This window comes from Patiria miniata, unplaced genomic scaffold, assembly GCF_015706575.1.
Source record: "Patiria miniata isolate m_02_andy unplaced genomic scaffold, ASM1570657v1 HiC_scaffold_5, whole genome shotgun sequence".
Lineage (NCBI taxonomy): Eukaryota > Metazoa > Echinodermata > Asteroidea > Valvatida > Asterinidae > Patiria > Patiria miniata.
The window spans coordinates 22,530,271-22,674,449 of record NW_024037072.1 but is presented as its reverse complement, the minus strand read 5'-3'; the positions used below and the strand labels follow the sequence as shown (position 1 = coordinate 22,674,449).

The following is a 144,179-nucleotide window of genomic DNA, read 5'->3' as shown; positions in this document are numbered from 1 at the left end:
AAGCAAGACAGTTTTGGACAAGACTTTTATTTTTAATTTGCTTTTATTTATTTCACTTTTAGAGAGCACAGATTTATCAATGACACACAGACCCAAGAACATGAAGCACATCCACAAATGACTGGAGACATGTACACACTATTTCTGGTTATGCGAGATGACTTTGTTTTATTACTTTTTGACGGCAACAATAAGAATAGAACACAACAACAACAACACAATATAACCAAGTTAAGCACAACAACACAATGACGACAAAGCAAGACAATTTTGGACAAGACTTTTATTGCCATTTTTGCTTTTATTTATTTCAATTTTAGAAAGCACGGCTTTCACAGTGCTGCAGTGCTCTGCCGAGAGCTCAGGTTATTCGGAGGTTGCCAACATGTAGGCACCACATGGGATTTAGATCGGAGTTTTCCTTCTCCTAGGCAGATTGCCCAACGAGTTCTATCTACCCGGGTTTAAAATCAGAGTTTTCCTTCTCCTAGATGGACTACCAACTAGGGCTAACGAGCGCCATCTACCCGGAGCACCTGGTTATAGCGCCAGGAGCACGCTTTCACCCTCTGTCATTTAGTCAAAACGGGGTTGGCACGAGAAGCCAGACAGTAGGATTGGTTAGGAGAGGCTAATGTTGAGACGCCGTGCTATCGGATGGGATATTTCAGTGGGAATAGAGCTGCTCATTTCTCCATTCCACCCCAGCACATCCTAATCCTTGAACCCCAAACAACGCAATGACGACAACGCAAGACATTTTCCGACAAGTTTTTTAGTTCGATTTTTATTTGTTTCACTTTTAGAGAACAAAGATTTACATGCATTACATGACAAACCATCATGACAAAGAACAAGCACAAATGACTGGAGACATGCACAACATTTCTGTTCATGTGAGCTGATTTTGTTCAATTTTATTCGACGGTAACATTAAGATGTATCAAGACAATGAACATAATGTAAACAATTTAATCACAACAACACAATGACGACAAAGCAAGACAGTTTTGGACAAGACATTTATTGCTACTTTTGCTTTTATTTATTTCACTTATGGAAAGCACAGATTTAACAATGACACACAGACCCAAGAACATGAAGCACATCCACAAATGACTGGAGACATACACACTATTGCTGGTATTGCGAGCTGATTTTGTTTTATTACTTTTTGACAGCAACAATAAAGATAGAACACAACAACAACAACACAATATAAACAATTTAATCAAAACACAATGACGACAAAGCAAGACAGTTTTGGACAAGACTTTAATTTTTAATTTGCTTTTATTTATTTCACTTTTAGAGAGCACAGATTTATCAATGACACACAGACCCAAGAACATGAAGCACATCCACAAATGACTGGAGACATGTACACACTATTTCTGGTTATGCGAGCTGACTTTGTTTTATTACTTTTTGACGGCAACAATAAGAATAGAACACAACAACAACAACACAATATAACCAAGTTAAGCACAACAACACAATGACGACAAAGCAAGACAATTTTGGACAAGACTTTTATTGACATTTTTGCTTTTATTTATTTCAATTTTAGAAAGCACGGCTTTCACAGTGCTGCAGTGCTCTGCCGAGAGCTCAGGTTATTCGGAGGTTGCCAACATGTAGGCACCACATGGGATTTAGATCGGAGTTTTCCTTCTCCTAGGCAGATTGCCCAACGAGTTCTATCTACCCGGGTTTAAAATCAGAGTTTTCCTTCTCCTAGATGGACTACCAACTAGGGCTAACGAGCGCCATCTACCCGGAGCACCTGGTTATAGCGCCAGGAGCACGCTTTCACCCTCTGTCATTTAGTCAAAACGGGGTTGGCACGAGAAGCCAGACAGTAGGATTGGTTAGGAGAGGCTAATGTTGAGACGCCGTGCTATCGGATGGGATATTTCAGTGGGAATAGAGCTGCTCATTTCTCCATTCCACCCCAGCACATCCTAATCCTTGAACCCCAAACAACGCAATGACGACAACGCAAGACATTTTCCGACAAGTTTTTTAGTTCGATTTTTATTTGTTTCACTTTTAGAGAACAAAGATTTACATGCATTACATGACAAACCATCATGACAAAGAACAAGCACAAATGACTGGAGACATGCACAACATTTCTGTTCATGTGAGCTGATTTTGTTCAATTTTATTCGACGGTAACATTAAGATGTATCAAGACAATGAACATAATGTAAACAATTTAATCACAACAACACAATGACGACAAAGCAAGACAGTTTTGGACAAAACATTTATTGCTACTTTTGCTTTTATTTATTTCACTTTTAGAAAGCACAGATTTAACAATGACACACAGACCCAAGAACATGAAGCACATCCACAAATGACTGGAGACATACACACTATTGCTGGTATTGCGAGCCGATTTTGTTTTATTACTTTTTGACAGCAACAATAAAGATAGAACACAACAACAACAACACAATATAAACAATTTAATCAAAACACAATGACGACAAAGCAAGACAGTTTTGGACAAGACTTTTATTTTTAATTTGCTTTTATTTATTTCACTTTTAGAAAGCACAGATTTTACAATGACACACAGAGCCAAGAATATGAAGAACATCCACAAATGACTGGAGACATACACACTATTTCTGGTTATGCGAGCTGATTTTGTTTTATTACTTTTTGACAGCAACAATAAAGATAGAACACAACAACAACAACACAATATAAACAATTTAATCAAAACACAATGACGACAAAGCAAGACAGTTTTGGACAAGACTTTTATTTTTAATTTGCTTTTATTTATTTCACTTTTAGAAAGCACAGATTTTACAATGACACACAGACCCAAGAATATGAAGCACATCCACAAATGACTGGAGACATACACACTATTTCTGGTTATGCGAGCTGATTTTTTTTTGATTACTTTTTGACAGCAACAATAAAGATAGAACACAACAACAAAAACACAATATAAACAATTTAATCAAAACACAATGACGACAGAGCAAGACAGTTTTGGACAAGACTTTTATTTTTAATTTGCTTTTATTTATTTCACTTTTAGAGAGCACAGATTTATCAATGACACACAGACCCAAGAACATGAAGCACATCCACAAATGACTGGAGACATGTACACACTATTTCTGGTTATGCGAGCTGACTTTGTTTTATTACTTTTTGACGGCAACAATAAGAATAGAACACAACAACAACACAATATAACCAAGTTAAGCACAACAACACAATGACGACAAAGCAAGACAATTTTGGACAAGACTTTTATTGCCATTTTTGCTTTTATTTATTTCAATTTTAGAAAGCACGGCTTTCACAGTGCTGCAGTGCTCTGCCGAGAGCTCAGGTTATTCGGAGGTTGCCAACATGTAGGCACCACATGGGATTTAGATCGGAGTTTTCCTTCTCCTAGGCAGATTTCCCAACGAGTTCTATCTACCCGGGTTTAAAATCAGAGTTTTCCTTCTCCTAGATGGACTACCAACTAGGGCTAACGAGCGCCATCTACCCGGAGCACCTGGTTATAGCGCCAGGAGCACGCTTTCACCCTCTGTAATTTAATCAAAATGGGGTTGGCACGAGAAGCCAGACAGTAGGATTGGTTAGGAGAGGCTAATGTTGAGACGCCGTGCTATCGCATGGGATATTTCAGTGGGAATAGAGCTGCTCATTTCTCCATTCCACCCCAGCACATCCTAATCCTTGAACCCCAAACAACGCAATGACGACAACGCAAGACATTTTCCGACAAGTTTTTTAGTTCGATTTTTATTTGTTTCACTTTTAGAGAACAAAGATTTACATGCATTACATGACAAACCATCATGACAAAGAAAAAGCACAAATGACTGGAGACATGCACAACATTTCTGTTCATGTGAGCTGATTTTGTTCAATTTTATTCGATGGTAACATTAAGATGTATCAAGACAATGAACATAATGTAAACAATTTAATCACAACAACACAATGACGACAAAGCAAGACAGTTTTGGACAAGACATTTATTGCTACTTTTGCTTTTATTTATTTCACTTTTAGAAAGCACAGATTTAACAATGACACACAGACCCAAGAACATGAAGCACATCCACAAATGACTGGAGACATACACACTATTGCTGGTATTGCCAGCTGATTTTGTTTTATTACTTTTTGACAGCAACAATAAAGATAGAACACAACAACAACAACACAATATAAACAATTCAATCAAAACACAATGACGACAAAGCAAGACAGTTTTGGACAAGACTTTTATTTTTAATTTGCTTTTATTTATTTCACTTTTAGAAAGCACAGATTTTACAATGACACACAGACCCAAGAATATGAAGAACATCCACAAATGACTGGAGACATACACACTATTTCTGGTTATGCGAGCTGATTTTGTTTTATTACTTTTTGACAGCAACAATAAAGATAGAACACAACAACAACAACACAATATAAACAATTTAATCAAAACACAATGACGACAAAGCAAGACAGTTTTGGACAAGACTTTTATTTTTAATTTGCTTTTATTTATTTCACTTTTAGAGAGCACAGATTTATCAATGACACACAGACCCAAGAACATGAAGCACATCCACAAATGACTGGAGACATGTACACACTATTTCTGGTTATGCGAGCTGACTTTGTTTTATTACTTTTTGACGGCAACAATAAGAATAGAACACAACAACAACAACACAATATAACCAAGTTAAGCACAACAACACAATGAAGACAAAGCAAGACAATTTTGGACAAGACTTTTATTGCCATTTTTGCTTTTATTTATTTCAATTTTAGAAAGCACGGCTTTCACAGTGCTGCAGTGCTCTGCCGAGAGCTCAGGTTATTCGGAGGTTGCCAACATGTAGGCACCACATGGGATTTAGATCGGAGTTTTCCTTCTCCTAGGCAGATTACCCAACGAGTTCTATCTACCCGGGTTTAAAATCAGAGTTTTCCTTCTCCTAGATGGACTACCAACTAGGGCTAACGAGCGCCATCTACCAGGAGCACCTGGTTATAGCGCCAGGAGCACGCTTTCACCCTCTGTCATTTAGTCAAAACGGGGTTGGCACGAGAAGCCAGACAGTAGGATTTGGTTAGGAGAGGCTAATGTTGAGACGCCGTGCTATCGGATGGGATATTTCAGTGGGAATAGAGCTGCTCATTTCTCCATTCCACCCCAGCACATCCTAATCCTTGAACCCCAAACAACGCAATGACGACAACGCAAGACATTTTCCGACAAGTTTTTTATTTCGATTTTTATTTGTTTCACTTTTAGAGAACAAAGATTTACATGCATTACAATACAAACCATCATGACAAAGAACAAGCATAAATGACTGGAGACATGCACAACATTTCTGTTCATGTGAGCTGATTTTGTTCAATTTTATTCGACGGTAACATTAAGATGTATCAAGACAATGAACATAATGTAAACAATTTAATCACAACAACACAATGACGACAAAGCAAGACAGTTTTGGACAAGACATTTATTGCTACTTTTGCTTTTATTTATTTCACTTTTAGAAAGCACAGATTTAACAATGACACACAGACCCAAGAACATGAAGCACATCCACAAATGACTGGAGACATACACACTATTGCTGGTATTGCCAGCTGATTTTGTTTTATTACTTTTTGACAGCAACAATAAAGATAGAACACAACAACAACAACACAATATAAACAATTTAATCAAAACACAATGACGACAAAGCAAGACAGTTTTGGACAAGACTTTTATTTTTAATTTGCTTTATTTATTTCACTTTTAGAAAGCACAGATTTTACAATGACACACAGACCCAAGAATATGAAGCACATCCACAAATGACTGGAGACATACACACTATTTCTGGTTATGCGAGCTGATTTTGTTTTATTACTTTTTGACAGCAACAATAAAGATAGAACACAACAACAACAACACAATATAAACAATTTAATCAAAACACAATGACGACAAAGCAAGACAGTTTTGGACAAGACTTTTATTTTTAATTTGCTTTTATTTATTTCACTTTTAGAGAGCACAGATTTATCAATGACACACAGACCCAAGAACATGAAGCACATCCACAAATGACTGGAGACATGTACACACTATTTCTGGTTATGCGAGCTGACTTTGTTTTATTACTTTTTGACGGCAACAATAAGAATTGAACACAACAACAACAACACAATATAACCAAGTTAAGCACAACAACACAATGAAGACAAAGCAAGACAATTTTGGACAAGACTTTTATTGCCATTTTTGCTTTTATTTATTTCAATTTTAGAAAGCACGGCTTTCACAGTGCTGCAGTGCTCTGCCGAGAGCTCAGGTTATTCGGAGGTTGCCAACATGTAGGCACCACATGGGATTTAGATCGGAGTTTTCCTTCTCCTAGGCAGATTGCCCAACGAGTTCTATCTACCCGGGTTTAAAATCAGAGTTTTCCTTCTCCTAGATGGACTACCAACTAGGGCTAACGAGCGCCATCTACCCGGAGCACCTGGTTATAGCGCCAGGAGCACGCTTTCACCCTCTGTAATTTAATCAAAACGGGGTTGGCACGAGAAGCCAGACAGTAGAATTTGGTTAGGAGAGGCTAATGTTGAGACACCGTGCTATCGGATGGGATATTTCAGTGGGAATGGAGCTGCTCATTTCTCCATTCCACTCCAGCACATCCTAATTCTTGAACCCCAAAACACGACGAAAAAAGCAAGACATTTTTAGACAAGACTTTTATTTTTATTTTTATTTTTATGAACATATGAGCACAAAGAACATCCACAAATGACTACAAATATGGACACTCTGTAGTAATGCAAGCTGATTTTGTTTTATTACATTTTCTAAGGCAAAATTAAGATGTATCACAACAACAACACAATGTAACAAGTTAAAGACAACCAGACAATGACGACAAAGCATGACATTTTATTTCTATTTTTACTTTAGTTTATTTCACTTTCAGAGAACACAGATTTTACAATGACACACAAACAGATTAACACAAAGAACATCCATAAATGACTGGAGACATGGAAACTTTGTACTAATGCAAGCTGATTTTTTTGTTTTATTACATTTTTAAGGCAAAATTAAGATGTATCACAACAACAACACAATGTAACAAGTTAATGACAACCAGGCAATGACGACAAAGCAAGACTTTTTGGGACAAGACTTTTATTTTTACTTTATTTCATTTAACATTTTTTTAAAATGCATTTCAATGACTTACAAAACCATCAACACAAAGAACATGCACAAATGACTGGAGACATGCACACTCTATTTGTTAATGTGAGTGATTTTGTTTTATTTTATTTTGACAATAACATAAAGATGTATCAAGACATCAACACAATGTAGCCAATTTAATCACAACACCACAATGGCGACAAAGCAAGACATTTTATTTCTATTTTTACTTTAATTTATTTCACTTTTAGAGAGCACAGATTTTACAATGACACACAAACCCAAGAACATGAAGCACATCCACAAATGACTGGAGACGTGGAAACTTTTTCTAATAATGCAAGCTGATTTTTTTTATTACTTTTTGACAGCAACATTAAGATGTAACACAACAACACTATATAAACAAAACAAGACAATGATGACAAAGCAAGACATTGAAGACCAGACTTTTCTTTCTATTTTTATTTTTATTTCTTTCACTTTTAGAGAGCACAGATTTTACAATGACACACAGACCCAAAAACATGAAGCACATCCACAAATGACTGGATACATGGACACTATTTCTGGTAATGCGAGCTGATTTTTCTTTATTACTTTTTGACGGCAACATTAAAGATGCATCACAACAACACAATGTAAACAAGTTAATCACAACACCACAATGATGACAAAGCAAGACATTTTTGGACAAGACTTTTCTTTTTATTTTATTTCATTTTACTTTTTGAAAACAATAATTGAGATGCATTACATTCCGTTGACCACTATCTTGATGCGTGCAAACAGTTCATCCAATGGCAAGGAGAATTCGAGACGATCGCCTGTCACAGTGTTGCAGTGCCTTGCCGAGAGCTCAGATTATTGGGAGGTTGCCAACACGTAAGCACCACATGGGATTTAGACCGCAATATTTCCTTCTCCTAGTCAGATTGCCGAACAAGACTTACGAATTCCACCTACCCGAGTTTTGAATCAGAGTTTTCCTTCTCCTAGATGGACTACCTACTAGGGCTAACGATCACCATCTACCCGGAGCACCTGGTTATAGCGCCAGGAGCACGCTTTCACCCTCTGTCATTAAGTCAAAACGGGGTTGGCACGAGAAGCCAGACAGTAGGATTTGGTTAGGAGAGGCTAATGTTGAGACGCCGTGCTATCGGAAGGGACAAAAAAAAAACCATGAACACAGCAGACTGGAGACATGGACATTATTTCTGTTCATGTGAGCTGAGTTTGTTTTATTTTATTTTGACAAAAACAAAAAGATGTATCAAGACAATCAACACAATATAAACAACACAACACAATGACGACAAAGCAAGACAGTTTTAGACAAGACTTTTATTTCTATTTTTCTTTTTTTTTATTTCACTTTTAGAGAACACAGATTTTACTAAGGACACACAGACCCAAGAACATGAAGCACATCCACAAAAAAGGCTGGAGACATGGACACTTTCTAGTAATGGCAGCTGATTTTGTTTTATTACTTTTTGACGGCAACATTAAGATGTATCACAACAACAACACAATATAAACAAGTTAATCACAACAAGACTAGAACAACAAAGCAAGACATTTTCGGACAAGACCCATTTTTATTTTATTTCATTTTACTTTTTGAGAACAATAATTCACATGCATTACAATGACGTACAAAACCATCAAGACAAAGAACATGCACAAATGACTGGAGACATGGACACCATTTCTATTCATGATGTGAGCTTATTTTGTTTAATTTTTTTGACGGTAACATTAAGATGTATCAAGACAATCAACACAATGTAAACAATTTAATCACGGAAACACAATAGTGTTGCAAGGCCTTTTTTACAAGACTTTTATTTCTTTTTTTACTTTTATTTATTTCACTTTAAGAGAACACAGATTTCCATGCAATTGTACAATGACATATAAACCCATGAACACAAAAACATCCACTAATGACTGGAGACATGGCCATTATTTCTGGTAATGGAGCTGATTTGTTTTATTACTTTTTGGACAAGACTTTTATTTTTTATTTGATTCCTTTGTACTTTTTGAAAACAAACATTTACATGCATTACAATGACATACAAAACCATCAAGACAAAGAACATGCACAAATGACTGGAGGTATGGACACTTCTTCTGTTAATGTGAGCTGATTTTGTTTAATTTTATTTTGACGGTAACATTAAGATGTATCAAGCCAACAACACAATGTAAACAAGTTAATGACAACAGCACAATTAGGATAAAGCAACTCATTTTTGGGCAAGGCTTTTATTTAAAATTACTGTACCTCATACATATTCATGATTGAGAGCAGCTCACATTATTTTTAATGTATTTCTATGAAAAAATAATTGAGTCAGAAACACCCCCCCCCCGGATCTGCGCCTGCATAGGCAAGAAGGTGCAGCTGTGATGCACATACAGAAGGCACAGTGGAACTAAAACTCTTAACAACTTGCCAAAAGGACGAGGAACAGCCATGCAAGGGCCGATGCAATTGGATTGGTCACCGGCGTTCTGCTCGGGTGTCTGGTAAGCGATACCCAATTGTTAGTCAAGGTATGGCACCAAGGTACATGCATATCAGTCACTGAGACGAGATCAACTCGGATGTGCTCTCGTTGATGAGAAATCACTGATCCAAGGTGGAAGTGGGGGTAATATGTGGGCATGCAGTTGAGGCCCAAGTGTCACCAACGACAAGCCAATCATCGAGGTACATGTACATGAACCGATGTAATCAGTGATGGAGGGGAGAAGGCCCAACCAGGCGGCTTCTTTAACCTGGCAGAAAGCCGTTTCACTGCGTTTGCAGGTGGCATGCGGGACTGGCAAAGGCTGTAGCATGCTGTCGCCGGCAAGTTTGTCACGAATGTCATCCACCATGTCCACTGAGGAATTATGTCTCATATCTCTTCAGCTTCAGCTTGTGCCAAGCAATGTGAGGAAGGGTGCAACCGAAGCCGCAACTCAAACATATAGATTCTCTGAGTACATACCCGATCAAACGGACCTTCTGGCTGTCGATTGGGGTTTACATGCATGTCAAAGCCTGCCTGGGGTTTGAATAATTTGGGTTGTTGGGAAGCAGCGACCTCGGCTCCTGAAAACTCAGTACACGCGCCATGTCACACTGAACTATATACGGTCATGGTGAGTGAGATCCCTTATTTTAGGAGGGGGGGGGGTGGTGATTGGGGTCATGCTGATTGGATGAGAATCCAGTTGCTTCATCTTGTGGCAGATCATCAGAAAAGCCAGATGCGAGCACCAAAACAGCTGGCGAATCCAGCAGCCGGGGTTGCTGTGCGAGGTATATCTTCTTTGGCGTGGTGAGGGAGAGCGGCGACTTGGGTAGGTCGGAGGGCAGACACGGGTCGGCACATGAGGTGTCTTAGAAAAGACTGACAGAGAAGCAGAAAGGCTCTGAATAGTAGCCTGTAGCAGGGCTGCATCATGACTAGCGGACCAAGACTGGGGTCATGCTGATTGGATTTTATACTAAAAAGCTCACTGGTGCATTTGTGCTTCACACAATTCCTTTTGGTTGATTAATGACACAAGGGGTTTGTGGTCTGTCTGGAGCATCACTCGAAGACCCTCGGAGATAGATGTAGAAACGCTCGCATGACCAGACAGCAGCCAGTAGCTCCTTTTCGATCTGTGCATATAGTACGTTGTTCTGCATGTGTCAGGCTTCAGGAGCAATATGCTACTGGCCTCCAGTACTTGTCTTCCTGCTTCTGAAGGATGTAACCACCAATGCTGTAACTGCTGGCTTCAGCACTGACCATTGTTGGCTTTGTTGGGTCGTAGTATGCAAGCATTGGGGATGTCTTTAGCAGAGTCTTGAGTTGTCGAACCGCGGTGCGTTGCGCTGGGCCCCAAGTCCACTCTGTGTCGTCTTTCATCAGGTCATTGTTCGGTGTGGCTACAGAGGCTGAATGGGGTAAGAAGCGAGAAAGCCAGTTGACCAACCCCATCAGACGTTTGACTTCCTCCTTCGTTGTAGGTGGCGACATTTGCAGGATCACGTCTACTTTGGCAGGGTCAGGATGAATTCCTTCCTTACCATGTCGATGGCCGAGGAAATTTACCTGTTCCTGTGCAATTTTACACTTGTCTTTGTTTAGCCTCACCCCAGTTCCTTGGAGGATTTTGAGAACATGACGAAGACGTGCATCTTGATCCTGCGGTGTAGTGCCAGTGACGAGAATATCGTCCATGTAGACGACGACTCCTGGGAGATATACCAGCAGATCACTCATGATTCTCTGGTACAGCTCGGGTGCTGATGTTATGCCAAATGGTTAGCGACTGAAGCAGAACCTGCCAAACGGTGTGATGAATGTGGTTAGCTTAATTCTGGCTGTCAGGAAGGAGAGGAATTTGCCAAAACCCATGCTTGGCATCAAGGATGGAGAACAGCTGGGCACCGGCAATGTTACCCGATTCTTCTTCCAGGTATGGTGAAGTGCTTTCTGTTCATGGCTTTGTTGAGCATTCGCAGATCCGCACAGATCCTGATCCATTTTTCTTGGGAGCAATCACAATCAAGGCACACCAATCAGTAGGCTCTGTGATGCACGAGATGACGCCATGTTTCTCCTTTTGGTCCAGTTCTGTCTTGAGCTTTGGATGCAGGGGCAAGGGGATGCATCGAAGGGCATGGACGCAGTGTGGTGTGGCAATATTAGTCAGCTTTATCTTCACTTGGGGGACATGAAGGCATCCAGTTCCCTTCGAAAACACTGCTGTCATTGATCAAGGTGTACACACGCTGCACCAGGTTAAGGGACACACAGGCATGTTTTCCCAAAACTGGTTCACCTTCATCAATAACTTGCCCTTGACTTCACAGGATAGACACTTCTGCCCTCTCTTTTTGACTTTTTTCGCAGAAGAAAACACACAAACGGGTTGTAGGCGTGAACTGCAACGTCATGTCACGAAGCTTGAGGGTGCGGTAAAGGCAGTATGTTTACCTCTGACCCGGTGTCTAGCAAGAAGTTGACAGGCTTGTCCTCAACAACGATAGTCTGATGCCATGAAGTGCATGATTGGTCACTATTGCCCGATACTGAGCCGACGAAGAACTCAGTTTCATCTTCAAATTCAGTGGAAGCAGCCACAGCTCACGTGTGTTTGCGCTTGAATCGGCAAACTTTGCTGAAGTGTCCAGTTTTGTGACAGGACTTGTACTGCTGACCTCTCGCATGGCACGTTTCATGACTTGGGTTGGATCCGCAATTGGGACACCTGGTCTGACGGGCGTGAGTGTTGGGCATCTTCTCTCGAGGTCAAAGTTGTACTGCTTGAACAGCAGCTGTGTTGTGTGCTCCTTTGATTTCGTGGAGATCTTTGGTGGCTGTCTAAAAAGTTTTCGTAACTTCTAGGACTTTCTGGAAAGTGAGGCTGTCCTTTGTCAGAAGATGTTTCTGAATGTACTTGCTACAGAGGCCACAAATCAGGCGATCACGTAAAGCGTCATCCAGAAATGACCCAAGCTGGCAGGGGCTGGCCAAGTTATGTAGTGTAACTGCAAACTGAGTGATGGACTCATCGATGTGTTGATCACCTTTGTAAAATCTGAAACGCTCTGCTACAACTAGGCGCTTTGGCCGTAGTGCGACACAAGCATAGCACAGAGTTCTTTGTAGCTCTTCTGTGACACTGGAGTCGGTTCAGCTAGGCTTTTTACAGTCTTGTAGACAGTAGAACCAAGTGCATTCATCAAAACTGCTGGTTGTTTTGCCGCAGGGATGTAATTTGCAACAAAATAGAGGTCAAGACGCTTGATGTAGTTGCGAATGTCTTCAATCTGGTCGTAATTGTCCAGGCGGCCGATGAGTGGAGCAGAGTGGCAGCTCAACGATGGGAACTGCACCATCGCAGTTGTGGTCATTTCCAATGTGTTAAACTCACACAACTTTGGACGTTAGTTGCAGCGTAAATGTCACTTTTTGATGTGAAAAACAGAATTGCAAATTGATTTTATTCTGAGTCAACCACTGCTGCCACCATGTTATTTAGGTTGATGAGAATTGACACAGAATTGTGCGAACTCACTCGCCATGCAGGCCGCCATGTTTGCACATGATATATTAATAGATGCATGTACTTACAGAGTGTGCAGATCATGTCACAATACGCAAGGCATGTTATAACACAGGGCTGCATCACGACTAGCGGATTGAGACCGGTAACTGTATACTGCTGGTTGTAGGCCCTTCACGTGAAGCCTGCATTTGCTTTTTCTTCCCTTGGGTCAGGGTTTAGTCTGAGCTAGGCTGCAGAGATGGGGCCCAAGATGCAACCATGAAGTCTGATGCTGAGGAATGGCAGTGGCAGGCAGTGATCATGGCTGTGGCCATAGAAGGGACTGGAGAAGTGGGAGAAGGTGCCATGGTAGCTAGTAGCTGGTTTGCTGAGAAATTTCTTGCGCGAAAATTGTTCCACGAGCTGTGAAAGCACTCTTGGGATTCGGTATTGCTATTGACTTTTTCTTGGGTTGAGCTGTTTGGTCAGGTGAAGGCGGTACACCTTTGGAAAGGACGGAAACAGCGTGGTGCCTAGAAGGGGGAAACTGTTCCTGTGGTTGACGTCGATGTCGACATAGCAGGAAAAGTACCAGTAAAACTGTACAGATCGGCTTAACTTCAAAGGCAGAGTGCCAGTTACTGAGGTAAGGTAGCCGCACCTGCATTTGACACCATATATGGGCAAAGCAGTATGACTGATTGTCTGCGATAGTCCTGTTAAAGCTGCTACATCCAGAAACTAGTGGGTAACTCTATTCGCAGGAAAGATACATGCATGTGCTGTAGCCCAAATAGCTGTAGCATGGTAGTGTAGCTCAGCCTGACGACAGTGCCTGCTGGTGCATCATTCTGAATAAAAGCAGGAACGCACGGAAATTCACAGGTAACCTTTCAGCTGAAAAACAAAATGCCGTGCTGTAAAGTGAACAGCACGACTGTTCAGTACAGGGTGGTTCAAAAAGGATTAAACCCAATTTTGACAGGAATTTAACCGACCTACTTAATTTATTTGAACTTTTTTTTGTAATGTAGTAAAGTATAGCTCTTCAACCATACGTGGTGAAAAAAACTGTTAAAAAAATTGCAAGAATAGTGTTAATATGCTAATTTGAATTCAAGTCACCAAAATCACTAGTGTAGTGTTTTTGGTCTTCAAATCAAGCTCCGGAGCTCAGTCAAGCAGATGGAATAAAGCTGTCCCTGGACTAACAGGTTTGGCACATGAAAATTTTAAACCACCATATCTCAGAGACAAAATAAGCATTTGCAATCATTTTTGCCGTCACTTTTGTTAAAAAATTTTTAATACCATTAAATTGACTTTTTAAAATATGCTCAACAAGTAGGTGTAAATTGCTGTCAAAAGTGAGTTTCCTTCTTTTAACACCACCCTGTAAAACGCCACAAAATTGTAATGTACTACCTGTGAGTTGCTTGATCGAGCGTAGGCAGTCAGATGAGTCTGAAGATGATGAAGATATGGGACGTATTCTGATGAATTGTAATCCTGCTCTTCAGGTACTTCTGGCATCTCTGCATGCTTTCTCATCGTCATCTTCTCCTGCAGCATGGAAGTCCTCTACGCAAGGCTCAGGCTGTAACTGTGTGCTTTTGTCAGGCTCAGTTTCATCTGTTTTCTTCAAGGCAGTTGATGCACTTCAGCATGCATTACCTCTGTTAGTACAGGTGCTGGAAATAATTTGTAATAACATAAATAATATTGTATTCGTATAGGTTTCAACACACTCCTCAAATATTTCTGCATGGTTCATTCATATTTAGCATATAATTTACACAAACCTCTGATCCAAGAAATTAAATGAAAAAAATTGCTTCAGTAACAATACTTATTAACGTGGTGGGGATTTTTTGTAAAAAACAAAATTCCAAATGAAATGAATCAAGGTCAAATGATGTGAAATATAGAGAAACACACTTACTAGTCTTTATGGTAGGGCTTGGCCTCTCATCAACAGTGTTCATTTGGGCAAATACCGACAGTGTCCGCTTGGCAAGCAGTATCCTGGAAACAGGGAGGATCCATGTCGGATTCCTAAATCAAGAAAATTCAAACAAAACTGCAATTAACCTGATAAATCCTGGGAAACGTACCGTAGTAGGGTAGGACACAGTCAGACCCAGACATGCTGTCATTTCAAAATCAGCAGAGTGAACTGTTTGCAGTCAGTTACTTTGTTATGGACATCAGTTACAATTTTGGAGAAAAATACTAAAATTTGGTGGCATAGCAAAGTCACTTTCATTGGGGGTAGACATGAAAAAGGGCATTCACTGAAAGGTAGACAGTGTTTTTCACCTTTCACCAGACCTCGGTAAAGTCAACAACAAAAAAACAGACCGATGGACATCATCTTTCTAGGGGGGCGCTGTTCAAAGTAGACAATCACTGGCACAATCTGAGAATAAGTGGTGCTCTTCATGGCGGCACAATTGCCGACGTTCAAAGAATGTGAGTAAAAAAGGGCACTCGTGCAAAATGAGCGCTCTTGAAAAAAAGGGCACTCATAAAATAAAGGTACTCATCAAAATATGGCCTCCACCCCTCGGATGCTGCGCCACTCGGGTGTTGACAATTGAAATAACAATGGAGCTTTTTTTTGGCAGAAGGAAGGTTGACATGGAAAGTGCACTTTGTGAAAAGGATATTTTTTATGCTAACAAAATGTACAATTATTCTTACATGAAGAATATACATGTATTTTCACACAGGTTGATAATAACTTACATCTGAACTTGTCTCATGAGGGATAGCTAAGTCCCTGCTGCATGTTATCATCTGGAGGAACACTTGAATCCCGTGACTACACAGGAGCATCATCCACTACTGTCTGGCTGCACTGTCTCATTCAAGATCTGCAAAATTAGCAAATTTGAAATACTAAAAAGCTCACTGGTACATTTAATTTGTGACAATCACCTCTTAGTTACATTTATTTTGTCATCCTTTTTGCTATTCATGAAAAACACTCCTGTTATTCCTAAACAAAGATTATGCAAAGTAATCATTTTTCTCTCTGTCCCAATATTTTTTTTTCAGGAAGATGTCACTATCATACCCAGACTATAAAAGACCAAGAAAAGAAAAAGTATGAAAACAACCCCCTACTTGTATTCAGAGAAAAGGCATGGCACGACCTATTTACTCCAGTACATTATTGAAGGTTTTAATAAAGAAAGATGACAAAAAAAGTGAAATTTACAAGTCTTTGATACTGTAGTATAGTTGCAGAGAAACAGTGAATTCATTAAAAAGTGATTTTCTGAGCACTTTTTCCACAAAATGTCATTGGTACCCGAGTCTGCCAGTCGAGTCGGAACCCAAAGTGGCATTCTGTTCATCTCATACCCATAACTTGTACCCAAGCCAACTTGTAACCAGGTCATTTTTTTTTATTTAAAAAAGTGAGTAGAGAAAGTAACTAAAAAAAAAAAAAGAACCTACAACTTTGTCAAAATGTCCAAAAACAAATAGATGTGCTTCCATTCACCATTCATTCATTATTTCTATTCTCAATAAAAAAACAAGAAGATGCAACTTTGGTCTTCTAAAGAACCATCTCATCTTCCCTGGCAGACTTGATCCCTTAAATGATCTATGAAAATGGGGGAAAATAGTACTATAGGCCTACATGTAGTCATCCCACTCTCATTGTTGTCTTAATTACATGCAACAACCCCATTCTCTCCCTTCCTAAATCATACACCAATGCAACTGTACTTGTAGGCCTACATGTTGCCGCAGGTGTGCATGCAGCCACATGCCCAAGAGTCACGTCAGTGAAGCCTTTAGCCTACTGCATGTGTTTTCCCCTCCCTGATACTCCCAAAAAAATAAATTTATAGTGATTATTATGTCTATCATGTGATGCATGGGCATGACCCCCCACAAAAATTCCTGGATCCGCCCAGGGCATACACAGCCCGTAGATGTGAAGAAGTGTGTACACTGTCTTGCCAATGGACACCTGCACTCTGTCCCATACCAGGTTAGGGTTATAGTAGTTCCTCAATGTTTTATAAAAGTTGGGATTTAGTTTATAAATATTAAGTGCGAGAACAAATCGCATGAACATTTCATATTCATGTAACTATATGTAACCGTAGGCCTAGGTACATCTGTATTGCACTTGCGTAAATGCAACACGTTAGGCCAAAAAAAAAAATATTCAGTCTCTGGTCAGACCAAAGTTCCGGAATTGACGCGGCGACGCGGCTTTTTTTTTCTTCAAAGTTTGGATTGTACAGACAAGGTGGGGTACAATTTTGCTTTTTTGGTGTCTTCATGTACATTGGTGTCCTCCATAACTTGCCTTGGTGCTCTCGATCATTTGCCTTGGTGCAATTTCCCATTCCTTAGTGCTCTTTGGTAAAAAAAAATGAGGAGGTGCGGCAATAGAGGGCGCTGTTGGAGCTACCGCGGAACATTTTGAAAAAAAAGAAGAAGATTGACGCGCATGATTAAAATCGACGCGCGCGCTGACCAGAGACCGACTTATTTTTTTTTTTGGCCTTAACAGGCCTATACTATTTATTCTGAAAACTTACCTGATTTTCTCCAGTTTAGAGACAGCCCCACCTCCTGCACTTCAAAGGGCTGTCTATATGTGGCAAAGCCTGTGTAGCCTCTTTAAGCCCAAACTGGAACAGCTGCTCGTCCAAATACGATGGTCTCTGTCTTGTCCTGGAAACAGATGAAGGCCGATTCCATCCATGGTGGTTCTGATGCATCCAGCCATCTCAGATGCTAATTTTTTTTTTTAAGAATGCATTGCGCCAATGGCAAAATATCTGTTAATCGTGTTAGTCTGCTTTTAATATACATGCAATCATTGATCTCCATTAGTAAGACTGGATAGGACACAGCACCCTCCATCTTGTGCGAGCGTGCATTCCACTGGCGATGGTTTAAAACTTTCAACTGCGTCGTCACACGAGAACGTCCTGTATCCTTTCTCTTCTCTTTTTCACTGAAAAACCTTTGATTGTTGTAAGAAAAAAATATGGTATGGGCGTACTCAGCCAACGGATGCAAATTGGAACACTTAAAGCCGTATATTGCAGATTTTGTAAAGAGAAATGTCATTTTTAAATCTTAAAAGATCATAGCTGTGTTTAATTTTATTTCATTTTAGGCCCTATAATTAATAATTGTTTGCAAATAGAAAAGACATTCTTGGTGTACAGGAATTCACTTTCCATCTTAACCAATCAGACTGCGCTTATTCACTCAGTCAAACTTCTAAATGTTCCACATGCCAAGTTATGTTTTTCTTAATTAGGTTCTTGGCCAATTCTTATATCCATTAGGCATTGTGGTGAACGTTCTGATGTTATCACTTTCGACTATTCCAGTATCAATCTTCTCATCTTTGTGAAATGGGAAACTATGTTTAGTTAAATCAAAATATTATTGCAATGTTTTAGATTGAAAATCTAAAATTGTATCCACTCACAGAGAAACCTAGGTTAAGCTATTAAGAAATAATGTATGCATGCGCGAACACCCACGAAAACTGCACTACCCAGCTGTCTGGGTTTTCTGAATCTTCACTGCACGCAAAGTATACGCGTGTCCTATCCAGTCTTACTAATGGAGATCAGTGCATGAAATACAAATGTGATTGTACTTACCAGCTTCTTCATCCATCGTCTTGGAATCCTTGCCCGCTGCTGCAGCGTTGGGTATTGCTTCCTCTGGATGTGTGCACTGTGCTTTTTCATCGGGGGAGTTTTCTGTGTCCATGTCATATCAGTACAGTTCCCTGTAGTTCTGTGTACTTGATACACTTCTAGTGGCTTCCGGCTTTGTGTGCTGCGTTTGGATGAATGAAACAATTACATTCTGTAAGACTAAGATCAATGAGAGATAAAATAATTTAACCCGTCCTTCAGATAACTTCATGTTGAGAAACAAATCTGTGACTACTTTGTGAATTATTAAGAAAACAAGAAAAAGGAGAAAAATCTGTTTGCCGCCCAGTAACTGGGCACTGAAGGGGAACTTACCAACTAAATGTAATGTAATTTTTTAACAAAACATTTCTTGTGCCGACTTGGGGTTTCATCCCCCAACAAATTCTTTTCTAAATTTGTATTTTACTAGCAATGCAAAAGTTATTCACTTTTGAATGTGACATATCAACCCAAAAAATAATGTATCATCCATTGTTAAGTTATTGTCTTATAGGCCTACATTGTACTTAACAAATTTCAAGTTACTTGTGACCAAATAATACATGTCATTTCTCGCAGGGTAGGCTGGTTCCTGGCTAACAACCGGTATCGATAACAAGTCTTCTTAATGGTATTAAAAGGGCCTGATGCTGGCTGTACATAACAAGCAAAGATTGGACTCTTTGTACAATTTCTTCTCTAGGGGTGTGCTCCAACCGTGCCCAAACGAATACAAAGTGTATTATCTAGAAAATTCTAGGCATGAGATGATATTATTTTCAACTGACCTTATGGCCAGTGTCGGTGTCGGTAAAGAAAAACTGGCATACCCTGATTCACCTACCATAATGTTGGTTAAAACAGTTGTTTATTTGTGTCTCTTTCTATGATAAACATAAGTGCAAATTTGCAATTTTGAAAGAAATTACTGAAACACATTTCATAGAGCTGAAATGCCCTTCATTGCATCTTTTCAGGCAAAGGGCAAGTATAGTAGGTTTATTTTTATTTCCACATCAGCTTGAAAAGTTGAATTTTTTTAAGCATTACAAAATGACAGCCGACCGACCTGAACACAAGAGATGCAGATATGCATAAGGGTGATACCTGAGATACACTTTCCCCAACTGATTAGGGAGTGTGGTTTAAGTTGAAATGATGTCACACTTATGACCCGGAGAGAGGTTTTATAGTTAGTCAATAATTAGTTAGATATGTGGTCATAGAGGAGTTCTGTAGTTCATTCATGTCAGTGTGTGTAATAGTTGCACAAAATGCTTGGCAAGCATTTTCTTTTTCACACAATAAGCAGCCATCGCATAGCATTTTCACTGTAAAGTCTATAAAAACAAAGTCCTACAAATTTCATTTCATCTCCACTAGGTTTTCTTGCCTCTTTCACCTCTACAGTTTGAATGTCAAACACAAGCAGTTTTCTTGCCAGTTCAAAACTTGGTTAATTTTAATTTCTAGAGATGTTTCTTCAAAGGTGCAAATCTCACTTCACATATCTTTGGAGAACACTGAAAATTATCAACAATTTTGTGGGATTTACTATGTCATTGCAATCCAGAAACAGCAGAAAGAATGTATTTTTAATTAGTTCATCAAAATATGTGTTGTTGCTATGCAGATTAACAGGCAATTTCGATAAGATTCGTATAAGACTGCCTTTTAGGTTGTCAGAACCTTTCTATCACATTGCAATACAAATGTTACATATTTCTCATAAGATTCTTGTAAGAGTAGTTCATATGGGATGACAAAGCCAAGAAGGTGCAGGTCTGATACCTCACACTTACAGATGGAAGTATACCTTTACAGTTTCCTCAGCATTGGAGGTTACCATCTAATCCTTCCCCCACTACAACCCCTCCCCTTTGCAATAAGCAGCTTTCATTATTCTCATAAGATTCTGGTAAGAGTAGCCTATTTACGAATGGGATGCCAAGGCCTAGAAGGTGCTGGTTTGATATCTCACGCAAAGTCCATGGACCCATACTAACAGACGGAAGTATATCTTTACAGTTTCCTCAGCAGGTTACAATCTAATCCTCCCCCACTACAACCCCCCTCTCCTCCTATTCTCCAAATCATGAATACAAGTACAAAACCTGCATCACTGCAAGACATATTGTAAGAGGAATTTTGGGAAGCTTTGGCGGAGGCACAGTAGGGAGAAAGTCATCACCATACATGGTGAGCTGAGACAAAATGTTGCCAGGCAACTAATTGATATAAACAACATATTAAAATGATTGGAGACATGGACTTTTATTTGTACTGAAAAGTTTCTTACTTTATTCAAAAAGAACACCACAGCTTCCAATTATCTAGGTAAAGTGTTGATAGCAAATGTGAGTATATATCTATCAGTAACATCAGGATGTCAAGAAAAGTAAATCACAGCAACACAATCATGACAGGCAAGACATTTTTTAGAAGTCTTTATTTTCTATATGTTTAAAACAAAAATTTCACATAAATTGTATTAAAGTCAGAACAATGAACACAGAGAACATGAACAAGTGACTGGTGGCATGGACATTATTTTAGGTAAAGTGTTGATAGTTGACGTTAGTTGATTGTTTGATAAGTATGAAATTCTAACAACAAAATCATTACAGGCAAACATTGTTAGACACAGATAAATATTTTTTGAGAACACAAACATACAATCACTTTACACAACACTGGTCACAACAGTACAAACAGTCGATTGGAGACATTGGAATTTTTACACTAGACTGTTTATTATCGCATTCAGAAAGATTGATCAAAATCAACATGATTTCTGGAACTACAATAGTTGATGTGAGCTGAAATTAAGTAAAATAGAAAAAAATGATAGAGGCAAAAAAAGTAAAATAATCACAGCATGACAGAAGCAAGAACACATTGAATAGAACTTATTTATTTCATTCACAGGTCACAATACATGTGGATTAGAATCGTTCTCAAAACACTAAACAGGTACATGTTATACATGTGTTAATGACTGGCTACACAAACTGCTGAACAAGACTATGCACACTTATTACTTTATTTCTAGAAAGAATTACAGCTTACAAATATTTCAGGTAAATTGTTGTTACAGCAGTGAAATTTCTTTAAATCTTAACAATAACATTTTAGCTGCATACGTGTAGATAAACACAGACATGAAATGATTACACCCAAAACATTTTTGACACTACAGAGCGGTTTCTCATTTATTCAGAGTAAAGATTTTTGACATGGATAACCATCACCAACAAAAAACACTGCATGAACACGAGCACAAATCATTTTGGAGACATAGACATTATGTATTTAACCAGCCTGATTTATTATTACCACATTCAGAAAAAATCACAATTTTAAAGCTCAAGAAACATATTAATTAGTTTTTTTTTCAGGCAAAATACAAGATCTTATGTTTAAAGGCACGAACATTTTTAGAGTTTTCGTTTGTTCCATTTCAGAGATAAATTTCAGGTGACCTAAAATCCAATATAAATAATGTTTGTTTGACCACATAGATCATTGCTGATAGATCATTTTCTGTATACGGCCCCAGAATCTGGAACAAACTTCCAGAATACATTAGAGATACCACCTCACTGCACACATTCAAGACACTCCTGAAAGCTCACCTGTTTCAGGAGGTGCACCATCAATAATTTTTCTTCTTTTTGGTGCCCCATCAGCGCCTTAGAGCAAACTTTTTGATTTTGGCGCTTTATAAATTTCTTTTGATGATGATGATGATAGAGATTTCTGGCTGGTCAAGGAATGCATGTAGACCAATCCAGGCACGTTGAACAATTCTATCATGAAGGCCCCCCCTTCAATGGCGACTGCATACAATGTGTAGCTAGAAGCACTCAGCAGTGTAAAGATGTGGTCTGGGCATTGATGCAATTAAGTGAGGAAAAATGATTTAAGGTTCTGCTGATGAGGTAGCTCAGTCAGGAGTGCCAACAAACAGCTAATGGCCTCTGCTGATGAGGGAGCAGGGGGAGACGACTGGGAGGGTGATTCCAATGCATTGCCAACAACCTGCCACTCGTGCAAAAGATGGGTATGAGCTCAGGACTCCCAAAAAAGGTGCCATCTATACTGTTCATAAGGGTTGACTCTTCATCCAAATTGGCAGTCACCCCTGGGTTTTGGAAGGAGCAAACCTGATGAACTGTACATGTAGTTGTGCTGAACATCTTTCCATTTTTCAGCTGGATTCTTGACACATGACTTGGTTGACGAGCGCAGCAGGCTATGATTCTGCTATACACAACTTAAAATGAAGTCTGGTCGATCAAGTTGGAAGCGCTGTCATGGCAAAATATCACATCGACAAAATAGTCCACATCGACAAAATTATATGTCAGAGTCATCTGTGCCAGTGTCCCTGTCCAAAATAAACATCCTTTTGCCTTTACTTTTGATGGTAAAGTGGAGAGCTCATCCTTACTATGGCTGGAGTCTGCCAATCTTTAAAGGTTAATTGAACACAACACCACCTAATTTCCTTCATGTGCATTGCTGTATGTGGTACTTTCACAGTTTCAGAAATATCACTTTATCAGACTTTTCAGCTTCATATATTCCTGGAGGAATAATAGGCCTATCCTACATGAGAAGTCAGGCATTCAACAAAAAAAAGTCATTTAACACAAATTCCACTTTTACTTTGACATTCTTAAATCAAAACCTTTTTTTTTTAAACTAAACCAATTTTAAGATTGGATTGATAGGCTTTCGAGTCATAGTGTTTAAGTTCACTTTTATTAATCCTGGCCATCTTAATTTGGGTTTTGTTCTGTTCTTGTTTTGTCTTATTTTGAAACAACAACCTTGCCTTGTTATCATTGCTGTCTTTATTCAGTACCTCCTTGCTTTTGTTTACACTTATTTGTATTGTTTCATGACTTCTTTATACTTGTACTCTTGTCTTCTGTAGAGTTACATTGTCATATTCTCTGCATAGGCTTATGTTTGTTTCAAATCTTGGCCGAATAAATAATAAAAATAATAATAATAATAATAAAAATTAAGAGCCAATTTCTTCACTTAATTTGTAGAAACACAACTATACATACCTAGGCCTGTGGCTAACTTCTAGAAGTTCATGGTTTGTTCGGCCACGTACAAACACCATCTTCTGGTTGTCGCATAGGCCACACGATGCAACATTAATTTGGTCGTGTTGTGTGCAAATCTGGATTTTTGCATTTTTGTAGTTTTGATCCAAGCCCGACCTCTATCATCTAATCTATCCTGTTCTTGAATGTATAGACATCCTTTGCACTTAACTTTTGTCAAGGTCAAGGATTTCTTAGTCCACATGAACTTGGATTTTTAGGGGCGAATATTTGCGTCACAAATCTCTCCATCACTCACATCATGTTTCGATTTCCCGCCATAGCCGTGCGTGCAAAGAACTCGAGTACACTTGGGCGGGTCAGGTAGCTGCGGGCGTGTATATCACGTGATGGCTATAATCGAACGCTGTAGTCTCCGTGAGGCGCTTCTTTCCGTAGCCGCCCCATTCCTAATTCCCGGGGCCCTCGACTCCATCCCCGTTTGCAGTGGCGTAGCCAGGAAGTTTTCGGGGGGGGGGGGGGGGGGCTGGAACATTTCATGGGGGGGGGGGCGTCATGTAGATCAATGATAATTTTTTTGAAACTCAAAATCTCAGTGGGGGGGGGGGGGGGGGGGGACTGGAGGGGGGGGGCGGTGGGGCGACAAGGATTCATGGGGGGCTGTCTCCCCCCCCCCAACGGTCCCCCCCCCCCCCGTGGCTACGCCACTGTCCGTTTGTTGCCAAATACGTGTACTTTTTAGCTTAAAATTACTTGTGACCCATTTTTAATGTCATTAAATTTAGTCCAAAATTCGAAATCAAATCAGGGGCCTATCCAGGAATTGTTTGCAGGGGATGTCAGGGCCCGTCTCCGTGAATTTGTTATGTCTGATTGTTGAGGACATTTTTACTGATGCACTATTGTTATAATTTTTTTCGGGGGGGGGTGGTAGTCAGAGCAGGCGGGAAGCCCCACCCCCGCCTGAAAATCGGCCGATCGAGTGTTAATGTTCCTTAACGTGGGGCTAGTTGAAACAAACATCGGAAATCGGTAAATTGCACCAAATTTAAATCTCTCTTTTAATTTTAACGGGTAGGCAAACTCAAGGTTTGTGACCGCGACTCCGGGAGTGCGCTTACGGCTGGAGTGAATGTCACTTTATGTTAAACTCGAGGCAAACTTTTACTGTGCAAGGCACTGTATCACTGGGCAAAAAAATATCAAAGTGCGCAAGTTCATATCAGTGGACTTTACACGAGTAAGCTACTCGAACGCTCCCAAAATCAGCGAAGTTATTTTAAATCACGTGACAAACTTATCCAATCGGTTGATACGTTTCATGCACGCGTATAAAAAGAAATTACGGGCAGGTGTTTTTTTTTAATTGGGCGCAACACGTGCTATACGCTTTGAGATGAGCGGGGTTGATGACAACATTGCTCTGCTATGGTGGCCCTGAATGGACACCACACCTCGCAAAAATCTTTGCAAATAAATATCGCAAAAAAAAATCTTTGCTGATACTTGCCAGACTATTTGCGATGCACAAATATTATCAGCAATATCTTTGCACATATTTGGCAAACTATTATCAAAAATATTATCGCATATATCTTTGGAAATATTTGTGATGTCGCCAAGGGCGGATCCAGGGGGGGGGGGGCCAAAGGGGGCCATGCCCCCCCCCCAAAAACGAAACCATTTTTTTTTTTTATGTGACATCCCAATAAAGGAAGGCAATGAGCACACCACCATCTTTTCCTCAAAAAAACATTGGTTAAAGTGGTCAGAAGTTGCCTCAGATCGCACCACAGAGCATCTAGAATCCAATTTTTTTTCGGGGCCCTTAAGCTGGCCCCGAACCCCACGCCGTAATTTTTTTTGACCCACTTTTTTGGGGGACCAATTTTTTTTGGGCTCCCCCGAAAATTGTGTTCTGGATCCGCCCTTGGATGTCGCAAATTTTGTCGTATACTTTGTTGCATACATTGTTGCATATTTTGCATATTTGTACCGGGCTATTTTTCAAGAAACTACAGGCCTTAAAGTTGTTTGAGTTCCAGCCTTCATTTTGCTAACATGTGCATATGGGAGGGTAGTCGGGTACAAATATTCAAAATATGCAACAAAGTATGCAACAACAAAGTAGGCAACAACATTTGCGACATCACAAATATTACCAAAGATATTTACGATACATTTTGCAACATCGCAAATATTTTCTTGAATATTTGCAAAGATATTTGCGATAACATTTGCGACATCGCAATTTTTTTCGCAAATACGTACACAGATATTTTTGATATGTGATGTTCCTTATGGGGCACCGTACTCGGCAGTCTGCTGCTAGCGCCCTGTCGTACTCGCCGTGCACGTGAACAATCCGTCCGTACCAGCATGCACAACATGCTTGACATGAGGTCGTGTACTGTGCATGTGATTTAGGCGTTTGACAAGTGACAAGTGAATATCAACGTTTGCGAAGGTGAGAGATAAAGCTGTGATATGTTCCTTGCTCCCTTACAGGCAAATAATACTAAATTCTTCAAATCTCTGCATCACTAAAATATATATGTATCACTAAAAATCTATGCATTTTCCCCAGAAATACTCATAAAATCTTGGCAGGATTTCGTGCCAGTTTCCGGACAGCCCCATTAAAACATGCGTGAGCACGATGAATGAGCATCGTTGGGTTTAGATTGGGCCTGTACAAATTTCGTCATGCAGTGTTACCATACCTAGTCTCATTGTTGAAAGAAGATCTTTAGGTTCAGTCACTTAAATCAAAGTATTGCTATCTTTACGGAACCTTCCTTAGTATTTAGTCAGAACAGAAAAGAAGTGGTGTCCGGAAATTGGGCACAACGTATGAGTCCATCCTGACGCTGTTTTTTTTTCTTTTCATATATCTCAAAGACTCAATGAAGGTCAGTCATTGCAAAATGATAAGACATGAATCTGGGACTGAGAAACATTTCCAATTTTTTTTTAGGAAATAGGCCTACTTCTTTCCCCCTCAGTCTTGTGTTTAGTAACGACAGAGTCCTTAGCCATGCTTAGACGTCCCAAGCCGGGAGAGACCGAGGAGGACTTGTTGAGACAGCAGCAGGAGTTCCTGGCACAACAGCAGACAGCAGCTGCAACGGTGGTGAAACGCCCAGACAAACGGAAACCTTCAGCTGATGGCAGCGATTCAGCAGACAAGGTGATTAGCGTAAAGAAGGATGTGGTGCAACTTGCAGGTAAGACATGAACGACTGTATTCTTAATCACAAGCCATTTGATGTGTTCAAATGGAGTCCGGCATGCACAATGAGGGGCTGTGCCAAATATTGGATCATCCACCAAATATCCGAGTAGGGTACAAATGTGTCACTGTGTTTCTGCAAAGTGATAAAATTAAAGAATGCAGAAAGATTCTGCGCAAAAAGGTGTTTTAAGGAAGGCTTTTTTATAAACAAGGAACTGTGGCAAGTTTCTGTAATCCTGACATTACAACAGAGGGGAATTTAACCCAGTGGAATTTTAGTACATTGAGTACAAGGCTAATTGTTCTGTCATTTTGACAGCTTGTGATGACTGGACGTGCTAACCATGATGATGAGACAACAAATTGACAGTGGCCCCAATTTGCCTTGTTTTCATATGTCTAACCAGTTAAGTGGTAATATCGATCTATGTCAATGTCTGACCTTCTCATTAATAGTATAACTCTTAAAAAGTCTGATATTTCCAAAATAACCAAAGTACCGCACGTGAAGGAAATGTCATCTTTAAAGATACGGTACAGTACGGATAAACATTCCAACTTATCATCAAAATGATGTAAATTTGCTATCAAACTGGAACTCGGACACGGTCACTGGCACAGATGATGGCATACCGGTAGATTGAAACAGTTACAGTTTTGTCACTGTGAATGCTGACCATGCGAAAATGAAATATTTGGGGACAGTGAATCCCACCTGACCAGATTTCATATAGTAATAAAGCAGAAACACAGCCTCGTCAACTAAGCCATGCGAAGAAGTCAGCTGAAAAATGTTACCGAGTCAGTGTTGACCACAACTACATGTACCTGTAGTTCATCATTTAGGTTTGTCCCTCCAATTCTGATGGCGATTCAACTCATACCATAAATGGCACTTTTTGACATATTTTGAGAGCCCCATTGGGAGGGACACACCGTTTGCACACATTTGTGCGTATCTTCGTAGCAACTTCTTCTGAGCATCAGGAGTCATCAGCAACACTTCAGAATCTGCCTCTCATCAGTGGACTCGGCCAGCTTTCCCTACGTATCTCTAATCATTGATGGGGTAATTCTTTACACTCTTTGCCGACTGAGAGAAACATCAGCAGACAACCTTCACTTCATCTTTCATTAGCAACGCTTCAGAATCTGCCTTTCATTTATCTGTGGCCTCAGCAAGCTTTCCCTAATTTTCTCTGATCATTGGTGGGGTACTTCTTTGCACTCCTACGGTACATGTAGCTGCCTGAGAGAAACATTTGCAGACAACCATCAGCAACATCTTTCATCAGCAACGCTTCAGAATCTGCTACTTGTCAGTGGTCTCGGCCAGCTTTCCCTAAGTTTCTCTAATCATTGATGGGGTACCTCTTTGCTCTATTAGCTGACTGAGAGAAACATCAGCAGACAACCTACACTTCATCTTTCATCAGCAACACTTCAGAATCTGCGTTTCATTTATCTGTGGCCTCAGCCAGCTTTCCCTAATTTTCTCTTATCATTGATGGGGTACTTCTTGGCACTCCTACATGTAGCTGCCTGAGAGAAACATCAGCAGACAACCTACACTTCATCTTTCATTAGCAATGCTCCAGAATCTGCCTCTCATCAGTGGTCTCGGCCAAATTTCTTTAAGTTTCTCTAATCATTGATGGGGTACTTCTTGGCACGCTTAGCTGACTGAGAGAAACATCAACTGACAACCTACACTACATCTTTCATTAGCAACGCTTCAGAATCTGCCTCTCATCATTGGTCTCGGCCAGCTTTCCCTTTCTAATCATTGATGGGGTACTTCTTGGCACTCTTACTATCTTAGCTGACTGACATGACTGAGAGAAACATCAGCTGACAACCTACACTTCATCTTTCATCAGTAACGCTTCAGAATCTGCCTCTCATCATTGGTCTCCGCCAGCTTTTCCTAAGTTTTTCTAATCATTGATTGCGTACCGGTACTTCTTGGCACTCTTAGCTGACTGAGAGAAACATCAGCAGACAACCTACATGTACAAGTACATCTTTCCTCACTTGATGCCTGTCCGAGCCACATCTTCACCCTGCTGAGTGCTTCAAGATGTCCCAGTCTTTGACCTACGCAGAAAATCAACTTACTCTGGCTTCCCTCCATGCTGCCAAGAAGATGTCATTTTCTTTTCTTTTAATGATTTTATGTCATCTGATTCTTTGAAACAGAATAACTAAAATTCTATACAAATATTGTTATGTCTCGAAAGTTAATATATCAAAATTTACCTAATAGAACAATATCAGTTCACATTAGCTAAAATAGTAATGTTTCTTGAATTATTAAATTGTGACTCTTTCTGGTTCTGGTAATAAAACAGACCGGTTAAAAAAAGTCCACGTCTCCAAAAATCTCCATGATTTGTGCAGGTGTTCATTGCTTTTGTAAGTGATTGCTATCCATGTAATCAGCTCAGTCAAACAAAGTTATTGTGTGTGATCATTTTGTTTTGGTTATTTTTTTATCTATAGTACAATAAATTGTTATTGTTAGTTAAAGAGATTTTGAGAAACTTAACTGCTGTAACATCAACATCAATTCACCTGAAGTATAATTTCTAAGCTGTGATTCTTTCTGAATAAAGTATGTACATGTATTAAATGCACAGCCTGGTTGTTAAGTTTATCCATAGAGCAAGGACAACAGATCTGTAATCATTTACACATACAAGAGTTAACTGTTAAATCATTTTGTCACTCTGAATGTATGAAATAAAAGTTGTATTCAAATTGTTCTTGCCTCTATTATTTTATTACTTTTCACTTTTCTAGACAGCCTAATTCTCATATTTGGAAACCAAAAAAAAGGACTTATGGAATAATTAATATTTGCAGCTGGGGACAGACTCATTTGTGGAAAACCTACATTGATCTGCACTGGCTGTTTACAAAATGTACAACAACCACGTCTCCATCCTGCCAAAGAAGTGCCTCAAGACGTACAGTGCCATTTCTCAACCTGCACGATGGGATGAATTTATTGTTACTTTTGTTGCGTGGCTTATTGCAGTTTTCATTATTAACAATTTCGTCATTTTTAATTCATCTGATTCTTTACTCTGAATAAAAAAGAACAATTAAAAACTCAGAAAATGTTTGTCTCAATCACTTTGTCTCGTGCAATATTTAACTTGGATCAAGTTTGAGTTAGTTTCCTTGTGTCGTTTGTAAATAGTGATGCTTTCGGAATGTGATAATTTACGCCATGTCCATTTGTCCAGTCATTTGTGCCTGTACTCTGTGTTCATTGTTTTAAAATAAATTTGTGTTCTTAGTGAAAAAGAACTTGTATCTTGTCTATCATCATTGTGTTTGTAATTTAAGTATTTAAGACAGCCTAATGTTATCATTAAAAAGGGTTAAAAATAAACTCATGTCAACTATAAACACTTTACCTGAAATAATGTGCATGTCTCCAGTCGTTTTTTCATGTTTTGTCATGTTGTCTGTGTTTGTTGTTTTGTATGTGATTGTAATGATGATCTGTGTTCTCAAAAATAAAATAATAATACAAATAAAAGCCTTGTCCAAAAATGTCTTGCCTGTCGTCATTTTGTCATTGTAATTTCCTTTTTTAGACGTCTTGATGTTACTTCCAAAAAGTATTAAAAGAACAACACTATCATCAACGTTTTTCATGGTCAGCATCTTCAGCGACAAAACTGTACCGTTGGTGCCGGTCCTGGGGGTCTATTTCATGATCTCTGCCAGTTTCCAAGTCCGAGTTTGAAAGCAAATTTACATTGTTTTGATGATAAATTGGAGTGTTACTCATATTGCAGCTTGAATCTGCCATCTTTAAAGGTTAATTGAACATCAACACAGCACAATGTCCTTCATGTGCAGTACTTTGGTTGTTTCGGAAATATCAGAATTTTCGGTTTTATTTTCACGTTCATGAGAAGGTCAGACATATACATGTAGTAGCATTATTTTTTCACAAAATTGACCTGTAGGCCTACTATATTTAATGTCAGGATTATAGAACTTTGCCTAATTTCCCTGTAAAAGGAGTTATTGTAACCTTTTTACCCAGAACCTTAAGTAACCCTAACCACCCTGAATCCTTCAAAATCCTCTTTGCCAAAGTGGAGGAATTTGGAGGATTGAGGTTACATGGCAAAAGTGCATTACTGATTTCGTAGTGATGCAATTTGTCAAGGTCTTGGGCCGGACCTTGTGTTGTTTTTGCTCAGCCATGCTTAAATATAGGTCTGGATTGTGCTTGAAATCCTCCGTACTGCTCCAGGATGTCACTGGCCAAGCCTCAACATATTGACAGTCACTGCTGCAGGATTTTGCAGGATTCAGGCAGTGGTCATCTCTCCATGGACCATATTCAAGAAATAATGGAGGATTTTGCAGTATTGAGGCTGTATGCTATTTTTCCATGGGGCCAATTGGAGGATTTTGCAGGATTGAGGCTACATCCTAGCAAAAAGGCCTAGGGAGTTAGGGTTTTACATACATGTTATTTCATTACTTTAAAACTCATTGATGCATGTGCTGCTGATACTTGGTTGATTTTGAGCCAAATTCAGAACTCATCTCAGGACACTAAAATTGATAGCAACTTTCACAACGGTGCAATGTAGCAAGCATTATACTTTTGTTGTTCCAGTATTTACAGAATGAAATTTCAGTTTATCAACAAAGAGGGACTGCACCAGAGTGTTCAATTAACCATTACCTGATACTCATGTCTACCCCCACTGATGATGGTCTGCCCCGCCCACCAGTTTCATCCGCCACTATTCCAGCACGCACTCGTGCGAGTGGGTCTAGCTGCTGCCACATGATGAGTTCGTGGTCAGCTAGATTGAAGATGGTGGGAACTTGCACACAAAGTACAACACAAAGTGAGTACAATACAAAGTGAGTACAATAGTCAGGTATGCAACAGGGAAGTCACACAAAAAGAGGAAATTCAAATCTTTCCAAGACTTTGTACATGTACAGTGGTTTGTCTGTTTTTAATGGCACACTTGGAAGTAAAAACAAAAAAGGGGGATATCAGCTAATCTGAAGAAAAGTTTCATGCCTGATAGTGCAGAGATTCATGACACGAATATTCCCAAATATTATTAAAAAAAGCACAGCCTTACAATTCAGGTTCTATTTTTTTACGTGGAATAACAACTCAGTGAAAGTTAAGGCTCTAGATCTACATGTTCATGCATCTTTTTTATGCCAGGGCGGGCAAAATTAAAACTTTACTTCATAGATATCTGAACCGTCTTAAAATCTTCTTACAAACGCTGGGTTTTGTTTGTTTCATGATGCCATCAAATAAGAGTAAAGCATCATGACAGCCTTTAGCATTCTTTTCCACTATGCCAGGTCAACAGCCTAGCTGGAAAACACTGGTAGATCTGAACGAGTTCCTGACACTCATGTGTAATACAAGTAGTTGATTATTTAGGATTGTCTCCTGCCAAAACCCAAGGGGTCATTGCCAGTTTTGTGATAACGAAAGACCCAACCCCCATAGACTACATGTATTTGTTCATCTGACCAGTGTACAAATTGAGTCAAGCATGCACAATGTACAACCCTGCTGAACATTCCGAAAATGTGATCGTCCACCAAACATCCGAGTAGGGTACAAATGTGTCTGCGTTTCTGCAAAAATGATAAAATTAAAGAATTCAGAAAGGTTTTGCGCTGCGCAAAAAGGTGTTTTTGGAAGGGTTTTTCCATAAACAAGGAATAATGGCAAATTTCTATAAACCTGACATGTTGAACAGAGCGGATTTTAGTACAGTTACCAGGCATTTTGTTGTCATTTTTGCACTTTGCAATAGAGATGACACCCATGAGACAACAAACTGACATTGGCTCCAATCTGCCTTGTTTTCACATGTCTAACTAATTAAATGGCAATATCGATCTACATGTATGTCAATGTCTGAACTTGTCATTGATATTAAGTACACTGTAACACTGAAAAAGTCTGATATTTCCAAAATAACCAAAGTACCGCACACGAATGACACTGGATTGTGTTGATGTTTACATGTATGATCTTTAAAAGTGGCATATTTCAGCTACAGTACGGGTAAGCACTCCAATTATCATCAAAATGATGTAAATTTGCTATCAACCTGGAACTTGGACATTGGCAAAGATGATGACTTAGACTCCAAGTGTAATTACAGTTAAATTGTCGATGTGAAAAAAAGTGATATTTAATGGCAGTGAATCCCACCTATTTCATTTTGATGAATTACTAGTAAAGAAGAAACACGGCCTAAGCACTCTTGTCAACAAAACCATGTCAAGAATCCAGCCAGAAAATGGGAAGATGTTACCAAGTCAGTGTTCACCACGACTGCATGCACATGTAGTTCATCATTAAGGTTTGTCCCTCCAAGTTTGATTGTGATTCAACCTCTGTGGACAGTAGATGGCTCTTGGTGACATCATTCGGGGGCCCCAGTGGGAGGGACACACTGTGCTGGTGTGTATATCTCCGTAGCAACTTCCAGTGAGCATCAGGTGTCATTAGCAACACTTTCAGATTTCGCCTCTCAGTGGTCTCCGCCAGCTTTCTTCAAGTATCTCTAATCATTGATAGGGTACTTCTTGGCACTCTTAGCTGACTGCGAGAAACGTCAGCAGACAACCTACATTTATCTTTCTTCGGCAATGCTTCAGAATCTGCCTCTCATCAGTGGTCTCGGCCAGTTTTCCCTAAGTTTTTCTCCAATCATTGATGGGGTAATTCTTGGCACTCTTAGCTGACTGAGAGAAACATCCGCAGACCACCTACATTTATCTTTCATTAGCAACGCTTCAGAATCTGCTTCTCATCAGTGGTCTCGGCCAGCTTTCCCTAAGTTTCTCTAATCATGGATGGGGTACTTCTTGGCATTCTTAGCTGACTGAGAGTAACGTAAGCAGACAACCTGCACTACATCTTTCATTAGCAACGCTTCAAGATCTGCCTCTCATCATTGGTCTCGGCCAGTTTTCCTTAAGTTTTTTTTCTAATCTTTGATGGGGTACTTCTTGGCACTCTTACCATCTTAGCTGACTGAGAGAAACGTCAGCAGACAACCTACATTTATCCTTCATCAGCAACGCTTCAGAATCTGCCTCTCATAAGTGGTCTCGGCCAGCTTTCCCTACGTTTCTCTAATCATTGATGGGGTAATTCTTGGCACTCTTAGCTGACTGAGAGAAACGTTAGCAGACAACCTACATTTATCTTTCATCAGCAATTCCTCTGAACTGCCTCTAATCATTGGTCTCGGCCAGCTTTCCCTAAGTTTTTCTCATCGTTGATGGGGTACCGGTACTTCTTGGCACTCCTGGCTGACTGAGAGAAACAACAGCAGACAACATACCTGTACATCTTTCCTGACTTGATGCATTTCTGAGCCACATCTTCACCCTGCTGAGAGCTTCAAGATGTCCCATTTTTTGACCTACATACACAGAAAATCAACTCTCTCTGGCTTCCCTCCTTGCTGCCAAGCAAATGTCATTTTCTTTTCTTTTAATGATTTATGCCATCTGATTCTTTTTCTCTGAACAGAATAACCAAAACTCTATCCAAAAGTGTTTAATATTTATGTCTCTAAACTTAACATTTTGAAATATAACTACCGGTATCAGCTCACATCAGCAAAAATGAAAAGTTTCTTGAATTTTTAACTTACGTGTGATTCTTTCTCGTTCTGGTAATAAAACAGACTGGTTAAAAAATGTCCACGTCTCCAAAAATCTCAATGATTTGTTCTGTTCAGTGTTTTTGTAAGTGATTGTTGTCCATGTACATGTTATCAGCCCAGTCATAAACAGTTTTTGATATTTGCAACCGGGTACAGACACATTTGTGGAAAACCTGCATCTACATCTGCACTGGCTGTCAACATCAATCATGTCTTCATCCTGCCAAAGAAGTGCCTCAAGACGTACCATTCCTCAACCTGCAAAATGGAATAAACTTATCGTTGCTTTTGTTGTGTGGCTTATTGCAGTTTTCGATATTGACGATTCATAATTGGTAACTTGTCTGACTCTTTACTTTGAATAAAAGAACAGTAAAACTCTAAAAATGTTTGTCTCAATCATTTTGTCTCCTGCAAGATTCAACTTGGATCAAGTTTGAGTTAGTTTCCTTGTGTCGTTTGTAAAATAGTGATTCTTTCGGAATGCAATAAATATGTCATGTTCATGTCTCCAGTCATTTGTGCCTGTACTTTGTTCATTGTTTTAAAATAAATACATGTATGTGTTCTAAGTGAAAAAAGCCTTTGTCCTTTGTCTTTCATTGTTGTGTTTTGTAATTTAAGTTTTCAAAACACCCTAATGTTACCATTAAAAAGGGATTAAAAATTAACTCATGTCGGCTATCAACACTTTACCTGAAGCAATGTCCATGTCTCCAGTCATTTGTGCATGTTCTCTGTGTTCATTGTTTTTGTATGTGATTGTAATGAATGTAAATCTGTGTTCTCAAAAATAACAATAATAAAAATAAAAACCTTGTCCAAAAATGTCTTGCCTGTCATCCTTTTTGTCATTGTGATTTCCTTTGTTAGACGTCACTAATGTAACTGCCAAAAAGTAAAAAAAAACAAAAAAACTCTACTATCAACAGTTTTCGTGGTCAGTATCTTCAGCGACAAAACTGTACCGTTAGTGCCGGTCCTGGAGTCTACATGTATTTCATGATCACTGCAAGTTTCCAAGTCCCAGTTTGAAAGCAAATTTACATCGTTTTGAAGATAAATTGGAGTGTTACCCGTATTGTAGCTGGAATCTCCATCTTTAAAGGTTAATTGAACATCAACACAGCACAATGTCCTTCATGTGCAGAACTTTGGTTGTTTCGGAAATATGAGAATTTTCAGTTTTATTTTAATGTTCATGAGAAGGTCATACACTCAACACACCGGTAGTAGCATTAATTGTTCACAAAATTGAACTTTGCTATGCTTAATTGTCAGGATTATAGAACTTTGCCTAATTTCCTTGTAAAAGGAGTAATTGTAAACCTTTGTACCCAGAACCATACATGTACATGAAATCTCATTACTTTGAAACGCAATGACACATACCCTACATACCCTACACGAACATGTGTATCTAGACTCTTAACTTTCACTGAGTTTGTTAGTCCACATAAAAAAATAGAACCTGACATGTAAGGCTGTGCATTTTTCAATAATTTTTGGGATATTTGTGTCATAAATCTCTCCACTATTCAGGCATGAACTTTTCCTCAGATTAGCTGATATCCTCTTTTTTGTTTTTACTTCCCATGTGTGCCATTAAAAACAGGAAAACCACTGCACGTGTACAAAGTCTTGGAAAGATTTGGATTTCCTCTTTTTTGGTGATTTTCCTGTTTCATGCCTGACTATTGTACTCACTTTGCATTGTACTCACTTCATGTTAAGTTCCACCATCTTCAATCTAGCCGGCCACGAACTCGTCTGGGATTTACACTCGGGCATGTGGCAACAGATAGACCCAATAGCACGAGTGTGCGTTTCGATGATGGTGGATAATGGGGGGCGGGGTAGACCATCATCAGTGGGAGGCAGACATGAGTATCACTGGTGGAGTCCCCTGATGTGACCCATTTTGACATTTCCCCTGACCTTCCTCATGCAGTAGCCTATGTGTTGCCAAACCTCTTTGTTGACTAGCTTCAGTTTCATTTAGTAATAAATACTGGAACTATTACTTTATGCTTATGAAAGTTTCTATCCACTTTAGTGTCATGAGATTTAGTCCGAAATTCGGCACCAAATTGACCAAGTGTCAGCACTGTTGTATCCATTTTTTTATGCTAGGGTGCGCACAATGTAGATTTAACTGTATACATGTAGACATCTGAACCATCTTAAACTCTTATTCATATTAAATACCTACATGTAATACAGTTTACCCATTGGTCAAGAGCCCATCACATGGCCGGTCTTAAACGGATGTTAAAGACATGGCTGGCTGGTCTTAAACACTTTTCCAGTGTCACGCTAATTTGGACCAAAAAGATATGTTTTTTTGACTGAAAAGGTATTTGTGAACGGGAAAACACTCTGTTTAAGACCGGTTGAAGTTTGGAGTGCCGATCCAGACTCCAACTGGTCTTAAACACAGTTTTTAATACCTCCCAAACACACGTTTCTTCCCTTATTAAAAATGCTGTTCTTCTTTTTGTTTTATTACAAATGTATTATATCATGAAGAAAGAGTAAGGCATAATGACAGCCTTTAGCATCCTTGTCCACTATGCCAGGTCAACAGTCTACTGTACCGGTAGCTGCAAAAAAAAAGCCTGGTAGATACTATGTGAATGATTTCCTGACACCCCATATGTAACAGTAGGTTTGTCCCTTGCCAAAATCCAAGGGGTGACTGCCAGTTTGATGATGATGAAGACCAATCCCCCATAGACTATTTTGTTCATCTGGTTTTCAAATGGAGTCAAGCATGCACAATTTCCTCGTAGGGCTGTGCCATATACCGGTATTCCGAAAATTATCCACCAAATATCAGAGTAGGGTACAAATGTGTCGTCATGTTTCTGCAAAGCGATAAAATTGAAGAGACCGGAAATGTTAACTGCACAAAAAGGTGTTTTTAGTAAGTTCTTTTTTTATAAACAAGGAATAATGGCAAATTTGACACAGTGGAATTTGAGTACAATTACAAGGCTAGCCTTTTTGTTTTGACAATGACTGGAGATAACAGCAATGAGACAGCAAACTGACATTGGCCCCAATTAGCCATGTTTTTACATGTCTAACCAGTTAAATGGCAATATCAATCCCTGCCAATGCCTGACCTCATTATTATTACATAACACTGAAAAAGTCTGATATTTCAGAAATAACCAAAGTACTGCATGCATGAAGGAAATTGGATTGTCTTGATGTTCACGTCATCTTTAAAAATGGCAGATTCCAGCTACAGTACGGGTAAGCACTCCAACTTATCATCAAAATGATGGAAATTTGCTATCAAACTGGAACTTGAACACTGCCACTGGCACAGATGATGGCATAGATTACAATAGTAAGTTTTACAGTTTTGTCGATGTGAATGCAGACCATGAAATACACGTATTTAAAGTGATGTGAAATGACAGTGAATCCCACCTGACCAGATTCATTTTGATGTACAGCAGAAACATAGTCTAAGAATTCTTGTCAACTGTCAAGAATCCAGCCAAAATATGGAAAGATGTTACCGAGTCGGTGTTCACCACAAATGCATGTAGTTCATCATTTAGGTTGGTCACTCCCATTTTGATGGCGATTTAACCTTCGTGGACCATAGATGGCACTTTGTGACATTATTCTAGAGCCCCAGGGGGAGGGACACACCGTGTGCACATATTGGTGCGTATCTCCATAGCATCTGCCTCTCAGTGGTCTTTGCTGCCAGCTTTCCCTAAGTTTTTGTAATCATTGAGGGGGTACTTGTGCACGGAGTCCAGTGACTGTTTGGTGGCACTCCTAGCTGATCGAGACAAATGTCTGCAGATGACCTACATCTTTCCTCACTTGGTGCCTGTCCCAGCCACATCTTCACCCAGCTGTGTACTTCAAGATGTACCCTTCCTTATAAACCTTCATAGACAAATCAACTTACTTCGGCTTCTCTATCTGCATGTTGCCAAGCAGATCTCAGTTTTGCTATGCTTTTCTTTTAATATCATCTGATACTTTTGTTCTGAACAGAATGAATAAAAGTGTATCCAAAAATGCTTACGTCTCCTCTTAATATCTCATTCTTGTAATTTACCAAAAAAAAAATCTCAACTCACATCAGCTAAAATAATGAGATTCTTGAATTTTTAACTGTGGTAATAAAACAGGCTGGTGCAAAAATGTCCATGTCTCCAATAATGTCCATGGTTTGTGTACATGTTTAATGTTCAATGTTTTTCGTATTTTATTATAAATCTACATGTCTAGCACCTCAAATTGTTATAAATGAAATTAAAGAGAATTTAAGAAACTTCACTGCGGTAACATCAACATCAATTCACCTAAAATAATTGTTACAGCCTTGATTCTTTCTGAATAACGTTATACACATTCTGGTTCCGAAGTTTGTTATCTCCAATCATTTGCACATGTACAACATACTACCAATGTGTTCAATATGCAATTTTTCGCTCTGAATGGATGAAACAAAAGTTCTACTAAAAGTGTTCTTGCCTCTTTTATTATATTTATTAACTTTTCCGGACAGCCTAAAATCATTGAGAAGTCGCCTTCACTCAATTGGTTTTGCACACGCTGCGGAGACCTGAGGTGCCTCTTGCTTCCTTCCTGAACCCCCAAAACCAACCATCAGAGCCCTTCCAACAGGGAGGAGGCCTGCGTCGCACCTACCTCTCACAGATCATAGACGACCTTAACGTCATCAGCCTCAACCATGATCAGGCTATTCGCGCTGCCCAGGATCGGGCTGGATGGCTGAGACGAATCTCAAGCATTGGAAAAACCATTGGTCACAACGTCTCAAGTCGAGTACAACTTCAGTAGCATCAACTTGTAGTTTGTCTTGTAACTGGAAACAAAAAACTGTTGTAAAAAAGCAAAGGAATATTGAAATGAAATAAAAATCCCATCTTATGAATTATATTGGAATAATTGATATTTGCAGCCATGCACAGACACATTAGTGGGAAAACCTACATCTACATCTGCACTGGCTGTCAGCATCAACCACATCAAGACCTCAAGACATACCATTCCTCAACCAGCAATATGGAATTACCTTACCATAACTTTCGTGTGTGGCAGTTTTCAATATTTTGTAAATTATTATTTTAACTCATCTGTCACTTTACTCTGAGTGAAAGGAAAATAAAAACTCAAATTTTTGTGGACCTCTAATCCTTTTGTCATCTAAATGTACAAGATTTATCTTGGATCAACTATGAGTAAGTTTAATTTCCTTGTATCGTCTGTAAATAAAGTGATTCTTTCTGAATCGGATAACCATGTGTCCAGTTGTTTGTGCCTGTACCGGTACTCTGTGTGCATTGTTTTTAAGTAAATGTTTGTTCTAACTAAAATAAAGCCTTGTCCAAAAATGTCTTGCTTGTCGTTTTGTTATTTAATTTTTCAAGACAGCCTAATGTCACTGTTAAACAGGATTAAACAATAACATCATGTCAACTTTCAAGACTTTACCTGAAATAATGTCCATATCTCCAGTCATTTGTGCTTGTTCTCTGTGTTCATTGTTTTTGTATGTGATTGTAATGAGTGTAAGTCTGTGTTCTCAAAAATTGTAATAAAAATAAAAGTCTTGTCCAAAAATGTCTTGCCTGTCATCATTTTGTTGAACTTCCTTTTCTAGACTGCCTACTGTTACTGTTGTCCTAATGTTGCTGTCAAAAAGTAACCATAACACTTTTCATGGTCTGCATCAATAGCGACATAACTGTTCTGTTACTGCCACAGTCTATTTCATCATCTCTACCGGTTTCCAAGTCCCAGTTTGATAGCAAATTTACTTCATTTGGATAGTAAACAGGAGTGCGTACCCTTACTGTAGCTGGAATCTGCCATCTTTAAAGGTTATAAATGAACATCAACACAGCCCAATTTCCTTCATGTGCAGCACTTTGTTTATTTTGAAAATATCAGACATTTTGGATTTATTTTGATATTAATGGGAAGGTCAGATCATCCACATATTAAAATTAATTCTACACAAAAGTGAACTCCACTGTGTTAAATGTCAGGATTATAGAACTTTGCCATTATTCCTTCTAAAGGAATAATACCATTCCAATTTTCCTTCATGTGCAGCACTTTGGTTATTTTGAAAAAGATCAGACATTTCGTCTTTATTTTAATATTAATGGGAAGGTCAGACCATCCACACATGTCAGCATTATAGTAATGTCAGGATCTGGATCTGGATCAATACTGCAAGCAATCTCCCGTTATGGGATGTATAGGTTGCAGGTGATTATAGGATTATAGGACTTTGCCATTGTTCCTTCTAATAATACCTTTTTACCCAGTACCTTAATTTCATTACTTTGAAACATGACAACGCATACTCTATACTCTCACAGATGTAACTTTCTAGGAGTTTTCAAGTCCACATAAATAATGGAACCAGGAATGTATGGGCTCCGTGCACAAACGAAAGAGGGCGCCCTCTTACCTAGCATGGGCGGGGCATTTACCTGGTTGACGCGCACCGTTCCTTGTGTGTGACGCGCGTACACCAAGGGATTGGTACTATGTACACGCAGTGGTACGGGGCAGTCAGGCAAGATGGCGTCGGTCGGTCACCCCCAACTGTACTTTCTTTGCCGGTGAGGGGGTACTTGTGAACGGAACGGATAGGGCTGTGCATTTATGATCAATAAATTGGGGATCCATGTACATGTGTCATAAATCTCTCGACTACATGTATACAGGTATTGTACTCACTTAATGTTCAAGTTGCCAACATCTTCAATCTAGCCGGCCACGAACTCGTCCAGTTACATTATTACACTCGGGCATGTGGCAGTGGATAGATGAGCTCGCGTGCGTGTATAACCATTACCTCATGGGGTACCGGAAAATGGGAGGTACAGGTATCCCACAAGGCCATTTTGTGACCTTGTGGGGTACTAAAATGGTACCCAACAAGTTTTTCACGAAATAAATATATGGATTTTACTCAAAAACTAGGAATTTCCAAGGTGGGTTGATTGGTCGCAAATGGAAGAGTTTTAGAAAAGGGATATCAAGTCCGAATTTCAGCCCAGGAAATTAATTCTGGTTAAAATATGAGCATTTTGAAATTAGTGCGCGACATTGCAAAATTTTAGAACACAAGAACAAAGGAAGTACCCCACTTCTATGCCTGTGTAAAGGTGTGTGAGTGCGCGTTGGGAAAGTGGTGGATGAAACTGGTGGGCAGGCCAGGGCAGACACAAGTATTATGTGATGGTTAATGGAACGCTGTGGTGGAGTCCCCTGATGTGACGCATTTGGACATTTCCCCCCAACGTTCCTTATGCAGTAGCCTCAAGCTTCAGTTTCATTAAGTAATAAATACTGAAACCTAAATGCTTGCTGTTGCACCCTTGTGAAAGTTGCCATCAGTGTTAGTGTTATGAGATTTCGTCCGGAATTAGGCACAAAATCGACAGAGTGTCAGCAGCCTAGCCCTGTTTTTATGCTAGGGTTGGCAAAATTAAGACTTAAGACATCTGAACGGTCTTAAAATCTTCTTTAAAATACTGTAGATTTTTGTTTAATTATGATGCCATCAAGATAGAGTAAAGCATAATAACAGCCTTAGCATTCTTGTCCACTATGCCAGGTCAACATTCTGGCTGGAAAAAAATCTTGTAGATGTGAACCTTTTTGTGACACTCCATGTCTAACACAACTTGTTGATCATTTAGGGTTGCCCCTGCCAAAACCTAATGGGTCATTGCCAGTTTCATGATAAATGCGATAGTAATTAATCTTGTTCAAAAAATGTCCATGTCTCCAATCATTTTCACATGTACATGTACATGTATGCCTCAGTGTTTTGTGAGTGTTTGTAATTCATGTGAATCCTTCCTCTGAATAAAGAAAAGATAACAGCTGTGTCCAAAATTGTTGCTGCCTGAAATCATTGTGTCGTCGTGTACTTGGCGAGACAGCTGAATGTTAAAAGTATTGTAGCAAGGACAGCTTGAAAATGTGCATGTGATTCGTGATCAGTACGTACATGTCTATGTGACTGCTGTGCATCAATTGCCAAGTTGCTATTGTGTGTTGCTGCACACAAAATGACGTGGTCATCAGTTCATGAGTTGTGCTCGGAACTACTGATTGTATTTGAAGACAAACATGAGTTCCAATAAAATAAATACAATTAATTATTCCAGAATCAAAAGAAATCAGACACAAAAAGTCTGTGTCCATGTCCATAAATACTAGTACTTCCTTGTTATTTTGTCTCAGTCCTGTCAAAAGTCTGTGAGAAGTTTGTTTCATCTCCCCTAAGGTCAAGCCTTCAAAAGCCCAAGACCCCAATTTGGGGCATTACAGAGACATAAATGATTAAATAAAAATAATTAAAAAAAAAAACCAACTGACTCTAATTGTACACCATGTGTTAGTGTATCATTTTTCGTGAGTTATTTGTATGTACCTTTTTGCTTTGAATAAAAGAAATACATCCCCCACCTGCAAAGACAAATAAGCTTGTTATAACTTCTTCATACTGTATACATGTACCGGTATGTCGCTTATATGTAAAGCAGTTTGCAATCAGCGGACACTTCTTTACTCTGAAGATAGGAAAATGGAAACTCTCTCCGAAACTGTTTGTGTCTCTAATCATTGTATCTTTTACAAACTTAACTCAGATCAACTATCACTGATTTTTCTGGTAATCATGGTAATGTTTGTAAATTGCCATTCCTTCTAATTGTGATAATAAACAGTCCATCAGATCAGAAATCTGCAGGTCTCAGTTATTTGTAATGTACTGTTTTTGTTGTTGTTTTGTTAGTGATTGTACTGCGTTCTTAATAACATAAAAGCATTGTCCAAAAATGTCTTGCCAAGAAGAAAGAAATCTTTCAACGTTGCGGCTTATGGTGGAGCTCCACGCTTTGTTCATGTCAGCCAGTGCCCTCCATGCCTTTCCTTTCCTGCCTTTCCTTTCCTTTGATGTCCTGGTCACAAGCGTTGATCCATGTGCCAAGGTACTTGAACTTAAAGTCATGGACATCATCCAGCTCTACCTCCATTGTCTTCAGTGGGATGTGTCAAAAAATGTCTTGCCTTTCATCATTGTGCTGTTGTAATTTACTTTTCTGCACAGCCTAACGTTACTGTCCAAAGTATATAAAAAATCGACTCACATTACTTGAAATAATGTCATGTCATAGTTTTTACATGTTCTCATCAGTGTGCTGAGCAGTTTGCAATCGGCAGACACTTCTTTACTTTAAGATAGGAAAATAGAAACTCTCTCCAAAACTGTTTGTGTCTCTAATCATTGTATATTTTACAAACTTAACTCAGATCAACTATCACAGAATTTTCCGGTAATGTTTGTAAATTGCTATTCTTTCTAATTGTGATAATAAACAGTCTGTTAGTTCAGAAATCTGCAGGTCTCATTTATTTGTAATGTACTTTGTGTTTGTTGTTTTGTTAGTGATTGTACTGCATGTAAACCTGTGTTCTTAATAAAATATATAGCCTTGTCCAAATATGTCTTGCTTGTCATTGTTGTGTTGTTGTAATTTTCTTTTCTGAACTGCCTAATGTAACTGTCCAAAGTATAAAAAAAAAAATCAAGTATAAAAAAAAATCAACACCATTACTTGAAATTATGTCTACGTATTGTTTTTATATGTTTTCTTTGTTCATTGTATTGTATTTTATTGCAATACTTGTATACTTGTTTTTGTTCTAAATAACTTTCAGACACAATACATAAAAGCTCTGCCCAAATTCTTTTTGCCTGCCATCATTGTGTTGTTGTGATTTACTTTTTCTAGAGAGCTGATGTTACTGTAAAACAGGAATTGTATTAAAAATCAACTTGTATGGCCTATTACCTGAAATAATGTCTGTGTCTCCAGTCAATTGTCCATGTTCTCAGTGTTCATTGATGTGGTATGTGTTGTGATGCATGTAAATCTGTGTTCTCAACCCCCCCCCAAAAAAAAAACTCTGAAATATATACTAAAAGCCATTATCGTGTCGTCGTAATTGAGTTTTCTAGACATCCTAATGTTACTGTTAAAGTTATTGAAAAAAATCAACTCACTTTCACCATCAACACTTGATCTGAAACAATTGCACTAGTAAGCTGTGATTTTTTTTAATAAAGTAAGAAACAGTCTGGCCCCAAAGTCCATTTTTTCAGTCATTTTAATCTTTGCTCTAAATAAAATACACAACAGCTGTGTCCAAAATGTTGATATTGGAAAAAGGTTTGGGCCTGTCGTCATTGTGTGATTGTAATTTACTTAGAACTCTAGACAGCCTAATGTTGCTGTTATGTATTGTAGCAAGTGCTGCAGCTGCATCTAGGAGGCCAACAGAGTGATCGGTGCAAATGTGACAACTGTGTGTTGACAACTTGCTGTGCAACTGCAACTAGCATGGATGTTGGTCGTCAGTTCAGTGCGGGCTGCTGAGCTGAACACAACCAAGTGACTTGTGCTCCAAACTACTGATGGTTACGTAGGCCCCCTACCTGTGTGATCCGAAGATAAAATATGAGTTACATGAAAATAAAAGTCGACAAGAATCAGAAGAGGAATAATTCAGAAACCAAGATCCTGTGTCTGTGTCCAAATTGGTGTGTCTCAGTCCTGGGCAGTTCCATAAAATCCAATTCTCTGTGTAAGTCCGACAACTTGATGTACAAGGTGGTACCCTAGTTTGCGGTCTGCAATTGTTTTTTACTCATTAGATGTCACATATTAGTGATGTATGTATGTATCACATTCGCTTTTCCAACATTAGCTCTTTTATAAAGTGTCTGACATGTTCGTCCGAATTTAAAACCTTTCAAAGCTGCGTGAGTAGTTTGTCTGCATATTTTTTTTTCTTTCCTAATCCTAAAAGTCAAGCCTTTAAAATCCCTTAAACCGCGATTTGGCCTGTTACATAAAATGAACTCTAATTGTAGTCTGAAAAAAATTAATTACCATAAACTTATTTTAAAGTGTGATTTTTTTTTTTAAATACAATTAAATGTCTAGTTGAAAATTGTGCAAGTTTTTTGTTAATGATTGTAATGTAAAATTTGCCCAGAGCGAAAACAATAAAAGCGCTTTACTTGTTAATGTACAGTGTACTTGCCTCATCATTGTATTATCGTGATTTGTTTTTTAAACAGGTTCAAAATTAAATTAAAAAATCAATTTACATTATAAACTAGGAAGCATCCAGGGGAAACGTGGCCCAGCCAGCACAGTCACCTATGCTTGAGAAGCCTGTACATCCTGTACGTGTACCGGTAGGTCTACGAGGTGATCCCTGCCTTTGCAAGCAACATGTTGTTGGGAGCTTTGTCCTTCCAGAAAATTCTTAAAATACGTCTGAGGCAGCTGCGCAAGTGGAAGGAATTGAGTCTCCTCTCTTCCTTGCTCACAGGGTCCACAATTCGTTGCAATAAAGTAAGGTGCTCAATACCAGCCTTGTCGTATTGGTGTGCTTAATAAGCTTGTTGGACCAGACTCTTAGGTCAGCCTTGAGAGTATAGTGGCCACTTTCCCGCCTGTTGGTTACGGTTTCCAGCGAGATGATGTCAGAAACGGCTTTTGTTTTACTTCTATTGTCAGCTTTTTAAGAGTTACATGTATCAAAAACATTTGAAAAAAATTAAATGACTTTATCAGCTACATGTAGCAACTGTTTTCCTGATTCTCTCTGTTTGGATAATAAACAGTCTGGTTCAAAAAATGTTGATGTCTTGAATCATGTGTTCAGTCAGTGTTCTCTAGTTGATTGTAATTCATGTGCCTTTTTTTGCTCTGAATTAAAGAAATCACATCTAGCTACCGGTACATGTACATGCATGTTTAAAGTGCTTTGTCTGCAACGTTTGTTACATTTCTTGAAATCAGGTGAATATTTTACATTTTGATTCTTTTTGATTGATTATGTTTCATGTGTTTTTTCCTTCAATTATTTGTAGGACATTCAAAATGAGAAGCCACGGGTTAAAAAGTGATCAATGCCTTGTTATTGCTGTTAACATGGTTAACGTATTAATTGTCATGTGTTTTACTTGTAAAAGTCTGCTTTGGAAGTTACATTATGGCTACTTCTATGACTGAGTAGTATTGACATCGAGGCAGTGGTTTTTTTTAGCACACTGTATATCTAATAGACTGATCCACTAAGCCCCTCCCCTTGATGCTTTGACCAATCACAGCCTTGATTGATGTCCAACATGCGTGCATGTAGTTATGACACGCGCAGCGGGAACATTAAGGTATTGAAGAACTGCATATGTGTTATTGTCTGTGTGAGCAGTGGGCAGGCAGATCAGTCTAAGCATCTGGTACTGTTTATGTTAAAAATTCAATTTGTATGGGGAGGTGAAACATTTGGGATTTTTGTGTATGTTTACACTTACGTAATTTATGTCATCAATGTCAAAAATTTTAATTACAAATTCCAAATGTGTAAGTGAATAATATGCGACATACATTGTACAATGCAAGATAGGTGATGCACAATAATTGTTCAAAAATCCTGTCGTTGTATGGACAATGCATCGCTTTTGGTTTCATCTACACTAGGGGTTTGCATTTACGGGTAGTACAGGAATCAGATACCCATTTGAAGAAGAAAAAAAAAGACACGGTTACATACATGTACCCGGGCACCCATTAAAGAAACCCAAGCCCAAAATTTAAATCTCGGAAGTTGCTGTTTAGATTGTTTATAAAGGTCTTATGCGCGATGTACATGTACGTCAATACAGCAAGATATAAGTATGTACAGGGAGCTTAGTACATTGCAGTGTAAATTGCATTTTAGCAAGTGTCATGTAGCCTGGTTTTCATTTTGAAAATTCTCCACAAACGACATTCAAAACCTTTCGTTTTCATTGTATGAGAAGTTACTTAGAAATATATAAAGTTGGTTACGGGTACTCGATTCCATAATCTGGAACCGGTTCCTGACATCAGCGGTCGGGTACTCCGATACCTTGTTCCGATGCACAGCCCTAATCCACACACTGCAATTAATTCCCCACTGAAAGATTGAATTTTAATGATTGTGTTTGATTTTTCTTGATTTCCTAGGGCTACCTTTGTCGTCCACTGTGTTTGAATCTTCAGGTGGTCCTCAAAAGAAAAAATCAAGATTCAAAGAGCAACAAACAACGGTGGTGAGACAGTCAGAGGAATTAGGCCTACCTGTGTTCAAAAATCAACTTCAACAGTTCAAGAAATTGCTTATAAATTCTAACAGATGACAGACATGTTTTGATATCATTCTGCTCTTTCTATCTGGATTTGTTTTATTTTATTAGTTTCTTTGTACAAATTGCATCAGTTTCATTTGCTTATTTTTTTGTATTCTTGGCTCATTCTCAAGATTGTTAAATCTACCCGAAGGATTTTTTTTATTACTTTTAAGATAAACATTTTGCAGTTTAAACAAGATGACCGACCAGTCTGATTCTGAGTAAGGTCTAAGCCAAACTTTTGATCAATTAATTGGTCTGTCAAAGAAAGTCTCAATTAAGTCCTGCTTAGAATGATATCTGGGAAATTATTTTAAAATTTGAGTCTTGCTTGTTGTGACTTGTAATTACCAGAGAACATTTTTTGCCCATCATTATTATTAAATGTAGCAAGACAGGCATGCTCACGCATTCAAAGGTAGAGCTTGTAAACAGTAAACTTTTATCATGTTGTCAGAGTGGTGGTCAGCGAGTGACCTTTGACCTTGATGAGGATGAAGTTGACCCGGAAGAAGCGATGGAAAGTGAGTGAAGTAGTTGTATAAATTCAAGGGTTTATTTACACTGCACGCTGGAACAGGATTCTGTTCTGAAGAGTGCACGGGTAAAAACATTTAGACCTATCATGTGCTGGTTTGAATGGTATAGTTTACAAACTTTACATTGCCCGTGTATATACTGCAACGTAAAGCATTAAACCGTTGTGCTCCGAAACCGGAGTGATTTTCCCAAAATACTGTAAAAAAATCTACATTCCGACCAATCAACGCATGGTTAGTTGACCATGATGCATCTTAGCCATGTAACTTATACATTTACACAATTTGATGCAGTATAGGCCCCTCTCATAGACAGCCATCTCCAAATGTCATAGGAAATTACAACTGCAATTATTCAGTGCCATTAAGTACATGTGCGCGTGCAAAATGTTCTAAACATGCGTGCATGTTGCTCGAAGTTTCTACGAAATACGGCACAGCCGATGCGCATCACGAAAATTTGACGCCCAAAATGCTGATGCACATGACAATCTGTAGGAAGTGACATCATTTGAGAGATGTCTATTAATGTTAACAACTATGCAACATGCCACTCTTTGTTTCCAAAAGGTCTCGTTCAAATGACGTTATTCCCTACAGACCATCCACGTGCGTCGGCATTTTGAGCGTCAACTTGCATGACGCGCATCGGCTGCGTCGTATTTCAAACACATTTCGAGCGTGTTTGGAACATTTTTAACACTACGCAATATGTGCTTGATTGCGTAAAATACGCAGTTGCAGTTCTCCTACAGAAATGGCCGTCATCGAATGAGCCCTATTTCTGTTACCACATGTCTGTGTGAAGATCGGCCCTTGTTCACAATCTGTATCTTTTGTGTTGGAGGATGGCTGTCTATTTTTTTCTGCTTAAAACAAATATGGAATTATTCCTGCTGATGTGACATTAAAAAAAGCATACTGTAAGTCTCAACTTCTTTTCCTGAAAAATATGCAATGAACGGCATATTGGTTTCATAGTGGCTCTGTGAATTGCTTTTCCGGTGATTTCAGGCAAAAGTGCAAATTTGCAAATAACTTTGTTTTTACTTCTGTCTTTTGTTATAGAAAGGGACACACATATAACATCAGTCTTAACCAAAATTATGGTAAGTGAATCAGGTTCTGCCAGCTTTTTTCTTATTTCCAAGATAACCTTTTCTCTGTAAACTGTAATTAATGTGGGAATTTTCTGAATCCTCTCCAAGTATTTTGATTGTCTCTGGTCTGTATAGACTACGTGCACAAGTACCGCCTCAACGGTCACAAATGAAAAGTTGGGGAGAGACCACTGTGAGGGACATTACAACGCAACTCCGACTTGGTTGTGCATACATGTACTTGGGCCATATGCACACATACGGTATGTATGTGTTGTGTTCAAAAGTGGAAAGCGTCATCTGCACATTTGTATCTTCGTTCATGGGATCCATAGCCCTGCCACTTTCACGACATGATAAGCCTTATCGCAAATAGCAAAATGCACTGCTGCGCAAAGCATTGTGGGCAGGATAAGGGGGCAAAGAACCACGCATGAATGCTGTGTTTGAACGCGCATGCCGTCGCCGCTGTGTTAAGCATTGCGGCGTACCCGTTGACAGCGTACGTACACGGTCAATGTCCCTGAGTCTTCCCATGATGCTCTCGGATTTTGCTATTTGCGATAAGGCTTATTGGACCTGATGTCTCTTTACAATGAATTTGCAGTTTTTGTGCAGTAATAAGTTTTAATATACAGAATTGAACTAATCTTCAAGAGAAACCCACTGGAAGATAAGTACATGTACATGTAAGTACTTGAAGTTGGTGATTTGGGCTCTGTGCATGTACAGTAGATGGCCTTTTGACCACTTTCAAAAGCTTTAGTGGGAGGGACAGACTGTGTGCGTGCGTAGGGTGCAAAGTACGGACAACTGTTTTAAAATTTTGATTGTGCACAGACCCGTATCGTTTTTGCATGAGCATCAGACGCGACTTGCAGTGCGTACAGATATCCCTCCCAGTGATCTCCCAAACATTCCCTTAGTAACTGTTGAGGGGGTACTGGTGCATGATGGAGTCCATATGTCCATATGCTGATAGATAATTGTTTCTTGACTGTCGGTTTCGTTATATACAAAACTGTATTGTTTTGATTCTAGGAGCGTGACGCAGCTCCAACTACAAGATTCCTGCCTCAAACAACCAATCAGGGGTTTCCAACAGTGCTTCACAGGGGCACTGGCAAGCAGGTTGGTTTGAAAATACAATGTAATCTCATGTCATTCCCAGAGTTTTACTAGATAACGCAATTGTATTTGTTTGGGTACGGTTTGAACCATAAATTTCTACATTTTGTAAGATTTCGATTTTGTGCACCCTTAAACTTCTGTCCACACTAATGGACTCATCAGTGAAGTATGGAAGTAAGACATGGGAAGGGGATATAAAATCAACTATTTTGCCGCATTTTTCCCCTGTATATTCCCAAGCAATTACAAATGTAGTGATTATACAGACAGAACAATAGAATAACACTCTGGATATCTAAGAGATTGCAGGGCTATCTTCAAGACATAACGTTCATAACGTGGACAAACATTCGGCTAAGTACATTGACTGAAGAATTAATTAAGTTGCCCAAATATTTAATTTACATCTCTTGCCTCTTCATGAATTTTATACATCGCCAGTAAGGACAGGGGTTCACTCCGACACACAATACCAACTTGTCAGGAAAAGGAGAGACTTTTACATGTAATGCACTAAAGGCAAATGCACGTTGAGTAGATTGATGGACACTGGAAATGAGGACCGCTCGAATCACCGTGGGCTCATGAGGGCGCGCGCAATCACCACTACTAGCGTGACAACTTTTTTTTTTAGGAAGACTGCCCTCGAGCCCTTGGGGTTATTTTGCCCCATATTGTGCTACTCAATAGGAGGGCAACTCTTCTTCAAATCAATGCAAGTGACCATAAAGTCGCAGTCCAGAGTCAATTATCAGTCAAGTATTTGTGGACATTGGACACGATTCTTCCCGGCCACACTGCCAATTATGTTGGGGGGAGGGCCAGAGTTCAGCAGGATCCAGCAAATTCGTGCCGGGGGCATCAGCGTGGGGCTCATCAAGGGCGAAAGTAAAGTCTGGTGACGAGATGTCATTGGGGAGTTGTAGCTCACTGAACTTTCCCAGCAAGACAGTGGTCGAGCATGAGGGGGCACAAAATATGTGTGCACAGTGGACGCTATGAAGTTTGGGTGGTTCCATCAGCGAGTGAGATCAGGCGTTTGGCAGGTCGAATGGCCAAGTCATTGGTCTCCATGAAAGATATACCGCCAAGCACATCTTGGCAGAGTTTTAGGCAAGTGTCACCTGTTACCGGTACCTTGAGTGGCAATGAACCATCTGCTTGATGGGCAGACTGGGCGCTCTCCTCGACGCTTTGCCGTGGATGCACGTACATGTATCATGTTTTCTGTGGCACCGCTATCAAGGATAATGCGGATTGTATGATCAGCACAGAAAGTGTCCCAAGTACGGGGATTGTCGAGTCTGGACCCTGTGGGCAGAGGAGGTACGTGTGTCTGCGTCATGGCTCAAGTCAGGGTGCTTCTTAATATCCTCATTGTTAAATTGGGGTTTGTCTTCTGGGCCGTTGTCTAGGATGCTGGTTTGCTGATGGGCTTTGAGAATGAAACGTCGGTCCTGCTCGGGGAGGTAAGGGCACTCACTCAGGAAGTGGTCAGAGCTACTGTGTCCGACTTGTTTGCAGATCTGGCATGACCTTTTGGGGCGAGAGGGGTGTCATTGTGAAGCCAAATGGGGGCAAGAAGGCTGAATGTTTGTTATCTTCACATCATCGGAGGCACGAACTTCCGTATCACTGCTTCACTAAATTTGGCAGACTGCTGTGTATCAGTCGCAACCAAGTTAGAACGATGAAGTTCTCTTGAGAGGGGGACAGCTTCTCATCTTCAGTGATTGGCTAGCCGTGATGGGAAATTCCACCGTCAGAGTGGAGTAAATTGTCCTCCACAAATGCCATGAGGCGTTGAAAAAGGTCTTTGGGTCGTTCGTCTGGGCGTAGGTGGATGTCGGAGAAGTCAATGATGTCGGCACCAGTCAACTGAAATCCGTAGTGGAGTTTTCATGGAGGTAGAACTCTTGATGATTGTGTTGTGGGATATTACATGGCATTAATTTGCTATTTGCCCCAACATCAGCTCAAGCACGGTGACTTTTTGGTGAGCAGTCTTCCGCTTATCGACTGGTACTGTGTCAGGGTCATCTTTAAATCCACGTAGGAGAGCTGCTTTGGTTTTCTTTTCCCACTGGCAGCCCTCCACCAAAAATGGGGCAAAGTTTGGGTCGAGTGAGAGGGTGGACTGTAAGTTTTGTCGCCAATTCTCAAATGTATGGACAGTCTCCACCTTACTCAAGCACCACTACTTCGGTGCGCGGTGCATAGATGCTATAGTGCACTTCGACAAGGCGATACACTCAGTCGTAATGTATAACAACTGCACAGTCGCTCACTGTACGAGAATGCTACGGTGTGTCGAAAACTTGTAAGTTTGGAGCACCTTTCCGAGCTTTTTTAATGCGAAGGGACGTCTCAGAACGCTGCCACCACGCCAGTAAGGACAGGGGTTCACTCTGACACACAATAACTGCGACTGCAATACCAACTTGTCAGGAACAGGAGAGACTTTTAATGCACTAAAGGCAAAATGCACCTTTAGTAGATGGACACTGGAAATGAGGTCTGCGCGAATCCCAGTGGGCTCATGGGGGTGCAATCACCACTACTGGCGCATAAGTCAAAGCTAAAACAACCTTTTGGTATTTAAGAAATTAGGACGTGACGTAAATAACGTACATGTAAAACATGTCTGTCCCCGTTACGTACGTTACATTTTGTACAAGTACAACCTGTACTGTCTGTAATACCTAGATGGTCATCTTCAAAGGGGCTAGTAGCAATCCATCTTGGGATAGTTTTTGAATTGGAAACATTTGTGTGATCCAAGTCATTTTATCACTACTTCCTGTCAATACATGATAAAATGCTTGTCCGTGTTATGAACGTTATAACTTAAAGGTGATTCCTCTGTTAATTCTCAAATACTCAGACAGTTGTTGAACTTTTTGGGCAGTAAAATCCTCAAGGGGTGTGGAATGTACAGAAAAATAACTATGACAAATGACTTCCACATATGACTACAATCCCAAGTTCTCATCCAATGTTGCACTTTTGAAATTACAGTATCCGAGACACAATATAACAATATGCCATGTTCCACTCACTCTCACCTGATAACTAATATTCTGATATATAATTTGAGGCTAAATTGCATGGTGGAATATCGGTATTGTTTCGGTTTGCGGTAACACCATGTGGTAATAACAACTGCTTAGAAGATATTTAGTTCTGAAAAGAACTTGTCCTGCTTATTATCAACTTTTGCTATGTAGTTTTTTGTTCTGGTAAGAACAGTCCTGCTTTAAGTTCTAAAGTACAAAGACAAGTTCTTTTAGAGCTTAAAGCAGGACTGTTCTTACCAGAACAAAAAACTACATGGCGAAAGTTGATAATAAGCAGGACAAATTCTTTTCAGAACTAAATATCTTCTAAGCAGTAGTTATTACCAAATGGTGTTCCAGCAAACCGAAACAAGACTAAAATGCATTCGTTTACCCCTTTGTGAAGAAATTGTACAAAGAGCCAATATCTTATTACAAACCGTTTAAATCCATTTCTTTTCTCCCATATACAGCAAGCATCAGGCCCATCCAAGACCAAGAAGAAAAAGAGTTTATTTGCCCAGCAGTTTGACAGCTCCTCCCCCTCCAGTTTTGGGGTCACTGCCCACCACCAAACCACCCCATCACCAACGCCGAGGACTGCAAATGGCCAAAGTCCCGATGATATGCGGGAAAACAAGGAGAGTGACAACATGGGCGCATCCCCGGGGATAAGCGGATCATCAAGTCAGGATTGGGAGGAGATCGACCATGAAAATATGGCGACATTATCGAAGATGTCGGAGGCAGAAATACTGGCGGAACAGAGGAAACTGAAAGCAATGCTCGGCAAGTTTGTGATCCAAGTCGTGCTTGTATTCACTTTTAACCCCAGAAACAGAATAAATCTGCCAAATTGTATATAAAACCAAATTGGTAGTCCAACTGTGCAAACTGTGAGTAACTGGACTCAACGATTTTACTTTGGGACAAACGAGGCAGATAAATGCACATCTGTCTATGGGGGACATGCTAACCCATGCCTTCAAAAAGACGATGGAAATGTTTGTTTGCACAAAAAAGTTGGGACCTACGGGCATACAAACCACATGAAAAACACTTCCCTGTCCAAACTTTTAAATTTTGTGCTTACTTCAGAAAAAGACAATTTCTTTAATTTTGCTGGAATGCTGGTACCCGCAATAATGTTGCATCCATATAACAAACTGTTTATCCTGAAAGGAAAATCTTGATGTGCACATGCGCAGTTGGAATACCAAACTGGCTTATTACATCGGGTTATTTCAAACAATCGGCAATTGCAAAATTCACAATGTACCAACAGGTTTATGAATCGAAGATGGGCAGATAAGATGTGACAACAAGCTGCATGCAGTAAGAAATTCATAAGCAGATGATTGTCAAAGGTTCTTATAGTTTATGAAAAAGAAATTGTTATTCTAATGGTGGAATTCCCCGTCAGTGTCGACTTAACTGTGTTGCACTAAAATATTTTTCCAGTTTTCTTTTTTTTTCTTTAATACAAAAAAATAGTCATTACTATGTTTTCTTACACACTTTAATCTAAAGAACAGGTAATCATTTTTTTAAAATCTCTCGTACATGTAGATCCCAGTCTAGTTTCATTCATCCAATCGAGGAACAAGCAAAAGCCAGAAGCCACTAGCAGTGCATCAACCTCACAAACAGACTCTACTGAAATGACAGAACCCATGGAAACAGAGCACTCTGCCAATGACAAGTCACAGTGCACACACCCAGAGGAACCAACACCCAACGCTGCAGCAGCGGGTCTGCCTGGAAGTGACACAGTCTCTGATGTCAAAGAATCGGACAGGATGGATGAAGAATCTGGTAAGAACATTGGTAAAGTTTGTATTGTACGAGTGGTCACATATTATCGTTGTGTCAGTGCAACAAAGTCGTATCTGGCGCGAATACGCTCCATGCAACAAGGTCATATATCGCGTATCGAGGCGTCCATTGACTTTGTGTGTACATCCGGGTTATTTTCAGCGAGATACAACCCTTTGACTTGTAAAACTTGTGTTTCACGTATATGACGTCACACGCCACTTTAGGAGATACGACCTTGTTGCGCGAACACGAGGTTATATTGATAGCAGACTGACATGAGTGTTAACTGATTGACAGATATGCTGCCGTTGGCAACAAGGACACCAATGTTTGACAAAAATGCACAAGACAACAAAAACTTATACAAAAATACCAAACCTGCCATTTGTATGTGTTTCAAAGAAGCTTTAGCCTCAGACACGAGACTTTCATCAGAGCCTGCCGTTTTGGATTACCACTTTTTTGGTGACGGTTCTGAAAAGTGAGCGTCTGAGAAACTAACTAAGTGTAAAGAAAAGAAAGCATTACGATTTACACTGTATTAAACATATTGCATATGGATAACTTTTATATATAATTTAAAAAGATTGACCTCAACTTTCGTTTAATCGATCACGCAGATAACAATTGAGTTAATTCAAACATGGGAGTCGCTGACGAGACTAGTCAGTGTTTGGTAACAAGCATAGAGCTATATTAAATTACTAGAGCGCTAACTCTTCATTCTTGCGCGCAGAGACGCTTTGAAGCCGACCTGGGCGCAGACATTTTGAATTCATGTGCGTGTTTGTAGAACATAATGAAATTAGATGGATTGAATTTTGAAAGTGTACTCTATATGCAACGCGCAAGTAGAACGTACGTAAACAACTTCGTCACAGGTTTTTTTTTTTAAAGTCACATTATAAATCATCTGCAGCGGATATGCGCACGCATTGCGCTGTTTGCGTAGAGCAAAATAAAAGGCTCATTTGCTGATCGGGCTTTGCGGTTTTGGGCGTATTGGCTTCGATAACGTACCTGTATAGAATGCAAACGCAATATATGCAAATAGCCGTACAAAAGACATACAAAATTTCGAGTTTTCCATGGGTTTGTGCACAAACATTTATGTGCCCAGCAGGCATCGCTTTGTACATCGAGTTAGCGCTCTAGTCAGTGCTCTAGTATAGTTCTATGGTACCAAGACTTTACAGATAAAGTGAACTGGCAAGAACTTACATGCTCTATTCACTTTTTACATTCAGTTCAACCCCCTATCAGAGTGGGGGATAAGTGGGTTCACATGGACCAGGCTGAACCAGACAAGTTGGAGTGGATGAAGGATCTGCCCAAGCCCTCAGCCAAGTCCAAGGAAGGCGCCCAGGGCAGGTTTGACTTCAACGGTCAGCTGGTAGCCAGAGACGCCCAGATACCAGTCAGGGAAGGGTTACATCACCATGGAGACGAGCAAGAGGTGTGGAAATTTAAAGAGAATGGAGACCGTTTGCAATTAAAACGCATTTTTGCCAAGTCAATGAACAAAACAATAAATCTGCAGTAGGTGTAAATACTAACATGTTGGAATTTCAGCTAAATAGATATACATTTTGAAAAAAACTGTGAAAATAAGTCTTCACTTTTCTCGACGCAAAAAGCAAGGTTTCCCTTGAAAGCTCTCATTGATTAAAATGTTTTGACTTGCAACCCTTTTGTGGTCTGATTCCCCAGTTTGTCACTTGGGAGAATAATTCTCATTCACGGATATTTTACTGATCGCAACCGAAACTAAAGTTGGTCCATTTGCTGGAGTATTCGGAAAAAAAAGAACGTTTTTGGGCGATGGTTTGTCCTAACCATTGCAAGGAAATGATGGTAAATCCTCTTTTCTCAAAAATGACAGCAAAGTGGGCGAAACGATTGTGCAGGCTGCTTGATCCTATTATTTACTTTCAATCAAGTAGGATATTTCATAATATTTTGGCAGTTTCATTTTTGAATGTTTGCAAATGGTGTCCATTACTTTCAACTTGTTCTGGCGAGACTCCAGCAGGACCAGTGTTGTAGCAGAGTCATCACAAGTACATCAGAAGTCCCATCAGAAGTACATAATCACAAATCCTTTCATCAGTCAGATCACAAGCAGCTCAGGATGCACGTTCTCAAAGGACTGCTTTTGTCGCAGTTCATTTGAATAATTGTGACTTGAATCGAGACTGGAGGATTTGTGATTGACTTGTGGGGATTTGTGATGGACTCGACTACAATGAAAACTGTTCTGTCCTGCACCCGATTTCATGAAACTCATCGTAACTTACCATGCATCGCAATGCTGCGGCACGTCATATCCCTACGATGCGTCGCAGCTGCGAAGCATACTGCAATCCATTTTACAAAACATGTCGTAAGTGCGAACTCTCAGTGGACTGAATAACTACTTTGAAATTTTAGCCGCAATATTCCAGGCTAATTCATAATTATTCAGTACATTTTTTATTTAAACTTTACACGCATTGTCTTGGTATTATAGTCTTGTTTATGTATTTTTATGGCATAAAACTGAAAGAAAGGGACGCTTTTTATTTTGCGATGACCACTAGACAAGTCATAACTTGCGACATGTTTAAGCTGTTGTCAGGGAACTTATGACGCATTCAACACATCGCAAGCTTTGTGAAATGGATCATGCGACACATCGCGAGTTCCGACGTAACTCGGGTTGAGTTGCGTCTCAGCGCTTCTTGAGATCGGGTGCAGCTGGTTATGGGATGATCAGTTTTTGTCAAAGTCTGTTTGATGGTTCATGTAACATTGTCCTATTAACCCTAACCTCACCTAAAGCTACAAAATACTACTAAGTATGCAGTACTACAGCATATAGGTGGGCACAGCACTCATAGTATTTCTAGTATTTGGTACCTGCATACATAATTTTTGTAATACTTTGTAGTATGTGGTACTTTGTAGTATGTGGTACTTTACAACAAATGAATTCAGGGGTTTAGGTTTTCATAGTCAAAAAGATAAAAGTGTAACCCTGCAAGAAATTAAATAAACTAAAGCATTGCAGGCTGCAGTTTACCTTTGAATATTTATAGCTTTCTTGCTGAAAGTAAGATGCTCTATAATCGGGCATCCATTGCTCTGTGCCAAGTGTTGTGCCTCTGTGATGAAAGTGATGTACCCGATGTTATTCAAAGGACACTTATGACATCAAATTTTGCAGTTTCAAGACACAATACATATATTAACCTTATTGAATGAACACACCAATATTAAAAAACATTTAGTGCAAAGATGTCATTACTGGCTTAACCAATCAGGGCAAAAATTGAATTGTGCCCAATTGATTGTCCATTGAGGATGATAAAAACAAATCAGGAAGGCTAGCCTATGGCAGTGGGGTACCGGTTTGTTGGGCGTGGATGTCAGAAAGATGATAGTGTAGGAAACACATGTAGTTGATTGCTGGATGGTTGATCCCAAAGCAAACACTCAATATTTCTTTTGACATTCCATATGAAGTAGAACGTTTCCATTCAATATAGAGCTTTCTTCTTTTTATCACTTTCTAATAACTTCTTCATCACTTTGACTGCATTTTGGAGTTAAGTTATATTTTGATAACCACGTTTAAGGCCTCATGTGTCTGTTGCATACTACAGGTTGTACATGAACAGTACATGTATATAGGTCTGAAAATGCTATGGAATAAAATGCTCTAATAGTATTAGGCTTCTATCGGATACTTGCTTAGCTGTCATGGTTGATTTTTCTGTCAGGTTCCAGGATATTCTTTGGAGGAGTTATTCACCTTGTCTCGCAGTGCTGTCACACAACAGCGAGTACTGGCCCTACAGACACTGGCAAGGGTCATCTATAATGTAAGCTTGTGTCGTATTTGTCTGCGCTTTTATGCCACTGCCCCAATTATATGCTTCAGGTGTGTGGGGTTGCTCAGTAAAGCAACTTATAGTGCTTGCACTTTTCCCACTCTACCTGGTTCGTTTTGTTTAATAATAATAATAATACTAATAATAATATATAATTCATATTTGCTTGTCTTACATTCTTTTGCCGATCTCTGCCACATTTATCAATGGTCACCTTGGGTCAGTGCGAGTCAGTATTCAGATAAACCGTTAAAACGGCAATTTAGGCTGATATCCCTGCTTCGGGAAGTACATTAGCTCTAGTTCTCCCTTTCTTGCCGTTGAAGTGGTACTTGGGCAAAAATTAAATTGTGTCCAATTGAAGGTCCATAGGAGTCATTAAAACTAAGTCCTATGGTTCCCGCTCCTTCAAATCAGCTGCAGTTCAGTTATGGAACAACTTACCAGATGTTGTCAAACAGGCCGAAACATCAGAACAATTCAAAACCCGGGTCAAAACATATCTGTTCAATTTGTATAATTGTGGATTTCATGAAAGCGCAATAAGGACTGCACGGTGATATGCGCTATATAAGAATGGTTTTATTATTGTTTATTATTGTGCACGGAGCTCATAAAGACTGAAATTACTGTATGTTGGACCCTTTTTCCCTAGTGCCGACTGAATCAGCTAGGGGGAGAACTCTTGGAGCCCCTGATACCCAAGCTCCTTGAGGCAGGGGTACTGTTCCTCCTGAGATGGTCTCTAGATGACAGTAATGAGGGGGTGATTGCAGCAACCATGGAAGGCCTAGCAGCGCTGCTCATACAACCAGGGGATGAGGTAGGAAGTGATGCTGAAAGAAATCTTGCCAATAAAGAGTCTGTGATAAGATCCATGGTTGTTGCCAGACAATTTTTAAATGGGGGTGGTGGGGGGGGGGGGGGTTGTAACACCAATTCTGTTCTGCTCGTCTTACCTGTATATATGCATTACTACGATGATACCGCCAGGCACTATCTACGGCCAGTTCGTATAATACACTCAACCAAAAAAGAAAGTCCCCCTTCCAATACTTGTTTGTCTGACTCAAAAGCTTCTGAGCACCTCTCGCTCAAATAACGATTAACCAGTACAGAAATTCCTTAGCAATCCAGCCATACCCTCTATTTTGCCCAAAACAGTGATAATGTGTACGAATTTATGCAATTTATTGTAAATGATACCGAAAACAGTTGCACTTTTGTATACGTGCAAGTTGTGGTTCACACTCACCTTGCACGCATTCAAAAATGCAACTTTATTGTTGGTACCATTAGTCATAAATTGCATAATTTTGTACACATTATCACTTTTTTTTGGCCAAACAAAGAGCATGGCTGGATTGCTAAAGAATTTCTGTACTGGTCAGTCGTAGTTTGAGCAAGATGTGCCCAGTAGTTTTTGAGTTAGACAAAAAAGTATTGAGGGGGGACTTTCTTTTTTTGTTGAGTGTACATGTGTGCAAATGACTTGGAACCAGCAAGTGTGACATACATTTGCTTTTTCATCACCAAAAAAAGGGTTATGCACAGTGCATGTATACCATGTGCCTATACGTGATGCACTTTTAACCCAAACTCCCTTGCATGATTTACTAGGAACCATACCCATCCTGGTGATTTCCAACACCATATGGGAAACTGCACACACATATTGCTTGCCAACCCAATGTAAAAGACTGTCAGTTTAGGGGTACTGTACCTACATTGTGTCCTGACAGATTCCATCAAATCATGCCGTTGGGGTTGATGGGTTGAGTTCTGTTAGGGTTAATATACGCGCAGTTGAAAATGACCATGCAGATCGATTACTCATTTGGATTTTGAAAAGTTGGCAGCTATGCATATACTCTGCATCGACCAATTGGCCTGACCCCCTAGCAAGGTGTGTGCCCACAAAATTAGCAGTGTGGCCTCCTCGTGGGCCTTCTTTAATCCAGTGTTGTACTCGTACTCAGTACTTGTACTCGGTACTCGAGTACTTTTTAGAGTCCTCGTACTCTTACTCGAATGGCAAAGTACTCGTACTCAAAATGACGGTACTCATACTCAGATTGCAAAGTACTTGTACTCGACATGTCGAACTTGTACCTGATCACCAGAAAAAAAATGGTATAACTTGACTTACCACGGCCTTAATTTATCCATACTTTCAGTTTGAAATGGTAGATTGGCTTGCGGAGAAATCAAACTTTCCTGACTTTCCTCTGCACGCATCCGGACAAACACAATTAACAGCTAGCCGTGAGTGGGTCTGTATATCGGTGTGGCCAGGCCTGGGCCAGTTACACACAATGATCCATTTGCCGTATGTGGGCACAATGGCCAATAATGTACAAGAAACGCCCAGGTGTTCCTTAAAATGGACATTTGATTAACTTGGGTAATTTGAGCAAGGTCGTTTTCTGAATCCCAGTTTTGGCTCCGAGACAAAGCATAGGCCGGGGTTTGGAAAACCAAAAAACTTGGCCCACTTTAATTGTGATGGAATAATTGCTTTACAAAGTTCAAATTATTTGCAGCCCGACATTTATATTCAAATGACAGCTCAAAATTCATAAGAAAGGGAATCAAATGAATGTGTTGAAGAGCATGCACAGTACATTTTTAAGTCATATATTGCAGTTAAGTATAAAGGATGCAGTATGTAGGGTAAAAGACTGTTTCTGTTTTTGTAGAGCACACTGGACAGGGTGTTTGGTTGGCACCGGGGTATGGAGACCACACCCATGCATCCCGTCTCCGTCCTGAATGACGCCGAAGATGTGACTGAAGAAGGGGAGGAGATACAGGAGAAGGACAAGACGGATCCTCAGATCGCCAAGCAGGATGCTATCAAGGTAACTGTGGCCGAAAAAGAACACATTCCACTTGCATATAATAGAGCCTCGGTCCAAAATTTTGGCAACCATTATCAAATGAGGGGAATACTCGTCATAGCAATTTTTGGCAAGGTATACACCTCCAGAGTTGGAAAATATGTGATAGCAATTGCAGCGGTGGCAGCTTTTTGGGTGTTATCACCCTTTTTTTCAAAATGTTCATCAAAATGCTTGTTACCACTCTAGGGGCGGTATACCTCGCGCATGCGCACTATAATCATTTATGCCCTGATTCGATACTGACCAAACCCCCAAGCATATGGCCTATAAGGAGAACTTTGAAAAAAAGGCTTTCTGTTATGTACAAAAGTGGCTGTGGGGGACATGTTTTATTTGCTAAATGTTAATTCCATGATTCTTTGCCATCTATATGTTGGAACCAGATACAGTGGAATCTCGATACGTCAAACCTCAAACCTCTGCTCTACCTTTGAGTTAAGCAGAGTTTTGAGTTATCCAATGCATTTTCTATTCAACAACAATAAGTTTTTACTTTGAGTTGGAAGGGTTTTTGAGTTAACAGGTTTTTTATTATTATTATTATTATTATATTATTATTTATTCAGCCAAGATTTGCAACAAACATATGCAGAGAATATGACAATGTTACTCTAGAGGAGACAAGAGTACAAGTATAAGGAAGTCCTGAAACAATACAAACAAGTGTAAACAAAAGCAAGGAGGTATGAATAAAGGCAGCAATGATAACAAGGCAAGGTTGTTTCAAAATAAGACAAAACAAGAACAGAACAAAACCCAAATTAAGATGGCCAGGATTTTGACTTATCGAGATTTCACTGTAGTAGCAAACAGTAATGCAACACCTAAACTGCTCTATAAAAATATGATCACATGTAATCAAAATCTGATTTGATAGTCTTCATCCACCTCCAACAAAGACAACAGTTTTCCCTCAATTACATCAGATCGGTATGATCTGATAGTTATCATGGCTTATACACTACCGCTCGGGTTGAAGTTAGTGGATACACCATGTGAGGCAACTAACTCTAGAAGAGAAGGTAAAAAGGTTTAAAGTTGATCTTTTGGGTGGAATCTCTGACCATCATCTCCCAAATGGAGCTTCAATTAACATCTTGCACTTGATGATCATTATTTTCAGGGACTGTTACGCATGAAGGTTCTACCGAGGCTTCGCTACATACTGGAGGTAGTCCGGCCTCCTGCTCCCGTAGTCCTGAATGCTTTGGCCATCCTTGTCAGAGTCTGTCGCCACTCCCAAGAAGCTGCACACGAGGTCATGAAGTGTCCCCGACTCATGCCAACCATCCTGGACCAGTTTTTACCAACTGCGGCTTGGAAACATCAGGGTAATTTGATAAAAATAATAATAATAATAATAACCGTATTTATATAGCACCTTTTCCAAAGGATACAAACGATGTGGAACAATGCAACCAAAGACAGGTAATGAAGTATATGAACATATGAGACCCATTATGTAGCACCTTTTTGCTAGGTGCTGCGGCGCATATTGCTGCCACTGCCAGAAACACCAGGGCAAACCCCTTCTCTTAGCGACAAGTGTATACTGGGATCTTAAACATGCATTACACAACACACGGGACCTACGGCTTTTAGTCCCATCTGAAGGACGAAGCAATAATGGTAAAGTGCCTTGCTCAAGAGCACAAGCACCATGTTCCGACGGTCAGGATTCGAACCCATGTACCACGGCACACGAGTCGAACACCGTAACCATTGGACCACAGCACCCCATTTCCAGTTCATACTCCTCCACGATAATGAATGTGAATACGAACTTGTGACTTCACGGCAAGATTTTGCGCTACGAATTCAAATTGGCAAAAGTTGAACACATTTCAAATCTGGCATATTTCGCAAAGAATGTTCCGTGACGTCAACTTTGCTTCGCATTTACATTTGCATGAAGTATGAACCGGTCTTGAGTTGTTTTTGCAACCCATCCAGCTGGAAGACACAATTAGTATTTTGGGATTTGGTCTCATGATTTGGTCTCAAGATTTGGTCTCATTGTTGCTCATTTGGTGTAACTCCAAAAACCTCGCATATGGAAGAATTTTATATTTACCAATATGCTTTATTTGACATTTTTGGCCAGATGTGGCAATCAAAAGTTGATGTGGCAACTTGGCTGGAAAAAGTTAAGGTAGGTCGGGTTACTGTAAACACAAATTTTGGGCCTACTTTAGCCTACATGCACCAGCTGACGTGTATTGACCTCTGCGTTTTGCTGTTGGGATTGATTTGTTATTGGCTTTGTTATTAGCCAAATTTATAGAACGACCCATGTCTGAAAAGCAGTTCCGAGATCTTGGATTGGCATTCAAGATGCGGTAAGTTTTTGTGAAAGACATTACTGTTTAAAAGTTTGAGAGATTGACCAATTGAACATTTGAACATTTCATTTCAGAGGGTATTGTGAGTGATGTCTATGGCTATCCGGTGGTACTGGCAATGAAGCTAATCAAAGTGCTTTGTGTGGCTGGAAGGAACATTGCTGCATCTCTTGTAAGTTCAGTATGAATTCAGTGCACAAGTACCCACACAACAATGAGCAAGTAAAGTAAACGAGAGAGATTAAGGACACTCGAGAAATGTTGTGCAAACCCGACCCGAAACCGAAACTGACCCAAACCGAAACCGACTTCGGGTCGGGTCGGGTCGGTCGATCTTTTCTGTCGGGTCGGGTTGGTTTCAGTTTTGCATTTACATTTTCGGGTCGGGTCGGGTCGGGTCGGGTCAGTTTAGCCATCTTTTGAAGAAAAAAAAACGAAATAAACCGAAAAAAACCCCGAAACAGTTGAGAAATTCAGGTGATGCAATATTATTGACAGTCGCTGTGACCGAAGCCCATTGTGGTGTGGCCAACGCGCGCACTATCAATTTCCCACGGTATTAATTTCTCCAGTCGGATCGGGACTGACAGTGAAACAGATAGATTGTAACAGTTTTCATGATACCGCGTGGTGATACCATGCGTTTGTTCATTTAGCGGAGTTACTCTCGATCAACCCACTGAGTATGACAGAGAGAGATGATGGTTTTGCAAAAAAATGCATGCCACGTGGGTAAGGGCAGGCACGAAAAAAGTGATCACTTTGTCCAAGCCAGATATTCGTTTTTTGTTGGTTCGGGTTGGTTCAGGTCGGTTTTACCTTATTTTTTGTCGGGTCGGGTCGGGTCGGGTCGCTTTGAGGGAGTTAAGATCAGTTTCGGTTCGGATTCGGTTTATATCTGTAATGTTTCGGGTCGGTTTGGCCTGGTCAACCTGAACCGATGCACATCATAACACTGGAGCACCATTGATGCTAGGAGCGGCAATTTCTTGTCAACATGGGAGAGGGTGTGGGGGCTGAATGTCATCTGACTCTAGGGGACCACTCACATTTCTCAAATATTTGATTCCAAAAAATAGATGCGGTTCATGATTGAATATCAAATATTTGGTATATTCGGCACAGCCCTATAGACCTTATTCACGGGAAGCCATTCGATCGTGTTCCCTGACTCTATTCTATCATTTGCAAATGGGATAGTGCCAGACTATTTTAAGATACGAGTGCGTTCCAAGCCTCACTTTTTTTTTTTTTTTAATGTGGCTTAACCCTAACTCCCTAGGCCTTTTTGCTAGGATGTAGCCTCAATCCTTCAAAATCCTCCAATTGGCCTCATGGAAAAATAGCATATAGCCTCAATCCTGCAAATTTCTCCATTATTTCTTGAATATGGTCCGTGGAGGGGTGACCACTGCCTGAATCCTGCAAAATCCTGCAGCAGTGACTGTCAATATGTTGAGGCTTCGTCAGTGACATCCTAGAGCAGTACGGAGGATTTCAAGCATAATCCAGGCCTATATTTATGCATGGCTGAGCAAAAACAACACAAGGTCTGGCCCAAGACCTTGACAAAGTGCATCTAACAAAATCAGTAACGCACTTTTGCCATGTAACCTCAATCCTCCAAATTCCTCCACTTTGGCAAAGAGGATTTTGTAGGATTCAGGGCGGATAGGGTTAAAACAGAAGGGTATGTTTAATCACAAAGTTTAAACTATTCATCAGAGCAGACTGGTGTTAATTTGTAATGAAGTTTTATTTCATTGCATTCGTTGCTACTGGCAAGTTCCACAAATGAAGTGTTGACCTCGCTTTCAGTTCAATATGGCCGACTTGTGAATAATGTCTATTGTAAGTTGAGGTATTAAGAATGTGCCATCCAATTCCTGCACATTGGTGGATATGGAGGATTCAGAAAAATGTTCAACAAAAGTGATTGTGTATTTTTTCATGCAGCTTTCCAGTGGCAGGCTGATGGCGTCCATTGTGCGATACATTACCGTTGACCCACCAGACATGCAGCTGAACATTGCAGAAGCATACGAGCTGAGCACTGCCAGCCTGCATGTGTGGAGGGTGTGTGTGGACTACGGACTGGCTTGTGATGAGTACAGGTTCGTTGCAAGGGTCCTAAGACAATAGGGACAATTAGAAATGGTACACATATGGGATAAGTTTGCGACTCGGAAAAAGTTGCTTGTTAATGCATATTTTTTCGTGGTCGTTTCATCTGGCACAGGATGGGCAATTTGCATTTCATATCAAACAGTTAAGATACAAATAGGAACTGGAAATTTTTTAACTGCTATGTATGTTTGTTGTTTAATACTTGTATTTTTTCATTTTCATTACTTTCGAATTATTATTGGTGGGATATTTAACTTATTCTTGTCGCAAATTTCTTTTTTAATGTGCTTTTACAACTCACATGTAAATTTTCTGTTTTATATTGAAATGGATAGTAAAGAATTGAATTGAATTGAATTGAATTGAATATGTGTGGGTTTGATAAAATAACGCCAAATGGTGATATCACCAGCTAGTTTTTTTTCTGAGCCGCATATGTATCCCATACCTGCACCATTTGTAAAGGTCCCTGCTAACTTTTCTAACAACTTATGATTGGCTTGTGATGGACTTGTGATGGATTTGGGATGGACTTGGCATGGACTTGGGATGGACTTGGGATGGACTTGGGATGGATTTGAGATGGACTTGGCATGGACTTGGCATGGACTTGGCATGGACTTGGGATGGACTTGGGATGGATTTGAGATGGACTTGGGATGGATTTGAGATGGACTTGGCATGGACTTGGCATGGACTTGGGATGGACTTGGGATGGTCTTGTGATGGACTTGCGATGGACTTGTGATGGACTTGCGATGGACTTGCGATGGACTTGCGATGGACTTGCGATGGATTTGTGATGGGCTAGTGATGGACTTGCGATGGACTTGCGATGGACTTGCGATGGACTTGCGATGGACTTGCGATGGACTTGGGATGGACTTGGGATGGACTTGGGATGGACTTGGGATGGACTTGGGATGGTCTTGTGATGGACTTTTGATGGACTTGTGATGGACTTGTGATGGACTTGTGATGGACTTGCGATGGACTTGCGATGGACTTGCGATGGACTTGCGATGGACTTGGGATAGACTTGCGATGGACTTGGGATGGACTTGGGATGGTCTTGTGATGGACTTGCGATGGACTTGCGATGGACTTGCGATGGACTTGCGATGGACTTGCGATTGACTGATTTGTGATGACTTACATGTAGTGATAAATATTAAGTACCATTTGTAATGACCTGCTTACAACTGTGGATATAATATGAACATTTTCAATAGTGCCTGCTTATCATGATAGATCATTTCATCACCAAGATGTCAAAGATGAAGACTATTTTCCAGTAGTTGAAATAAAGTCAATTATGTATTTATGTTTGCTACAGAGAGCTATATCCACTGTTGATGCAGCAACTCATGCTGTTCCGGAGATTGTCTGTCCTCCCCCAGCTTTCTTCCGATGAAGAGTCCGATGCTGCTGTGCATAGGTTGCAGATGAACCGAGCTGCAGCATTCATCGGTTTACTAGAGGGAGTGGTGAATGTTGCTGGAACAGCCGCTGAACTGCAAGCCAATTTTTCAATGAGGTATTTGCCTGTAGAATAAACAAACCTGTAACTATTATGAAGGACCTCACCTACCCTGCACCTAGCCTCTGTCTTTAGGTTTGATAGACTGCTACACCTCATACAGCCGCTGCTGCATGTATAAGTCACCTCACACTTTACATTATTCTGATGGTATTGACAAGACATAAAGGACCTTTGATATATACAAGAGTCCATATACTTGTAACCCCATCAGCTGAGCACCAAACCTCGCATTGTAAAGGCAGTGATTAAAATGCCTCATCTTGCTAGCATGTTCCACTTCATGCTCAAGTCACCTCAAGTTTTACCTTATTTCCACAGTAATGACAAAAAGACACAGCCAACCTTATCTATATACATGTACATGCAGTCCACATACATTTGTAAACTCGAACAGCCAAGCACCAGGCTAGGCCTAGCCTCACATTGTCATGAAGATAATTAAAATGCATCACCTCGCATATCACTTACCAGTGTATGCTCACATTGGCTCACGCTGTACATTATTTCCAGAGTTTTAATTTCCATTATTAGCAAAGCACCAGGTTCTGCCTAGCCTTACATTGTCATGAAGTTTCTTAACGTACCTCACCTCACAGCACTCCTACTACTAAAAATACTCAAGTCACCTCACACTGTTCATTATTCCCCATAGTAATGACAAGACAAGAGACACCTTGTCTGTAGGAATGCAGACTGTATGCTTGTAAACCTCATCAACTTAACACTTAGCCTCACATTGTCATGAGGTTGATTGAAATGCTCACCTCTCGCAGCACCTTCAATTGCATGCTCAAGTCACCTCAACTGTAGTTGGTCTGACGGTAGTGACAAGATGGAGGTGACCTCATCTGTATTCACAGAAGAGGTGTATGTGAAAACCTCAAATTAGCACCCAGCCTCATATTGTTGCGAGGTAGCTTAAAATACTTCACCTCACAACACTCCTCCATTACATGTTCATTGGTCAAGTCACCTGACATCATACATTATTCCCATAGTAATGACAACAAGCAGATCGATATAGGCACCGAGTCCATATATACTTGAAAACGTCATCAGCTTAACACCCAGCCTCACATTGTTGTGAGGTTGCTTAAATTAAAATACCTCACTTCACAATATTCCTACCACTGCATTCTCAAGTCACCTGACACTATACATTACAATGTATTCCCAGTAATGACAAGACGCAGGCAACCGCATCTGGACCTCAAGCAGCACCCCCAAGCATCAACTGGAGCCACGTCAGCGGCCTCGAGGCGCCTCTTGAATTTTGTTGTATGAGGTGGCTGGGTGAGATGACAGACACTACCCGGAGCCTGGACGCCGAGGTCATGGACATGGTCTCCTGTCTGCTCAACCTCCTAGCATCCTTCTATGCCAGATACACACAGCAGGTAAGTAAATGGATATTGATTAAGAAGGGAAGGGTTGAATTAAGTCAATCACATGTCAAATCGTACATCAGACACAAGTAACAGGGGATGAGCAATGACAAAAGAATGCCTTTGTTATACAGTTCATTTGAAAAGTGCAGTCTCCAGATGATGGGCAGAGCATACTGTCGGAGCATACTGTCCAAAACGTTGAGTTTCCACCATTTCCTTTCTGGAACTACACATCGTCGCGTCAGTGCAACAAGGTCATAACTCCATTCTGCAGCAAAGTCATATCTCGACATCCATTGACTTTGTGTGTACATCCGGGTCATTTTTAGTGAGATACGACCTCTTGGCATGCTGAAACTCGCATTTCAAGTCAGGCCCATTTTAGGAGATATGACCTTGTTGCAGGGACACGACGACATGCTCGCAAAGAAGATTTCTCATCACAAGGTGCAATCACCTACTTGCTCTTAATTCTTACCATGCAAACCTTCAAATCTTATTTGAAAAGCTTGTAGCTTGACTTGAGTCTTGATTGCTTACGATGGACTTACCGGTATGGTGACTTGTGAAAACTTGATTACAACTCCTATCAAAGTTAGATTCATTGCCAAGTATCAACACTTTTGACCTTTCCCCAATAAATTTCAACTTGTTTTCTTTTGTTTACCCATTCAAAACTGTTCATGTTCGATTTTGGAAATTGTACTGACAAGTATTTCCTCTTTAGTTTTGGCAACTACTTAGGGTCATTGTTAAAAGTTCCTTTTTTTTTCTAGATGACGCTCACTTTCTGTGGTTATTAATCATCATTGTTATAGTGTATCGTGGATGCTGTAATTTCATTGGTCTAGAAAGATTACATTCAATAAGTTTATTAAATCTGTGATATCATTTACTCGACTTGAATTATTGACTGCTGTGATGAGGGAAATTTACATGCTATGATGTGGTTTTTACACCCTCAAGTATTCGTGGACCATCACATGTTCCTCATTAGCCATACAGGCTTTTGGGTTTGCCACCTCTACTAGCCTCTATTCTTTATTATGCCTTTAACCCTCCTATGCAAACATACATTCTGTACAAACTTGTCTTTTTAGTCAAAATCAATCAAGTGATTGTTTTTAACAGTTAGGAGCTCCCAGCCTACATGTAAATAAAGCAGGATTGACTGGCAGTTTATGTAACTTCATACAGCTATGCTTTGACTGCAGGTTATAAATAAGTCAGCTGTGCCTACCACTTGCCTGCTTTTGCCTGTTGACTGAATTTGACTAGTCACAGTGCTTGCTTGAAATATGATCTGACTGTGGGTGACTAGCCTGTAAAAAAGACATGGCAGGGAAAAGGATTGATTTTTTGACTGTCTGTGACTGTTCAGACAGCAGTAGGGTTAATATATTTTGTATTATTAAATGTCATTTTGCCATGAAGAGGCAATACATGTTTCGAATATTCATATTGTAAGTGTAAAAACCCCATGTCCCATCACAGATGTGTACAAAATTGTGAACTGTGTCTTGCCTATTTACTCCATGACAGGCGTGTTACCGGCCAATTGAGTGTTTGCACAACATTGAGAAGTTGGTTGACTGTACACTAGTGCCCTTCATGACGTCGGCGACCTTCTTCAATGTCATGGTCAACCTCAAGTAAGTGTATGCAAAAGCCATAAGTGAATTCATTCTATATGAATTATCTTTTAAGCATACTTGAATCCTGATTGGTCAACAACAGTGTGATATCCCATATATCACCCTGCGTATCGCACAATTATATGATACATGCACTATTCTTACTGCAGGCACATGCAATAGGATAACCGCTGAAAAAAATTGTGTACAGGGTGTGCATTGCATCTTGACTGTGCGTCAGTTTTTCTTGAAGATAAATTTATTATCCCTCTTGTGCCCATAGAACAAGGGAAATGTAGTGCGTCTGTTTAATATGCCACTCATAAAACAGTGTGTACAGGGTGGATAAAACAAACACGAAACTGAGATATTATTGCTAATTGGAACAGAAGTAGGGCACATGTGAATCAATCAATTCCCACCTGCCTTGATTGGCAACCATAGCCTTTCACTCTGTGACAATTGACACAAAAAGAGATTTCACCATGAAAAGTGGCGTACGTCTCTAAATAGACCCTTTCATAAAATTGATCACTGCTCAGTCAATTGTTAATGTAATGACATGACCAGGGTGTCATTTTAAAGAGAGATTCAACCCTAACAGAAGATATATCCTTTGATTCACCCTGTATTGTGTCAATGGCAACATAACTAGTGTTTTAAAACAAATTCTTAAATACCTAAGGAAGTTTACCAATTGTTATTTTTATTTATTTATTTTATTTATTTATTTTATTTCTTTCTGGTAATGAAACCAAGGGTCCCTCAAAAGTGCCTTAGGCACTGTAGCCCAGAAGCCTGAAGAAACCTGTAGAGAGAAGACAATGAGAAGAAATTACAGTTTTAGAGGTGGGAGGAAAAGCCCAGAGGAATATTCTGAGGAAAACCCACGGAATCAGGTAGGGACTGAAAACCCAATCCACATATTGGCCCGGGCGGGATTCGAACCCGGGTCACAGCGGTGGAAGGCGAGGAAAGTACTGCTACGCCAACCTGGTCAAGAGCCTGTCACTTGAGTGTTTTTAAACCACCGTTTAAATGCTGGTCAGCAGCGTTCCAAACCAGTCCGCGCCACATGCGCGCAGTACACGCCGCGCGCACAGTACACGCCGCGCGCACCTACGGTACTACAACCGGATGCTTGAGGACCACTGATATGATGTCCATACATAATAAGGAGAACGAAATGTTGAGCAAACCACATGCGGTTGACACGCACCATAGACATGGCCTGAACATTGAGTAAAATTGTTTTACAAAACATCGTCAAAATTTTGTCAATTTTTGGACTTTAATTTAATTTTTTTACCAAAAAAGGTATTTATGGCTGGGAAGAGTAGTGTGGTAGAGCAGCTTTAACCAGTTTGCGTCGGCATTATTTTGACATTGACCGGACCCAAGCACGGGATTGTTTTTAACGAACCTCGATGCCAGATGGGTTCAGGCCATCATCTGCAGGTAGCACACCCTGATATTTCCGGCCTCGCTCACTGCGAGCGGGTCGCAGACACATTTCCGGCCTCGCTCGTTGCGTGTTTATCCGTCATCTGTTCCAAATACCGCAAAACTTTTGCTTGTATACACGTCATCCAATGTGAACTGGTTAAAAACGTGAACGTCTGGTTTAAAAATGCGGAAGGCTAGGGCCATTATCGGCAACCAAGCCCCCAACCAGTGATAAAAGTAGACACCACAGTATTATTCCCTTATTGCAAATTTTATAATTTTATTTAGACTTCAGTCCACACTGCGGTTCAAAGAAGAGGAGATGTCCCTATCTGCACCGTCATTGCCGGAGTTTGGTTGCGACCCCCATAACCAAGATAGGAACTACCCGTCCGTGAGGAAAGACTCGTCGTGTGGTCTAGCCATCGGACTTCTTAGATTGGTCCACACGCTACTGAAGATTCACAAGGGTGTTGCTAAGAAGGTAATTTTAAGATGGCCTAGACCAGAATCTGTTTAGGTTCAGAATTGGCATTAGTGCTGAAGCTTTCGGCAATTAATTATGATAATGTAAGTGACAGAAGGAGTGTTCCATTCCACAAGGTGAAGCCGCTGACACCCTGTTTTGAAACCACCTTCAATGTTACTTTTCTTCCAGTGACTGATCACTGGAAATGAAGAGTTTTATAATGAAATCGTGTTTCGTGATCAAAAGGTTGTTCATGGTATTTCACTGGTTTTTTTCTCAAAAACTGTTATATTCACCAAGCTGAAAGTTTAACAGGTTAGGTTTTGAACATTCTTTTTTTTCTATTTTGAACGGTGTTATTATCAAAAACGAACAAAATGCATGAAAAGGAAATGATACTATATGCCTTTAACTATTCAATTTCATTGTATCTCTGCAGTTTTGTCCAATTGTTGAGAACACCTACGTGACGGCATATCTGAAGAGGATCTGTAAGAACACTCAGAAGCCCTCCACCCACCTCGCATGCAGTTTTGCCAGATTTGAGCATCAGGCTTTGTACTACCTCCTGAGACTCTATCATAGTGTGGTAAGGACAAATTAAGTTGATTTGGTGCTGGAGGTGAGGTAGTGAGGTATAAGAATCAAATCTGAAATCAAAACTGAAGTGTTGCACAGCTGGAACAATGTACAAAAGGTGACATTGTTCAGGTGCATGTATGGTGCATACAGTGGCGTAGCCAGGAATTTTTCAGTGAGGGGGGGCTGGGGGGACTGGAACATTTCATGGGGGGGCGTCATGCAGGGGCGTCAATCGCTTCTCAAAAGTGGGGGGGGGGGGGCGGTGGGGGCGGTCATACCTTGATCAGAACTGATGTGAGCTCGAAGCCCTTACGGCGTGGGGTTCGGGGCCCGCTTAAGGGCCCCGGAAAAAATTGATTCTAGATGTTCTGTGGTGTGATCTGAAGCAATTTCTTACCACTTTCCTCCATGCTTTAACTAATATTTTCTTAGCAAAAGATAATTATTTGAACATCGTTTTCGAGGTTGGAGTCATTGAATCAGCTATCGGTATTCTAAGCTATAGGCGTGGGGTTCGGGACCCGCTTAAGGGCCCCCCAAAAAAATGGATTCTCGATGCTCTGTGGTGTGATCTGAGGCAATTTTTTACCACTTTAACCCATAATTATCTTAGCACAAAAGATAATAATTTAAACATAATTTTCGAGGTTTTCTCAGCTAAAGGCATAAGAAAATGTTTTGAACATTGTTTTCGAGGTTGAATCAGCTACCAAAATGTTGGATTCTAAATGCTCTGTGGTGCTAACTGAGGCAATTTCTGACCACTTTAACCAATATTTTCTAAGCAAAAGATACATTGTAGTACATACATGTAATACGGCCCTGTAAATGAGACACGAGTTCAAAAATCTGGAGGGGGGGGAACATTTGATATTGTGTCCCCCACCCTTCAATAAGTGTGGGGGGGGGGGGACATGTCCCCTGTCCCCCCCAGGATTGACGCCCATGGCGTCATGTAGATCAATGATAATTTTTTTTAGAAACTCAAAATTTCAGTGGGGGGGGGGGGGGGGCGACTGGGGGGGGGCGACAAGGTTTCATTGGGGGGCGGTCGCCCCCCACGCCCCCCGGTGGCTACGCCACTGCAGTCCAATCCAGAATTTTCGTGGCACGCACTATTAACTCCCAATAACAAAAAAAGACTTGAAATGCACATTTATTTTAAGCCATGGTTGCAATAATAAAGACAAAATGGACCACGAACGAGCAAGGAACACGGACCAAGGAGTTCGTTCTTAATTATTCCTCCATGAACACACACACACATGCATGACGCTGGGAACACAAATCAGAATGCTTGCAAGACCATGGAATGACTTGACCCACAGGAAGTGTTACATAACACATTCTTGGGTGTCCCTCACTGTGTTATTAATGGGCTTGGTAGACTTCAGAACACAGCCCGAGGAAAAGTAAGCACAGTGGACACATGGGCCTGAATCGTGCTCATGTAACGTGCACTGTAACGTGCTCAATTATCTGCCGAATCCACCCGGAGAAGCTAGCATGCCGGAGAAGTGAGACCGTGACACCGGACCTGGTTGTGGTTTGACAATCGGAACCGTTTGACCTTGAAGGCTGTTCCTGCACGTCAATGATAGTGATAGTGTGATACGCAAAATTGCGGGCAGCTATTGCATTGCATTACTGTCTGTACTAGTGCACCTCTAACACACGTTGACGGGAATATCATTATCATACGAAGTGCGCTATAGCTATCATTATGACAATGATTATAATTATGCATTTTAAAATTATTTTAATTTCATTTATATATGTACACCTGTAATTATTTAATTAAATTTGGAAAACTGGTCATCAGTTTCGAAGCGCAGTTACGTAAATTTGACATTACACGGATCAGACGTTAACGTACATGTACGTGTGCAGATCAAGCCGCACAATACGAACGTCGGATTATGGGTGCGTTGCATTACTTTCTGTACTAGTGCACCTCTAACACACGTTGACGGGAATATCATTATCATACGAAGTGCGCTATAGCTATCATTATGACAATGATTATAATTATGCATTTTAAAATTATTTTAATTTCATTTATATATGTACACCTGTAATTATTTAATTAAATTTGGAAAACTGGTCATCAGTTTCGAAGCGCAGTTACGTAAATTTGACATTACACGGATCAGACGTTAACGTACATGTACGTGTGCAGATCAAGCCGCACAATACGAACGTCGGATTATGGGTGCGTTCGATTAGCTTATAGTCAGTGGGACGTACGAGGTCCTTTTTTTGCTCGCCACGCGGTCTGGTCCGCCGAATTGTATACAACTTTACAGACATGTAGATTATGATGTACGCTATCGAAAAAACTTTGGTCCGAAAATTCTACATGAGAATAAAAACATGAGAAACATCGCCCTCTTGACATAGTCCGAAACCTTTTTCGCACACAATGGCCGTACGAGTTCGGGCGCCCTTTTTCTTGACGCGAGTATTCGTATTGTTCTCCGCCGGTGCTCGACCGGCGACGGGAGCACGACCCACGAACACTGCACTCGGAACAATCTCACACCACCTATCCGTCAGGGTTTGCAAGAATGATATATCCATTTCAAGAACCAGACCCGCCCGAACTCGGCCATGAGTGCTTGCCAGATGATACTTCTTTCATATTATATTCTAGATTTTTGTTATTTCTCTCGGGACGCCAAAATGTCTTCGTTACAGTTTTGTCTAACATGACATGATCAAGTTGTTAATTTAAGATCGAATGTTTTATATAGGTTTTCCCGGTTATTTTAACACTTGTATCACACGAATTGCCTATTTCGACACTTTAATTTCGTCTCCAAACATCGCCAAGCTCAATACTCATTTTGAATTTCAAAAAGCCAGCACTAGATTTCATTTAAGGTTTAGTATAATTCAAATTTGTAACATACCGATTCGTCCCAAATTGGTGAAATTCGTCTCCTGTAGCCATCGGAAAATAGAAAAAGCAAAGTCCTTTTTTGTTCATTCGTTCTAAAGATGTTATCATTACATTTCGTTTCTGGTGACTTCTGGTTACAATTAGAAATTGTGCCCATAATTTGGACTTATTTGAAAAATCATGTGATTAATACAATTTTAATTTCCTTATAGGCCAACGGTCCCATCAATAAAAGTAGTTAGCAGTAAGTTTTGAAGTCTTTTCTGTGTCATTCACAATTATCATTAGAATAGACCTTTCACAATGTGCTCTTTACTTATGGAAATTAAGCATTAAGATCAAAAACCTTCGTTATTTTGCTATTTGATGAATTAAACCACAGAAGTTAGGTCTATCAAAGAGTACTGTTACGAAGGTGTTTTATTTTGATGCTCAATTTCCATGTCATAAGTAAAGAGCATATTGGGAAAGATCTATTACTGATTCTAATGTTAATTGTGAAACACAGAAAAGCAGATTCAAAACTTACAGGTAATAATATATAATAAATTTATACATATAAGGAAATTATAAGTTTATTGATGCGAACAATTTTCCAAATAATTCTTCAAATAAGAGTCGGCACATTTTCTAATCGTAACTTTAAGTCACCAGAAACGAAATGTAATGACAACAACATTAAAACGAATGATCAAAAAACGAATTTGCTTTTTCTATTCAACGCCGATGGCTACAGGAGACGAATTTCACAAATTTAGGACGAACTTAGGTATGTTAAAAATTTGAATCATACTGAACCTTAAATGAAATCTAGTGCTGGCTTTTTAAAATTCAAATTGAGAATTTTAGCTTTGCGATGTTCGGGGACGAAATTAAAGTATCGACATAGGGAATTCGTGTGATACAAGTTTTTAAATAAACAGGAAAACCTATATCAAACAAAATTAATTTAAAAAAAAAGGTTTGAGAAAATATTTCAAATGTACTGTACATACATTCCAATTACTATATGTAAATAAAATTTTTAAAACCGGAAAACCTCAACAAATAAAGAAGTCAACGTATATAAATGACGGCGGCAATGTGACGAGTGAATCAACCAGGTCCAGGATCATGTTGTTCAACTATAAGTGGACTCTTCTGCACAACTTGTGTCGTGGAGAGACATTCCTAATTTATTTTTTACATGTTCCTTTCGTCTTTCAATGTTTAATGTTAGTAGTCTTTTCATCAAAAATTACATCTGACAGACCTTCAGACCTTGGTGAAGACGATTCAAATGTTAACTTACTGCGTCTTTAACAGCACTAATGAAGCTACAAGTTATTGCTTTTGGCAAAATCTCTGTACTGAAAATTCCGGCACAGCATTAAGACATGGTATCACTACTGACTGATTATTTCGTCTATACCATTTTGTTTATCAACCACGTGTTGGAACTTTTAAATTTCTTTACCTTGGCAAAGTAAGCTTATCGAGGGACCAGTTAATTATTAATCGGTCGACTGGTCGCATCTTGAGACACTTCAATAGTGTCTACTTCAATAGTGTCTACTAACCACATGTTGGAACTTTTAAATTTCTTGACCTTCGCAGCGTGTCCGCGGATACTGGCGGCGTGCATCACCACAGTCGAGTAATTGGCCTTCTTTGCCAAGAGTTCGTAAAACTTTGGCCCCCAGGGGAAAATGTTGGTGTCGAGCGGTTGAACGTTGACATGAACGGGTTCATCATTGTGAAGAAGATAGTTCATCACGCTTTGATCTGCAACCAGTTTTTTTGCTTTCTCGTTGTCTTTCATGGCTTTAATCCAAGCTTTCACGAATAAAACCGACACGTTTGTTGGTTTGAAATAAGCAAAGCCAGCGCAATAATGTGCTTTGTCAGTTCGAGTCGGATAAGGAGATCTCGGATCGATCATAGACATGTCGAAGTCTCCTTTGAAGTGCGGAAATGGATCTCGGAACCAAAACGTGTCGGCGTCGGTGAAAAGAACTTCCAAGCCTTTCTCCAGTAAAGACAGAACGTACGCCTGACGCTTATTGAAGAGTGCGTAGTACGAGCGGCGTTTAGTGCGTAGTATCTCCTTGCTAGTGGATTCTCCTGAGTTAGTCAACACCACATGCACTGCTGGGTCACCCTCGGCTCTCTCGCTCAGATGCCGGTAACATTTCTGGTCTTCTGCAATGACGGTAGTATTCACACAGACTTTCGTTCGTTTGATACTTTCCAGCATGTTGAGAGTCATATCCATGAAGCCAAGGTTGGTTGTAGTCAACATGACGACACCAGACCTATTCTTGACGTCAGCTAAGCTGCAGTTGGACAGAGGTCCACGTGTTTCGTTCACGCGCCCAGGCATCCATCCCGTTGCTTCTTCGCCGTGCAATTTACTCGGGTCGTTTTGTTGGCACTTGCAACCGCGAGGTTTGGGAATAACATCGGAATTTTGGGAGGAATCTACAAGATTAAAATGGAAAAGAAGTATCATAATGTGGATATAGAAGGAATGGGGCCCTAATCAGGTTCGACTGGTGGATGGGGTAACGATCTTCTCCACGGATATCTATGCAATTTGTCCAGAGCCCGTTTTTCAAACTTGTAAACAAACATTTACACGAAGTTGATGACATCTGCAAAGAAATCAACGTCTTCTGTTTATGAAAGACAGTTACAGTGGAATGAACAATTGCTGTTTTCGTTAAAACATTATTTTAATAACGTACTTCGCGGTCCTGCACGCAATGCAGGAGGCAGGAAGAAATCTATAGAGAGCAAGACCATACTGTATACGGGGACGTCTCTATAGTCCGAAGTACCATTGGTCCGAAGTCCCATTGTTCCGAAGTCCCATTGCTTTATACGTTCCATTGCTATAAACGTCCCATTGGTCCGAAGTCCCATTAGTCCGAAGTCCCATTGGTCCGACGCCCCATTAGTCCGAATGCCCATTGGTCCGACGCCCCATAGGATTATGGTAAGGGTTATAGGTTAGGGTTAGGGTGAGAGTCAGTCAACCTGAACCAGTGAAACTACACAGTATTATGTTTCATCGGACCAATGGGACATTGGACCAATGGGACTTCGGACCAATGGGACTTCGGACTATCGAGACTCAACCACTGTATACTTACTTATAATGAATGCGATGATGGCAGCTGACTGCATGAAGAACAAAATCTTATAGATGTGGTCTACCGCGGCCATTTTCAATTCGCCTGCAGTGAGATTCACAACAACAAAAGTGACTGAAATTCCCAAAATATCTGGAGTCTAGCTGTCAATAAATATTTGGTTTATATTTGTTCTAGTAACTAATCAGTGATTGCTGAAGAGAGATCTCATTTTGCTTAGAAATTCAAAATGAGATTTTACTGTGCAGAGACATTTTAAGAAGCCAGAGTAGCTTCGAGCAAGAAGTTCTGGCGTTTACTACAGTTCTTGTCTCAAACACCTAGTTATCATTTAGACGGCAACATTGGCCGTCATTTTCTTCCTGCCAGCAGCGCAATGGTCGTGCGTTAAAAGAAGATGTGAATATCCGCGTAAATCAGAGTTAATAGATAAGCCGAAGGTGGTTAATATACAACGCTGTCACTATCGGCAGCATTCAACAGACAAACAAACACGACCGTTTATCAAGTCTATTAAGGAGATGAAATGACCAAAGGGCTTCACCAGTCATGACCTCGCAGGGTTAATAATGGTATATGCATCTGATCATATCAAATCACTGATATCACTGCATGGTCGCGCTCAGGAAAACCCATAAGTGTGGGTTTATAAATCTGTCGGTGGAATTTCGATACAAGTTGTAAAATAAAGATTTAGAAAGTCCATAGGAAAAACGTGTGGACTCGGACCTAAGCGACATTTTACTTCTCAAAAGCCTTGTCTGACCTGATCATTTTTTACGATGCAAGGGTTTTCCGCTGTGTTTTTTCCCCCCAAGCATTCACATTGGTCAGCGATCAGCCTGTTCCGTTTAAGCAATCCTAATCCGAAAGATCCCAATAATTATGATTTCAGTCATTGGTTCATTCACACGTTATTTCTTATATCTTATAGGCCTACTTTGTTTAGAATGTAGGCCTACGATTATTAAGTATTCAGGCTAACGTGGTCCCTCGCATGACGTCTTGCCTGGTACAAAATACAATAAAGCATAAAATTTATGACATAAATTACAGTAATGTGTCGCGAATCGTCATCAAGAAACCACGTGCATATATCATAGTCGATACCTGACATTTTAAAATATCAACCGTTTACATCATTATGCTTACCAACGTGATTACGTCCGGTGTCGATTACCATGCATGCAATGCTGAATCCTCTGTGTGTACCACACGGCTTGCACGCACAGGGTCTACGTGGTGTCTGTTTCAACGTGACAACAGGTGACGTTACACGATAGGAGATGAACCAAACAACATGTCCATTTTCTCGATGATAGCTAGCTTGCGAAAACATAATTGCACATGAAATTTAATTTATAAGCATGTGAACTAAATAAACAGTACAAAGTGCAAGATCAAGTACCATGTGTCAGTGTATACTAATGCAAATAAATGCTAAGTGTTTGCAAATAATACATTTTTAAACAAGTATACTGGGCTTCGGGGTGCAGACCTCCAAATCGACTCCCATAGACCTCAGTGCAGTAGCGTAGCCACCGGGGGGCCGTGGGGGGGGGGGGGGGGGGCGACCGCCCCCCCATGAAACCTTGTCGCTCCCCCAGTCGCCCCCCCACTGAGATTTTGAGTTTCTAAAAAAACTCTTAAACGGGCCCCGAACCCCACGCCTGTAGCTCAGAATTCTGGTAGCTGATTCAATGACTCCAACCTCGAAAACAATGTTCAAAAAATTTTCTTATGCCTTTAGCTGAGGAAACCTCGAAAAATTATGTTTAAATTATTATCTTTTGTGCTAAGATAATTATTGGTTAAAGTGGTAAGAAATTGCCTCAGATCACACCACAGAGCATCGAAAATCCTATTATGTACTACAATGTATCTTTTGCTTAGAAAATATTGGTTAAAGTGGTCAGAAATTGCCTCAGATAGCACCACAGAGCATTTAGAATCCAAAATTTTTCGGGGCCCTTAAGCGGGCCCCAAACCCCACACCGGCTCAGAATACCAATAGCTGATTCAATGTCTCCAACCTCGAAAACGATGTTCAAATAATTATATTTTGCCAAGAAAATATTAGTGAAAGCATGGAGGAAAGTCGTAAGAAATTGCTTCAAATCACACCACAGAACATCTAGAATCCAATTTTTTTCGGGGCCCTTAAGCGGGCCCCGAACCCCACGCCGTAAGGGCTTCGCGCTTGCATCAGTTATGATCAAGGTATGTCCCCCCCCCCCACTTTTGAGAAGCGATTGACGCCCCTGCTTGACGCCCCCCATGAAATGTTCCAGCCCCCCAAGCGCCCCCCCCCCACTGAAAAATTCCTGGCTACGCCACTGCCTCAGTGATAATTATTACGCCTTCTTCCGAAAATTATTAAAATTACCCACAACTCAACGTTCAATTATCCGAAAAGGGAACATTTCATCCAAAGACGATCACCCTGAAAAGACGGACTAAACCTGGCCAATTACAGACTTGATTTCAAGACTACGAGGGCCGCAGCAGCAAGTCCGAACTTAATACTGATTAACGAGAAGGCAATTAGTGAATTTCAAAAAAGTTTGAATTTGATGAACAAACGGATGTCCTGCCAATATTTAAGACCTACCACATTGGAACAAATATAAGGTTGCATGTGAATGGAAAGAAGAAGTGTATTCAGGAGGTAAAGGACAGTCGTTTGCTGGGTGCGTTATAGTTACTGAAATAGCAGCTGTACCGGCTGGGCATGAGGCCATTGTGAGGGGCATAAAACCGCATAATTGCCAACGGGTGCGATATTGAGGGCCTGGGGGACCCTGTGTTTGTTTGACCCATTCAGGGTGGAGGACAATTAGGCCAGAGGGGCAGTGGCGTAGCCAGGAATTTTTCAGTGGGGGGGCGCTGGGGGGGCTGGAACATTTCATGGGGGGGCGTCATGCAGGGGCGTCAATCGCTTTTCAAAAGTGGGGGGGGGGGGGCGGACATACCTTGATCTGAACTGATGCGAGCGCGAAGCCCTTACGGCGTGGGGTTCGGGGCCCGCTTAAGGGCCCCTAAAAAAATTGATTCTAGATGTTCTGTGGTGTGATCTGAAGCAATTTCTTACCACTTTCCTCCATGCTTTAACTAATATTTTCTTAGCAAAAGATAATTATTTGAACATCGTTTTCGAGGTTGGAGTCATTGAATCAGCTATCGGTATTCTAAGCTATAGGCGTGGGGTTCGGGGCCCGCTTAAGGGCCCCGAAAAAAATTGGATTCTCGCTGCTCTGTGGTGTGATCTGAGGCAATTTCTTACCACTTTAACCAATAATTATCTTAGCACAAAAGATAATAATTTAAACATAATTTTCGAGGTTTTCTCAGCTAAAGGCATAAGAAAAATTTTTGAACATTGTTTTCGAGGTTGGAGTCATTAAATCAGCTACCAGAATTCTGAGCTTTAGGCGTGGGGTTCGGGGCCCGCTTAAGGGCCCCGAAAAATTTTGGATTCTAAATGCTCTGTGGTGCTATCTGAGGCAATTTCTGACCACCTTAACCAATATTTTCTAAGCAAAAGATACATTGTAGTACATAATAGGGCCTTGTAAATGAGACACGAGTTCAAAAATCTGGGGGGGGGGGAACATTTTATATTGTGTCCCCCCCCATTCAAAAAGTGGGGGGGGGGGGGACATGTCCCCTGTCCCCCCCAGGATTGACGCCCATGGCGTCATGTAGATCAATGATAATTTTACTCAAAATCTCAGTGGGGAGGGGGGGGGGGGGCGACTGGGGGGGCGACAAGGTTTCATGGGGGGGGCGGTCGACCCCCCCCCCCACGCCCCCCCGTGGCTACGCGACTGGGTGCATATGAGTGACATTTGTGACCTGTTCTGTCAAAAGAAGACGCTTCTTGGCAGAGGTTGAAATTGAGATAGGGCCAAAAAACCCTGTGGGGGTGATTTTTTAAATTTTCAAATTTTTGCATATTTGTAATCCTGAACATGTCTTAATTATACTATAAAAGTTCGAAACCCTAAAATAAACTCTAAATATAGTATTTTTGATGATTTGTTAAGGTATATCAGTGAAAGAAATTACTATTTTGTGACGTTCGTGGCCCGTCATTTTCTCCATTTTCTACCTTTCGGCACAATGAACTTCAAAATAGCATAACTCTGCCCAGGAATAACCGGTTTCAAAAATTAAAGCACCTAAAGAACATATTTTAACAACATGCAAAAATCTCATTTTTGACCTTATGCCCAGAAAAGTCTGATTTAAAATGCTCTCAAGAAATCTAGAAATCTAGATGTCCATTTCTAGATATCTTGAAATCCATTTGAAGACATCTTCAAATCAAATTCAAGATATCTCAAAATTTATCTAAATTTCAAGGTAATGCAAAATGGATTTTCGAAATATCTCTAAGTGCATTAAATTAAATCATTGATGTGAATAAATGTCACTAATGCGCGCCATTTCTCAGGTATTGATATGTGGTGCCAGGTATAAGTTTTGTGCACAATAAGTTGAAATTAAGGTTGCATACACTCTCAGATGTCTTTTTCTAATGAAATAGTGGCATGCTGGAAGTGACAAACCAATCCATCAGCTTGATGTCTTGGCACATTGCTGCTTGCAAGTCAATGAGTTCAAATCTGCATGGGTGAGATTTGTCAGGATTTATCCTGTTTTCATGAAGTAAAAAAACAATTCCTTTGAAATCTGGAATTGGTGAGAAGTTACCATAAAAGTCCTTGTACTTGTAAAGGTTTATATAGAACAGAAGATGTAGGTATTTTAACCCTAAAAGGGCTGGGTTATTTTGACCATCATTCAGCCGGGGGAGGGGGGGGGGGCGGCCACCAAGATCTCAGCCATCGAGTGACAAAAACATTTGAAACTTGGTACATGGATAGAGCAACTCATCATGAACATACCCAAAAAATTTCATGACTATAGGTCAAAGGGTTCTGGAATAATGGCTAATTATTCATATGTACGAATAGCAATTCTGCTCTATGACGTATATGGGAAAATTCAGTTTTCACGGCGCATAGTGCCGGAAAATTTTTCGCTGCACGGCAACCTTTGGTCCAATTTTTATATTTTTGGTATCAAAACATGCGCAAGGCTAAAGGCTAAAAAGTCATAACAGCTCGGGTCGCTAACGCGGAAAAAGTCGAGGGGGGGGGCGGATGATTCCCCCCCCCCCCCCCCCCCCGGCCCTTTCAGGGTTAAGGGGTGTCATCAGGCAAATACAAACATATATACATGTAGATGGACCATAAACCCTATGTTGCTCTTGGGCCCTCAGCAGCCCTAAAACACACTGCCGATTATTTTGGAGATTTCTCCCTAATCTCACCCCAGATTCTATCTGTCGTTTAAAAAATCTAAAATCTTGTCAATATTATTGTACCAGTGCTTGCATCTTTGGACGAGGAACGTAGTCACTTGTTACTTCTTCCCATCCTGGAGAAATTGCCTACCTGTGAGGGCAGAGATAGTTACTGTAATGAATTTAACTGCTTTTGTGCCTCAATTGCAGCAACAAGCTGTATACTTTGCAGGGAGATGAGATGGTCTTTGGAATGTTCTCATGGGCCTGATGAGCAGGGTTATAATAATGAAGTACATGTAGGGCCAGAGCACCTATTTGTTTGATATGTACATGTACACTTTTAACTCCTATTATTGATGTCATTGTCTTTATTTTTATTCTTGCAGGCACAGCAAGCTGAGAGCTGCCATCAATACAGCATCCTCTACCACAGTGCAGCTTTGTCACTCTTTGCTCGCCTACAACCTGGGGACGAGTACTACGTCCATGATCTCATGTCCAGTGTCCTGTTCAACACAGATTTCATCGCGTAAGTCCAGTTTTACCTTTTGATTTGATTTTTCAAGTTGTATGTTGAGGTGAGAAATGAGTAGAAGTTTGCAATGAAAACCATTGGACATTTTTCTTAGTTGGAGGTGGCGTATAGGCGGGGGCGCACATCCAGAATTTTTTTTTTTTTAAATGTCTTATCTAGCTCCCAGACCCATTCTTTTGAAACTCAATGGTTCTTGAGTCTGGAGTGCTGAATGGTAACACATAGCAGCTGATGAAAACTGGTGTGCAAATGTATAGGTATTTTTACCGTCTGAAATAATCCTGTCCACTCCTATTTGGGAATTTTCACTTGTAAGTTTCATTGGTGAGGTCAGCAAACATTTGAATTTTGAAATAGCACCATGTGACATTAAAAGAAATATTGTAAGTTTTCTGAGAAGATGAGGAGAGATTGAGCCCTCCAGCAATGTCCCCTACTTTTAAATTAATTTTTTTGGGGTTAATTTACTGTACTTGTTTCCTGCAAATATCCTGCAAAAACTGTCAGAGCTCACTAATAAATCCCTGAACTCAGTATTTACAACAGTATGTCTTGTTCTTGATTACAATTAGAGCAGACGGTGCAGAATTTGGAATTTTCAGTATACATAATTATATATTTCCGAGAGCTATGCAGAAACTTCAGTCCACACAATACCTCAGTCGAATTATGCAAAGAGAATTTGACATCACGTAGTTGTGGGAAAATTTGCTGGAGCGTAATGTGTTCGACTTTTGCAAAGTCACACCGCAAATGCTATCCATGATGTCTAAATTTTTGCAAGCATGATCCAATTTATGTGCTAAGTATGAACTGGTTGTGAAGCCCAAAAGAAAGATTTAACATCACATGATATCGACACAAACTTTCACTTAATGCACAATCTTTTGCTGTTGCTAACAAATTATATAAATTCTTCAATAAACATTTGATGCAGCGAAGGCAGAATCGGCGACCCCATTGCAGCTGACTTGGCAGATCGTCTCAGCATGACCGCTACCGAGCCATCAACAGCTCCTAGTCTGATCCACACCGGACCTAGTCGTGGCCAGCTACTACAGACTGCCTATGAGCATCTAGTTGGTATCCGCAACCTCTACATGGTGTTTTTTGGGACAGACGTGGAGGGGTTGGCCAAATCGAGGTGAGTTCTAGTCAAGTGTCGTAGTCGAGGTACTTTTGATGGATGGATCACAAGTCCATGACAAGCCCATAACAAGACATCCTGTCCCAAGTCAACTCACAACCTATTCAATGAATGTTAATGAATGAAAGGTTTGTGGAAATACCATGTGGGATAATTTCTCAAACTAAGAGAATGGTTCTTTAAAGAACCAGAGGTATAAACTCTACGTTCCGGTTAGTAGAATGCCATGGTACAGTGTAGAATGCCATGGTCCAGTGGTTACAGTGTTTGACTCATGTACGAAGGTGCGTGGATTCAAACCGTACCAGGAACATGGTGTTTGTGCCCTTGGGTAAGACACTTAACTACAATTGCCTCTCTCCACCCAGGAGTATAAATGGGTACCTGTGAGGGTCGAGGACTGATTGAGTGCTCATTTCGGCTGCCGCGTGGTCCCATGGCTTGATGAACGGGGTAATAATTGTAAAGTGCTTTGAGATCGTTGATACGATGGAAAGCGCTACATAAGCACAATTATTATTATTATTAGTATGCTCTGACCGTCTTCAGGAGAGTGCCAAAACTCAAAGAAAATAAACACATAAGTACCAAATGCGAAATTTATGAAGTGTGAAGTTGATCCTGTGGGGATGCCAAGTAGCTGGGAGCCTAGAGCTTGGTGTTCCCACGTGAAGTGGAACAGTAGGGTTGCAGTTTCAGTAGAGGGAGGACCTACCGGTAGGGTATAGGAGACCCATCAGTCTGAGGTGATAGCAGAGGACCTAGGGTACACAGAACGGCTACAAACCCAACCGGGTCCTCCACCATGCAAAGCCTCAAATCTTACTTACAGTTACTTGTTAGTAGAGTTGTGAATTGACATGTGATTTACATGTGACTGGACTCATGATGTATTTGTGATCAATCATAAGTACCTGGACTTCAACACTGGTTCAAGTTTTCTTGACTTTCGGTGGAATTCTACTTCAGGGAAAGTTTTAATAATTGGTTTTCCCTTCAGGACTCAGTTCTGCCTGAGAGCTGATGAAAAAAAAAACACTAGCTGTAAAATGTTGTCAGTGAAGAGCTAATTCTAAAGTTGACATGAGTTAACATGACTTTCTTTAAGTTTAGGCACTCTCGTGGAGCTGCTAAGTGAAAAATCGTGCACTTTGTGGTAAAAGCATGAAATTTGGCATGTGGGGTCAAAATGGGCTAAAAATCATTTTAAGATCAGGACCCATCCTGGATCTTGCCCATTTTGGGGGCGGAGCTTGATTTTTCAAAAAAGGGGGTGCAAACAATACACACTCATGAAAACTGTATTTAACATCAAATTTCCTTGGTTTTTTACGCTTAAAAAATAAACTTAAACATGAAATAAGACATTCTAGCATTCTAACACCTGTTATTTTCCACCCATTTTGTGGGCGTGGTCTAAATGGTAAAAGAGGCGGTATATATTAGCAGTTTGGTTCTAATATAGAAAACATCATTCAGTTTGGTGGTAATATTCTAAAAATTGGCATGTCCAATTGAAATGGGCTGAACATAATTTTTAGAGGTAAACGCATCTTGGATCTTGCCCATTTGGGGGCGGAGCTTGATTTTTCAAAAAGGGGAGTGCAAAAAAAGAAAACTCAGAAAACTGTATTTTACGTGTACATCCACTTTGTTTCTCATGCTTTGAAACAAAGTGGATGTAAATTCTAACATTCTAACACGTGTTATTTTCACCCTTTTGCGGGCATGGCCTAAATGTGTAAAGAGGCGGTACATTAGAGCAGCTTGATTCAAACGAGGGAAAATCATCATTTTTGCTGGTAAAAACACAACTTTTCCATCAGTTAACTATGTTTACCATACACTGTAAAGATAAGTTTAAACAGTTGCAAGACTAATTGTTGCCCATTAGGGGTGGAGCTACATTTTAAAGTAGGCGGCTATAAAAAAAAATCATATCTAAATTGGTATGATTGTCTACAAGTAACTTACACACAGTGAGTCAAAAAAAGGAAACCCAAATGGCAGGACAATTTTTTTAATGAAGTTCTGCATGTACCGGTAGCACTATCAAAATCAAGATATGAAAGCCCAATTTATAAGCTTTGTTTTAGTACAAGAATCATTCAGATCACTTAAGTACTTTTCAAGTTACAGAATTTTAAACACAAACACCGTCTTAAAAGTTCCGTCAGCAAAACGAAAACAATTCACATATAGGGGGATGCGCTGGAATTGTTTTCGTTTTGCTGAAAGAACACACACCATTTTTTGTGATACGTGGACAGAACTTTAAAACAGTGGTTGTGTTTAAAATTCCGTAACTTGAAAAGTACATATGAGTGATTTGAATGATTCTTGTACTAAAAGAAAGCTTAAGAATCGGCTTTCATATCCTAGATTTTGAAAGTACTACATGCAAAACGTTATTAAGAAAATGGTCCCGCCATTTGGGTTTTCTTTTTTTTCACTCACCCTGTATACTTACAATGGCGGCATTTCCTAATTGTACATGTATTATAAACACTATGGGGATCACAAGGGGAGAGAGGGGATAAGGGGCGGCCCAATGATGGATTTCTTGAAAGTGCTCTTCTAATATGTTTAACATATATACATGTATATATAGGCATATAAACATGAAAATGTGTACAGAATATATACGTCCATTCCTTGCAGTGTGTACTGTTGGATTTATGTTAGATGGATGTTGGGACTTGGGGGAGTAATGTCTTAATGACTGAAAAGGAGGGAATAATGTTGGTTTTTTTTTTGAGAAATTATGTAACTTCTTAAATAATGCGTTAGCACTTGGATATGGTATTGGGAGAAATTGCAGTTGAATATAAAAACTACATGAATATACGAAATACACGAATGTATCAATGTAGCTGATTACATTATTTGTGCCATTATTTGTTCCACAAACAAGTTGTCACTTGATACGAATTCATACAATGATATGAATTTGATTTGAAAAATAAGAGATCATTTTCTAATTATAGTATAATGTCCAGTTTGCTGACGTCACGATCCTAAAACCTCACAAAGTCATTACGTTTTTCTATATAATATCTAAGGGTAAGTTTGGTAAAATTTGGATGGATGGTTTTTAAATTAAAAATAGTCTAACTTTCTTGGACGTGCTAGGGGGTGCCCTTTCAGGCGATGACATCGCCATGCCACCGTTTTTATGCCCCGCGGCGAAGCCGAAGGGGCATACTGTTTCCGCCTTGTCCTTCCGTGGGTGGGTGGGTGTGTGTCCGGACAAATCTTGTCAGCGCGATAACTTGAGAAATGCTTAGCATATGAACTTCAAATTTGGTTTGTGTATTGTTCTTGGTAATCCTAAGAAGCCTATTGCATTTGGGGCCGAAAGGTCAAGGTTCCGAAATGTCAAGGGTCAAGGTCACAGTGGCTGAAACAATAGAAATTTTGTCAGCGCGATAACTTGAGAAATACTTTACATATGAACTTCAAATTTGGTTTGTGGATTGTCCTTGGCAATCCTAAGATGCCTATTGCATTTGGGGCCAAACGGTCAAGGGTCAAGGTCACAGTGGCTAAAACAAAAGACATTTTGTCAGCGTGATAACTTGAGATATACTTTACATATGAACTTCAAATTTGGTTTGTGGATTGTCCTTGGCAATCCTAAGAAGCCTATTGCATTTGGGGCCAAAGGGTCAAGGGTCAAGGTCACAGTGACTAAAACAATAGAAATCTTGTATTTATTCTGAGATCATAGGGATTAGGGATTAATTCATATAAAACCTACAGAAGACACTAATGCTGTCAATGAACGTTCCATGTGACCAAGGTACATAAGTTGATGTTAAAAGAGTAGTGTTATGTCATGGAAACAGTCACGGTTGCGGGGCATTTGTGTTTGTTAACACACCTGTCTTGTTTGTATTGGGCATTCCTCACTTAACATTTCCATTATTTGTTTAATTGTTGTAAAATCCTTCCGGTTTTATGTTATATTCACTTCTCAGTGCACTTCCAGTAGCACCGTAAGTAATTGACAAATGGCTTTGTACACGGGAATCCAAGACATCGCCTGAGGCAATGCCTGCCACATTACAAAAGTATGATAACGGTGGTCCATTCTTTTGAGAAAGTTATAATTCAAACTAGATTTATGTTTGTGGACAAACACAGGGCTGTTTCTGTAATTTTTTGTGACTTGTGACATGTAAAGTTTCAAGTATATGTTCCATCAAGGAAGGGTGTGTAGTTCTGTTTATAATAAATGGTGGCATATAATATGTGATTACATTCTCATAGGGCTATGAATTATGACGTCACATGTCACATGATGACGTCATGATGACGTCACATCAAGTTTCATCTAAAACTATAATATTATGGTAAAGAACAACTTCGCCAGAGCATACATCGTTGATGCAAGTTCACATTTTTCACCAATTTTAAATTACAAGGCACTTCCTGTTTCAACCGGAAGAAAGGGTCATGTGATTTTGCACATAATATAAAAAATGAAGACCCTCGATAATTCTATCATACAGTTTGTATCCCACGAAAATCATGTTCAGGTCTCTCACGGTTGATTTTTATATTGATATTTAAAGATCAAATCTATTAATCTCTAACATGTCTAACGAGACGTCACATATTCCATTATGACGTCATCATGATGTCACTTCAAGTTTCATCTATAACACATCCCGGTCTAGGTACATACCAACTTTCAACCCAATCGGACCAGTGGTTCTGTAGATATTGGCCTTCAAAATATGCAATTTTAATATGACGTCACATGTCACGTGACGTCATATTAAAAATAAAAAGATGAAATAAAAAAAAAGTCACCATGTCTGTTTGCAAACAGAACACAGGGCTTTCGCATTTTACAAATGTGTATGTATCGTTGGTCCTTTTGCAGTCACTTGTCAGAGTGCTTCATGCAGTTAAAGGTTGTTCAAATGCTTAGAATAATTCCTAAAATATAATTTTATCACATGACGTCACATGCCCTGCAATGACGTCATCTTTAAAACCCTTCTCAATACACATTTTCAGTGCGTGAAATTAGACCAAAAAAGTGGTCAGACAAAATGTCCGAGCACAATCAAAAGTGTTCTGCCATTGTCAAGTTTTGATCTGCCATCTGAGACGAACTTTCAAAAGGCCGCGTTTACTATATTGTTGATGTACCCTAACGTGGCGCGGCCCCTAGCGTGGCGCACTTTGATTTTTCGCCTGTAGCGCCTAGCTAGAGCAAAAGTTTTAACTGAAATTTCACAGAAAGTGAAATTTCATCAAGTTATAAACACTCCCGTTCATAAATCGCGAATTTATTTACCCGCTACAAAGTTAAAAGAAAAACTTATTTTGACGTGATTTTCCGATTTTATTTTCAAGTGCAAAGTGAACCCTTTGAAAATGCCCCGAAAAATAAGAAAATAATTTTGTGACAAACATCTGGCTGGGTATGTAAGTAGAGATAATAATGATTTATCAGAATTTATCAAGTTTTCAGAAATTCTTAAATGTTAATTTGGAATTTTCCGAGATTTATTTAAGTGCGCCACGTTAGGGAACACTCCGCCAAATTGTGCCCAATTTCCGGACGCCACCATTTTTTAATTTCGGCTTAAATTTTATGAAACCGAAATTGTTCACAGAGGTTAAACAGCAAGCATTAACAAGGTAAAAGTACCAGTATTTCACTGCATGAATTTGAGGTTTGTCAACAAAGAGGTTTGGCAACACTACACGAGGAAATTTGGGTATGCTTCGAAGTGCGCCACGTTAGGGTACACCACCATACTTCAAACACGTGGACGGTACATACACGTGTGTACATGTACAGTATGTATGTTTACGTACGTACGTATCCATAATACACACTATGTAGTTGCAATGACAAGCGCCGGGCATTCACGCGCTCGTTTCTGTAGTAAGCCACGTTGTGAGAATTTAGTAACAATCACGCACTTAAAGCATACCGCGCAACACAACGTACTTTGATCTTGCTAACTTCTTATTACATGTATGCGCGTCAATGTCCTTATAATATTTAGACTCGTCACTATACAGACTCGATTCAAGTCTGCAGAACACATAACTTAAACTGGGTGAAATTGCAGTTCTGAATGTCCAAAGAGGCTCGATCGAATCATTATAGCAAGGAATAGAGGTTGAATCAGGTCCAATTTAACACTTTTGCCCAATAGAAATTAACTGGGAATTCCACAAACGGCCACTGCTCATTTCCATAAAATGACTTGAAAAGTATAAAAAGTTGTATTAACTGATTTGTAGAAGAAACACGAAGACTGCTGATCGAAACACAATTTATCGACTTGATTTCACGTCTATTTTTTGGCAAACGGCACGTACGTACGAATGCCAATCTATCGCTGTGCACGCCGCGCTGTACTAGACTGTGTAATGATTGGGGTGTAAACGCGTTGCATCTATTGCGTGAATATAAGACAACACGTACATGTAGTTAGCAGCCGCTCAGCGTACGGTAAGTATTACAGACCGGATCATCGGAAATAAACAACAAAATACTTTTGAGTGCAAGCGTTTATTTCATACTTCTGAAAAAGACAACTCCACAAAGAATACATAAATCGCTCGGACATTTTGTCCGAGCACATCTGCATTTGGTCGGACAAACCATGAAAGTGGTCGGAAAATGTCCGATGTCCGACTGTAATTTCACGCACTGCATTTTGGTCATTGTGGTCTTGGTTTGAACCAAGTTTAATGTCAATCCGATGAAAGAAAGTGTGCAATTTTGGAAGCAGAATATAATCATAAATATTTAAAAAATCATTTAAAAAAATCAAACGATGACGTCATCGTGACGTCACTTAGGACTTTGCATACTAGTACCATTATCTACCTACCCAAGTTTTTCAAAAATGTTGTGCAAATACTTATTACCTAACAAACCAAATACAAAAAGAATTTTTAACTTTGCATGTTGCGTTCGTGAGATATGGCTAAACGGTCCAAAAAAACAAATATTCATATAAAATCTCAGGATGGCGTTATCATGACGTCCCTTCATTTTTTTACCTATAACACATCCCGGTCTGGCCACATACCAAGTTTCAACCCAATCGGACTCACAGTTCTGTAGATAAAGGACTTCAGAAATATGACAAGTAAATATTTGAAATCTGAAGCATTTACTTCTTTTATATTCATACTAGTAAACGCTAATAGTGTAGCAAAACCTAAAAGGTAAAAACTAATTATTTTCAGATTTTAGCAAATGGTTTTTAGTAAAAGTGTTTGCTTAATTTTCATTCATGCGAGTAAATGCTTCAAAATTGGAAGTAAAAGCAAATGCCATGTTTTATTCATACGAACATGGTATCATTTGTACTTTATGAACTTTGTTAATATTAATTTTTCGCGATTAACATATAATAAATGCTGTAGCTTTTGCGCAGAATTATTTGCTTTATAATTTCAAGGTTGCCCCAACCCAGCCTTGTGAATGACAAGTGCATATTTGAAATCTGAAGCTTTTACTCCTTTTTATTCATACGAAACGAAGTATAAACGATAAATAATTTTTTTCTGGTAATGAAACCAAGGATTCCTCAAAAGTGCATGCCCCAGGCACTGTAGCTCGCAAACCCCCCCCCCCCAAAAAAAAAACGTATAAGGAAGACAGTGAGAAGAAATTACAGTTTTAGAGGTGGGAGGAAAACCCCAGAAGAATAGTCTGGGAAAAACCCACGGAATCAGGCAGGGACTGAAAACCCAATCCACATGTAGACCGTGGGTGCCGATGCACAGCGCATTGTGCGCGTAAACGGCATTGCGTTCATCACGTTTGGTGCGCTTTTTTGTATCTCTCCTCCAGCACGTGACCCTCCCCTGTGCCGCTTTCCGTTTCGGTTTCGAATAGTCTTATTTTCTGCAAACTTATGAACGTGTAAAGCTTTACATTTTGCAGGCCATTTACTCAAGAGCAAATGGTTTTCAGTAAAAGCCTTTGATTAATTTTTATTCATACAGATGGGAGTAATGCAAATGCCAATTTTTATTCATACAAACTACCGTATGGTATTATTTGTACTTTTTCGCGATTAACATTAATTAATGCAGTAATTTTTGCGCAGAATTATGTGCATTTATATTTTCAAGGTAGCCCCAACCCAACCTTGAAATATGGCAGTAAGTATTTGAAATCTGAAGCATTTACTCCTTATTATTCATAAGAAACAAAGTAAACGCTTATAGTGTAGCAAAAGCTTGAAGGTAAAAAGTAATTATTTTCAGAATTTAGCAAACGGTTTTTAGTAAAAGTGTTTGCTTAATTTTCATTCATACAGATGCGAGTAAATGCTTCAAAATTGGAAGTAAAAGCAAATTCCATGTTTTATTCATACAAACATGGTATCATTTGTACTTTATGAACTTTAATAAATGCAGTAATTTTTGCGCAGAATTATTTTACTTTATAATTTCAAGGTTGCCCCAACCCAGCCTTGTAAATGACAAGTGCATATTTGAAATCTGAAGCATTTACTCCTTTATATTCATACGAAACGAAGTAAACGATAAATTTTTTTTTTCTGGTAATGAAACCAAGGATCCTCAAAAGTGCATTCCCCAGGCACTGGGTCGTATGAATAAAAAGTAGCATTTGCTTTTACTACCATTTTTTAAGTATTTACTAGTGTTTATATGAATAATAACAAAGCAAATGCTTTTACTTTAGTGCAATTGCTAAAAAGTAAAAGAATTTACTTTTTACTCTTTAAGCTTGTGCTTGATGATAAGCATTGATAAGCATAAACTTGACATTTTTCAAGACTGGGTCAGGGCAAGCTTGAAAAGGAGGAGCAATTACTAATGTTCAAAATGGCAGCGTTCATGAAAGTCATTCGGAAGGAAAAGGTGTATGCCCCCAGGAGGGAGTGTCCAGATACCAGATACAGGCAGTTGTACCGATTTGAGAGAGAAAACGAGGAGTGGATGGCTGATCATTTCTTGGAACACTCCGGAGAGAGTAGAGGAGGAGCACTGACTGCAAAGCAACAACTGGAGGTTTTTCTGAGATATGTTGGAGATCCAGGGTTTCAGGTTGGCATTGGAGAAGACCTTGGCATTCACCAGAGTACCGTATCCATCACAATCAAGCATGTTCTGGATCAAATGATGACCAAGGCGGAGCTGTGGATCAAGTTCCCTCAAACTGCAGCTGAAATACAATCTGCTCAGGAGATGTGGCAAGCACAAAGGCCAATTCGGATACCATTTGCAATTGGAGCAATGGACTGTACTCATGTCAAAATAAACAAACCATCTGGACCACAGGGGGACGAGTACATCAACAGGAAGGGACATGCAACTATAAATGTGCAAGCAACATGTAATGGAAATGAGATGTTCACAAGCGTCGATGCAACCTGGCCTGGCTCTGTTCATGATAGTCGGATATTGAGAAATTCGTCTGTGGCTACTTTTATGAAGCAGTCAGGAAGCGAGGCAGTCCTCCTAGCTGATAAAAGCTATGGCATTACTCCTTGGCTGATGACACCTTACACCCCTGCATCAAATCCCCAAGAAGAACATTACAACAGAGTTCATGCGAGAGAACGCACAATCATTGAGAGATGTTTTGGACAGCTGAAACAAAGATTTCCTATACTACAGTACAAGGTGAGACTTTCTCAAGAGAAAGTTCCAGCTACAATTGTCGCGTGCTTCATGCTCCACAATGTTGCTAAGTATCTAAATGACGTAGAAGTCTTCCCAGACCAAGTGATGGAGGATGCAGAAGAAGATTTGGTTGGGGTAAATGATCCAGGAGAGGATAATCTCGCCAGAAGACGAGGACAACAGAAGAGGAGGGCCATCACAGACATGCTGTACCAAAACGCAGAATAGCACAATTGACAAGAGATTATTTATTTTTGTCTGGTTTATTGCCATAATCATAGAAGTTAACTACATGTGTATTTCCCTGTTCTATATCCAAGTTGTTATGAGTTTGTTCTGGAGAAGTTTTTGCAACAATAAAGCTGACTTTGTCCTTTTGAAACTTGAAATGAAGGTAATTACAAATGGATGGTTTAAGGCACCGTATATTTAACGACTGAACACGTCTTTTCTGGTTCATAAAATAAAGCTGAAGTCAAGAAAGCCTATATCTGCATTAGATTAAAAAATTGTAAGAATTAATCATACAAAAAGGATAATTTAGTATAATATTTACTGACCTCTATCGGATAAGTTTCTCCTTATTTGATGTACCGTATATCCTCAGAGAAAGAAATGTTTCCAGAAATTCAGAACTAAAAAAGTAATAATTTTGAATGCTATTTTGTCTTTTTTTAGGACATAAATAATCGAAATGTACACCTCGTTTGACTTTTCTTTACACAAAATAAATAATTGGCAGGAATTTCTCTCCGAAAGTTAAAACAATTGAGAGACAATAAAAGAAACAAGTTCAATCGTTGCTGTCTGATTCCGAGTCACTAATCTGCTTTTGTTGCATCCGTATTAACTTTAATTGCTCTAGAAGGACTAATCTCTGCAGCTCCGCAATTGACAGCCCCCCTGCTTCTTCTGTTTCTGGAAGACTGGTTGTTTTTGTCCTCTTAATTGGTCGTGCAGGAATCTCCTGACTAGTGTTGCTCTCCGTCAAGGTCTTACGGCCATGATGAGGCTGGGACGTTTTGGGCGGCTCCATCTGGGATGTGGATACGACAGGCAAATCTGTTGGAGCAGCTCTGCGCACGCCAACACTTACAGCACCTGATAAAAATAAGAACTAAATCTGTTTAAGTCCGGTGAAAAATTCAGAATTACTTCTACAAGTCAAGCACGCAAAATCGACAGGGTGTATACAAATACATCATAATTTGGCTTACCTTGTACTCCACTGATAACTGAGGAGTTCTGTGTTTGCATCATTTCCAGAAGCAGTTTTTCCCACTCTTTTAGCTTGATTGGTTTGTTCCCTGTTTTGGAAAGATCTGATTTCACTTTCAAATCATTTTTCATGTTGTTGAGCTTTTCCATCAGTTGCTTATCTGTTAAGGAGGTGCCAGTCTTGCGCTGATACTCAACCGCCATCTGCTTAACAGCACATTCCTTTTCAGCTTTTATTTTGGGCAACTGTGATTTGGTCAGCAATGCCTGGTGCTTTTTTACAAGTTTAACAAATATACTGTGCTTGCATTCTGTACTGGCAGAGCGATTTTCTTCATCATGTTTTTCGAGATCAGAATCACTGCCATCCGCCATGCTGAAGTCTCAAAATACAGCGCATCAGCTGCACTGTGTGTGTCTGTACGTGTAGACAATGGAAGCCCTATTGTGCAAACCGTTCGGCTGTGCAGTCAGCCACAAGCATTAAGCATTTGCTACTATTTGTACAAGCAGATGCTGAACAGTAAAAGAAACCTTTTATTCATACAAATTCAAGCAATTGTTTATTCCTAATGCTTTTACTTCTCAGTAAATGCTTTTGCTGTGTGCTTGAACTCCATAGCATTTGCTAGTTTTTATTCATACGACCCAATGTAGCTCGCAAACCCCCCAAAGAAAACCCGAAAAAAACCCAAAAAACAGAAGAAATTACAGTTTTAGAGGTGGGAGGAAAACCCCAGAAGAATAGTCTGGGGAAAACCCACGGAATCAGGTAGGGACTAAAAACCCAACCCACATGTAGACCATGGGTGCCGATGCACAGCGCATTGTGCACGTAAACGGCATTGCGTTCGTCACGTGTGGTGCGCTTTTTTTGTATCTGTCCTCCAGCACGTGACCCTCCCCAGTGCCGCTTTCCGTTTCGGTTACGATAGTTTTATTTTCTGCAAACTTATAAACGTGTAAAGCTTTACATTTTGCAGGCCATTTACTCAAGAGCAAATGGTATTTAGTAAAAGTGTTTGCTTAATTTTAATTCATACAGATGCGAGTAAATGCTTCGAAAGTGGTAGAAAAAGCAAATGCCATGCTTTATTCATACAAACATATGGTATCATTTTTTGTACTTTAGAACTTTAATAAATGTTTTTGCGCAGAATTATTTTGCTTTATAATTTCAAGGTTTCCCCAACCCAGCCTTGTAAATGACAAGTGCATATTTGAAATCTAAAGCATTTACTCCTTTTTATTCATACGAAACGAAGTAAACGATTATTAGGCCAAAAAAAGGCTCTGGTTTCTGGTATGCGCGTGCGTCGCCATAGCCATGCGCGTCGGCAATGTAAGATGATGTCTTTCAATGTAAGATGATGTCTCAAACCACCAAACTCACTGGTTCAACTGGAATCCTGCTGCTGCACAATTTTAACGTGTTATTTCTCATAAAGTTATTTCTCATGATTTTTTAATTTTTTGCACTCCCCTTTTTGAAAAATCAAGCTCCAGATCCAAGATGTGTTCACCGCTTAACATTATTTTCAGCCCATTTTAACTGGACCTGCCAATTTTCAGGATTTTACTACCAAACCGAATAATGTTTTCCATATTAGAACCAAACTGCTAATATATACCGCCTCTTTTGTACATTTAGGCCACGCCCACAAAATGGGTGGAAATTAACTGGTGTTAGAATGCTAGAATGTTATATTTTATGTTTAAGTTTATTTCAAACAATAGAAAAACAAGGAGAATGGATTTTAAATACAGTTTTTATGAGTTTGTATTGTTTGCACCCCCTGTTAAAAAAAATCAAGCTCCGCCCCCAAAATGGGCAAGATCCAGGATGGGTCCCGATCTTAAAATGATTTCTAGCCCATTTTGACCCCACCTGCCAAATTTCATGCTTTTACCACAAAGTGCACGATTTGGGCCAAAAATGGACCTAAGCAGCTCCACTATTTCTTAGTTTGTGAAATTATTCCCACATATGGTGTTTCTGCAAACCTTTTTTTATTCATTAGTATCTCCACCATACAAAGCCTCAAATCTTACTTGTCTCAATTTTGTACATTTTGAAGGGCAGCATATTGTTCGTTAAACTGTACTTGAAGTTGATGTTGGTGATGGAATTTTTTGAGTGTGCATAGCTACAGTATATCTTGGTAATGACACATATTTCAGCCACCAAGTGCTCCTTGTACTTATATGCCACATAACATCTTCTACAGTTCACAAGCCGGTCCATAAAAATCACAATAAAAGTCATCGAATTAAATTTTTCCTTGACGTCTGTATTTCTGTTGGTTTCCAGATCCAGGTCATTACATCAACCACACAGGATTGATTCATTCATGCTACCAGCCTTCACCGGTGCCCTGCTGCCTGTGGACTGGATATTCCTGCCACTCCTTCACTTGTACACAGAAGCACAAAAGGCGTGAGTACATGGATAGTCTGGGCAGAGTTACCGTACACTCATAGTGGACCCAATGAGCTCGGTAAACAAGTAGGCCCCCGCAGAGGGTGGCTACATGTTTCACCATTTCAGGTGGAATAAGTTCACAGGGCATTTGATGCCAGTCCTAATTTTCACTTTGAGCAAATCTTTTTGTTATTAAATCGGAAGGTACTTTTCCATGTAATTGCAAATGATCCTACATTGCTTTGAGCGATAAACCAGACATGCAACTTTTCCTCGGATCAGCTAAATTTCCTCGTTTTTCACTTGACACTTATGCCATTGAAAATTGAAGGAAAAAAAAGTACAAAGTCTTGTAAAGATTGGACTTTCCTTGTTTTTTCGTTCAGTCCAAGTTGCATGCCTGGATAAACAGGGTGAGTAAAAAAAGAAATACCCGAAACCCAAATGGCAGGACCAATTTTTGAATGAAGTTCTGCATGTAGCACTTGCATAATCTAGGATATGAAAGCCCAATTTATGAGCTTTCTTTTAGTACAAGAATCATTCAAATGACTCACATACTTTTCAAGTTACGGAATTTTGAACACAAACACTGTTTTAGAGTTCTGTCCATAGATCACAAAAAAAAGTAACTGTTCTTTTGCAAAACGAAAACAATTCACATGCATCTCTATGAGAATTGTTTTCATTTCGCTGAAAGAACACGAACTTTTTTGTGATCCGTGGACAGAACTATGAAACGGTGTTTGTGTTCAAAATTCCGTAACTTGAAAAGTACAGGAGTGATTTGAATGATTCATGTACTAATAGAAAGCTAAGTAACTGGGCTTTCATATCTTACACTTTGAAAGTGCTACAGATAAAATTTCATTCATAAATTGGTCCTGCCATTTGGGTGTTGGTGTTTTTCTTTACTCACCCTGTATGTGGCTACAAAGTCAATGTTTCACTTATAACCAATAATCAGGCAGAGGACCCCTGTCTTCATCTCAACATCATCAGCCAGTTTAATTCACAATCACACTACATGTGGTAATTGGTCTCCTATTTTTGACCTTTAACCATGACTAACTGGTTCCGCACCCTCCCTTTCACCCAGTGAGATGCATGGGAAGTCAGTCAAGGCCCTGCCTCCCCACATCCTGAGTGCGTTGGTGGACACGTTACGTTGGATCTACATGTTGGAGACGTGGAGGCCCGAGAGTCTCAAGATGGTTCCGCAGGCGGCAAAGATTGCTCGCATATTTTGTGTCTTCCTCACAGGTTGGTTTTAGGAGGCATCCATTATAGAGCATGCAGGCATGAAATTGTCCCATTTTAATTCAGATTTCTGATTATTTTGCCCCCACTACGTACAGTTTTTTTTTTCGGCCATGTAAAAGTAATGTCATATTTCAGACTCCAAATGAACAGGCCGTGCAATTGTACAATGTACTGTACAGTCGTTTTCCTAGTTACGGATAGCAAACATCATTCAGGCTGCTTTCGGCTCAACTACTCCGCGAATTCAAGTGACATTGATTAAAAAGTTTACCTTGAGTGATGGAGAGACCAAAATAGTTTTCAAAATTTAAGCTCTTTTTGTTTTGATTTTACGACGTCAAAAGTACCGATGTCACTCTTTTTTCCAGCCAGAACCAACCTAATCAAGCATATTTTCTGATAAAGCATTATTTCATTTTCCAAAAAAATTCATTCAAGAGAATTCCAGCAAATTTTAAAAAGAGAAAAAAACGTAAATGATTTAGAAATTTTTGTCTGCAGCGCAACGGCTCGAACTCACGCACGGACCGAAAATCTTTGACCCAGCACAGAATACATCACACACAATCGTGTAGTTGGGTCATAAGTGCACGCACTATCTGGAACTAGGCAAAAGCATACGGTCATTCGTTGGCGAATTTTCAAAAATTAAAGACTTTACAACTTATTTTGATTCAACAAGCATTCGATGGAAGAGTTTATACAACTGTAGTGTATGAACTAAATATTCGAAATCACACGGTACAAGTGATATACCGAGGAGAAAATTTATCGTCGATTCGCAGCTCCCGCAATTTTCTACAAACCGTCCAAACATGTCGAAGTGCGAGTCGGAAATCTGCCCAAAATTCCTCTTCTAAAGATTTTATCGGAAAAATCTTCGTGTATCAAGGAGCTTACATTTTCCTTTTCAAAATGCACATCGTCCGAAAAAAAATTTATTTGAGAATTATCCGAAAGAGGTAGGTTTTTATTTGAAGCTATCTAGAACAAGGAAAAATCTGGAACTAGGAAAACAACTGTAACTGTACATGTTAATCAGTACATTTCGGGTACGCACACAAATTTTGGTACTAGACTGTATCGTGTACACAAGTAATACTTGCATGTACTGTTGGGGTTTCATCTTGTCCATGTGTGCGTGCCGTTTAGCTGGTACCTGCACGTTTGGAGACTGAGTGTTATCTGCCTTGGAACCGGTTAAGCCAGTGCCGTAACTACCCGAATGTATACCTTTTATAACATTGTATAACTTAACCGTATGTGTGTATTTGCAGCCCACGATCCAGCCGCACATTCAACCATAAATTCAAAGCCCAGAATTCGTAGAAGTGAGGGAGATGCAAAACTGTCGGCATTTTGACACAATCACATGGTGATACCATGTACCCAACTTGGGTTTCCAAATTGCCATGGACCACATCACAGCAGACAAAGCGTGACATGTGGCATCATGCTTGGCTGTATGGACCTCTCTCTGGGTCATTCTCACTGAGCTTGTAAGGTAAATCCTTTCTGATTGCAGGGAGTGACTTGTTCTTAGAAGACTCAGTCCGCCATTACCTCACCCCTCTACTGAGAATCTACACTCAACCAGACTACCTGAAGCTGCTGGACTTTGACGCCCCAGTGCCGGGAGTCACATCGTTCTATGACCTGTAAGTCTCAGATCAGATCATTATCTGATCCAAGATTCTTCAGGTTTTAAATCAGACGAATTCATTTAACAATTGTTGACTGCTGTGATGTGGGATATGACGTCTTGAACACCCGAGGGGCGCATAGCACCTGAGGCCGAAAGCCGAGGGTGCTATGCGCCCCGAGGGGGTTAAAACTGACATATCCCACATCACAGCAGTCAACAATTGTTTTGTTATACCTCTGTCTTAGAATGAAGCATATTTAGAATAAATATGGTTACCGTAATTTTCGGAATATAAGCCGCCTGGAGTATAAGCCGCAGCACGCAAAAATCTGCAAATTAAGATTTGAAGTCGGCGTGTAAGCCGCACGGGCGAATAAGCCGCACCGACCGCAGCGGTTTCATTTTTGTAAGGCCTCCAATTTGCCGCGCCGGCGAATGATAACATTTTCCCCCAGCACTTGAGAGAGTATGCAACCCACCGTGTGTCGTCTGACTGGAGCGCTACAAATCCTGCTTTGTGGCAACAGATGCTGATTTGTTTGTTCCTAGGAATAAACAGGTCCGTTTTTACAACAAAACGTATCAACTTGTTGTGATTAATAACGAGTAGTTTCGTCAAAAATTCAAGTTTCGGTCGTAACTTTCTTTGAAAACAGTCGACACGATGCTGAAATTTTTATGGACGAATCCATTTATTTCGTAAGGGGTGATTTAGCCCCTGTTTTGAGTTTTACATCATTTCTTGAATACATTTCAAGAAAAAAAAAATATATTGTGACGTTGAACAACTGGTTATCGAATAAAGAAATGTTTCCAACTAAAAGTATTAGTTGTCTTTTTTCTTTTTTAAACAGCGGAAATATTGGTAGTTATTGTTCCCAAGAAAGTACACCCATTTATTACCACAAAAGGTGTGGTCCATGGGGAATGCATGCAGCGTATATATGCATGCAGCACTATGCAGAGACAGCTTTCACTAGCCGTACATTTTGCTGCTCGGTACTTTTACGTGGGACGTGCTTTCGGTTTGTTAATGACTTTCTTAATTGATGATTCATTTCAGCAACAGATCTTTTCTTATACCAGTACATTAAATATACATTTGAATATCAAGCCGCCCTGTGTATAAGCCGCAGTAAACATTTTCATGGGCAAAATCAACGTATAAGCCGCGGTTTATGTTCCGAAAACTACAGTAGATGTAATCACTGGAAAAATTGCAAAGCAACAAACAAAACATTTTTATTGTTAGAGAGATTACTCATTAGAGACAACATTTATGTCCAGTGTTTAAACAGTGTTGGCATTGGACTAATTTTTTGTGTGGGATTTTACTAAAAGACGATGGTAAAATCTGAATGAGTAAAACCTTACAAAGATCCGCACTTGGATGTTCGACTGGACAATTTTACCAGGCTGTTTGAGAGAGTTAAACCAACTGGTTCTTCTCAGAACCACACAACTCACTAAGAGATATCATTCATTCACATGGTGTTACCGCAAACCTCCCATTCATTAATCATGTCCACCATGCAAACCATTAAGTCTTATTCAGTCTGTTTGCATTGAACTTAAAATGGTCAAAGTAACTATCATCTCAGTGAGTTTTACCCCCAGAAAGTCCAATGCAGACATGGCTCCAGTGTAGACATGGCTCAGGTGTAGACATGGCTCAGGTGTAGAAATGGCTCAGGTGTAGACATGGCTCCAGTGTAGACATGGCTCCAGTGTAGACATGGCTCAGGTGTAGACATGGCTCCAGTGTAGACATGGCTCAGGTGTAGACATGGCTCCAGTGTAGACATGGCTCCAGTGTAGACATGGCTCAGGTGTAGACATGGCTCCAGTGTAGACATGGCTCAGGTGTAGACATGGCTCCAGTGTAGACATGGCTCCAGTGTAGACATGGTTCCAGTGTAGACATGGCTCAGGTGTAGACATGGCTCCAGTGTAGACATGGCTCCAGTGTAGACATGGTTCCAGTGTAGACATGGCTCAGGTGTAGACATGGCTCAGGTGTAGACATGGCTCCAGTGTAGACATGGCTCCAGTGTAGACATGGCTCCAGTTTATTCAAAACTGGTTTAGAAAGTTAAGTCAAGACAAAAACTTTGTCTGTGTCCACACCACCTTTAAAGATTTGTTTGACCGACCAGGCAACTTTATCCACATTTCTTGTGTTTTTCATTCTTATTCTCTGTGTCTAGTTTCATGGAACTATTGACCCAGTATGAGGCAGTCTCCTTCGGTGATCCCCTGTTCGCTCACTTTGTGCTCTTGCCGATGCAGCAGAGATTCAGCGTAGGGATACGCAAAGCTCTGTGGTGTGAACACGCTGACGCGCTCAGGGCTCTCAACCTTCCCGTCTCGCAGGTAATCTGGATGGATTGTCCATGGGGTGTGTTATCCGGTCCGTAAGTGAATGCGTCATACATACCCGCACGCACCACTGATTACTTGGGCCCATTGGCTAAACTTGCCACTTTGCACAACTTCGGTTCCAATGGTTCCAATGATTTTTCAATGCTACTCCGTCTGTAGTGGGCATGGTTTAGGTTGAAATGACTTCACACTTGAAAAGTGCACAGCACTTCATGACCACTCAGGAAAGCTCTGGTGGGAGAGACACACTGCATACACTCACTGGTTCGTGCATGTATTGCGCGAAATATGCAGAACTAAATTTATTCTGAATGTGCACAAATACATTTATAGCCTCTCAGCACACGTCTACCTAAACAATCTCCTCACCTTCTATCACCGCGACAGCCGACTCCGTAAACTACAAGACTCAACAACACTTACCACCCCCATATGTAACAAATCGATCGGCCAGGGTGCCTTTGGTTATTCTGGCCCCCATCTGTGGAACAAGCTCCCTCAAGAAATCCACCATTCTGACTCAGTGACTACATTTCAGAAACTTTTGAAGACAGAACTATTCAGAGCTCATTAATTCATTAATTTTATGTAATATTTTTGTCAAGCGCCTTGATCTACATGTATGTAGCTTTGTTAGGATATGTGCGCTTTATAAGAACCTGCTATTATTATTATTATGAGCTTTAGGCGCTAACAGAAATGCGTGCAGGAGTCCCTTATAGCGGTCCTTCCAAATTGTCTCTTGGAAACCGTTGAGGTGTACATGTGCACAGAGTCCATCGACTCTGTACCTGTTGAGTTTGCTGTGCAGATTACTCACGAGAGCCATTGGAGCACACATTGCTTTGATGCACTGGTTTGCTTGCTCATATGGTGCAGGGGTATCCACAACTCATTTTGAACTGCTGAGTTGTCTTTATAGGTCAATCAAAAGTCATCCAGGCAAAAGTCAAGTGACAAGCTGTTTTAAATGAACTGTGGCAAAGATATTCCTTTGTCTTTGTTCATCCACTGTTGTCCAGGATCTGAGACCTAAACAATAACGCTTTATTATGTAGTGTATATTATTGTAGATGTATTGTCAACGGTATTTGCATTCAAACATTTTTTAACAGCTGATCTTGCCGATTGAGAACTACCTGTATCCCCGGGAAACCAACCTAGAGCTCTTGACGATCTACATGAGCTCGCTCATCAACGGCGTGGTCAGGCAGCCATGGTCCCCAATCATGTATCTCATGGCACTCCATCACCTGACTGGATTTCTCTTCAGTGGAACCAGTTCAGACCAGAGTGAAGCGGTTCGTGCCAGACTCAAGCTGCTCAGGCAGGTGCTGGCTGTCAAGGACCAGGTAGGGAAACTGGGAGTAAGACTTTGGACATTATGAACTCTGTGCAGAGAAGGCAGTTGGCACAGTGCTCCAGATTTCAGGACACACTGTGTAGCCAAGTAATTTGGATGTGCCTAACATTAAAAAGTCCTGAAACTTATCAAATCAATGTATCTGAAATACTTGAAAGTGATGTCCTTGTGTCCCTTAGCAAGGTATTTTGCTGTAATTACTTCTCTTCAATTTAGTATGAGGAGATGATTTCAACTATTTTCCCCTCCCCCCCCCCCTTTCAGCCGCTGAAAAATTTACGATACTAGTAAAATGGGGCCCCCAAAATAGAAATAAAATATTGACTCAAACTTCCTAAATTTATTCTAAAATTGCCTTAGAATGGGGGAGGGGGCAGATATCCCTGGACCCCTTATAGCAGAGGTACGCCTCCATCTCCATGCTTTCCCTGAAAGCTAGATCCGCCCCTGTATTCTAGATCCGCCCCTGTATTCACTATGCCACATTGCCTGTTGACTATTTGTTCAGCTGAATTGTAATGGAATTGGTATTTTCAGACTCATTGTTCTTAAGGGGGCCAAAACCTACATCTACATTTCAAAATGTTTCTGTTATTTTGTGAAAATGTCTTACAAGATTTAATTTATTTCTAATTATTTTCTGTCGTAACGTTTTTCTACATCAGTTGATACTGAACCACCTTACATGCTACCAAGGTCCTGATGTCTCATCACCCCACGGATTCAGTCTTTATCCTTCCATCCCACCGGAGAGAGCTGCTATCTTGGAAGCTGCACAGAAGAGGTAGCACATGGCCACGGATTGCATGGGTAAGTTCAGTTGTTATTTACATGTGGGTCATTCTTTAAATTTGGGGTCATTCTTTTTTCCTGTCCTTGTTACATCTGACATCTACGATTTTATGATTCTGATGCATCCTTAATGTAGTCGTCCTCCAATAGCAAGCTACTTACCCAACAAATAGAAGATTGTCTGAATTCATTCTTAATGTCTTGAATGGCAAATTACAAAGTACCAAGGTAATGGGGACAGGAAAAGAAATGTTACACTTAAGACACTAAATTTAAAGAATGACCTATTTACAGCTGACGTATTAGCTCTGTCTGATTGAATTCACACTAATTGACAATGGTAAGAACCTAGTTAACAGTTTGGGACCAGTCGACCTGGGTTGGTTTCAACGCTTGTTATCAATAGCCACGCGAATCACAATTAAGAAGCCAGCAGTCTTGCAGTTGAGTATTTTTTTCCCGAGTACCAAGTACTGATGAGTATTAAGGTTTACGAGTACGAGTATTTTTACTTCAAAGTACAAGTACAGGTCTCCGAGAACGAGTACTTGTACTTTCGAGTACGAGTACTTGTATCCCGAGTGCGAGTATGAGTACAAGTACTTCTATTTCTGAATACGGCCATACAGCAAATAGTTCATAACTTGCCCAGACCCAGTCAGACCAATATACAGACCCACTCACGGCTAGCTGTTACATGTGTTTGTCCGGACGTGCACAGAGGAAAATCAGGAAACTTTGATTTCTCCCCAAGCCAATCAACAACTTTAAACTGAAAGTATCGATAAAATCAGGCTGTGGTATTAAGTCAAGCTATACCATTTTTTTTTTAGAGTAATGCTATTCGAGTATGAGTACTTTGCTGCCCGAGTACGAGTACCGTCATTTCGAGTACGAGTACTTTGACACTCGAGTACGAATACTCGAAAAAACGTACTCGAGTAGTACTTGAGTACGAGTACCGAGTACACAATAATACAATACTGGAAGCCAGGAGCGAGAGGTTTTGAGTTTTAACAGTCATGCTAGTTCCAAATGTTTGCACTACAAGTTCAGCATGCAGGTGCTCAACATACGTCACATACCAACCATGAGTGGATAACTGGTCCATGATCGTACTTTTTCTCAAGTTTGCTTCGTTCTTCATTGCGAATGTAAGAGAAACTTGGTGCATCTTTGATGCACAGTGGAAAGGTACTGTGGTTATGAGTTCATACATACATGTAATTTTGGTGTAATTCTTGCCTTCTGCTGAGATCCCATAAAATGACAACAAAAATCCTGGTAACTTGTCGGCACAGTTGCAAGAATCCTTATCTGTGCAGATTTTAGGCAAAAATTCACTTGGTGAATTTGTAATGAAACTATCAAATTTTTTCATTTTAAATTGTGATAATTTTTTTTCTAGAGATTATCTTACTTGATTTTAGTGTCTGGTTGATAAGGCTATGCTTTGAATTAATCAGTTGTCTTGCATCCAACATAATCATTGCTGAAAGTCATTTCACTGATTCATTCATTCATTCATTCAAATTGGTTTATTATAAAAGTATCGCAAGTCACAGCCAAGGCTGAATTGAACATGATTTACAATATAAAAAAACGCTATAATTACAATATACAAATACAATATGTTTTTGCGGGGAAATAGTGAAAACTAATGACCCCGAGGTGTTGGATGATTGGCTCAATCATCCAACACCGAGGGATCATTTGTTTTCACTATTTCCCCGCAAAAACATATTGTATTTGTTTTACTATTCCTCAAAAATCTTCATCAGGCAGCTGCGGTAATTCATTGGTCCATTCCACCATGTTTTTGATCGTTTTTGACAGAATAGAAAGTTAATTTTGTGTCATTTAATAACTTTAACATGAACACAAAACACTGGATTTAGTATTATTGTGTAAAATTTCACCCATTTCCTCCTTGGTTACAATAGCAAAAAGCGAGCACCACCGGTCGCCATCTTGATGTATGCCGTAATAGATTGGCACAACTGTCCTCAATGGCAATCTCCACGGTACGCATGTAAACCGCATACATCGTTGGTAAAGAGATAACAGAGTACTGGAACAAATCTAAGGCTGCGACTCAGGTGTGTGATAGTACTTCCCTGGTTTTTGCGCGTCATGCGCGCGTACGAAGATGCTGGGAAATAGTAAAAACTTTCACACGGTTGAGTTGCTGGAATGGACCAATGGAATGCCGCGTTTGCCTGATGAATATTTATGAGGTATAGTAATAAATACTACAACATAACAACGAATATGATATAAATATTAAAATATTCCAGATAAAACTTACATAACACATCACAAGACGAAGACAATAAAAACACAGTAAAATAAGTAGTGCCCCTAATCTGTTTCTTAGGATTTAAAACGTGAATTTGTTTTGGGCAGACTTTAATGTTTACAATGTACGTTCCTATTTTGATAGAATTTTGTATCATGAAATGTAAATTTTTATGTTCTTCATTGGGAAAACCCGAACTCCGAAATTGCCCATGTCAAATTTTCCAATCGCCTGCTTTGAAGTTGGTCAACGATGTATATTCATCCAACATGTAGGGTGAATAATACATTGTGTTCTCGGTACCCTGAATAATTCAAACATGTTGGTCGTAAGAAGGATTCCATGTCCGTTGTGCCCGCGGTGGTGATTTCCGTAGCCCTTCTTTTCTGTCTGGTGACGTCAGTAAATTCATCATGAATTCCAGTCTTGGGCGCAATCCGCATTAAGTTGCAACTGAGGATTAATCCATTTGGTGTGTTATTTGTATTACGCTAAGTGAAATCCTCTTTGAATTGTGTTCATAGTTGGCAACAAAATCAGTTTTGGTTGCATTGTGGAAAGATTCCTACACTGTCTGTAAAATATCCTATAAACTTTTTTTTTTCAGTTTAATACACATGCTGAGGTCTTTTTACCCATTTAAAACCACGTAGGATCATTTACAGTTACCTGGAGAAGTACCTTCTGATTTAATGACAGAAACGTTGCTCGAAGTGAAGATACATGTAGGATGGTATCAAATACCCTATAAATTTGTTCGACCTGAAATGATATCGTGTGGAAGAAAGCAATCATTGAAAGTGGTTTCACAATAGGGTGCCCATTGGCACACAATTTTTGTGTCTATACATGTATGTTAGCAATGGAATCCAGTTGATTATGAGACCCAAAAAGTTGTGCGTACGTTTTGTCTGTTTTCTCAAACTGTGTAGTATTATCTGAGCTGAAACCTTAAACAAGTTAGTTTTAACCCTAACTCCCTAGCATGATTTACTAGGAACCATACCCATACTGGCAACTTCCAACACCATATGGGAAACTGCACACACATATTTCTGACTTTAATTCTGGATGTGTGTCAACCCAATGTACAAGACTGTCAGTTTAGGGGTCCTGTACCCATCCTGACAGATTCCAACAAAACATACCGTTCGGGTTTGATGGGTTGAGTTCTGTTAGGGTTAATGCACCGTACTAAAGATTTTGAGCAATTTCTTTGCCTCAAATGAAAAAAAAAATTGCACCAACAGCAAATGGTCCTACATGTACGTTATTGTAAGTCTTTTAATCCCTAATGAAATACCATATACGGACACACTTTAAAACCTAAAAACATTTAAACAGTGATAGCTATCATCACTACGTGCATATTTGTGTGCTGTGGTCATACGTGTAGAGTGATGTCAACTTTAAATGTACATGTGTTAACAAAAAGTTCTTTTTTAACCAAAGTTGTTAAGAACATTTCATGCAGACTCTCTTGTATAATCCCCTGAACGGATTTCAAGTGTTTTGAAATCCCCGCAACTGTTTAAATCTTCAACATTTTAATTGTCTGCAGTTTTATAACGGAATTTATATTTTTGAAACTGTATTATAACTTTATATAATTTGTCAATCAATATTTCTTATGTGGACACGTCCAGAAGTTTTCAGAAAGTCAGTTACATTCTATTGTAGAAATCTTGCAGTTCAAGAGAAATAAATGTTTAAATTCTGAGAAATTCAATCGTAAAATTTCAGGTTCGTTTTTTCAGATATTCTGCTGTAGGTATGATGTAGAGGGAAAAAGGAAAAAAATAATTGAGAAATAAATATCATGTACATGTACACATTTTTTTTTTAAGTGTATGTGAGTCCTAGAGGTAAAAGTTTTATCATACATACATGTAGTACTGGTTAATAATGTACATGTATTTGTGCAAAATTACTTGGGAAAAATCTGTGCGTCTGAATTCATTGAATTATAAATGAGTACAAGAAGACAACATACATGTTTGTATTAGCATGTTAGCCTCAAGCTCTTGATGAAAAAAATTGAACGGCTTACCACCGCACCGCAGAAAACTGGATCAGCATCAATATTATCCAGGGCAGTCTGGCTTGTGGCCTGCTGGCGTTGGCATGTTTGTCTGTCTGTAGGTTTAGGCCACTCCATCTTCTCTAGCCCTCCCCCCCCCCCCACCCCCACATCTCTATGGAACGCCAAAGCTGCCTTCAGTCATACCACTTGCTTTGTGAATCACCTTGTGTTTGGCAAATTCATCATTCTAGTTAGCAAATTCATTATCCCATGCCAACGAAAATCATCATACAGCGAATTCATCAATTTACATGTGTGCTAAACGCAGTTTTGCCAAATAGGCAGATGAATATGCCAAATGGAATGATGAATTGGCCGAATGTAACGATGAATTTGCCAAATGTGACGATGAATTTGCCAAATGTAACAATGAATTTGCCAAGTGGAAAGATGCATAATGCCGAATGGGAATATGAAATTTGCCGAATGAATTGATGAATTTGCCAAATGAATTGATAAATTTGTCAAATGAATTGATGAATTTGTCAAATGAAACAATGAAATTGCGGAATGGAACATTCAATTTTTCAAAAGGAACGATGAATTTGCTGAACGGAATGAAGTATTTGCCAAATGAAACGATGGATTCACTGAATGAAATATCAATTTGCCAGAATGGAAAGTTGATTTGCCGAATGGAATAAACAATTTGCCGAATGGTATGAACAATGTGCCAAATAAAATGAACATTTGAAGGCAGCTTTGGCGCTCCATACTTCTCCCCCTTAAGCTCAATATGACTCACGTTCACACCTCCGCAGCTTTGGCCAGCCTTGTACGTACTTCACACTTCAATCAATCGGCTCACAGAGATTTCATCAATTCTGTCAGGCCCTTCTGGCCACTCATTAGGAGAAATCTTTAAGATGGTGAGATTAAAATGTTGTCTTAAGGGGGCCTACATGTACGTTTGTGAATTAGACCAAGCCTGCATTCGTGTACGTGTGTCAAGATTTGTTGTTGAAGCCCTGCATGTGTTATGCAAAGCTATCTGTAATTTGCATATTGGTTTATAGTTTTAAAGATCAAAAACGCTGAGAAGCGTAGGCCTATCACTTACAATAAACTATTTCTGCTTACAAAATAAACATTACTGTTGTCAATTAAAGATTTATATACTTGCAGTGTACATAAAATTAGTAGCAAGCATATCATGAATCTCATTAGAATGGATGGATATGTGCTTCAATATACATGTACATCTGATCGTATTTCCAAAATGTGGATTATAAAGTTTTTAGTTAAATTTATTATAAAGTTTTTTAGATTTTATAACTATTTTTCTGATTTTGTTCAAATGATTTTGAATGGAAATGTTGGAATCGGTCAGATGCGTTCCCTTTATCCTTGATACTGTTTGAGTCTGCCTGGACAAAAAGGTCATAAGGTCAACTGAGGTCATAAGGTCAACAGAAGATCATTGCACCTGCCACATTAACAGACCTTAAAACTGTGATACTCTCGCCGGGTATTGATTAGAGAAGATATTTTAATTGGTGAAGAGAACGTCTGCCCCTGAACCATATTGCAATTGCTTCTAATTATCATAGCATGCCTTTAAATTCTTCCAGGATTAATAAGATACAAATTTAATTATTAGAACTATTTTTGTGTGCGTCACGTATTAGATTGAAGGAGTGTTTTTCAGTGACAGTTACAGACAACCCTTGAACATGTGGAAATCACATCTATATGTATATTTATATATATCACATTTCTAATTAAAACCCTACTGACTGGCTTTCTTACTGGCTGACTCAGTCAGAAAGGCATCTGTCCGCTAACAGGCATTTTTACAGAGCATATGTTGTTGTGATCTTGTCAGTCTGTTGGTCATTGCACTTTTCAAAGAAACACCAGTACGTCATCATAGCAGATGCAGTTTGCAAATGCCGATCTTATACACTTATTACAAAAAACTGCTACAATGAAAACTTTGTAATCATTTCTTTGATTGGAAGGGGTGGGAGGGGAGACACCATTTGACTTTTGGCGGCACTGTTCAAAACAAAATCTCTTGGACGTTATCTGCCAATACATGTGGCACTGTTTGTTGTGGCATATATTGATGACAGACACACAATTTTGCTGTTGAGACAATGATGTTTTCAGGGGGAAAAAAATCAATTTGTTGTGGCACATATTGATGACAGACACTCGATTTTGCTGTTGAGACAATGATGTTTGCAGGGAAAAAATATCAATAGGGGTTTGACACCCCCACACCCTTCCTCTAGCCACACCCCTCCTCTAGCCATGCCCCTGTTGGACAAGCACTTGTTCATTTGCCGACCTAGACAGAAATGCTGAATGAGAAAAATTAGTGGGGGTGTGTCAACCCCTTCCTCCCCCTCCACCCCAATCCACATTCGCTATTTGTATAAGCCAACCTATGGCCCTTCTTAAAACTCCGTTCATTTCTAAACCCCCACTCCCTGTTGAGTGCTCATGAAAACCTTTTGAGTACGTTTCCAATGCAGTTGCCATCATGCATCAAGTCACAAAACAATGGCATCATTTGAAAGCAAGCACAACCACAACCAGCAACCTTTTCTCCCATGTCAAATTGTGGCTTTGTTGCCCAAACAACTTTGGATTGCATCTGTCAAGTTTCGATGTAAACATGGATGAACTTATTACTTTTAACTTTACTTGTGATGTAGGAACTTGGGTTTTATTCAGATTCAAGTCCAGCTTATCAATAGAGAGGTATTAAAGTTAAATGCCTTTTGCCCAGCGCGTAGAGCAATGCGTACTTGAAGCTTCATATTCAAGATCATGTACACAGTAAAGAATTGAAGCAGGCATTTCACTGAATCCGTGTACGCAAACCTTTTTAAAGACTTTCAGTAGTACCGGTACCTCTGTTGATTGAGGTACAGTAATCTTCTCAAGTCTATTGATTATGACAGAAGATTATGAGACCTCAACTAGAACTTCTTCATCACTCTTTAACCTTTTTTCGTACTTGAGAAATGAAGAACGTTTTACCGCCGTTCTGTCACATTAAAAGGAACACCAAAATAACTCGATTGGCCTTTTGTAGGGCAAGCCAGCAGTTGTCCATGTATTTTGATGATGTGAAATTCAAAATAGTACAAGGAATGCATCTTTACAGTTAAAATTTGACTAAGCGTGTCCCTCTCTGTTTGGTCAAATAAAATAAATCGTCAAAAACAGTGTAAAGTGCCCGCCAACTGTATTTTCACTTTCTATCTTCTTGTGTTGACATTAAACGGAAATGCAGCCACTGACACGGTAAATAAAAATCACAGACAATCACCCTCTGTACTTCGGTGAAGGTCAGGCTGAATTAATTCCTTTGATGTAGTGAGAAAGACCGGTGTGAAATTCCTCCTTCCCAAAGACTAACGTCTGTTTTTGTGCTCGTTCATGCTTGTACCGTATCATGACTGATCAAATAAAGAACAAACCCAGACACTAACAAGATTATATTTTTACTTCATGATGACTTCTTGAATGCATTAACATTGCTTGTGTTTTGCCCACAACAAGTGTAGGGCTGTTCATTTTCAAATAATTTAGCTTTTGATTATTCTAACTTGGAGTTGATTGAGTATTCGAAATGTGCTGATCAAATTAAACATGCGCCAGTCTTAACTGGCTGCTGATCGGAATTTGCATATATGCCTGTACCTGTCAAAAAATTGACAAAGAGCTTATTTGAAGAATTAAAAGCACAGGTAACAGAATGGCTGATATTTGACCAAGTTTAAAGAAGAAATTTGAGCTTTATGTAGTATTCCTCATGGAAGCGTTTACATCATTCGTTAAAATGGCTTCGACAAAAGTGTGGCATTTAACAAGCAATAAAACCATGCAACTTATTGCACGGATTAAAATTACATCATGAACCTTTTTCATCATCTTCTTGAGACTACATACATTTTTCTGAATATTTGAATGAAAAAAAATGCTTTTGGGATTTTCAGTTGATGATCGAATATTCGAATATCTGGAATATGTACCAGCCCTACCCACATCTTGCTCTTATGTACGTAGGTCTTGCTTGTGTATTATATTATTTGGTATATTATTTGGTAAGGTATTAGTTTTATATTATTTGGTATGTTAAGAACTGAAAACTGAAGTTATCGTAATATTGCACATACCATAAGGATATAAGCTGTTTGAAAAGTTTAATTTTTGCAATGTTTAGAACGTGCCATTTAATGGCTGTCATTTTTTGTTTTGATGTTATAATAATCAAAATTTTATAATTTTCTCAATCTTCATCAGAAACTTTTTATTTTGTCTACAACTAGATGTACTGTTTGTACAGAAAAAAAGGCGTCGGAATTAATGATTTAACAGGTTCTGAAACACATTTCTACACAAATTAGGTTTCAAGAAGCTTGTCCATATCCTGACTGGTGGCTGTTCGATAAAACTGGTTTGTTTGTTTGTTTGTTTGTTTTTGACAGTATATTTGAATGCTGTTAGTACTCTCGTCCAAAAAATGATGATGAAATATTCGCAGCTTGTACCATTCAGGCAAGCACCTTTTTCTCAGATCAGCTGACTTTCTCTTTGTTTCACTTCACACTTACATACATGCACATCAAATATATAAAATTAAGGTAGCACTTTAAATGAATAACTGGAATGAACGTTTGCATTAGCTTTCATAGCAACAGCTACTTCATCAGATGCAATCAAGAGGGGCATCATCATTCAGGGTAAATACATGTACCCAATATGAACCTTGTATGATGATGCCCCTCTTCATTGCATCTGATGAAGTACAGTGTAGTTGTTGCTACGAAAGCTTATAAATGCAAACTTTCATTCCAGTTAGTCATTTAAAGTGCTACCTTACTTTCATATATTTGATTTTGCCTGACTAACACGACTGCCGACCACTTATAGTTCATACATGTACATGTATGCCATTATTGGGAAACAAAATTGGAGGGAAAAAACACTGTATAAAAGTCTTGTCAAGCTTGGAATTTCCTCTTTTCTTTTTTTTTTTTTTTTGCTACTCTAGCTTGTTGCATTCCTGAATATTCTTTTCTGTCCTGCTGGAAAACAAATTCTTCAGATACCACTTTCACAGCACTACTCGTGTTATTCCATATTTTTCCGTTCAAGAAAGCAACACCAGTGCTTAACCCAAACGCTGTATAGATCTGTCATTTGCCAATCAGAGAAGGAACAGCAGCGTGGCTTCCCGAGTTGACATACAGACCAAACCCCGGCAGATTGTAATCGTGATATCACCAGACGTTGGCTGTCGTGGTATTTTCATTACTGTCAACGTGGCATTTGCGTTGGATGGTTAATCTTCTCTGGCCCTTTGCTGATGATGCTGAATTTCTGCATATATAACGCACTGAAGTGGGTTTAGGAAGGAGAATCGTGCTGATGTTTCTCTAATCTTTGTTTACACTGTGACTTGGAGTTCATATTCTTACATTGGTGGGGATGCATTTTTGACAGTTGTAATAAGTTTTAGTCATTTTTTACATGGCATTTTTTATTTTTACTGACCATCTTGGAAGATGCTAAATGTATTATAAAACTATTACATTTCATCATGCAGCTTAGTAGAGCACTGGAGCTTGTAGTCCAGTGATCCGAGGTTCTGGTCCTGCATCAGTCAAATTTTCTTCACCTTTGTAACCATTGCTTTTAAGTTGAACCTTTTGTTACCAATGATGTGAAATCCACTTGGAGGTTGGAGAAATCGGCAGGATAGAGTCAAGTACAGCTGAGTGACCATTACTATGTACATGTACATGGGGCTTGGTAGTCCTTGACAATTGAAGCGCAAAAAAAGTGTCATTAGATTCCTTCACATTGGTGGATGTTCATGGATTCAGCAGGATTCCCACAGTCGCAGAAAACTCCTGGAAACTCCTGGAATTTACAGCTGTCATTGAAAGTCTTGAAAAAGTCATTGAATTTTGTTGTTTTACAAGGATTCATGGAAAAGTCATAGCATTTCGTCAAATTCTGCATAACCAATAGGTGATAATGCGTAACATTTAGCTATTACAGTTTTCCAGTTTGCATTCTGGTTTTACTGCCTCTTTGTGCCTAATCATGTACTTCAAGATCCAGAATTGCTGTAGTGCATGTGCTTAATTTACTGTCCTAGTTGCACACAAGGCACTATCAGGTAGCGTTCATCATTTGTAATTTGTGCATTATGTTCATTTGAAGCAACAAAAGTACTCAAAATCTAAAGATGGGTGCTGAAAACATTATTCTAGGATCTCGATTTCAAATCAAAAGTTGCCGAGTCACGTGTTGAATTTGGCATAATTCATTGTTCGAGACACGTTCTCAATGAGTCAATTGCAGCTACGCGATGTCGCGCACTGAACCGACGAATTGTAGCGCTACTGGTACAAATGGTACTACCGGTACAAATGGAAAGTTCCAACAAAAAATCGTCTTTCGACGCATTGTTAGAAAGGCCTTCTTTTCATTGATTTTGTCTAGGAAGATTCAGGGAAAAGTCCGGGAATTTCATTTTAAAGTTTCTGTGGGAAGCCTGATTCAGGAAGGGCACTGATCTGTCAATTTAGTCGTTAGTGGTTCTTAATTGGATGCCAATTGCAATTTGCAGTAGCTGTCTCCATATATTCTGTTGCCACAGATAAAAATGAGATTAACTTATCGTGTGACCTCATTCCTCAACCCCCCACCCCCCCACCCCCCCAAATTAATCGTATATATTCTGTAAGTATTTCTCATCATGATCCTTTGCCATCAAGCAGTGTGCCCATTATGCGTTACATCCAACAACACAAATTGTCCAAATTGCATAGCTTAGATTGAGTTACCCTCACGACAGATAATTTTTTTCAAAGAGTACTAAAATAATTGTGTTTAATCAGGCTTTAACTTTGGCTACCTGACCAGAATTAGGCCTACTGATTTAAGAATTTGGCTCGCGACCGGCATGATTGAGTTGGAGGAATTTCATCGGAGCGGAGCTGATCCGATCCGATTGGGATGCTGAAGAAGATGCATGGCTTAATGTTAATGAACGGACAGGCCCGCAGAGTTGTGAGCATGAGGAGTATATTGATAGTGGTGAAGTACCATGGGTTCTACCCGGGAGGTATAATAAGCAGACTTGCTGAGAGACTGTGGTTTGTGTTTGGAAAAGGTTTGCCCAGACATGTCTGATGCTGATATGGCAGACTTGGAACGGACTCCAAATAATTTAACATCAAAACTTTGCACTTAAACTAGCAACTATGCAACTATGTCCAATTTAATTTTTAAGTTGAACAAACAAGTTGACTCAGGCATATCTTTTGTGCGTTATCGACAGAAAAGCAACCCAAAAATAAACGCATATTTTCTGAGGGTTGAAAGCATCCAAAGTAGAAAACGGTATAGATATTCCATTTGAACATAGTAAAGAGCTGGGGTAGAGAAACTTTAACCCTAACTCCGTTGGCATTTTTGCTATGATGAAACCTCAATCCTGCACAATCCTTCAACTGCCTCCATGTTAAAATTGCATACAGCCTCAATCCTGCAAAAATCCTCTGTTATTTCTTGACTGTGGTCCTTGGAGGGGTGACCACTGCCTCAATCCTGCAAAATCCTCCAGCAATATCACTGTCAATATGTTGAGGCAGAGCCAGTAACATCTGGGAGCAGAGAGGGATTTCAAGTATAATGTAGGCTGAAATGTATGCACGGCTGAGCATAAACAACCCAAGATCCGGCCCAAGACCTTGAAACAGTGCATTTTCCAAAATCACCCACACATTTTTGCCATACAGCCTCAATCCTGCAAAATCCTACATTTTGCAAAGAGGATTTTGTTAGGATTTGGGAAGGTTAGGGTTAATGTACCAAAATGGAACTTAATAAGTACAAGCACTTGAAGAAAACAGAAGGAAGCAAAATGAATGACAACTGGTCTCAGTAGGAAGTGTGAAGGAACTGCAAAGATGTAAACTAAGAAGAGCTGCTTGCAGACAGACCACTCGGATGAACAGAGAGAGAGAGACTGTGCAAGTACTTCAAGATATTACATTTCCACACTTGAACATGCGGCACACTGAAATGAGAGGCGTGTAGGGCTGTGCCTAATTTACCAAATAGTCAAATATTCGATCAGCAATCGAATATCCAAACAACATATTTTTTTGATTGAAATATTCAAAAAATGTGAGCGGTCTCAACAAGGTGATGGGAAATGTCCACAATATTATTCATGTGTCAATTAAGAGTGACGTCAAACAATTGTTTATTTCTTGGATCTCATAGTTTGCTTTTCATTTATAATCACTCTTGGAGGATGACTGCATTAACAATAATAAATTGTGGGGCGCTGTGGTCCAATGGTTACGGTATTCGACTCGTGTGCCGTGGTACATGGGTTGGAATCCTGACCGTGGGAACATGGTGCTTGTGCTCTTGAGCAAGGCACTTTACCAGTATTGCTTTGTCCTTCGGATGGGACTAGGTCCCGTGTGTTGTGTAATGCACGTTAAAGAACCCAGTAACTCTCATCGCTAAGAGAAGGGGTTTGCCCCTGTGTTTCTGGCAGTGGCTGCAATATGCGCCGCAGCACCTTGTAAACCCTTACAAGGTGCTACATAATGGGTCTCATATTCCTCATAAACTTTATTTACCTTTCTTTAATAATTGACATAATTTCCAGTGCCTTTCTTTAATAATTGACATAATTTCCAGTGCCTTGAGTACCTAATTGTTGGTAGATACGTGCGCTATATAAGACTTACAGATGTAACTGGGAAAGGAACAAAGTGGACCCCAAATTAATAGAATGACCCAATTGCAAACACGGATTCAATTTTGCGCAAAGATTTTTATTTTTTTATTTCAGGTAACTACATGTTATTCGAGAATGTACCTTCCCTTTCCCTCCATATATCACATTACAGCAACCTAAGCTTATCCTTACATGAATGCAATTAATGCAGGCCACTTTTCCCTTCAAGCACAAGTCCAGATGTAATTACGTGCGTACATGTATACATGTAGGCCAGCCTCCCTACTGTCCTTATGTTACACATTAAGTCTGCCATTCCACAAACAACACTTCTGACATGAATAAAGCCGACTTGCATGGACCGTACTCCTGCCTGTTTTCTCAGCATGAAAAGAAACTGCCACTTTACATCAGCGCGTCGGTAGGATTTTACTTTATTTGTCCTGGAGGTTGGAGCAAGTTGATGCAAGTTATCAACCCCTGGCACTTCAACTCTTCACATTTTAAGCTCTTGGACTTGTTGAGGGGGAACACATTTGTCTGTGATTTTGCCCATTGGGAGGAGTTTAAAGATGTGTTCCCCATGGTATTTTAAGTTTCCCCCCGAAAAAAATTTTTTTTTTTTTTATTTCCTATTTTCCAACCAATATATTTACTTTTAAATCAGACATCAAACGAAAAAATTCCACATACATTTATTTATTGAGGTAAATTCACATTATTTGTGACCCGACAATACATTGGTTCAAGCAGGGCAGGTTCATTTGTGAGCAGCATTTAAGCCTCTTGTAGAGGGTTGCAGACACCCAAAATTGGGGGGGGGGGAGAAGTGGGTTTTTTGGGGGGAGCGGTATTTTTTACATATAATTTTAAAATTTGTTAGGTTAATAAAATCTATTTTTTTAGGAGCCTGGGGTATGAATCTTTAAGTTTAAGCTCTTTCACTTTTTGAAGGGAAAAACATTTGTCTGCCGTTTCAGCCGTTGGGAAGAGTTTTAAGCCGGGGTCATTTTCAGGTTTTGTTTGATATAATCTGGACTCATACCTAGGGACTGGTAAACAAGATTCATTGGTTCCCTGTATCCCTCTGGGGGATGGGTGCGCCTTGACAGGTTGACGTCAGTAAACTTGTGTTATGCGAAACTGTTAGAAATCAAAGTATTGTCAGCACGTCAAAGTATATCAGATTGCTGTTAACTCTGCCCTCAAACATTTTCTAAAAATTTTCCATGAGAAATATGGCACTTGTGTACTTCTGTACTTTAAAGCTACAGTCCATCATTTGCAGCCATCCAAAAAGTAACTGACGTAATCATTGTTGAAAAACATACTTGGTTGAAAGATAGTAAGGGGACTAAACTCCCTGTGAAATTATTCTTTATGGCAAGCTGTCATTTTGAAGAAATCAACGACGCACATGCGCGTGCGGTTTCTATAATTCGTCAGATCAGTCCGCGACATCGCGTAGCTGCAATCAGCTCAATGAGAACGTGTCTCGGACTCTGAATTCAGGCCCAATTCATAACATGATTCAGCAACTTTTGATTTGAAATCGAGATCCTAGAATGCTGTTTTTCTTGGAATATACACCTGAAACTGAGCTGAAATTTCATCAGGTTAGTTGTTCAGCACCCTTCTTTAGATTTTGAGCACGTTTGTTGCTTCAAACGAACAAAATGCACAAATTACAAATGATGAACTGTACCTTTAAAAATGCATGCACTTTTGCTCATTGTTACATGCTGAAATGATATATCTTTTGATTCCAGAACAATCCTTTTCCCCATTTTTGTTCATTCAAGGTTGTGATATATTTTTGAAAAAAAGTACAGTGTGTTACAGGCTTCCTCTTCATATTGACATTAAAAATATACTCTAAATATTTAAAAAAGCCTTGACATCAACTTATTTACAAATTACATGTAAAGCAAGTTTTGAGCCCACCAAAGGCTAGAAAATTGCATTCAGTTGCATCCACAGTTTACAAAATAAGACCATCTTGAACTTGAAAAATTAATAGGTTATTTTTACCAGCCACACAATTGATTTGTCCTAATCCATAATTATAGAAAACATCTTTAATGTCATTTAGCAGCATGTATTATCCAAAAATTGTAAAATTTAGAGGTAGCAATTTACTCCAATATTTCTGCCTCGCTCACTTCATTATGTCAACGAGTAGTCATTCTGTAATGAATATGTGAACTTAATTTCCGTGTCGCCGACAGCAGAAAACACATCCATTCTGTTGAGCACCAAATGACCAGAAAGACATCTGGCTGAGACCATTCTCTCCTGCTCTGATAAACAGCAACAAGCTTACCCTCCCCATTCATAATATCGACGCACTTCTTTTAGGAGGGTCCGCCCATTACCCCTTGGAGGGATACCCGAACAAAACCAAACTCCCTCCCGGACCGTGGCTAATTAGGAAAGGTTTGTGACACCTGAACTGGCTGACATTTAAACGAATCATTAAGAAACCACAATTAGTCTGGTGCGTCTTGAGTGTAATATTTCAATAAGCCATTTGCGTGTTAAATTTGAATAAAATCTGGAACGCTGACTTAATACAATGCTTTGCACGTTTTAACCTAGCATTCTCCCGACCAAAGAGACTGTTACTATATCACGTGATTCGGGGCAAGCCTTATGCTAGCAACCCCCAGCTCCGGCATGGTCTGGTGTCTTTGTGCCATTCTCACCCATTGTGAACGATGTATTGGTGCTGAGCGTCTCTTACGTAACTATGCAAGAGCTTGCCCCGAATCATGTGATTAGCAACAGTGTCTTTGGTCTGGAGAATTCACAGTTAAAATGTGCCAAGCATTCTGAGCAAGTCATTGTACCAGACGTTTTTCAAATGTAAATCCCAAAGGGTATAGGTTACACGCAAATGGCTTATTGATATCCTTGCTGAAGTGAAGAATTTTAACTGGGGGGTCTGTTTTATAATCGCATTATTCAAAATAAGGTCATCTTGAACTTGAAATATTGTTAAGTCATTTTTAAATACCAGCCAGACTAATGATCTTTCCTTATCCATAAATAGAAAACAGAAAACATCTTTAATATTATTTATAGCAGAATTATTATCAAAAATATGCAGTTCAGAAGTAGCAATTTACTTAAGCCGTCCTGCCTCACTCATTTTCATTATGTCAAAGAGTAGTCATTCTGTAATGTATATGTGAACTTAATTTCTGCATCACCAACAGTAGAAAATACATCCATTCTTTTGAGCAACAAATAACCAGAAAGTTACCTGGCTGAAACCATCCACTCCTCCTTTAATAAACAGCAACAAGCTTACCCTCCCCATTCATACTATCGACGCACTTCTTTTAGGAGGGTCGGCCCATTACCCCTTGGAGGGATACCCGAACAAAACCAAACTCCCTCCCGGACCGTGGCTAATTAGGAAAGGTTTGTGACACCTGAACTGGCTGACATTTAAACGAATCATTAAGAAACCACAATTAGTCTGGTGCCTCTTGAGTGTAATATTTCAATCAATATCCTTGCCAAAGTGAAGAATTTTAACTTGGGGGGTCTGTTTTATAATCGCTGTATTCAGAAAAATAAGTCTTTGTATTTTTGTTCCTTTTGCTATACTAGTGTTATTGATTAATCGTTGGAACCTTAAGAACTGAAGTTACCGAAGCCATTTAAAGTTGCATTCCCCGTGCTATTTTCAAGATAAATCCAGATATAAAGTTCAAGATAAAATTGCTTTTTTTTCTAGCAATATAAAAGTTATTCATTTTTGAATGAGACATCAACTGCAAACAATTGGCGCATGTTCAGTTTATTAGAGAATTATAACTGTTAATACAAATTTCGAACTACTTGTGGCCCGGCAATAACTCCATTCTCTCAGGATAGGCTGGTTCCCGCCCCACAATCATGACAATCAGTATCAATAAAGAAGAGCCAGTCTGCTCACAAGCGGATCTGTTTGTGCCCAAATTAAAACACTTTTTTTTTCAGAGGCTTTCAAAAAAGAGAAGTCCAAATAAGATAAAAAACCGTGGATTTATGTTTGGTTGGAATGAAACATTCAAGTTTAAACTTATTAAAAGAAAACTATTTAAAATGTATTGAAGAGTACAGGAAGTGGTGAACAAAACATTAAGTTACTGGAATTCAACTATTCATCATAAAAAAAATACATCGGTGAAGGGCAAAACCCATTATTCAATTTACTGGAATTCATCTTACTGTGGACCATGTTGTACCGTCCCCCAAAAAAGAAAAATAACAAGGATTTATTTTTGGGTGGAATGAAACATTCAAGTTGAAACTTATTAAGAGAAAAATATTTTCAATTTATTGAAGAGTATGGGGAAGTGTGGAACAAAACATTAAGTTACTGGAATTCAACTTCATAAAAAAATACTTCAGTGAAGGGCAAAACCCAATATTGAGTTTACTGGAATTCATCTTATTGTTGACGATGTTCATGATGTTTTACCGTCCCCTATACAGCCCCTCCCTTGTCTTCTAAGAAATGTTCATGTAGTTCCTTTTCTTCAGTGGTTGCATGATACATGTATTTGCCCTTTTGCCACATAGTTCAAATAGAAGTGCAATGGCATTCTGGTCTTGTTATGGGCACACAGTCCCTAGTCTGTAGCCTTCAGCACCTGTTGGATGTATTTCTTTTCAATGAATGCCAAGATTTCAGTGTGCAACTGGCAATTTTCAATGCAGCTCAGGAAATTTTGTATATTTGTGAACAATCAAGCATAAATATGTGAACATTTCAATACTCTGTCAGATTTGTTACTGGAGTCTCTGAGGTTTGGTTATAAGGATTAACCTTTATGGCCCAACATTTTTTTTCTTTTTCAGTTGGTGCCAAATTTCTGAACATTGACATTGAATCTTACTTTAATGGTACACAAGGGAACATGTGCCATATATCTTTTTTGGTTTAAGGCAACAAAATTGCTCTAAATCTTAAGAAGGGTGCATAAAACTAACTTGTTAAAGTTTCAGCTCAGGGTATACTATACTTTTTGAGAAAACAGAGCAAATGTAGTCGAAATTTTTGGGGTCTCGTAACTGGATTTGGTTGCTAATGCACGCACATAAAAACTGGTAAGAAGTTTTGTGCCATTACTTACATTTTTGGCTTTCTTAAAAAAAAACTGTTCCATTTTGAACTTGGATATGACATTAAAGACAAAAAAGTGTTCTCAAAAAATTACCTTTGATAAATTAAAAACTTTGGTGGAAGGAGCACTCGACTGAAAAGTTTCGCCAAATAAAATATTGCATTACGTGGACCTTGGTATATTTAGCGATGACGTCAGGTTAGATAAAGGTACTTTTTTTGTCCCATGGGCTGTCAGGCATGTCACTTTGCATCCTGCTGTAAAGTTATGTCAACAGTTGAGTTGCGTCATCAGTGTTCAACTTTCAAACAGAAGTTTAGATCACCAAAAGAATCTGTGGAAATGTATTTCATGTAAATCATCCTTGCATTTCCTGGAAACAGTCATTCACTATTCTGATGACAGATAAATTAAACACAACCTTCTTTTCTTAGATCCAGTCAATGATTGTCGATTTTTAGCTGCGGGATAGCAGCTCAAGAAATCATCATGTCTCTTCGTTAGTTAGTAACAAACGTTGACATTGTCTATTGCTCCTACATATTTTGACCGATTTCAACCAGACTTTGCCAAAAGTATCAGTAGCCCAGCCTCGACATGTCACATGACCAATCTGGGGTTAAAGGTCATCATGGGGTCACTGGGGACAAAAACCTGATTTATTTTTACTCAAAACACTACTCCTTCAGGAAGTTACATAGCACAATCACATGACTCATACATGAACATACATGAGCTTGTTTTTGTGAGTCATTAAAAAGAGAAACCTAAATAACAATAACTATCCTTCAATTTTTGTACAGAGAGAAAACAAAATCTGATGACAATATAATGTCATGGGAAGCTGATTTGGTGACAAAGCTATCTGAGCTTACTGCTTACGCATCAGACTACTGGCATTGAACTGCGGGTTTTCCCACGATTCAGCCTGATCACTGCTAAATAGTCAGAAATGTGTGCTTTGAATTGGAGAAAACCAGAGGCTTACGGGGTCACTTGGATGTCTGAATGACCTTTAACTTTAATGCGTTCGGCCTCATTGGTTATTTGTGTCTTAAAGTCTTAAACTTCACAACAGTATGAACTTCGTGCAAGAACAATAGATGGCACTTTATGACCACTTTCGAAAGTGGGAGGGACACACTAGTTTGCGCGCGCGTGTGATGCGAAGTGCGCACAACTTTTTTTATTCTGAATGTGCACAAACTTGTAGCGTCTTTACGTGAGTGCAGGCGCACCATCGGCAACATGTGGAAAGTCTCTCCCGTGATCTCTACCAACTCTCCGTTTGTAAATCTTTAGGGGGTACTTTTGTGCGCGGAGTCATATCAATGCCAGATTATATATATGAATGCAAAAGAAATTCTTGACTTGGACTCAAGACCCAGGACTTCTTTATACTATTCTGGCTTCTTACCCATTTGTATTAAGCATTGTAGCTTGTGAGTATGTTGCTATACTGCATTGAATACAAGCCAACTATTTAATGAGACGAGTGTGAAAGCAAGCTGAACCAATCAATAGCTAGTAGCTTCATGTGGTTTGACACTCAATTAATTTGTCAGTGTCTCTACTAAAATGGGCTGTCCGTTCAATTTCTTTAAGCTTCTTCACACTACCGTACATATTGCCTGCCTGTGATGAAATAAAAAAGGTCCCATTGAACATGGGTAGGCAAGGCATACAAGTCACACTTTTAATGGTGTGTACACAATGTACCAGGGTTGGCTGTACATTTTGGATTTTTTCACCTGGGTAGAACCTCTCAACCCTGGTCCCAACAAAATTTATAACCAGGGATTTTACCCTTGTAGAATGCCGGACCTTAACATCCATTTGGATTCTTGCCAGTGTTGTACTGGACTACTTAGTTTTCCAAATACGAGTGCGAGTACTTGTACTTCCGAGTACAAGTACAGGTCTCCGAGTACGAGTACTTGCACTTTCGAGTACGAGTACCAGTACGAGTACTTGTACTTCCGAGTATGAGTATGAGTGCGAGTACTTTATACAAACGAGGGGTTTGGAAAACGGCCTTGCTCCAATCACCCAAGTTAGTCGAACGATCATTTTGAGGAACACCTTGGCGTTTCACGTATAATATGATTGGCCATTTTGCCCACATACAGCAAATGGGTCATTGTGCGTATGGTCCAGGCCCAGTCAGACTGATACATACCCACTCACGGCTAGCTGTAAATTGTGTTTGTACGGACGTGTGCAGAGGAAAGTCAGGAGTCTTCGATTTCTTCACCAATCAACCTTTTCAAACTGAAAGTATCAATAAAATAAGGCCGTTTTTTTGTCAAGCTATACAGGTTTTTTTTTCTTTATTGAGTACGGCTATTCGAGTACGAGTACCTTGATGATCAAGTACAATTTTGGCATGTCGAGTACGAGTACTTTGCTGCCCGAGTACGAGTACCATCATGTCGAGTACGAGTCCGAGTACTCTAAAAATACATACCCGAGTAGTACTCGAGTGCAAGTACCGAGGACAAGTACAACACTGATTCTGGCTAATTAATGTGAAACTAACTTCATAATCATGGTTCCTGATATCTTGTGCTTGACCCGGATCCAATACGGAGATTTTGGATAGTGTAAAAGGCCCTTTTGATCTGCTCAAAGTGAATCTTGTGTGATGCCCCTGTACATAACTTGTTTCACTTTTTTTGTGGTCTTTCTTTCAGATCATGGCTGTCAGTAAAGTTGAAGAGTACTTTGTAGGTAAGTACATGTATTGCTTGTGATTCTTTACAAACATATTTACACTTGATGCTGGAATAATTACTGGCGCTATGATAAAGATTTGTACATAGCAATTGCACCCAAAGACAGTGCAAAGTGAGTTCAACACTGGCTGGGAGCCTAAATTAAAACTGGCCAAAGTAATGAAAAGTTTACTTTTTTTTATGCAAATACACAATTCAAAAGTAAATCCCCGTCCTTGTCATCCTGCAACATGCTCCCATGTACCCAAAAGGATTTGTATGAACTGGTTCTGAAAACAAGGTTTTCTCAGAATGTGTGAAGTCACAAGAAACCTGAAAAAATGAAAAATGAAATCCTAATCCAGATCGTGAGAACCTCCAATCCTTTTTTGAATGTCGCCAAACGTCCTTGCCTAATGAGGGGTTTGACTCAATGATGCATCAATTCAGGATCAAGGGATTTTGTTTATAATCACTCTAGGTCATGGCTATCGTTGTCCTGATTTCAAAGGTTTCTGTCAAGGAATCAGTCAAAAATTAGTACCCGGAACCAGTTATGGTCGGGTGGGAACGTACGAAATGAAATCCTTGTTGTGTCCAATGGTCCAAGGCAGGTTGCCTGTCAGGCCTGAATGAAAGGTCTTGATGGTTGGACCAACAGCACTGTACAGAGGCTTCTTTTAAACTTTTTGACAGGACTTGCTGTCAGAGGTATTTCTTTGGAGAAGTTGTTAAGTGCCCAGGCTGTTACTCTGTTGGGGAAACCTTTAAGCTGCTGCCCAGTCTAAGAACTGGAAATGATGGTGTGCCTGAAGGTGGGCCCCGGTCATTCGGATGTAATTAATGATATGATTGGTTATTGGGCAGCCTGTCCGCTTTTTTGTCATGTGACAGCTTGGAACTTAACAAGTCCCGCCTTTGGCACAATTGGCAGTCCAGTCAGTTGTCACCTCAAAAGTATATCACTTGGAAACAAAACAAAAAAGTCGGGGAAAGCGGAACTCTCAAACTGTCAAATTACGAAGCCAACTGTAAGCAGAGAAAATCCGGTACCGTAAACCACCCAGTCAACTTCAGCACAAGCCTGGCACCAGCAGTCTGCAGCCCCTTGTTCATTGCTTGTGTAGCCCTTTGATTGTGTTAGGTAAACACTGTTTGTTTTCCTGGTCCCCCGAGGCCCACTCGGTACCCCGCATGCTTGTTTGGAGGCGGCCTCCTTTCATGTTCAGCAGTCACAATTGGCCAGCGCTTTGCATCACTGGCCCCGCAAACTTGTTCCTTCACACAATTATCCTTGAGTGGCTTTATGACAAAAACTAGCTGACTAGATGACGTCTTTCCAGTGGTGTAAGGCTTTTTTGGTTCTGGTCTCGGCTTGTACCAGCCTGATTGGCCAGGCTGAATTACGCTCAGTTCAACTGAGTCAGCAGTCGCTTGATCAAGGCCATAGACTCTTTTTTTTTGTGGTATAAAGTCGTCCAGCCATTGACTTGATAATGACTCATGATGGAGTAGCTGTCAAGCAGATCAGGCATCAATCATATTTTTGAATTTCTGTGCAGAACCCATTTCAAAAATCCAATATTCATCAAAATCTGTCAATGGTACGAGTAATTTTCCCTCAAATGGAGTCCCTCCTCTTTGAATGTCGTCAATAAATCAATTGTACAGGTTGGTTTTATACAACATTTCTCTGCCATATGTACAGTAATGTTGTCTCATCTGGGGATCTTTTTCTTCTTGAGGAATCATAGACCACAAAGTCTTCTCCAAACTTTGAAGACTTCAAATTTTGGTTTAGATTTACAATATTTTATTTTTTTCTATTGTTTTCCAACATTGGATTTATAAATTTGGTGGATAATAAGGCCCCCCCCCCAAAAAAAGTTCTGCATCCGGTTACCCTACCTACCTTATTTTGACAACCCCTACCCTAATCTGTTTTTGGGAAAAATTTACATGCAGACACCTCCATATAGTCATCGTCCGTCTCCTGACGATGACTAGAGCAGGCTAGTCGAAACGTTGAGACCAAAGAAAGCAGGATTGTTCTTATCAGAACAAAAACTACTTAACGAAAGTTGATAATAAGCTGGACAAGTTCTTTTCAGAACTAAATATCTTCTAAGCAGTAGTTATTACCACATGGTGTTACCGCAAACCGAAACGACACCTCCATATAATCGCACCAAAAAAAAAACAACTCCTACCTACCCTATTTTCAAATGACATGTAATCGGAAGCAGAACTATTGGGTTTTTGGGGCCTAATGTATCTTGTAATGAAGATTGTATGTGAGCTACATGAAGTGATACGGTAAAGAACTTAAAAAATGATAGATTGTATAGCAGTAGTACATTGTAAATATTTGCTCAAAGGAGCAACAATATTTGCTTGTTGATTAAATTTGTTAAGCAAAATTTACTTCTCAGCAGTTCCGTATATTGTACTTGCAGACCCAGTTCCTTTTACATTCTTAATCATCAATTGGTTCATCACTCAAGTTCCATTCACATTCAGCAATTTGGAACACGCGTCGAGACATTTCAGATTTAGATTTACCTTTTCCTGTGAACATTATGTTCATGCGTGAACTCCATTGGCTTTTGTGCATTTATTTTTTTGTCAACTCAAAAAAAGATTAAACTATCCAAGAATTGTGGCAATGCAGTTTACAAGATTTCCCTGAAAGTGAAATCACGAAGCATGGAAAATTCTACATGCCCTACCCCTTTGAAAAAGTGCACGTAGTTCTCTACTTGCTTTCTCATTTTCATTCAACAAATCAATTGCCTCGAGGCCTGCATTTGTGAACAGAGTGTTATTGTTGTTCCATTACAATAATCCTTACAAGTCGAAGAAGAATACAGAGAAAGTTGCCAGCTTTTTCCCCGCTTTTTTTTGTGTGGAAAGAGCAACAAAACCTTAGGGTAGATTCCCGGTTTGACTAAAGGCATACCTGGCTCATTCCCCTCCATAATGAAACCTTTAAGCAGGGTGTTAAACCCTGCATTATCCAACACATTTTTTGCTCAACATGCCGCTCCTTAGTTTTACCGTAGCCCCGAACCAAATTTTCATTCATTAAATACAAAGTTACTATACTGCAGTCTTGGGCCAGTCTTAGGAGTTCTGTGTTGGATTGTTTAGCCTCCAACCACTCTTTTAAAGTCATTGTTACCCGTAGTATTTTAACTGGACGTCCCCCGTAGGTGTTTCCGTAGTTGAAACGACCACTTCTGGGCATGATTTGGCCATCAGAAGAAAGATCAGGTTTTGGTATGTTGAAAGTCTTCCTTGTAAATGAGAATACCGAGAGAAAACAATAGTGTGGCATACAGAAGAGAGAAAAAACGAAAGTATAGAGACTTACTTTTGTCACAATGTCTTTAACACAGTTACCTAAATGGGACAGAGTATTATGCCCTCTTTGCGTACTACATGCTGTGTATGATATTTGGTTGACTGTAATACCATGGAGCTATAAAACGGAGCTCCATGGTAATACAAAGAATTTAGGCATGGCAAAAAAGTTTGCCAACTTTAGATCCTCATTTAGTAGTTTGTGGTCATTGAGTAAGAAATTGACTTCGGAATGGATGAGACACATGTAGTTGAAGCAGTTTGCAGAAATCCACTTGTAATGAAATTGACATATTTCTTGCCTGTGTCTCCTTGCGTTCAAATGAAGGCACTCTTTATTTTGCCAGTTTAGCCTCACCAGTACAGCTGCTACATTTTTGTAAATAATTCACTTCATTTGGCATGTTTCGGGAGCACAAGTTGCACAAGTGTGTGCTTGTATCTTTTCATAACAACAAAAAGTACATGTGTGAGTGTAAGAAAAAATGTGTGACTGTGCGTAGGTGTGTGACTGCACGCAAGCCCAGCAGTGCCAGGCGATGTGACAACAGGTGCGCTGATTTACCGGTTGAAGTCCCCAAATTCCACCCCAAGAGGAGGCAAAGCCTTCCTTGTTTGGTTTGAATTTGTCAAGCTGTTTGGGTTTAATTTGCCCTCGTTTGGAAAAACTGTTGTGATTTGTCTTCAGGAGATTTGGAATCTCCGGAAACCCTGGCATTTGTGGGCGGATACTGTCTTCTCTGACGTGCGACATTCACTGCTTGTCCTTGTGGCTCTCGTTGTTGTCATTGTTAAGTATGTGGCTGTTGTTGCATCCAAGGGTGGTCTGAAGATGGTCTGGGCATGGGAAGTTGACTGTTAGACTCGCCAGTCAGCAGCTTTTTTTCTTGTTTTACTGACACTTTTGCCTTTCATAAGCACTGTCCATATACTTAGTGCTGCCGAAGAACTTGTGAGAAGAATTTCACAAGTTAAACATAAGTGTTTTGTGTAAAGAAAAAGCGACAAAGGTGTTACCCAATACTCATCATCTTCTTATACATGTAGGGCCTGTAATAGAAAATGAAATCAAAAAGTCAATTGATACTTTTGAAACATGGCAGGATTCTTAAAAAAATAAACATCCTCATAGTATATTGATACTTCTGTTTTCAGTTAAACAGCAATAGAGTATCAGATTTTATCTTAAGCAGGCTGAGTAAGAAAAGAGAAAGTCATTTTTTTTTGCTATTAATGGACATTGACAATGTCCAATTGAAGTAAATGTGTAATTGTTGTTTTGGTTTAATGGCATGGCCTTCCTCTCACCTAGTCCCAGTATTTATATGGAGCTGCTAAGCAGAAAATATCGCTTCGCAAATGTTAAGTGTTGAGCCGAAATCAGCCTAGAACCAGTCACTAATTTGGCAGGTTATATGTTGCTTATATACACATCATGCACATATGGACTGGCAATGAGGTCACTAGTGCACATCTATGGGCCCGACAGACTGTGAGTGACCAAAAGAGGGTCCTATACAGGACCCTCTTCTGGTCACTCACAGGCCTGAGGGGGGCAGAGACGTGCACTAGTGACCGAATCATGCCAGTCCATATGTGTTTTATAACTCACTCTGTCCAAAATATAAAATAAGAAATAAACATGTTCAGGATTTTATAATTGAATGTTGTAGTTCAACAACTCATAAGTAATTACAATTCAACAATTAAAGGACCGCTTTTAGTTTTCCTAGATTCAGGTTTTGAGTTAGAGTTTTTGAGAGGGTGCTGTAACCAGTCCAAAAATTTTGAGTATAGTGCCCGATTGGGCACTATATACTCCGGAAATTACGCGCGCGCGATGTCTTGCCGCGCGTCTAGTTCATGCTAATGCGAATTTCATGCACTAGCCTATATAGTGAACCACACGTAACGGCGTTGCAGCCAACCAGAATAAAGAACCAGCAAGAGGTGTGTTATAATGTATATACTATGTATACGTGTATTCCCTGTGCTATTTCGAGTATCACTCTGAAAAAACAAATTTTTTTTTTATATTTCAATTGCTATTTTCCTAACAATATAAAAGTTATTATCACCTTGCTGCACCATTGCCGCAGCCCAACAATGATTCGACTCTCGCAGGACGATTCATTTGTGCGCAACATGAAAGCCCTTTTTCAGAGGGTTGCAGACTCCCAAAATCAGAAAGAAAATTTTTTTTTAAAGGGAAACAAATAGTTTTTTTTTAAGAGCATGGGGCACACATCTTTAAGCAAATTTCTGTGCTTAACAACTCCACGAAATTTTCCCTTGGCTAGTAGTGGCTGATCCTCTCTATCTGGTTAAGCATTGTGTGCCGTGTGCCATACCTCAATTTGGAGAGGATTTTCAGCTGTTGAACAGTGGAATCCACCGTGACGCAAGCATCGAAATCCCAGCAGGTACTGGCCAATTCTATCAGACATCTCCGGCAAATCCCAAGGTTATCACAAAATACAAGGGAAAGTTCTCGCATATCGGGGCAATTGGATAAAAAGTGGAACTGAATGGGGAATTTTGTTTTTTCTTTGCCTCATTGCCCCCTGCTGAAGCTGAAAACAAGAATTAAGTATTTAACCCATTAACCCCGCCTGGTATAAAATGGCGTCATTGCGCAGCTTGGAGCTTGGTCCCAGGACAGCTGTGTTGCCTTGGCAACCAGACAAAAGAACTTCATGTTCTATGTTGTGTTTTGTCTCATGTATTTAAGGAGTTGAAATTGGAAAAATGGAATGTTTATGTGCTTGTGCGTCAAAAGCATGATCAGAGGGATTGGCTTTTTGTCCACCTTGCTGTTGGAAAGAAACTTGTTTTCTTTTCTTTTTTGGTCTGGAAAAAATAGACCCGAGACATGACATCACAAGTTGTTTACACCTGTAGAGTTTTATTTCCAAAAAAAAGAGGAAAAAGTTGTACACTTTTAAAAACCTATAGAACATACCGGCAGGCCTAAACAGTATAACAGCTATTTCTAATCTGCATATTTGGCTATATTGTATTCTTATATTTTCTTTAAGCATATAACAGCTGTTGAAACGGATTTTCAGCAACCAGGAGAGGGCAGGGTTCTAAGATGTAACAAAATGGCATTTATCGCGTTTGGAATAGTGGGGATGATGAGCTCAGGGGATATTGTCTCCCCCCAGCTTCCATAAGAAAGCTCACATAGAGCACATCTCCACTGTTCAAACTACATTATCGGATCCATGTTGCTGAAATTCCATTTCTTTTAAAACTGAAATCTGACATTTCGGATCAGTATTTTGGGACAAAATTCTAAAACATGATGTGCCTTTATGGAATGTGAGTTTTTGGCAAAACAAAAATCAGTCCTGCAGGTCGACAGGATTGGATTCAGAAATCCGGAACTTTGTAACCAACTGGTCAAATTCCATGCTGTTAATCTACAATTTCTGTTTTTGAGGAGATAAAATTGCCCCAGAATTATTTGTCAGGGCAATAGCTACAGTATACCTTTCATTTTTTATTGTTTCATTTTACTTTGAAAAGTTGTTTTGTAGTGATTCATTTACCATGATATAGTTAAGGAACAGCTTGGTACATGTGTCATTCTTCTATTTTCACAAATCCTGTTTAAAGAAAATTTGGGGGAAAACAAAAGAAAACTAGAACTTAAACCGGAGCTCATACTCCCCACCTGGCACAGAGCCAAGATCCTGGATCATTTTATATGTCAGTGTCATGAACTAACCCAGAACTCCACAGGTGCTATCCAACAATGGAGTAATGTTCTGTCGGCAAACACATTACCAGATACAAGGTGTCTGGCTCTGTGCTGATGTGTTCACAGGTGTCAACGGTTCAAAGTTTAGTTCCTGTTTGTCTGTGCTGTTCAGGATAACATTTTGATTGCATGTTGGAAGTGGAACCATAATTTCAATGGCTCTTCAATTTGTGTGGTACATGCCCGTCACTGGAGGGCAAACACTTTCTTGTCTCCAGTATTTTTATGTCCCAAAAACTTAAGAGAGTCAAACTTTGATGGATTGATACATGTATTTCTACTAGCTTGAGAAGCTAAATAAGTGTTTGACAAAGCACTGTATTCTCTGTGAAGTCAAAGCTTTTTATGGAGGTGATGCAAAATTTAATTCTAGATTTGAGGGGGAAACACTAGAAAAAAACCCAGAAGATGTGATCTATGGAATTCCCTTCAAATAACAAAGAGACTAAAACACTTTGCCTTTGGTGTAGGTACCTACATGTATACCACATGTGTCAACTTAAGACTACAGAATCACTGCAAGTTGCTCCTCCCTCTCTTCCCCCCCCCTCCCATTCCCCCTTCCCCCTTCCCCTTCCCCTTTCCCCTTCCCCCTCCCCTTCCCTCTTCCCCTTCCCCCTTTCCCTTCCCCTCCCCTTCCCCCTCCCCCTTCCCCCTTCCCCTTCCCCCTCCCCTTCCCCCTCCCCCTTCCCCCTTCCCCTATCCCCCTATCCCCCATCCCCCCCCACCTCGACTTCAGGAATGCGTACCACTTGCGCACAAGCATTGTTCCACATCAGTATGAATTGAATGGCTTCTTATTTTGTACACCGGAATGAATCTATACAGTAAACAAGAATTTGTGCTGCTGAAATCAGCACTACCTTTATAGTTGTGATGGAATAATCTCGTTTTGTCTGGTCCTATCCCAGATGACCCATTTCTGAGAGATTTCAAGGAAATTTGATTTTCTGACCAACTCCTTTTAGTCTACATCTAAACCACACACTTGCAATAAGATTAGGGTTCCACACCTCTTTTGTGGGAGTCCAGTAGTGCAGCACAGGGATTTATTGACAAACCTCTCCCCGCCGCTTTCTCTGGTTTAAAAAAGGTCATGAATCAAAGTCACTGGACCGGGGTCATCCTGAACAAAACAAGAGAAAAACCAAAGTCAGATAGCGGAGCGAGAGCAAGTGATGGATGGGATTGAACCTCGCTGAAAAGTTCACACCTATTGGGGGCGGTGGCCCAAGCAAACCCAGGGGCTTAAATTCTGGGCAGAAGGGGTTAGGTAGCAGGCCACTGACGGGTCTGATAGGACAAGAGGGTCAAAGGTTACACTTTTCGGTTATAAATCTTCCCTGAAGGGCGCTATCGAACTTGATATACTGCCCACTTGCATTGAATTATGGCTGTTTGTGTTTGGTTAGTGCTGGCTTGTTCCTAAGGTTCGAATTAAACAATTATTGCAGAAAAAGAAATGCTTAGATGAGACACCATAAACTTTTAAGAGCAAGTGCAAATGCAGTGTTAAAGAGCCCCTGGGTATTTTTGTACCTCAACAAGTTTAAGTTAAAGATAGTCAAAAACCTTTCCATTACTTGTTGTACAGACTGCCAAAATGGCCTGAAATTAGTTGAGGGTTACGTGTTCATGTAAATGTGTGTTTATTAAATTAAAGGTTTGTAAGTTGGTATCCAATACAAGTTGCCTTTCATGATTCTTAAAGGTACTGTCCATCAATTGTAATTTGTGCATTTTGTTCGTTTGAAGCAACAAAAGTGCTCAAAATCTAAAGAAGGGTACTGAACAACTAACCTGATGAAGTTTCAGCTCGGCTTCAGCTGTATATTCCGAGAAAAACGGCATTCTAGGATCTCAATTTCAAAACAAAAGTTGCTGAATCATGTTTTGAATTGGGCCTGAATTCAGTGTCTGAGACACGTTCTCACTGAGCCGATTGCAGCTACGGGATATCGCACACTGATCCGACGAATTATAGCGACCGCGCGTGCGTGTGCGTCATGCCAATGCTTGCGCGCATTTCGCCGAATAGCAAAACAAACTACCAATTTAAATTTCCTACAGTGCGTCTTAAGACTTAAGTTGGAAAGGCCTTCTTTCGTTGATTACTTCAAAATGACAGCTTGCCAGAAAGAATAATTTCACATGGAGTTTAGTCCCCTTACTATCTTTCAACCAAGTATGTTTTTCAACAATAATTATGTCGGTTACTTTTCGGATAGCTGCAAATGATGGACTCTGGCTTTAAGTAAACCTCAACAACTTAAAATTAAAGATAGTGAAAAACCTTTTCATTACTTGTTGTACAGACTGCCAAAATGGCCTGAAATTAGTAGAGGGTTATGTGTTCATGTAAATGTGTGTTTAGTAAATTAAAGTTTTGTAAGTTGGTATCTAATACAAGTTGCCATTCTTGATTCTCAAATTGTTTAACAACTCTTTGGGACTGTGATAGGAAGAAGACTTGCTGTAGTTGTCATTCAAGCTTGCCATTCAGCAGGACTTGCACCCAGCTATATTTAGAACCAAAAGTTGATAGGGAATGATCTTGTGAAGGAAAGGAAGCTGTAAAAAAACGCAAATAGAAAGACCATTAAAATCAGATCTGCAGACCACCTGGCCGTCCCTCTGCCCTCATCGATTATATCAGAGTTTGAACAATTGCGTGAAATATGGCCAATTGAGGTGTTATTCCCAGCTTGACTTTGGCCCTTGTTATTGTCATCGGCTACCCCCAGCTTGGCTCAACAACTGATAGGTAATCGCAATCCGATCCTGAAGTGGGTGCCTTGATTGCCTACCTTGTTGTCGTCCTGTGTTTAAAAATTTGGCAATACGCACCACCTCGGTGTGTTTGTGGTACGCTCGATAAAAGATGAATCAAGCCGCGGCGATAGGCCCGGAATGATTGAGCAATATTTAATATTTTGCCCACGGAATTCGATCGCGTCCTTGTTTGCAGCACAAAGGCACTCCAAAGCAATAATATCTGTCATTCAGATCTCTGGGTATTTTTTTTCTAACTGTTTAAACTTTTCTCTGTTCGAAGGTATTTCAGTTTGAAATTGTAGACCACATTTTGGAAAAGACAAGGTCATTGCAAAAAATGCATCCCTTTTTATTTCTTTGATTCTTATAAGGTATAAATTAAGCAGCTTTGAAGTTTGTCCACTGGGTTTTTAAACTACACACACTGCATGACCAAAAAAAAAATCTCAAGTTTTGAAACTGGTTTCAGCTGAATTGGGCCAAACCAGTGATGTATGGGCTGATTTGTAAACCTTACGCATTCCACACTTATTGATAGAATATCACCCTTTACTGGATATTGTATTGCCAGAGTATTGTATCCATTGAAAAAAAAAGTTTGAATGAAAATTCTTACAACTCTAACACTAACAGTTAGCCCTATCAAACTCCCTCCCTCCAAAAATATCATTGAACCCAAAGTGTACCTTTGGGTCTTTTGTGTTCAGACCCATGGTAGATCCATCGCCATCATTCTGACAGCTGGAATTTCAGTCTCAATGCTTTTGCAATCGGGATGCACCCCTGGGCCATCTAGTTAAGCCATTCTCAGAAAAACCCATATTCCCTAATTCCAATCCCTGAACATATCAAATATTCCCCAAAATCTTGGTTTCCCCTTTTTTTCCCTTCAATCCATTGTATTTGTAGGTCTTTGAACGCTTATGGTACAGATAGTGTTTTTTTTTTCAAACTATTGTGCCCCCCACCCATGTGGAACCAGGGCCCAATTTCACGACTCGTCTTTAGCGAACATATCTGCTTACTGTAGAAGAAAATTCTGTGCTTATGGTTAGCTTCATTGGTCAGCAAGAAATTTTGATTTTATTGTGATTTTATTTATTTATTGCATTGTACGTCACAAGCCTTAATCTTGTTGACTCATTGGCACGATATAACAAAACCATAGTTGACTGCTGTGATGTGGGATACGGCATTGTTAACCATCAGGTGGCAGAAATGTCATATCCCACACCACAGCAGTCAACAGTTGTTAAATATTGGGCCACGTAATTAAAGTCATTTTGCAGTTAAACTTCTCAACAAGTTTTAACAGCTCTCACAATGGACTACAAACCCATTTATTCCTCTTAAGATCATATTAACAGCGTAAAAATTGTATGAATGCGGGCTCCCAATCTGACTAGGATATCACTCTCAAGGCCAGCAATGACGACTGGCAGTGTGCAGAAACTTCCCCCAGTGTCATTGTACTCCAGACTCCTGCCATTCAAACAGCCAGGCCAGGGATACCAAAAATCGCACCTTTTTGCTTTAGATTGGGGAACCCATGTGTGACAAGTTTTCAATTTGGCATACTATGTGTGTGGGAGTATTTATCCGGCTTCCTTTGAAGTTCCCTTAATTCCACACAATCTAGTTTGGGTACACAGTACATTTCATTTACTAGCACACTGTCTGACGTGCTGGTAACTTTTTCAAAGTTGAAAAAAGTAATTAAGTTTGAAATGAAGGAAAGGGAAATATTTTGCCGCACCCGCAGGTCCATAGCTTTATTCAAATGAGAAAGAGAATATATTACTAGCCTAGTGTATTTCATGTTATCATGTTTTGTGGACATGTGGACTTTAAAATTAATACATTTTAGGGTTATTTTACAGTTGTAAACACATCATTCATGCACTTATACTTGTAGCTGTCAAAGCAAATTGAAATTGCAAATTCAAATGAATGTTTAAAGCCAGACCAGATAATCTTTAAATACATCAAGTGTATTTTTAACGGAGATGGCATGCACCTCAGGGTAGTGCACTCCCATTACACTGATGGGAAAGATTTCCCGACTCGTGCTGAAAAAAATGATGCGTCATGCCGCGAAACAATGCTCCATGTTGAAAATCACTAAAAATCAGCAGTTTAGTTTTCATGCCAGCATATGTACATTGCCATCGATCTTGGCCCAATTTCATAGAGCTTGCTAAGCATAAAATATTTCTTTAGACGCAAACTAATTTAGTATTGGATTATGATAACTTTGACTTGATGGAATATATTTCAAAATATAACGTGCCCCAGCCCAAACTGGCCACCGATCAGGAGTTGCGTCTCCTGCAGGTGAAGAAAATTGACAAAGATATTTAAGTGATACAAAGTAGAGGTATTGGAATGGCTGATATTTGACTGATTTTAAAGAATAAATTTGAGCTAATTTTCTTCATGGAAGCTCTCTAATCGTGCACTAAAGTGGATTTTGACAAAAGTGTGCCATTTGACAAACAATAAAAACCATACAACGTATCCAATAATCAATATCATGGATTTGTTTTATCATCCGCTCGAGACCTCTCTCATTCTACAAATATGTATTTATTTAAATATTTGATGGACACGTCACTCATCTCACCTGTAGAGCAATCTACTTACATTGTATTTCCCTGGACTAGCAGGTATTCACGCTAAGAGTTTACACAATAAACCATCTGGCGTCCTACCCATAGTACCCCGCCTCATTTATGCCTTGTGAGTGTCCTCTTTTCTCTTGGCAGCAGGTCGAGTAGGACATAGTTATAACATGCTCGTATTATTATTCGTTTTTCTACTCTTTGTTATTGCTGAAGAGAAGTTTTTGATTAAAAGAGAAGTTCGTAGTTGAGCTGTAGTGTTGTGTAAAGTTCTTTTTGTGTTTTTATGAGATTATTTCATGAAAATGAAGCGTTTGGAGAGAGCTGGTCCTGTCACTACTTGGGGAAAGAAACCTCCCCTGGGACAGACTGAGTTCTCGGGAGACTCTGCCGGTAGCACTGAGCTGCTACTGTGACAGCAGTCTCCCGGCCAGCACCCGTAGCCACAGCCGGCTGCGGGCGCTGGCAGTTCCATTGGCCGAGTCTACTTGGGGAAAGAAACCACCCCCGGGACAGACTGAGTTCTCGGGAGACTCTGCCGGTAGCACTGAGCTGCTACCTCGACAGCAGTCTCCTGGCCAGCACCCGTAGCCACAGCTGGCTGCGGGCACTGGCAGTTCCATTGGCCGAGTCTACTGGGGGAAAGAAACCTCCCCGGGACAGACTGAGTTCTCGAGAGACTCTGCTGGTAGCACTGAGCTGCTACCTCGACAGCAGTCTCCCGGCCAGCACCCGTAGCCACAGCCGGCTGCGGGCGCTGGCAGTTCCATTGGCTGAGTCAGGGACCTCAAACTGTCTCCATCTCCGGCCAGCGGAACAACCTAACAGATAGGGCGCTCCGGCAAGTTTATTAAACAAAAATTACACTCCTGTGCCGGAGCCAAACCTAAGAAGCGCCAGCAGGGTAAACGTACATGTATCTTGGACACGGGCTACACTACACCCTCCCTCCCATCCCTGACAAGAGGCAGTCTGAAGGGACTAGCCTCCACAGTTCAGTGGGCTTTATACACCCGTGTAACCCAAGCACACTGGCAAACACCACAGGGTGCTGGGATGGACTTTTGTATGGGCTACCGGACAGGGCAGCATTCAACAAGCCCATGGGGCTTGAGGCACTGTCGGCCTGCTATGATATGAGCGAAGCAGAACGGGCCTCTCGATGCTTCCTTTAGATCAGGTGTGTGTGGATCGCATTCGCAAGATTATGTCTGCTGACAATGGCAACCATTCTCCAAGCGAGAACGTGATTATTATTGTTTGCCCTTGGCGGATTTCGATAATTTTTCACCACGCCTACCTCTCCGACGCAGCAAAAGACAAGCTGGCAGCGGATGAAGGTACCACAGCATCCTTTTAGGAGCCCTTTGCAGATAAGACTTGCGGCAAGCTTAAGGAAACTCTAAAAAAAAAAGTGGACTCAGTCTCCTGCCATGATATATATGCGTTTGGCCTCCTTCTTGCTCCTCACCACAGAGTATTTAGTCTCGGGTTGTTAGGATGACTCGGCAGTTCTGGCGGACATGATGACTGCTGCTTTTCACTGCCTAGACCACGGTCTTCGCTTGGTGCTCGATCAGTTTACACGAGTGTCCATCCTGATGACCTCAGCCAGCCGGGGTAACGTGTTGGATGCACTGTTTTTCCCATCACAGGGCTGCCCGCAAGAGATTCGAGACCCTCCCTCTAATGGGCAAGGATCTTTTTGCGGGGAAATTTGAGGATTGCATGCAAGCCAAGGCAAAGCGGTTGAAGGCTATCAAGAAGATCAATGTCAAGAAGCCGCCAAAACTCCCATGGCCGAGGCAGTGCAGGATAAGAACAAACCGTCATTTGCTATTCCCCACCGCAAACCGCTGGAGTCTAACAGTGGTTGTTTTTGTGTCCGCACTAACGACATGTCCAGTGCGGGCACCGCGCAGACTCCATCTTTCACCGGACAACAACGGCCCTGTTCCTTCCGGCAATGGTGGCCCCGGTGCAAGCCTGGCTCAGGCTGCTAGACCTCATGGCCAGCATGGTGGACATCGTAGATTTTTGCAGGTTAATTATGCGCCCCATCCAACTGCACCTACTCTCCTTCTACTGCCTCGGTAGTCACCGCATATACCATTCGGTGCCGACCACGCCATGGCTGATACCGCAACTCCAGTGGTGGCTCGACATTACCAATCTCACGGGGGGCATGCCTTTCGGGGGGGCCTGGCCATCGCTGACCGTCATGATAGATGCGTCACTTTCTGGCTGGGGGCCACCCTCCACCTGCACCTTGTAGTAGGTCGGTGGGGCTTGAGCACCACTCAAGTCACATAAACGTACTCGAGATATTGGCAGTCTCCAACACACTCCAACGTTTTCGGGCCTCAGTGGCGGGCTGGGTGGTCTTGGTTCGATGCGACAATGCCACAGTAGTGGCCAACCACCGGGGGGGGGGGGGGGGGGGCACACTGTCTGCCCAACTGTGTGCGCTCACATGGGAACTCCTCCATTGGTGTATGCGCCACAATGTCACGCTTTCAGCAGTCCACCTCCCAGACAAGGAGAATGTCACTGCCGACGCCCACTCCACGGGGTGGATCCTCCCAACAGAGTGGATGCTAAGACCCCAAGTCACTCAAGTCACTTTTCCTACTTATCAACCGACCACATGTCGATCTGTTTGCTTCAGTCAGTGGTTTCCTAAGTGTCAAAAAGGAGCCACAATATGTGCCTTAGATCTTGCCAC

General features: G+C 40.0%; 2 protein-coding genes across 3 annotated transcripts; one reads left to right on the top strand and one right to left on the bottom strand.

The window, feature by feature from the left end:
- Positions 1-26,447: 26,447 nt before the first annotated feature.
- On the top strand, positions 26,448-128,985 carry LOC119741207 (RNA polymerase II-associated protein 1-like). 2 transcript variants are annotated; one of them, XM_038216939.1, is made up of 29 exons: positions 26,448-26,535; positions 27,074-27,295; positions 48,107-48,192; positions 48,728-48,794; positions 49,878-49,918; positions 50,951-51,040; positions 54,570-54,885; positions 55,666-55,911; positions 57,162-57,370; positions 59,676-59,777; positions 60,442-60,609; positions 62,486-62,647; positions 63,813-64,020; positions 65,106-65,203; positions 66,988-67,145; positions 68,495-68,695; positions 69,879-70,098; positions 71,632-71,741; positions 73,458-73,653; positions 74,078-74,227; positions 85,957-86,099; positions 87,043-87,249; positions 100,427-100,552; positions 101,637-101,800; positions 103,326-103,458; positions 105,653-105,818; positions 106,943-107,179; positions 107,856-108,000; positions 128,909-128,985. In XM_038216939.1, exons 2-28 carry the CDS (start codon positions 27,106-27,108, stop codon positions 107,976-107,978), a joined length of 4,317 nt encoding a protein of 1,438 aa, XP_038072867.1. In that variant the 5' UTR covers positions 26,448-26,535; positions 27,074-27,105; the 3' UTR covers positions 107,979-108,000; positions 128,909-128,985. The 2 variants fall into 2 exon arrangements, with proteins under 2 accessions (XP_038072867.1, XP_038072868.1); XM_038216940.1 differs by having other exon boundaries at positions 26,471-26,535; positions 27,046-27,295.
- On the bottom strand, positions 78,341-80,037 carry LOC119741209 (UDP-D-xylose:L-fucose alpha-1,3-D-xylosyltransferase 1-like). Its single transcript, XM_038216941.1, has one exon. It carries the CDS (start codon positions 79,611-79,613, stop codon positions 78,609-78,611), a length of 1,005 nt encoding a protein of 334 aa, XP_038072869.1. The 5' UTR covers positions 79,614-80,037; the 3' UTR covers positions 78,341-78,608.
- Positions 128,986-144,179: the final 15,194 nt, after the last annotated feature.

What these genes read in the sequence shown, in the direction of transcription:
- LOC119741207 (XM_038216939.1), top strand. Translation starts at nt 27,106, where the DNA reads ATGCTTAGACGTCCCAAGCCGGGAGAGACCGAGGAGGACTTGTTGAGA. An exon ending in GAAACTGAAAGCAATGCTCG is followed by an intron (nt 54,886 to 55,665) that starts GCAAGTTTGTGA and finishes TCGTACATGTAG; the next exon opens with ATCCCAGTCTAGTTTCATTC. An exon ending in GTCACATCGTTCTATGACCT is followed by an intron (nt 103,459 to 105,652) that starts GTAAGTCTCAGA and finishes CTCTGTGTCTAG; the next exon opens with TTTCATGGAACTATTGACCC.
- LOC119741209 (XM_038216941.1), bottom strand. Translation starts at nt 79,613, where the DNA reads ATGATACTTCTTTTCCATTTTAATCTTGTAGATTCCTCCCAAAATTCC.